Genomic DNA, 144179 nt, shown 5'->3' on the forward strand with positions numbered 1-144179 from the left:
ATCATTTTTATTCGAAGACCATATTCCATATCTGTTTAAATTGTTTATTCCATTGTATTTATAGATTACCTTGGCTTTCTATTTAATTTGAGCTTATGATTACTTTTTAAAATGACCCAGTTAAATGACCGATAAACCAACATTCTAATTGGACAGAGTGGATCATTATAAAATGAAGAATGAACTATTTAGCACCTAAGAATATCACATAAGGAGATCATTCTTAAATTGTTTCTTTTAAACAGTTTACTAAGCATGATAGTAATTTTCAATGTCATATTTTAACTGTATAGATTTAGTAATTTGTTACACTATTGATTTATAGTTTCAATGAAATAAGAAGGCTATTTGTAACCATAGATACATTCTGTCAATTATTTGAATTCAATAATAAAACACAAAGCACCGACCTAATGTTCATTCTTTTAATTCTGTTATATCGTATCAATATAATGATACTATTATCTTTAGTGTATATAATTTTCTTTTAAACAATCTGTATGATTTAATTATTGTTACTTACTTACTTACTTGCTTACGCCTGTTACTCCCAATGGAGCATAGGCCGCTGACCAGCATTCTCCAACCCACTCTGTCCTCCGCCTTCTTTTCTAGTTCCATCCAATTCTTGTTCATTTTTCTTATGTCTATCTCCATTTCCCAGCGTAATGTGTTCTTTGGTCTTCCTGTTTTCCTTTGGCCTTCAGGATTCCATGTGAGGGCTTGTCTTGTTACGCAGTTGGGTGCTTTCCTCAATGTGTGTCCTATCCACTTCCAGCGCTTCTTCCTGATTTCTTCCTCCGCTGGGATCTGGCTTGTTAGTTAGTTGAAGAATATTGGAGTTATAAATTGATTGTGAAACGATTGATTGTCGATGGTTTCATTAATTTACTTCAATAGGGAGTATTTTGAAAACACTTAAACATTGTAGTTTTATCGAAAAGTATTAAAGAGTTAAACTTGTAACAGATAAATGGAGTATATTTTGAGATTTCTATTATTAATCTGTTTGTTTAACACCTGTTACCCCTAATGGAATATAAGCCGCTAACTAACATTTTCCAACCTACTGTGTTTCAAGCCTTCCATTGTAGTTCTATCCAATTCTTGTTCATTCTTCTCATGTCTATCTTCATTTCGCGGTGTGATGTGTTCTTTGGTGTTCCTCTTCTCTTTTAGCCTTGAATATTCCAAGGGAGGTCTTGCCTTGTAACGTAGTTGGGTGCTTTCCTCAATGTGTATTCTGTCCAATTCCAGCGCTTCTTCTTGATTACTTCCTCCAATGGAATCTGGTTTGCTCTCTCTCTCACAGTAGGTTGTTGCTGATGGTGTATCACCAACGAATCTGAAGTATTTTACCTAGACAACTATTAATAAACACTTGTATCATCTAGATGATGACTTTCGTTTAAACATGTTCAGTCATAATTATTTAAGATTAATAAATTAAAACCTATAAGCCGATCATATTACAATGTTTGATAATGAAATAATCAAATCATTCAGACTTAACTGAAATGTGTTTTTGTTTATTCAAGATATTCAAATGAGTTTAAAACATGTTTGAATGAGTTGATCCAGTTTTGCTTTGTTTTCTTTAATGGATCATTTGTGGTAAATTCACAAATTTATCTTTCCATTATGTCATTTAAACTAATTAATATCACTGAAGATATATGAATAGGGAGAAGAAACAATGTTCTTTTCTTCTACAACCAATGGTAATATATATTTCTTCATTACATACACTTCAGTTTAATTCAATAAGCGTATTTATATATAAATCTACATAGAAAAGCTTCATCCAGTTTGTGGAATAGAAAAATGAAAAAAAAAAAAAACGTAAATCCTTTGGAGAAGAATGAAGAAAAAAAGAAAAAAACTATACAATCCAACCCCCTTTTTTTATCTAAAAAGATACTTTTCTCTTTTATTATCCAATCTATAAGTCATTCACAACAATAATGAAGTAAAAAAAAGAAAGAAAAATGTCAGTAATTCTGTCTCCAAAATGTACACTTATTTATTTCATAATTAAGAATGTGTATGAATAGACTGAATGATACATCAGCGAATGAACTTACATAGATATGGATAAATATGTTAGTACAAACATGAATTACTTGTATGGTGTTTTTATTAACTAAATATTATGTTTATATCGTTGTGGATGTGCACTGCTGAGGAGTCCCATACTAGGACGAAACGGCCGTCCAGTGCTTCCAGGTTTTCCATAGTAATCAAGCTTCAATTGACTCATGATTTCAATCAGTAAAATATCTAAAAATCTCCACAAAAACCCATTCTGATTATGTTTGTAAAGAAATTAAAAAACCGACGACTCTTTATTAAAACAATTAGTCCCTTTGATAAATTTCGATAATGCAATGAGAAGATGAAGATTATCAGAATTATGTGATATATTAGCGCAATACATTTCGAACAATCTGATCACACATATTGACTTATTATCCAGAGTGATTGGGTTTCAAATTGTGTTCACATTATTATTATTATTATTACTCCTATCATTATCCTTATCACCTCTTACCCCGTTTTCAGTCTAGTTGACCATTTAATTTTCATATATAAATGCTCTTAACAAGTATATGTGTGATCAGATTGTTCAAAATGTACTGCGCTAATATATCATATATTTCTGATAATCTTCGTCTTCTAATATCATTATCGAGACTCTTTGTTAGTTTTCTTTATTTTAAAAACCTGTCTCCTAATATAATCACTTAATAGATATTTGGGTTGATGTGTACTACTTAAAAGAAAACAACACTTTTGTTAGTAGTCTCTCCAATAGAAACATCATATGAGCGAATCAAACATTTAGTAGGTTCTCAAAGAGTTGATCAATCAAAGTATGAATAATGAGATGGTGGAGAAGATTTGTAGCTCAGGTGGGTGATTTCGATGGAATGGATGGTTTGGTCGTGGAGTTTTCATCGTTCTTTTAAATGACATCCTCAATAAGAATCAATCAACATTGAGGTGTACAGGATAAGCTATGAATCATATGTGACGAAGTCCGAACACTTCACTTCTATTTGAAGTTTGCGCTGGTGATGTCGTTCAAAAGAACGATGAAAGCTCTACGACCAAACCATCCAACTCAGAGAACAAAATTCCACCAAAAGTACGGATAATATTTTAAAATATATACATTTTTGAACATTAGGGGTTTAATTATTTCTTTCTTCTTCTTCTTCTTCTTCATCTTCTTCATCACCAATTGAGATGAAATGAAAGCATCAGTATTTATATTAGATGTGAACATGTACTCATGTGGGTGGTAATTTTCTTTTAAAACAAAAAGTTTTTCAAATATTTATTCTTAAAGAAACTTCCATTAATACATAATGGCATGCATGATTTCCATTATACAAATTTTATAACGAAAAAAACAAACAAATTTCTTCTTAATTCAAAATTGGACTAAGTTGATACCATGGTGATTATCATGAACATTACTGGTTAGTTAGTTACTGATTAAATACTATTTTTGCCAGCCATATTGAGTACAACATTTCAGAATGAAAATATCATGTCAGGTATTTGCACAAACTAATGACTATTTACAATCAGTAGTTAAGTAAACGATGTGTCAGTTGTTTAACAAAGAAAGTTTTACGTTAAACTCCATGTATGAACACCAATATTGGGATACAGATATGTTCAGCTAACAGATCGTAAATGTGATGTCACTCTAGTCATTGATTTCACTGATAATCACTTCACTTGAAGAAATATTTTCTTAAAAATCTTAATCATAATTTACTTATACTAAACAAGAAATTTCTGTTTGCCATTATAAGAGTATAAATAATTTGTTTTATTCAATAGTACTCTTAACATGTTACATTACATACTTACTTACTTACGCCTGTTACGCCATATGGAGTATAGGCCGTCGACCAGCATTCTCCAACACACTCTGTCCTGTGACTTCCTTTCTAGTTCTATCCAATTTGTTGTTCATGTTATATGAATTGGGATCAATTTAAACTAAAAAAAGAAAAACGTGATTGATCATTGGAAAATTGGATAGTAGAAATGTTGAATTGTATCGCTAACTAAATTTCTTTTAAACTAATTCCTTATCTTAATTTCAGTAAATTTACTTTCAACCAAATGTAACTTGCTTTAGATACATTTTAATTGAATCTCGTCAGTTAGATACCTTTGACATCATATGTAGATTTAATTTACTCGAAAATGATCTGAAATCTTAACACAAATCAAACATTGTAAAACATTAGATCACTTTGTATATCCTTATTACTAATTGAGAGTTATCATTTCATTCACTAAATTCTATTACTAAAAATAATGAAAACGTTTCTCATAAATTAAAATAAAGTAGATCAGTATGACACATTTTGAACGACATCATTCTCAAGTTGTACAAGTATACTATATTGATCTCATGTTCATTTTGCACTAGATCACCACTACTCTATCATTTAGTTATATGTCCTAATACGGTTTGATTCCTCAGTTTATTGTTTCATTATAAGATGATTCATCAAAAACTACTACACTTGTCTAAATTGAAGCAAATCTAGGGAGATCGTTGAATTTTGTAGCCGACATCAAGGACTAATTTTAAGCGGAACTGAATGATGATTGCACAATATTGCGAACTGACAGGAGATAGACATGCAGACATTTGACATAGGCTCACCACCCACCAATAGACTAGAAGGTTCTTGGTTTGACCCTCAGTAAAGTCACCCAAACTACACACTGAACAACGAAAGTAATTTTAAGTCCAAATTAAAAAGACTATTTCATAGGACGGCAAAAATACATCCCATTCATTTCAGGTTAAATCAATTACTTTCTGTCAAATAAACAATCGTAACCGTAGAGTTGAATAAAATTATGTGACCATTAAGTAAAAGTAATCACAAATGGTCCAAACAAATCTAACTAGGGATTCTAGATTGTTGAAGTCAGAATAATTCACAATTTCTATATGGCTCTGATCTTATTTATTGATATGCAATAAAGAATAAGATACACGTATAAATCTAATTAGACAACCACTGAAAACTAGAAAGTATTGGACAGTTGTTCTGTCGTAGCATGAGATTCACAAGCAATGTACACTTACGAACTTACTAGACATAGAAAACACGACCAATAAGCCTCTTGACGAATGTTTAACTTTCATACTACTGGGTTGAGATCCACCGGTTTGCATTTCCGACTTTAATATATATCATGTGTTAATTAATGGCTAACGTCGTTAAGTTATTTTTAGAGTTTAAGTGAGTATCTATCACTATTGTTGTTTAGGATTGTTAGTGAAAGCATAAATATCACTAATAGGATTGAATGAACGCTCCACGATATCTTGATTGTATTAAGGTTATAAATGTTAATCATTGAATTACAAAATGTTAATTTGAAACTTAAGCTCTCGTCAAGGTCTTAGGTTCTATAATTGATGATGTGGTGTATGTATGCACTACTGAGATATTCCATACTACAACAAGATAGATGTCCAATGCTTTCCAGTTTACATGGTTATGTAACAAACGTCAGCTAACAGTTACAACCAAAGATAATTTATTACTCAACGTGCCATATATTTGGCAGGAAAAGTTTGTTGTCCTAGACATATTGAGCATATATTTCGATAATAAACAAACTAGTTATTATTTCTTTAATACTGATGATTATACTTTTAAAATTAATTGTTACGGGTAAAAAGAAAGCTAAGATCGTCTAATTTTCAGTCACACCCTATGATAAGAATCGAAATCATTTTCAATATAAGTAATGTAATATAGAAGAAGTAATAACATCATTGATGACCACACCAAATACTTGACTAAGGGGTTAGCTAATGTATAAATTGACAAGAATTAAATAAGAGATAAGGGAGTTGATGTACACACTAAACACTTCTTTATTTATAGGAGAAAAAGATTATGACATTAGATTGAGTTAACTTTCAAAAATATTGTGAAGTAAAGTATCCATAAATGAGGTGTATTGGAGTTATTTTTTCAACAAAAATCATTGGATTTTTAGGTCTGAGGTCGGTTAGAGTAAGAAAAGTGTATCTCCTTACAAATCCTAGAAACTGATTGTAAATAACAATACAATGTCATGTAACGAATAGGGTTACTTTAAATTTCAAACGAGAATAATTCATAAGCAATGATGGATAGTGGCTAGCAGTGGAATACAAGACGCGCGTTTCGTCCTATGTGAGACTCGTCAGCTGTATGTATCTGCATCCAAGAGTTGATATTTACTCTTAAAGTGTGCAACAAAATAAAACCGTTATATTTCTTATTTCATTTTATCGGTTATGAAGTATAATTTAAGAGGTTTGTTTCCACTTGATTATACTTTTTTTAAAAAAAGAAAAAAAAACATTTATGTCTTACCCACATTGTAATTTCAAGAAATCAGAATAGTATAGGTGAAAAATATTTTTTTTGTGGTAAAATTCTGTTAAATTTTTTTATTATATGACCCTAGGGGAAACTCAGAACACAAATAAAACTCATTTACTACTCATAACCTCGTTGATTATTTATGGTCATTTTAAATATAGACAACACTGCTGTTATATAAACTTCATCAAATCTGAATGAAATATTTATTACCTAGTGATAATAAATTTACTTTATATTTCGTAAAGTAGTTAGTGTCAATATATATAGATTTTATCAGAAGGGGTTTTGTGGAGATTTTAGAAATTTTACTAGTTGAAATCATGAGTCAATTAAAGCTAGACCACTATGGAAAACCTGGAAGTACTGGATGGCCGTTTCGTCCTAGTGTGAGACTCCTTAGCAGTGCGCATTTACGATCCCGCCTTCGATACTTAATTGTTTCTTGTTTTCATTACATCATGGAACATTACATGTAATTAAATCGATTGAATTTCTTATTGAAATCTTAAATAGATCGTCTCATAAATGGAACTTTTTCAAACTGATAATGATACATTTTATTTGTAATAGTTTGAATTTTCCCATTGTTCATGTTATAGAGTACAATTGATCAGTCTCCTTTTGTCATGTGTACATTCTGAGTGGAGTGCTTTGATATTACTAGTCGGTCACAAGATTTTCATATAATTAGCATAACGGCTAGTTGTGAAATTCAATAAACATGTTATATCCTATAGACAACATTTTATTTGAATGTATCTTCATTCAAGTGTCGAAATTCTCACCAAGATTCTAACATAATAACTTTTACTTCAAAACTCCTGATGTATTTTTGACAGATAACAAACAAGAAAAAACGTTTAGTTTTTCTAATTATATCGTTGATTATTTATGTGAAACAAAATGTACGAAGTTCAGGTTTGGATATTCCTGGCCAACTATTACATTTTTCTTTTACATACACGAAATGATAAATACAAGTATAAACATACATGCCAACAATTGTAGAAGAAGAAGAAGAAGAAGAAGAGGAGTACATCAGAGTTGACTTAGAAAACGAAAAAAAAAGAACGAAAAATATGTGATCTTTATTAGGCTCATGTGTCAATACTTATTATAATTCTCATTTGTCTATCTATATGAATCATTAGGATAAGATTTCGTAAACTAGAAGTTGCCTAGTTTTTTTCTTTTTCTTATGTTCTTTCTTTTTCCCCAATTAGTTTCTGCTTCGAATGGAATCGCTAAATTAATTTACTGGTTAGTGATGTTATTATGTTTTTTGTTCGCTTGCTTGTTTGCTTCATTTGTCAGTTTGTTATACCCATGAGGATAAGCAACTTTGTTTTATATTCTTTATTGTTAAATATAAAGTTTTCTTCTGTGTGCTATTTTTGTGTACCTTACAGTTGGTTTTCATTTAGGTAGAAATTTTAATACAGTAAAAGTAATTTCGTGATTTATGTTTCTTTCTCATCACTGTATTGATACTGTTGTATCTTTTTACACACCTTGAGTCTTGTTGAATATACAGTATGCTACTAAATCAAAGTGAATATCAAGTAGAAGTTTGTAGCATATTTACTCATGTATTAATCTGAATCTTCAATGAATATAGATTGTAAAATGCAATGTTCATATGAAGAATTCACAATATTCACAGAAACGGGTTTTTTTGTGGATATTATAGTAATTTTAATAGTTGAATTCATGAGTCAATTGAAGCTTGATCACCATGAGAAACCTGGAAGCATTGGATAGCCGTTTCGTCCTAGTGTGAGACTCCTCAGTTGTGCTCACCGAAAAAATGAATGTTTTCATATTTGATAAACGAAAATTTAGAGAAATCATCTTCATAGAGAATAAATATTCTGGTTGTGTCAAAATAAATTAGACTGTGTCAGAGTGATCCGTACTACTTCATCTCATAAATAGTTTGAAAATTCATGAATAAACGTAAAAATTTAATACTATGTGTTGTGATTTCGGTAATCCGTTAATTATCATGCGACTAAATAAACACATACGGCACGACCCATATGACTTTGATACTTAACCAAACCATTGATGCGTTAATCAGTACGAGCAGCCTAGAGTCAACTCTGAGTCCTGATTGGTCTTTCCACCTAGCCCAACCCTTTAAATTCAGAACACAAATATCAGTCTTGGTTGTGTGAATCACATATTAAAAACATACTTGATTTATATACAACCAAATCAGACCGCATCATACCATAAAATAGAAAATAACAATTATCAAAGATCAAGCCAAAAAGTGGTAGTGATCGTGAGATACTGTAACTCATCGATTGAAAATAACTTAAGAATAATAAATGGTATAACAGTAGCTAATAGATCAAATGGAAGTTTATAATATAGTTACTGAATAATAATCCCGTAGAAATATACACCAATAATACTCCATAAATAAATAAAGTCCGTGACCAGTTCTGATTTTAATTGTTATATACAGACTAAATTATATTTAAATTTCACCATTTATAATTATGCTATTTGGTTTAAAATAGATGTAGAATGTAAAACTGTTTGTAATGAATTCGTTGTCAAATTCTACAATTATAAATATGTAACTATTGTACTACAAGGTCCACAATAAAATCAACCTATTTGCAAGCTAGTAAAAACAAGCTAGGATTGTAGGGAAAAACAATAGAGAACTCTATGAATAATGTTATCCTACTTCATCACACCTCATCTACTTAGTTGAACTCATCTTGATCAACTCCAAAAAAAAAACTCAGACGCAGGTAACCGAAATCGATTTATTCGGACTTTCGGTCTATTGTGGGCTACAAATAGGCCATCCTGGATACAAGGTATATAATCAAATCTCGTTAAGATTTATTCTTAATTTACAGATTGATTTTTCTTAATTCATGTTAACTTTTTATCACTTTTGCCATAATTGCTCTGACAAGACTTCTCTTACTCCATATTATATTTAGACAACTTTAAGACTACTGTTATTAACGTATTGACACCAGCATAAAACGTCTCCTACAATATTTCATATTCACATAACTTATTTTATGATACTGATCGTAACTAAACATCTTAAAGGAAAATTCCTCTCACGTTACTTAAATGACCAATAAAATTTATGGCGGTCGGTATTCGATATAATTCTTTAAACTTCGTTTACTGCTCGTCCTGATAACTGTTATAGATAACGCCCAACGGTGCATGAATCAGAAGGCAAATGCGAAGTGTTGATTAAGTTTATTATTGCACCACGCACAGATAACCAAAATTACAGGTAGGCTAAGAAAGCATGGAAGAATAGTGCAGAAAAGCAAGCGGACAAGTGATTGAGCGTGCGAGTCAATGAGCAGGATTAAAATGTACATATATATACATAGTGAAAGGAATGAATCATTGGACCAATTAAGCGACTAACAGTAAGGCTAGCAGAATGAATATGTACGTAGGCGGTAAGCAATGCACAAGCATACATATTCATACAAGCGCAACAATAATAAAAGTACAATGGTATAAATAAGTTGTCGTCGTTGTACAAATGACTGTCTGCTAAATAAGTTAATAAACGGGTCTAAGCAAATTAAATGTGAACAAACAAAAATATATGTGAGCTGCTATAAATTAACAAATGAAATATTTCGAATGTATTCAATCCGTAATTGATGCAAGAGTTCCTCATTTGAACGAATCACATTGTCTCATTCGTTTATTTTAACCTAATGGATTTTTAAGTGTACAGTCTGAACCCGAGGATTTGGAAGTAATTAATCACCGCAATATTCTTCTCTCTTAAAAATACTCTATGGTGATTTCTAAGTTCTGGTATTACAACAGCTAGGATATTATGGTATATGTAAACATTTGATTAAATTACTGTTATAAATGCAAGTTACATTTCAATTACAACAAACCATTAAAATCTCAATAGTTATTAAAAGGATCATGTTAGAAAACAATTTACCTTGAAGTGTTGACTTATCATCTTTATAGAATGAAGTTATGTGTATATGAGACAGGACATGGATAAGAGAGATAATTATAAACATAGTAGAATTCAAACTCAAGCTTACATCGTATATCAGAACACTCAGAGGACTATTCTCGAGTCCAGTGCCTAAGACAGCCCAGCCAATCTAATGTGGATACTGTGAATATCCTTATAATAAAACCACTTTGATTGAAAAGGATGATAATTACCTTTCTTAGAGATTTAACTAAAATTCATAAAGTCTTTGTGATGATTGCATAAATGACTATAAGTATCATTAAAACCTGGACTGTTTGACATAAGCATTGTAATTCATAACATGATTTTGAAAAGAGATCCTAATTCATCGGTATAAATGTTTAGCCTACCAAAGAGAACATAATTCTACGAAATCTGTCATAACAACCAAGGTAGAATAATATGGATTCATTTTATTTCCCAGTTACTCTTGAGCTGCTTACAACCGTGTTTGTTTTGAAAATGTAACGTTGAATTATATCCAAATATAAGTTAACAAACATTGATGACGGAAAGGAATTGTAGAGGAAAAACTCGGCAAAGAAAATAATTGTGTGAGATTTCCTGAAAGAGCTCATTTACGGTTTCAGTGTATCCAGTAAGCAAAACGTTAGTGATAATTAGCTTAAAATTAATTAATTCTACAGTCAGAGAATCGCATTTAAGAAGACGCTCCACATAATATCATATCTTATTATAAGACGTAGTGCCGATGATTGAATTTCACAGTTTACATTGTAGTTAGGTACTCGTTGAAAACTAGAAGACATTGGATGGCTATTTAGCTCTAATATGAAACTCCTCAACAGCAATACACACACACACAAAACCTCTCTCTGAAAATGGAACCCAGAACCTTCTAGCCTCACGGATAGCGCCAATTTTTCAAATCAATAAACCCGAAATCCAATGGCATATATGTGTATCTGTTTATTGCTTTTAACTAAATTATATCGATCAAATCAATTTTGGGATACTTACTCCTTTTTCTTTGTTAATTTAGATGATATACAATTTGAACAATACGATTATTATTTAAATCAACTACACTGACTTGTATTGAATTACATTTTGCAAAAATTACAATCAAAAAGAATATTTCATAGATGGATGCTGCATTTATTTGGAATTTATCTAAACTTGGACGCATTGGATCTAGACGTTTACAATTTGATGATGATTTTGCCGATCGATTGAATTATCAATATACAAGTGTTTTATTATTTTTATTTATCGGTCTTATTGGTGTACGTCAATATGTTGGTAAGTTGTAAAGAAAAACATCTTTACTTACTGTTACAGTACAAAGATTATGAAGTAGTGATGAAAATAGCCAGTTAGATAATTGAAAGAAAAATAAAGGTAGTTCAATAAAGGAAATATTCTTTACAAGAAAAGATATGAACACCAAAGCCACTATGGTTCATGTCTTTGATTCCAGATCCCTTTGATGCCGCATGATTGACTGCATAGATAATTTTGAAAGATGATTGTGGTGAGACGATCTGACCAGAGTTGATGATGTGTTCCTGTACTTATCTATTGACTGTTTTTCATTTTGCTTTTAATAGCAACGAGGGATAGTGTTTTGAGATGCGTTTGGAAATTATTTCATTTTGGCGCCCAATGTACACTGTTTCAAAAGTGCAAGTAAATTTATTCATTTAGATCGACGTGGCCAAAAGCTCAAGTTTATTCCTAATGTATTCATAGATAATGAACCGTCTGAAGGTGACAATTGAAAGCTACACTGTGAGAAAATGTTTCCTCAGATATTTTGAAATTTAGCCTTCCACGAATTTCTGAGCGATGTATCCTTGAAACTCAATTTTAATGTAAAAGATTTTTTTGAACTGCTATGAATCTTCCGGCTTGTAGTCTAAGTGTCAAGTTTCTAATGACGAACCTGGGTAAATAGCCATTTCTCAGAAGTATTTGTAGAAGTTGATGTAGTTAGTCATTTGTTGTGTCGTTGAAGCACATTCTCTTAGCCCCTGAGAGTAAAGAGTGGATAAAGTTTTTCTTTCTGCTTGATGGAAAACATATTTCGAAATTCGTATACGGACCATTCCTACTTGGTTTTCTGTATATAGACCTTTGTAACGAACTCTCTGAGCGTTTTGTCAATAGGTTATCAAGAAAACGAAATACTGAATTGGCCTATGCTTCTAAATATGGATTCAATCATTTGATGAAGACTATCAAATTTATTCAAGATGATATCGAGATCTATATTTTCTTCACAGTTTTACATAATTATCATTAATAGTTATTCTCACCATCAATTAGATTTGGACTTCGCAGATGACCGAATCCTTATATCCCATACACACGAACAAATCTAGATGAAGATAACTAGTTTAGCAGCAGCCTCAGCATCAGTGGGCCTTAACATACACAAATGAAAAAGCAACATCCTCAAATACAACGTGGACAATACCTACACAGTCACAATTGATGGAGAAATTCTGGAAGAGTTGGAAACTTTCATGTATCTAGACAGCGTCATCGATGAACATGGAGGATCTGATGTAGATAGGAAGACAAGGATTGACAAAGTAAGGACAGCATTTCTACAGTTAAAGAACATATGGAACTCAAAATAACTATCAACAATACCAAAGTCAGAATCTTCAATGCAAACATCAAGACAGTTCTACTGCATGGAGCTGAAACGTAGACAACTACTAAAACCATCATCAAGAAGGTATAAGTACTTATAAATAGTTGTCTACGCACGATACTCAATATCCGTTGGTCAGATGCCATCATCAACAGCCTACTATGGGAGAGAACAAACCGTCTTCCAGATGAAGAGGAAATCAGGAAAGGACGTTAGAAATGGATAGGATATACATTACAGAAATCATCAAACTGCATCACGAGGCAAGCCGTAACTTGGAATCCTGAAGGGGAGTGGAAAAAAGGAAGGCCAAAGAACACCCTGCATGAGGAATTGGAAGCAGACATAAAGGGATGTTGTTCTACCGTTTCCTCAGTTCTAAAACTTGTCTTTTTCATAAAACAAGAAATATAGAATCAAAGTGTTTGTATCATATTTGAACATTAAACTGTTGAGTTCCATACTAAGACGAAACGGCTGTCCAGTGCTTCCAGGTTTTCCATGGTAGTCTAGTTCAATTGACTCATGAAATCAACTATTAGATTTACCGTAATATCCACAAAACCTCTTTCTGATAATGATACTGTATAGATATATTGTTTCCAGATGGTTTGTTACAAATAAAGCTTAGTTACTTTGACCATAAAATGTAAAAAAATAAAATTCTATTTAATCCACTGTATAGGTAATTTAAAACTTGTAGAATTACATATAATTCTGGATAACATTAAAGGTAGTTGAAAAACAATTCACTATTAAAGTTGATATTCAAATATACAACTCATCAAAATTTACTTGGTATTGTTTACTTGAATCTTCCTATTGATGTTTGGGACTGCGATTGATGGCATATGTGCATCCTGTGCGGACTGCCTCGATATTGCCTTAAGTCACAATCGTTATAGGTGAAGATGGATGGTGGCTAGCATTGGAATACAGGACGCGCATTTCATACTATTTGGGACTCGTCAACTTGATGTACCTGTATCTCTGAGTTGATGATCACTCCAGGACTCGAACTCAATGCCGTTCGCTTCAAACGTCACCGCATTATCCACTTAGCTACTGAGTTCTGGAGTGAACATCAATTGCGGTACGTCCAGCTGACGAGTCTAAAATAAAACGAAACGCACGTCTTGGATTCCATTGCTAGTCACTATCCATGTTTGCTTTTACGACCCATCTGTTTAAATTCAAGGAGGACATTATGTCAGGAGATACTACAGTCGTGTAAAATATTCTCATTCTGATTTCATAATTAGGTTTTCAACATTCATTACGATCAGTAATGACGTCAGAGATCACTTGTTTTTTTTTATTTATAATAAAATCGTTGTAAATACATAACACAGGATAAATCTAAAAATGGGATAGTTTATTCCACGGTTCACCTTCAATACATGTTCAATGTGTTCACCGAAACTAGTTGGTGATAAATTTGAAGAAAGCTTTAGTGATCAAATAACATAGATGGGAAATCTATTAGGATTCAGAGGGAAATTGACTTAAGTTTCGTCTATCTTTGAGACTTTTTAATCATGCTTACTATTGAATGCATGGCCTTCAAGTTAAAAAGTGTATGCATTACCATTTAGAACAGTAAAATATTCAACTATACATCATCAGTCAGCTGGCAGTACAGCACGAATTCAATATTATAAGTGAAATCAATTTCATAGATATGAGAGATTCTATCAGTAACAATCTCTCTTCTTAAGTTGAAATTAGTTACTAACTGACGCAACAATTATTATTCATTTGAAATAAATACACAGATTAATTTAAAGGATAATTTTACTGAAAACATTGAATTACAGAAAACAAATATTTTTTGTTGTTGGTTAACCTTATTTTGTTACTAAGGTTAGATGATTGTTTTAATGGAAGTGAACTGTCCATTTATTCATGAATCCCTGTTGACAATAAATAACATCTTGAAATAGTCTGTATTAACAATGATAGATTGTTTAATCTATTAAGATGATATTTACACTTTATCACATCAGATAAATAAAATGAAAACAGGTTTACAGTTGTAGCGTTATATACAAAGATGTATTTGTGGGGGGGGTGTACTAATTGGATGTACAAGAATCATAATGCTTAAGGAATTAATATACCAAAGAAAGGTTAATTCATCTATTAAAAAAAAAAAACAGAAAATTTATGATTCACCTAAATTTCTACTTTAATACACTTAAGTAGTAGATAAACTCTTAAGATAAGGATGATGAGAGAATAATTAAGTGACATCATCCGTATTCATCTTTTATTTTTTATCTTTTAGAGCATCTGAAATTATACGTTTCTATTCGTTAATAAGAACCATGAAAATGTAACTTAAATGTTTGTAACTTTTAACAGATTCTATTTTATCATTGTAATATCTTAGATTTAAATATAGAACCTTCTATTGAGAAGTGTAACATGATTTTGTATGAGTTTTTGTTTCAATGTTGTTTAGTTAGTTCATTTTGATGTTGACTGCAATACTGACTTATAAAAATAAATTAGCTCTTAAAAGATGACTTTTTCTAAAATTTCAGGTTTTCCGTTTCTGTTTTTGTATTATTAAATAACTGGTCTCGTTTTATCGCTTGTTATCATTATTTACTATGAAGTAAACTAACTCAACCGAACTACTTAAGTTGTATTTGTAACAGATTGATCTAAGTTGTAAATAGGATTGAAAACTATTTCATTGTATTATGGGACTGTCCAGCTGTGCATACTCACTACCCTGCTAGAGATCGAACACTGGGACTTCTAGTCTCTCAGGGAACACTTATCAATAGGACTACTGGGTCATTATCCAGTAGTACGATCTGTACTTTAATCAACTTGCGATGAGGAGTGACAATCATCCAATGAAGTTTCTATCCCGACATACTTGAACTTTCACGACTGATTGCTGACAAGATATGTACTAAGATGAATTGGTTGTTAAGTGCTCCCTGGTTTGTAATGGTGTAGTGAACAGAACAGAACATGGGTGAGGACAATCGGATTATACTTAGCACAAAATTACAGTTACTTGGTGAAATAGAAAAACCATACTATAATACTTAATTTGCAAAATGTTCAATAATTGTCTCGAACTTCGTTGTTCTTGCATTTCCATACTAATTGCTTTCTATTCCCGTTCTTCCTTTCTTGATCTTCCCGATATTGTACTGCCAGACATTACATTCCTGACTCGCGTCATGTACTACTTATATCAATATAAGTAGCACGCACCACAGTGGTAGCCTAATTGAGATCAATATGTGACAAATACTAATTTTAAAAAAAAAGTCAGTTAACCAATTTTTGCTAACTACGAGTAAAAAACCATTTTTGCTATTTATGCTTTTACAATTCTTTGATGAGAATAAATATCATAAATTCCTTTTAGGAAAAATGCAAAACTAACTTGGATCTTCCGTAAAACCATAGTTTATTATTTGAATGAAACATTTTCTTTAAAGGTAAACCTATTCAGTGTTGGATACCTCAAGAATTTACAAGAGGATGGGAAGAATACGCCGAAAATTATTGTTGGGTAGCAAATACATATTTTGCACCAGTTGAAAATCGATTACCACCAGTTCCAGATAGACGTGAATCACTTCTAGTTTATTATCAATGGGCACCAATTGTAATGGCTGCTCAAGCACTACTATTCTATTTACCATGTTTATTGTGGCGTTTAGGCATGGCACATTCTGGTTTTAATTTGCATCGTGTCTTACAAATGGCGGCTGAAGCAAATGAAATGTTACCAGAAGCAACGGCTAAAACTGTTCGTATTCTGTCATACTATATGAAAAGTTGTATACAACGACAGAGATTGTATAAGTAAGTTTTGTTACAAGTAAGGAATATGAAGATTAAATGGAAATCATATTAGATGTATATTGAATCACAATAAATAACATTGCTTGGACACAAGGTAAAACTGTCCTTTATTACTTCAGTAAATGTTTCGCTAAAATATTGTTTTAAGATGCCTTTCTTCAGATTAAACTGTTATTCTACACTAGTTGAATATACATTTTTAATATGAAATTACAAAAGGTAATTTGATTAGGCCATCATTGATTTCAATGACGGTCATTTAAGTGTTTCACTTTATCAATACGGCATAGAATTAATCCTTCAAAACACAGTTTCCACTTAATTTTTCTTCACAGTCTCTTGAAATCTTATTATTACATGATATCATGTAAAAGTCTTTATCATCACAACTAACTGGTCTATATCGTTAGGAAGGGATAATTCAAAAACTTCCTGACCTGTTAAACAGGTCATGAGATTGATCACCACCCAGTGATCAATCAATTGTGATTACATCTCAGTCCTACAGGAGGTTAGTCACGGCTCGGATAGCTCAGTGGTAACGTCTCTGACTGTGAAGCTGGGTGACACGAGATCGAATCCGCCAGGGAGCACCAGTTCCCTCAAGATTACAGGTACACCTTGCTGACGAGTGCCAAGTAGCACGAAACCCGGGTCCAGAGTTTCCTGTTGACTACCTCCAACCACCATCTAATCTCAATACATAGTGCCCGCAGTGTCGAGTCACCTAGACTGGTGGCCACATTGCAACATGATCGATAGCATTCGATCTGCACTAATAAGGACTAGACAGGCATGACATTGATCACCACCCAGTGATCAATCAATTGTGTTAAACAGGTTATTTACTACTTGAGTTCAGCAGTTAACTAGATAATGTGTTCACCATTTTAAGTAGAAGTTCTGAATTCCGGTGAGATGTTGGCACATGCAGCTGATAAGCCCCAGATGAAATGAAACGTTTAATGTGGATTCTAATTATAGCCAAGTACCAAATATAATGATAAAGTGATATTCTTTAGGATTTTAGGTCAGTTCACATAAATCCAGTATTTTCAGTGGTTTAAATGAACGATTGTTCAGCAAAAATGAAATTGGCAATGATAAAAAAAGTGATGTATCATACCACTTAGTTGATAATCTGTAAACCCAAAGATAAGTAATTTGTTCATGGTTTTTCAATAATAAAGCCATTTTGTAAATGATAATGTACTCGTGTCTCTTAACTGTTGAATATTCTGATATAACTATTAACAAGAAAATTTAATTCCATAACTTGTAAAGAAGTTTTGCTATGAAACTATACTTTATAGACGACCTTTTAGCAACGCCAAAGTGACCTTGAGAGTGTATACCTACTTACTAGGGCTAAATCAAGGTTATAAAGCAGTCTGAAGAATAAAGATTATGATTTACAGTTATTGGTAAGGGTTAGGAATTAGATTTAAGGCTTTTCATTACGAACTGACATAAGCTAAAATGCCAAGACGCTATTTGGCCCTAATAGATGAGTAAATTTCGCGCCAAAACCAAGGACCTATTAACCTGAATCTGATAGGTTCGTCCGAAAATTAGTCTCGTCAAATTAGATTAATATTTGAATAGGTTTTCCATGAAAGAAGCTTTGTGTCATGTCAAATATAGTTTCAACTAACGTATCTCTCTAAATAATATCTTCGTTTTGTTAGATATACTAATCAATACAAAAATTTCGGACTTTGCAACCGATTGGAAAATGAGACTATAATTGGAGAAGACCAATTATTCAATACATGTACATTAGATAATGAAGGTAAAACATTAAGAAATATGAATACTGGTCGATTGTATTCATCAAATCATGTTTGTTCAAAAGATGTGATTGAAGCAGAAAATTCTTGTCGTGTAATTTCAAAACCATTAAATGGTAAAGCGATTAGTACAGTAAAATTACCAAATGAACATATTATTTATAATGAAAGTACAGAACATTCTATGAGTTCTAATTCATCTTTAGAAAATTTACGTAAAGGTCAGTAGACCATCAACATATTTTATTTCAAAGGTCTTCAAGAGTATTTATAACTGTTAAATGATGATGTATTGTTGAATTATAGAGGTTATTTTATTTCCTGATATGTTGTTTTCTTTTATTACTCGATTTTTGTTGCTACTTATAAGTATCAGGTGTTTTGTGGATATTATAGAAATCTTAGTAGATCATGAGACAAGTGAAGCTAGACCACCATACATAACCTGGAAGCACTTGACTTCCGTTTCGTCCTATTGTGGGACTCCTCAGCAGTGCGCACCCAAACTTGTTTGTTTTTTATACGATCACGCCTCGCGAGATTCGAACCCAGGACCTTTCAGTGTCACGCGCGATTGCTTAACTTCTAGACCACTGAACAGGCATCCAATGGTGTTAATGTCTAACTTCAACTAATCAACGAAACTGAGTGACACATCAACCACAGTCCTCGGTGAGTTACTATCTAACAACAGACACGTTTGAACTCCACTGGTCAATGATTCTCATTAGAACTCAAGGTCGACCAAATCATCCAGCTCAGAGAGCAAACCATTGAATTTAACTATATATTGTCCACTGAGTTACAAATTATTTGCTTGGTCTTTTTTGAATTTAAATGTATAAAGCCTTGAAAAGAAATATTTCTTCGCTCAATTCATATTTTCATTGAATAAACAAGAACCTGCAGGATCCACATATTCCAACATAGACTGACCAAACTCGATTCCTGAATATCAACATCGAGATAATTTAAACACATACTAGTAGTTTATATAAACCTTTGTTTAGATCTGAACGGATGATTTCATAGTACTTGTATGCTGAATGAATGTAAAACACCAAGTAGGAAATTATATTTATAAAATTTTTAGAGACTAAAGTTAAGATAAATCCAGTGTTTCCCACGATAGTCTATTCCAAGCCTTTTCAAAGGAATATAATCAAACAGTTCGTAATTATTCATACATCGTACCTGATTAGCAAGTTAATTTGAGTGTGAAATCAGTTGCTCAGTAGGAGTGAAAGGTATTGGGTTGAACGTGAAATATACCCATTAACATTGAGATACAAGTACATTCAGCCGACGAGTTTTGAATAGGATAATTTCATTCCTAAACACAATTCATTTATCGAAATTTCGATGTAACTATCACCAATTAAAAAAAAGATTAGCGACTAACAGTAGAATCCAGGAAGTGCGTTTCGTTCTATTTGAAATCCATCAGCTGGATGTACGTGCTTCCCAGAGTTGATGTTCCCTCCAAGATATCTGGCAGATTCAAGCAAGCAATATATATGAATTAAAATATTGTTAGCTTTATTCACTAAATCTTTGAAATATGATGGAAAATGTTAAAGAACTTTACTTATTTGCGCCTGTTACTCCTTGCGGGGGAGCATAGACCTCTAACCAACATTCTCCTTCGAATTCTGTCCTGGATAATCCTTCGCAGTTGTTATTCATTTGTAGTGTAGAGAGCCTTCAAACCTTTACAGAAATATAACTCAATGAAAATATGTAATCTGATCCCACAATACCATACAGGTAAAAATTATAATAATGGTGATTGTTATCAACATTACTATTATTACTATTATTATTATTATGGAATAATATGGTCAAGACTTAACTATTTATATTTGTTCACTAACCTAAATAATAACGCATCTATTCGCTAACATGAATTAGAGGATCGTGTAGTAATCAATATGATGATTTCCGTTGTAAGTATGGAGGAACTTTATCAAGAATTGTATTTGTAAATATGCCCATATTTGGTTCAGAAAACGTTGTTCACAATATCAGTGACTTGGTCAAAATCAAAAGAAAATTGTTTTGTATCTTCTAGGACGTGGACGAAAACCAGCTCCACCACCTCCACCAAAAATCAAGAACACTTCAGCCAATTCAATTCACGATCATCAAAGGTCACAATTAGAAGCACAAAATATTAAATCTTCAGAAAATATCAGCAGTTTTCAAGAGAGTAGAAAGATATCAACTTCTAAAGTTTTAACTGAAAATGGAAACTTAAGCCAGACTACCAAAAGTAAGTGTTGTTTATTTAATAGTTGAATTCATGAGTCAATTGAAGCTAGACCAACATGGAAAACCTGAAAGCACTGGACGGCCTAGTATGGGACTCCTCAGCAGTGCGCATCTACGATCCCGCCTCGCGATACTTCAACCCAAGACCTATAAGTCTCGCGCGCTAGCGCTTAACCTCTAGACCACTAAACCGAAACCCAGTGGTGTTAATATCTAACTTATTTGTTAAATAATGGTAGTGATTGCAGTTGGTCAGTCCCAAATAAGAGTGGGAAGATACAAGTAAAAAGAAACCAACTGAATTTGAACTTCACACCATTGAACCAGCAGGTGACTATCAGGAATCAGTAGCTAAATGGATAACGCTATGGCGTTTGAAGCGAACGATACTGCGTTCGAATCTAAGGGTAAAAATCGACTCTTAGATGCAGGCACATCCAGCTGAAGAGTCCCAAATAGGACGAAACGCGCGTCCTGAATTCCACTGCCAGCCATTATCCATCTTTGCTTCACCATTTCTTAGTTTCATTCTTATTTGTGTAAATTTTTAGAGTGATTTTTAATCGATAAGTTTAAATAACTCAAACAGCTTTTTTACAAAGTAGCATACCATTTACAATTCAGTTAATCAACTTGAGTAGTCATTTTTTCTACCTTGGTAGTAAGATAATATAGATGTGTATACATTAGAAAGAAAAGTGTATCTATATACATCCGGTTAATAATATAATCAGCTATTTAGAGATATAACCTAAAAAGTCTAAATTAATTTACAGTGATTATAAGTTTAATAAAGCATTTGTTAAATCTGTGAAGGATTATTGATGATTCGAGTCCTGCGGTCGCGGATGAGCACTGTTGAGGAGTCCTATACTAGGACGAAACAGCCGTTCAATGCTTCCAGATTTTACATAATGGCCTAGTTTTAATCAACTGATGAATTCAACTATTAAATAAATCATAATGTTGAGGATGGTCAGAAAACCTGTGAACTAAAAATAGTGACTATTAGTGGAATTAAGGACGTAGTTTCAGTCCACTTTAGGACTTGTAAAGTGGATATACCTATATCACAGTTTAGATGTTCACAAAAAGACTAGGAGCTATACTTTTTGTTTTGAATGTTTAATGCTCTACCCACTGAAGCTGATCCATTAAGGCCCTTGACGGTAACTACGGGAAGATTTCAACGTTCACACATTGAGGATTTTAGTTAAGATAATAGTTGGATACCCTCAGAGAGCTTAGATGTGCAAGGTAATTTTTCTATTAAGAGAGTGTTTTGTTAGGTTTACGAGAACAAATATTAACATTTAAGTACTACTGACGAAAACACACGGATCCATAATACCTTAATGAGTTGATTTAACTGAGAGTTATAGCTACCTTGATACCTAAAATGTATAAATCCCAACTGCATCATTGAACTAAACTTGTTTAAGCTCCTGAAGGTGTAAGATTTGCTTGGGCTTTCACTCAAAGTTCACTAACAGTCTATCGCCTACTTCAAGTGTAGTTTAAAGTTTTTAGAAATAAGCAAAAGTATGTTAAATAATAACTTATAGATATAGATACTTTTTAGACGAATAGTATAACGTTCATCTCCACATACACACAAACTTTTCATGAAGTAAGCCTCCTATATTTCAATGTTTAGTTCTAAGATCGTTTGAATATGCCCTTGATATATACATTTCTTAATGCGCGTCTCATCCAGTTATTTGCGTGAGGAAACCAAGAGTGAGTGGGAAGCTTTTATTTACTTACTGAATCGAGAACATGGAAGACAACGTATTCATAAATATCAATATCTTCACTTCAGAAGATTAAGCCACATTTCAACTAATAGCCTGTGCATGTTAGAATTTCACGGTGGTACATAACGGACTTCATTAGGAAAATGGCAAAATAACAATTTTCATAGGTAGTGTATGAAACAGAGTATACCTAGATAACAGTATTAGTGGTAACATTAACATTCATTCTCTGGTGCATCTAAATTATGCGTTCTAGATAGGAAGAACTGAGCATTCCGTTTCTGATTACTATTATGTGAAGTATAATCAGTTTGTTTACACTAAATCATCAACTTGTGAAATCCAAATCTATCAAAAGGAATATATAACATAAGTCTGCAGTTATAAAAAACTGTAAATTACGACCAAAATGCTACAGACTTGAAAACCTGAACTAGAGCCATCTTTATGGTTCTCTCTATATCTAAAAAGCCGTAACCCTTTTAGATTCTATGGGTTACCAGAAATCCATAAAATAAATGTCCCACTAAGACCTGTGGTTGATTATATACATTCACCAACATACAATCTTTCTAAACACGTAGCAAAGATTCTTAAACTATATGAAAGCGAAATAAAATTTGTAATTAAAAAAATTCTACTGAATTCAAAGACATCACCACTACTATCCACGTGGAAGAAAATAAATTAACTGCGAGTTTTGATATTTGCTATTTGTTTACTATCGTTTCAATTAGAAAGGTTTCATATGTTGTGTATGACCTCTTGGATTCTGACATTGAACTAAAACAACGATGCTCACTAGGTGTTTCGGACATTAATAAAGCTCTAGATCTATGCTTACATTAAACATTTTCCAGTTTTTGATGAGACTCGTGCAGATAAACAAAAAGTGGGTCTATGGGATCAGTGGTTTCTACAACAATTGCTTACTTATGCATTAATTTGAAATAAGTGCAGTCTGAAAGTGTCCCTTACCACGAAAAATCTGGTTGAGATGGATGAGACGGACTTTTTAAAAACGTCAATCGTATATCTAACAACAGCAAATTCACCAAAATAGATAGAATTAACTGACCAAAAATTAACTCTTATGAACTGTTTGCTTGATAGGAAACGCAATGATTACTTAATAACCAATATATTCCGAGGACAAACACATTCTGGGAAAAATCTAGATTACAAGTCAGCACATGCCAATCTCACTAAAGTGACAGTCGCCAAAAATTTGGTAACCAGAGTTAAAAAACTCGTCACTGAACCAAATAATGTAGTAACTGAAATGAATTTAGTTATGTCCTCTCTGATGTTGAATGATTACCCTAGGGATTTTACAAAAAGAATAAGACAGATCAAAAAATAAGGGAAAAGATAAACAGAGAGAATGGGTTAATACGGCAGTGATCCCATATCGCAAAAGAACTAGAGAAGGGATCAGAAGGATCCTAAATCTTCAAAATATAAGAGTATTCTTTCAAAAAAATTGTACTCTAAGATCCAAACGTGTAAGAACTAAGGACTCAATATGAAAGGAGGAATAGCGAAATCGTGTATATAGGATCGAATGTAGTGGTTGTAATGCTGTGTATGTAGGTGAGATATCACGACAACTGGATGTGAGGGTGGAGGAACACGAACTTTACTTGTAGCATATTCTTGACTTCTCAGATGATATGAAAAACTCAGAAACAAGTCAGCGATCACACTCAAAAGAGTCGGGTTATGCAATCGATTTCAGTGGCATAATGATCCCACAAAGACGTTTTAGTCCTTACATTGAGAAACTAACAGCATAAACGCCACATATATGGGCAAATCCAAATAGTATAAAAAGGAGAGATGGAATACAATTAGCTGTCCCATGACAACTAATAATCAATAAGTAAACCTGAACTTCTTATTCGATTTAATCTATAACTTATTATCTGGACAACAACGATTACATTAAACTGTTCTAATCCGTTGGTTTATCTGAATATATAATTCACAATCAATCTGATCAACATAATAAATATAAACATTTATATTTCGTTTATTTATCTTCATTTAATGTATGTTGTGATGTGTTTGACTCATATCATCTATAATAATTTGTCTATTTTCATCGAAACATTCACTGATCAGAGGTGATAAATAGTGAATAATACTATCCTTTCACCTCAAATCCACTTACACATGGATACAATAGTTATTTAAACATACGTTTCTTTGCAAATCAGATGTATCGTATACATAACAGAAATTTCTTACTTCCAACATTGTTAGTATGATTGGATGATCGGTTTAGTATACAGTTCATCGCAGAACGATGTGCCTATCTATATTCGATAATTTCAATGTTTGATTGTATTATTCTAAGAAAGATTGAACCAGACTGTCGAGTGAAAAGTTGGATTTACTTCAAATTCAATCGCTGAGACATGAACTTTTAGTTGCCCGTTGATTCGACTCCGATTTGAACGAACATATGAATAATCTATGAATATAAATCTTTCATTTAACTCAATATATTACACCTTGGCTAAACCTGTTTATGCGATGGTGATACTAAGAAACCTAGTACGTATTAAGTTGAATGAATTTATTTCAGACACTCGTTTTCTCATTCAGACAATAATGACAAGCGGGAAAGTGAAGCGGAAATGGCAAGTGTCTCAATCCCACTTGATAAACCTTGACTCAATATTTAAAGTCAGACAAAAATAAGCTAAGGATATATACTGAATAGGGTAACTAATAAACTGATACTTTCATATAAAAAGTCAAAGTTCATAAGCGAATAATTGACAAGGTTAAAATATGGCTCAAGGCAAATAAATAAACTGATCTGTTGGGAAGCTACAATATCAATTATCGACTTATCATGCAACCAGATACTACAAACTCATGAATCAAATAATATGAAATGGTTAAGCGTTCACGCGCCAGACTGATAGGTCCTGGGTTCGAATCTCGCTGGAGGGGATCGTAGACGTGCACTGCTGAGGAGTTTCATACTAAGAAAAAACAGCCGTCCAGTGCTTCCGGGTTTTCCATGGTGGTCTAGCTTCAAGTGACTCATGATTTCAACCAATGAAATATCATATTTACCAATGTTTATTTTCTATTTCTGTTATATGGCTCTAATAAAAAGATGATTTCACTTATGTCAGTTTTAATCATCCATCATTAAAAAAAGGGGAGGGGGCTGAAAATAAAAAAAAGGATTACAATCACACAGTATAGAAACTATTGGTCACTTTTCTTTAGAAAAAAACATGTATGCCATGTGTTTTGTTTTTCTATTTCTATGGATTATTTAAAGAAATTGATTATAATTTTTTTTGTTTTGTTTTACTCATTCATCATTTAGTTTCTATGTTGATTTCTATCGCATTTATTAGTAGCCTGCATAGTTTTATTAAAACTCAAGGATATAAAAGTTTGTTTGTTTTTTGTTTCGAAAAAAAGTTTTTTTCATTTAATTAAAAAAAAACTACCTGACTAGACAAATGAAATTGATAAAGAGAAAAAAACTGATTTTCAATTTGACGGCACGGTAAGAAAAATTTGGAAATATTTATCATTCATAAGAATGAATAATTTAATCAATTATTCTGTGCTACTGATATCAGTAGATATAAGTAGTATGTATATATATCATCAATCAAAAGTGAAATGTCTAGCGGCAGAAGGTTAAGAAGAGAACAAGAACAGAGAATGATTAATGTGAAAACGAAGGAATAATCAAGTTTGAAACAATGGATGACCATTTTGAAAATGAAGAATTTACTGAGAGATTCCGTAATGTTGTGTTTAAATACATACGATAATCCCCGCTCATTTTCTCGTTCACTACAGTTCATGTATGTCATCCTACTAATTTTATGATAAATTAAAAGAAAAATATTTTACAGACAGAGATGATATTGAGTACCGGTTGTTTAAGTCAGTAAAATTATATTTGAAATAATCTCAACGATTGAAATTTAGATAGTTCCAACGTTTCGTCCAACTAACTTGTATGGACTTCTTCAGGGTAATGATCAAAACCATGAAAGAAATATATAGCTCTTCAACAATCAAAACTGTACTGTGTTAAACAAATCATAGTCCAATTTCGGTCAAACTATTCGTTCTTTCCAATCTTGACGAATATTCGTATAACATATATTTATTTGTTATTTTAGGGTGTGGTGGAGATTGTCCTACCATATGAAGTATACAACATAAATTGCCACAAGAAATATTGCGAAATAACTGAAGTCGGATATATAAGACATTTGGTTTAAAGATGAGGTCACGGATGCATACTTCTCGGTAGTCCTGTACCACGAAAGAACAGTCGTCTAGTGTTTTCTAGTTTTCAACGATTGTTTAATCAAGATCATTTCGAGATGCAAAATTTGATATTCATGGTTTATGTTTAGAAATGGTGACTGGCTTCAAGATATATATCCTGGAGTTCTAGTAAGAAGCAGTGACCTGTAAAGTTCAACCGAGTCAGTTGTGAGATAGTAACTCACTGATGACAGTGGTGAATGTGTCGCTCAATTTCGTGGATTAGTTGAAGTTCTACATTAACACCGTTGGATGCCGGCTCAATGGCCTAGTGGTTAAGTGTTCGCGCGCGAGACTGATAGGTCCTGGGTTCGAATCCCACGAGCGGGATCGTGGATGCGCACTGCCACTGAGGAGTCCCACAATAGAACGAAACGGATGTCCAGGTTTTCCATGGTGGTCTAGCTTCAATTGGCTCATGATCTCAACTGTTTAAATGGTGAATTGTTAAGTCAGAGGAAAACGTCTTGTTAGATCTAATTTTTTTTTCCTTCAAGTAATTTTCTTTCAATGATTTCGATATTCTCAAGTGTTTTAGTGGAACTATTACGTGGAAACTTTTTAACAAAACACAAACAGTATCACGAACCATACATTCTCAAACTGTTTTATTCTCCTTTTTTTTAAATGAATAGGTCTTGGTAAAAAGGATGGGAAATTGTCACCTTTTACAACTTTCAGATGTCGATTTTTATGGTGTGGTAAAAAACATGGAAATTTTCTTGTTACACTTTATATGTTTGTGAAATTTAGCTATCTATCAAATGTTATTGGACAAATTTATTTAATGCAACATTTCATTGGTACAAAATATACATTATATGGTGCTCAAGTATTAGTCGATTTAATAAAAGGTCAAGAATGGCATCATTCAGGTCATTTTCCACGAGTTACATTTTGTGACTTAGAAGCAAAGAAATTAGGCAAAAATCATGTGTAAGTCTTAATTGATTAATTAATTCATTTGATGCATAGGATTTGAAATGAAAGTATCTGGACAGAGATTTTTAAATGATTTCTGTGACTGTCTCTATATTGAAAAGAATGATTATAATATATATTAACTCTTTTTCATTACATAACTAATTAATGTCTATTTTTCATTGTTACTACCTCTACCACTATGGGATTTGAATCGAAAACTGCATCTCTGTGTTAATGTGGTATGGCAACTCGAACTGCTGTATGTACATACGAAGTTCTACGTTGTTACTGACTGACTGATTGACTTAATTGTTTTTCAATGTCATTCACTAAATAGTTTATTATTCGCATAACTGCACTTTTTAATTAATTAACTTAACTATTTTATTCATTAATAAAAATAAGAAAATAGGTTTTACGATGAAAACTTTTCATTCTGTTTCCAAGACTTAACTTCAATAGTTACTTTATCAATAATCTATTGACATTATAATGAGTTTTTAGAACTACTTTCAAGTTAAACAATGACAGATCATTGAATATGCATGTTTTTTTGTGGAACAGGCAGCATTTTTTTAAAAAGTTGGTTCATGACATGAAGTTGTTTTGTTGTTGTGCTGATGTGGTGTGAGAACTTGGGTTACTACACAATCATGTCAGGTTATGTTAATTATAACGGACCAACTGAAATGAAACGTGATGGCGAAATTCATTCTTGTATCGGCTGTTTGAATCTTCCCATTAATATTTAATGCGGAAATTGATCAAGCTCTTATTGGCATATTTGCATTCTGTGTGGATTGCCTAAAGTCAAAAGCATTATAAGCAGAGATGGGTGGTGGCTTGGATTAGAACCCAGGACGCACATTTCGTGCTGCTTTGTGACTCGTCAGCTTAATATACCTGCATCACGCAGTTGAAGTTCACTCCGGGACTCAAGCCCAGTACCGTTCGCTTTAAACACTATCCAATAAAAGACTGATAAATTGCAGTCATAAACATCAATGGGGAGATTGAAACAACCAATGGTAAAATGAATTAAAATTCACTCCATTGCACAAGCATACGGGCTATCAGTACTCAGTAGCTGAGTAGATAACTTGATGGCTTTTGAAACGAAAGGCACTGAGTTCAAATCCCAGGGAGAACACCAACTCGGAAATTTAGGTACATCTAATTGACGAGTCTCAAATAGGATGAAACGCGAGTTCTGGACTCTACTACTATCCACCACCCATCTCTACTTAGAAACTGCACATATTCACAGCAAACGGTATTGTGTCCACTCCACTTGATTTTAATCATTAGCATTATAGATTATAGCGATAGTAGATAATTACATGAAGGATTACAAACTATGGATGTAATTTCACTTTCTGTCTTTATGTAATCTAATGTTCAGTATATATATATATATATATATATATATATATATATATATATATATATATATATGTATGTATAACAAATATATAGTTAGACAGTATTATACTGGTGGTCGGCAGCCTATGCTCCATTGGAAGTAACAGACGTAAGTAAGTAAGTAAGTATTACACTCACAAGAAAATTATTCATCCAATTTCTTTTTTATCTACATTACTGTATGATTTAAATATGAAATTGTATTATAGTTATAATCATATACTTAATATATTTACATTTCAGTTATACCCTTCAATGTGTTCTACCATTGAATATGTTCTTGGAGAAAATTTATATCTTTTTATGGTTTTGGCATGTATTAATTGCTTGTATTAATTTAATTAGTTTTCTGATATGGATTTATCGAATATTTTTACCAAAATCAAGAATGAAATTTATTATTGATTATTTAAAAGTATTAAATTTAATTCCAATTAATAATCAATTAAAAATCGATAATAAAATTAATGAATTTGTGAATTATTATTTAGGTTTAGATGGTTTATTTGTAATACGTTTAATTACATCTAATTGTGGTATTTTATTAGCTAGTGAATTAACAGCAGAATTATGGAAAAGTTATCAAAATTTATTTCTAGACCAAAATATAACATCGGAACCAACATATTTTTGTATAAATAAAACAATCAATTCTATAAAGAATCATAAAGATCATTCATCCATTCATAGAAAACAATTTCCAATCATTTCAAATAGTTCAATACCTAATACAATAAATCCATATTCTTGGACAAAACAATCAAAGAGTAATCATGATGATGATGATCATGATGGTGATGGTGATGATGTAATTAATTCTATTCATAAAGATTCTATTAAATATAATCATCAATCAATTCATGTGATAAATGATTCTATTTTAAGTAGTTGTTCACCAATTACACCAATTAGTCACATGTCAACTATTAATCATAATAAGCTAAAATCAACTCAAACACATCGATCACATCTTGGACGATTAGGTAATTCATCAGATGATATTGTTTAAAGAAGAAAAAAAACACGGTTATTTTATTAATTTTTGTTAAAATATAATTCACCTCAGAAAAAAAATGAAACTTACATAATGTGGGAATGTGTACTATTCACTTGTCAAGTACAATTGAACACAATCAATAATGAATTCATATTGTTGGTTTTCGTGAAAATATAGTGATTCTTTTCTCCTTTTTTTGGTGTCTTGTTTTGTGTGGTTGGTTACATGAATTATTACAGTGAGGATTGGATTGCATTATTGATCTGTTTAGTTTCATTGTTAGTGATCTATTCATTTTTATTTAAACAAAGAATACAATAATCGTCTATTTCAAATTAAAATAGAACAGAAGTGTATGAATGTATACAAAAAATATTTTTTATGAAAATCTCTATTAAAATTCATTTTAACATACCTATACTACTGATAAGTATACTACTATTAACATTACTATTATTAGCCTCATTTAAAAGAAATGAAACATGTTAGATTTTTATTGTTTAGCTTATCTATTCAAATATCATAAAGAATATAAAACACCATTATAATAATTATGAACTTATTTTTGAAGTGTTTCATGTCATGATTAGTTTAATATTCAATTAATAATAATACACTGTTGTTGTGTATTTATTTATAATTGTTCTGTGTTACAAGTGATTAATTTTAATGATAATATAGTAGTTGCATTCTTTCAGACAAATGATTTAATCTTGGGGCTTTTCTAGTGACTGATGTCAAGAGTTATTCCCTGAAGTTCTGGTGTGAAGTAGAGATCAGTGGAGTTCAACCGTGTCTGTTGTGAGATAGTAATTCCAAGTTATTTGCACGGAACTAATACTTGATGTGTGCTACCGATGTCGACAGATATAAGTGGTATGTATCACCATTTGAAAGTGAAATACTGCCAGTAGAAGGTTAAGAAAACCGAAGGAAAGAGAACGAGAACAGTGAATGATTGGTGTGGAAGTGAAGGAGCAATGAAGTCTGAGACGATTAATTGACATTTTGCAAATGAAATATGAACTGTACGATTCTCAGATTTGACTAAGATATTCTGTAATTCTGTATTCAAATACATTCGATTGGCCCCACTTATGTTCTTGTTCACTACAGTACAGCTTAATCATGAATTCGTTGACAAGAGATTCCTTCAGTAAATTTCGTGTTCTTTTTCTTAAAAAAAAACATATTTAAATGGGAATTATATGTCAGATCCCAAACTTAGTGATAAAAATAACCTTTCCAAAGAATAAATCTTTCTTTATTATAACACCAACTAAAGTAAATCATAACAATTTAGAAAAAAGATTGTATAGTATGTTTCCCGACAAAATGAAGTCATACCAAAATGAAGAAAGATGGGATCAACTTAGATTAAATTAGATAATTGTAAATCATTATCGATAACAAAATAATTTACATTTTTGTGTATATATCAGTCTATACATACAAATAGTGATTATATACCGTAAAAGATTAGTGAAAACTAAATAGATCAGTAAAATTTAACGGTTTAATTACTTCTTTTTTCTCCTTTTTCCATACATCAATCTACATACTACTTTTAACAAAAGTAGATTAATAAAACAAGATCATAATAATAATAATAATAATAATAAGAATCCATTGAATAATCCTCTTGTAAATTACTCTTATCATATAATTGGAGGTCGAATGGATTAGAAAAATGAAAATTCTTATTTAACTAATAAAAACCTATAGATTAGTTAAGAATAATTTTAACTCATAGTAGCATAACTAATTTAAAGAAACTAATAAACATCTAGTTAAAATAGACTTTTAAATGTATACACGTATAGATGTATACAAACAAACAGATTTAAACGTGTATACAGGATTACTCTATTAATATTTTCAATACATTAATCTCTTCATTTAATCAACAAACTGTTAAACATTCAGTTTAAGTTTCTTCATACAAAAATGATTAACTAAGACTTTTTCTTATCTTTTAATCATATATATATGAACATTTTGTTAGAAATAGGATAGTTAAGTTGTAAAAATGGATTGTTATAAATTTGAAATCAAATCGTCCAAGTATTGTGTTATCTTCACCTAATTTAACTACTCACAAACTTTGGTTTAATGCTGAATATTCATTGGGATATAGAGTATAAATATTTATCGAAAAAATTTAATCATGAATAACATGTTGGCAGAGTAGCATATGATGTGTTAAATATATGTATGCTCTTGCATGAGATAACTGATAGTGTCCATAGTTTGATTTTAATGTTCATTAAATTTGAGAGATAAAAACTGGGACACTTAGTATCGTATTTAAAATCGGAATAATTGACTAGTAGTGAACAATTCCTTTCAGAAATGAACTGGATCATATGTGACCTGATAGATGTTACTCAATTTTCTTGGAACTAGTATATCCCCATTAGCTCCGTGAAGATTGTAGGCACGCCTTGCCGACGAAAGTTAACTACCACGAGAATTAGGTTTACAGTTTAATGTTGTATACTTCCAGATCAACCAAAAGAAGAATGGATGTTAGTTAAAAACTATGTTTTTGTAATCGAAATGTTTAGTTCATCCATGTGTTGATTTCCCTGAAACTTGAAAGGAAAGACAGATTGGTATATCCCTCACAGGTATTTATAAAAATAAACCATAACGGACTCTGTCATTTAAACGCAATGTAGGACCTAGTATATATGCGAGGTACCACGTTAGCACAGCGAGATGAAATTATTGGGACAAATCCCAGAGTAGTAGTAGTGAATTTAAGTTAAAAAGTTAAGGCTTGGAGAATGGATGAATTCATAGAAGAAAAAATTATAAGATATTTTTGAGAACTAAGATCCAGGAGAGGACAAAGAATAAATGCAACCTAATGTATGCTTTGTCATCCAACGTCTAAAACGATTGATTTCGATAATCGCACGGACACCAAATAGGTAGTCTGAACTTACTAAAGATGGTTAAGATCAACAGTCACGTCTCGGCTTTACCGTCCGTAGAGTTTGTCTAACCTACACCAGCGAACATAGCGCGTTGGGGTAGGGGGTGGTTGGAGATACAAATAATATATCCCAACCTCAATCGACAAAGATTCGCTACCCCAGCAATGTTCATTCAGTAATTTCATTTATACGCAATGCACGAAACACACAAATCAAGTACTAGAAAACTACGAACATTATCTGTTCTTAAATGCCTTGCTTCACAGACATAAAGAACAAAGTGATTTGCTGTGCAGTATAATCGTCCTTTTTTGTCAGACGTCACAAGTTAAGGAAAGTTAGGCGAATGTTTAGAATTCCTACCAATATATCCTCAGACACCAATCGATCAGTTCTGATGAAATTTCGAAGATAAGCGAAGTGTTCAACATATAATGATAAAAACGAAACCTAAAGCAATATTTTACATTTACAGGAACAACCCATACTGAACCAGATTTAATTGGATACAACATTAACATCAAAAATACTACATTATGAGTCAATTGAATCTAGACCATCATGGAAAACCTCGATGGCCGTTTCGTTCTGTTGCGAGACTCCTTAGTGACAGTGCGCATCCGCGATCCCGTTCGTGGGATTCGAACCAAGGACCAACTGGTCTCGCGCGCGAGCACTTAATCACTAGGCCATTTAGCCAGCCGGCATCCAACGGTGTTAACGTAAAACATCGATTAATCCACGAAATTGAGCGACACATCTACCATTGTCATCAGTGGGTTACTATCTCACAACTGACTCGGTTGAACTCCACAGGTCACTGCTTCTCACTAGAACTTCAGGATATACTTCTTGAAACCGGTCACTAGTGAGTATATGGTCGGGGTCTTGGATGCGCACTGCTGAGGAGTTCCATAATAGGACAAAACGGCCATCCAGTGTTTCCAGGTTTTCCATGATGGTCTAACATCAATCGGTTCATGATCTCTCCACAAAACCCCTTCTAACACCAGATTATTTTAAGAACTCTAATTAAAATCTTTTTAAGATAGATAATCTCATATAAAACAAAATAAAAACAACAACATGAAATGAAAGACAAAAAAAAATAATTTATTCACAAAGAAAAAAATATTGAACAATAAAACCAAACAAACAAAACAAAAAGAAAGAAAGAAAAGACAGTTTCTATACAGTAGAAAATATTTAATGAAAGATATTACATAACAGTAATTTTATTCTTCAATACATTTTAATTCATGAATTAATTTCATAAGATATTCTATTGGTAATTTATTGGTGTCAATTCGATGAATAATCCGATAAATTTTCATTGCTTCTAACCACATATTCTCATTACGTAATAATAAACAAAAATTATATCCCATTTTATAATAAATCATTTGATTAGAATAATTCGATTGAAGTAAATCAATCAATGAAGTGAATAGTTTAGAAAAGAATTTCCTAGAAATGATTGGATCATTACATGTACTACTATTATTTATTAAATTTAAGTAATATTTATAGTGATTACATATGAAATAACAACAAACATATGAATCTAAATAATGAATAATCGAATCATTATCTGTTATATTAGATAAAATAGACAATGTAGAATTGATCAAATCAATATTAGATTGTAATAAACCATTGCTAAGTAGTGCAGCTTGATATGTAATTGGATAAGATGGAAATGATTTATTGAAAGTGTAATAATCTGATAATCGTTTCAGTCCGGCTTTAGTAAATTCAATTGGTGGAATACAAAATTTTGTCCATTGATATATGAATAATTCAGAGTTGAATAATTCATTGTTCATAAAAATTATACCAGACTTTTCACAATATTGATACCATAGTATCCATAAATTTTGGAGAAAATCACATTTATCTGGTAGTATGTCTAAACACAAGGAAATAAAAGGTGAGTAAGCAGTATGTTATCTATGTTATACAACAGGAGAACTTTAAATACTTATCACTGTGTTGCAATCCTTAAAGCTGTGGAACTCTTAAAAATGCCCTAGTACGGTAGAGAGTGGAGATAGTCACGTGTATACACCCACTGCCAGGAAAGCCCTACTCACTGATTTCTCGCACCATGGGTATTGTTTACGAAATTTAGATGTCTGACGATTTAAGCAGGTTGATGTATATGGGAAACCCACTGGGAGGAGTTGGAAAATCCCGATAAAGCGAATAGGAAGCATCATTTACTGAACAATAAAATTAGTACGGATATCTAAGTAATAAAAAGGACTTAGACAGCTGAAAGGTAGGTGATAACTTATGATCAGATGTGTATAATCGTATCATTGCATTAAAACAAGGATAATATACATCTAATCGTGTTAACAGTCCCTAATAATAACAACTAATAACGAATAAAATTAAATGATGTTGGCAGTAAATACTTCAAATAGCGTGTGCCAAATCGATGTTGTATTTGCAAATAGCTTTAATATATCAGGGATCTCAGTAAAACTATAATCAATATTTGAAAAAAAAAACATTTAAACCAGATGAAAAAGTAACACCTAGGTGACATGGTTTAGTGGCCTATTTATTTGCCATATTGAATACAGGACTATGGATCTCGAACATATGGTACCTAAATCCAAAATCCAATGAAGATCAGGTTTTAACCTAAAGATGACAATCTAACACGTTTTTGATCGGGTAATTGTGAAGTTTAGATTATTATACTGGAAGACATGTTTAGCGCTTACTTTATATGGAATTGAGTTTTTCAATTATTCAAAACTGATATAATAATTGTGCAATAGTTGAAAATTTCAATTTTAAATGAACGTATTTAAAGATGTCCAAAATGACAATTTAACCTCCACAAAGAGCTAAAAGAATACAACATCACTGAAAGCATCCAATTTAGTCATAACTCTTCATCATTCATTCACAAGAACATGTAATAGAGAAGTGTTGAAAATTTTCGACCACAAAAATGACCATTCAATGGTGGTCTAACATCAGCCGGTTCAATTAAAAACTTAATAATCTTCACAACACGATACTAATAATTACCATGTGCTCACTAGTGACTAGCTTTGTGAGGGAATTCCCGAAGTTCTAGTGAGAAGCCGTGAACAATGGAGCTAAAGCGTGTCGGGTAGAGATAGGTATCTACCTCAGTACAATACAAGATGGCCGCGGAATTTCGTGGATTGGTTGACGTTAGACATTATCACCGTTGGGTGCCGCTCCGTTCGCTCTCGAAACCAAAAGCCCCGGGTTCGAATCCCGCGAGAGGCATCGTAGATGCGCACTGCTAAGGAGTCCCACCATAAGACAAATGGCCGTTCAGTACTTCCAGATTTTCAATGATGATCTAACATCAGTCGGTTCATAATCTCAATAAAAAACAAACAAACAATTGAAATTACCGTCGATTATGATCAGATCAATTAATTCAATAATTGATCTCAATAGTTCTACATTTTCCTTAATCATAGTAAATGAATCCTCCATGAAATTGTTCCTTAATTGATGATGATGATGATCATCATCATCATCATCACTATTAATCATCATTAAATTTTGTTCAAATAATTGTATTATACTATTTTGAAATTGATTTACATCATTTTCAATGCATAATAATGAAAGTTGACTATTGAATTCTGATAATAATAATTGTGAATTATTAAAAGAATTTTGTAAATAATTTAATGTTTTCATAAATATTGTAAGTGTATTAGTAAAATGTAATTCATCCCAATCATTAATAGGATTAGAATAAGATTTTAATAAATTTTTACCAAATAAACGACGTATAGTTATATTTGATAAAAGACAAGTTAAAAGTTTTATAGAATCAATTCGATATGGATCATTCAATGGATCATGATCATGATCAGGATCAGGAACATCATCATCATCATTTTTGATAAATAAATTAAGAAAATCATTAAGATGTGGATAAATTAATTGAACTTGTGAATTAGTAAACATTTGTGTTGATATTTGTTCCTGTTGTTGTTGTTGTTGTTGTTGATTTATGTTAATTTGTGAAAAATATTCAAAATTTAATGTAAATATTGATGATAATAATGAGAAACAAATAGATAAGTTTTCTTGTAGAATATTTAACCAAATCTGTAGAAGAAGAAGAAGAATCGATTGAAAAATTATTCCATTTCAATTTATATTTTAGTTATTTATTTGAATATAAAAAATATTAGTACAAAGGGGCATCGAAAATATATATGTGCCATACAAGTTACTTGATTTCTGTGTAGGCTGTGATACTGCTCGTATACCAAAACCGAAGCAGGTGGTTTTCAGAGAGGGCTACTCCCTGAGCCTTCGACTTAAAGGTTTGACCCACAAGGCAGTGGAGCAACGTAAGGACATTGTTCCATTCGAGTAGTGGGGTTAGGCAGGGTTGTCCAATCTCACCATTCCTCTTCAACTTTGCCATCGATGACATTCTGGAAACAGTTCTGATGAATGTAAGTAATGGTGGTGTGGATCTGTTGCCTGGAGAAAATCTTGTCGACCTTGAGTATGCGGACGATATTGTCTTACTGTGCGATAATGCCCAAGGCATGCAATCCGCACTTAATCAGTTGGCAATCAGTGTCCGTAGGTATGGTATGTGCTTTGCACCTTCGAAGTGCAAAGTACTTCTACAAGACTGGCAGGATTCCAATCCTGTACTCACCCTGGATGGTGAGCAGATAGACGTAGTTGAGAAGTTCATGTATCTGGGTAGCTGCATAAGTGCTGGTGGGGGTGTGAGTGATGAGATCAATGCACGTATAGTGAAAGCCAGAGCGGCTTATGCCAATCTGGGCCACCTTTGGCGCCTTTGTGATGTTAGTCTGGCTGTAAAAGGTCGGATCTACAACGCGTCGGTGAGAGCAGTTTTGCTCTATGCTTGTGAAACCTGGCCTCTCCGAGTTGAGGACGTTAGACGACTCTCTGTGTTTGATCATCGCTGTCTCCGAAGGATTGCTGACATTCAGTGGCAACACCATGTCAGTAATCCAGAGGTTCGGCATCGTGTGTTCGGGCACAGAGATGATAATTCAATTGGTGTTACTATCTTGAAACACCGACTTCGGTGGCTTGGACATGTTCTACGAATGTCGTCCCATAGAATTCCACGTCGTGCATTATTTGCCGACTCTGGGACTGGTTGGAAGAAGCGGAGAGGTGGTCAGTGCATGACATGGTGTCGTGGTATGAAAGAAAGCTGCAAAGGACTGGCTTGTGTTGGTCCTTCAGGACTCCCTGGTTGGGGTCTGAGAGATGTTGCTACACAGTGGCTAGAGACGTTATCAGATATGGCTCAGAATAGAAGCCAATGGCGATCCTGCTGTAACCTTCTTTTACTTTCTTCATAAAAGGTGGTTGTGCCTCCCTTACCTGAAAGGTTTCTTCCGATTGTACTTTTGCGTTCCCTGATTACTAGCACATTACCTTACACCAATCTCTTCGTTATTGTTCTCTTTTTTTTTGCGCTCCTTAGCTTTTTTTTCTATTTCTCTTCGAATTCTCATTGTTTTGTGTGGCGCATATATATTGGCGCTCTCGTGTACCAATATTCATGTGTTCAAATAAATAAATAAGAACATGCGGTCCCATGGTAGCCGGTAATTAACAATAGGTTCATACACTATTTGTTCCCTCAGGATCTTAGAGCCCATGTACACCATTGGTTTGGATTCATAGTTTTCCAACTCCCCTAGTTGTAACCTCCGTGTCCACCAGCCCGGTTTAAGCGACGGATATTTACTTTTCGTCCTCTCAATTTTGTAAACAACACCTGTGATGAGAGAAGTCAGTGAGTAGGACTTTCCTGACAGTGGCTGTATAAGCGTGGTCATGTGAGATCATTTTGAGAGGGAGCTGACTCTCCCCACCCTCAGTCATACCAAGGCATTTGGGGACACCTTACATATAAGAGAACATAACTTTAATTCGAACGAAAACAATTAATTTATAAATCAAAGTAATCACACCTTATTACAGGTATAATTGACTATGAGGGAATAAACAAGTCAAAGAGTAGCTGTATTTGATAGATAACATTTTATTTTTCTACCTCAAAACGTGAATCACATTGAGCTAGATTTCCTTCTATAAAGTTATGATGACGGCTACGAGTAGGATATATCATATGCGTTAAATTTTATTTGAAAATTTTCGGACGGATGAGGTTGTATCCCAGTATTGTTGTTCAAATAGAAACTAGAAACCAACGTATTTCACTTCAAACTTCAAAAGAATTTGTAACTAGTAAGCGCATATATGACGACAGAGACGGATCAATTGTAGTCTTTAACATCAACAACGGGAAAATACAAACCTTTACAAATAGATCTTCAGTTACCATTTACATGAAAGAAGTGAACAAATAGACCGAGAACTTGAATAGCTTAAAGGTGTCCGACTGAATGCGAAACTACGCACTCAGTAACTAAGTGGTATGAAAGTATATATGGTAGTGCAGAAGATGAATTCACTACTTATCTCCCCCTTAAGTTTTTAGCGTCAATATTATTGCATACTTTTTTCCCTCCAATTCATAATTTCTTTCCGAACTAGATTCTCAGATGTTCAGTGTACTTCACTAGCTTTGATACTAAAATTACTACAACCCTTTTAGTAACCACATAACCAAGACGAAATGAATGACAAAGTTGTAATATATCTCATATGACATCACCCCATTCAGGACTCGTTATTTGGGTGTACCTGGATCCAAGAGTTAATGTTCACTCCGGGACATGAAACCAGTACCGCTTATTTCAAATGCCATCACAGATACACTCATCTAACGAGTTCCAAATGGGGAGAAACGCACATCCTAGATTCCACTGCTAGATAACATTCATCGCTTGTGACATACTGGGAATACTGAGTCAATCCGCTCCATGAGTCATGGCTCAGGATCGATCACAATGGTGTAGGTGTATACACTCTTTACCTTCTCATAACTATGAGATAAAAATCGCTTCATATCTTTCTTTCTGTACTAAATGCATACATAAAATCTTTCTTTTATCTAATAAACCATTTGGTTAACTCCTTCTATGAATTCAGTGTTCGTCTTGCCGTGCTAATGAGGTATGGCAACTTGAACCGATGCATAAATGTGTCTGATCCTACGTTGTAACTGACTGACCAGATGCACATCTGCTAACAGAAAGACTGATCAATTGTAGTCCTCAATAATATCAAACGAGAAAATCTAAACAAGCAATACAAAAGGAATAATGATAGATAACAATAATGCTTATTCTTAATAATAACAAATATATATATATATATATATATATAGAAGACATACTTCATTTTCAATATTTAACGTTTTCAAACAATGTGGTAGTAAACAGCCAAGAATTTGTAATTTTGTAGCAATATTTAAACAAACCGAATGAGATGACATATCATTGTTACTATGTTGATGAATACAATTCAAAGGATTATTAATGATGGTAAAGATAAACTCTTTAAGGAAATTAACTTTAGCTAATTGATTAGTTGGTTTTATACTAATTAATTTAGAATAGAATTCTTTAGGTAATAAGAATTTATTAATAAAATTCTTATTTAGATGTATTTCATTGAAATCATCTTGATCATTATGAATGGTATTCTCTTGAGGGAATAAAATATTATTTAATAAATATAAAATTTGATTGAAATTTAATACATAATCATTGATCACCATTTCAGTAGTAGGTTGATTTAATCTAAATAAATTGTAATAAAGAAAAAGAATAATAAGTCATTCGGCAATAACAATACTAGTAATAATGATACGCTGTGAGTTAACAGCAAAAAAACGGATGATCAGAAGAGACTAGTTAAAATACAAGCCTACAATTGAATACAAAACAAGTATCACTTTCTCATAGATATGTATATATATATATATATATATGGTGACAAAACAAGAGCAGTGTTTCTACAATTGAAAATTATATAGAATTCAAAATAACTGTTTGTTAGCCAACATCATAATTAGAAATTTCAATATAAATGTCAAAACAGTTTCATTGTATGAAATCTGAAACTTGGAGAACTACTACAACCATCATCAAAAAGTATAAGTATTTATGAACAACTATCTACATAAGATACTCAATATCCGTTGACTGGATACCATGAGCAACAACCTGTTATGGTAGAAAAACAAAAGGTGGAGGTGGATGGGACACACATTGAGAAAATCATCAAACTGCATCATGAGGCAAGCTCTAGCTTGAAATTCTGAAGGAAAAAATAATGAGGCACACCAAAGAACACGATGCAGCCGAAAATTGGAAGGCAGGCATCAAAAGAATAAATAGCACTTAGAAACAGCTGGAAAGAAGGGTTGGACGCGAAATCCCAGATCAACTGCTGAGGCTGTAAACCTTCATCAACTAAGGTGGTTCGAACATGTATTACTTATCCCGAACCACTGCCTACATCAACATGTGATGTTAATTCATATGGGGTAAAACTGGTTATAGTGTTGCAAATGCTCTCAAAATTTATCTTCTTCTAAGTCGTAAGTTCTAATGTCCCTTTGCATATATACTTTCCATTCATTCCACCTTCTTGAAACATATCCTCAATGTTTAGCCTCGATCATTATCACAGCTACTACCACTATTTCGACTCCATTGCTAGTCATTATGTTACTTTCACTTCATTCTGCTAATATGGTATACCTGCCTGAGCTTATACACACTTGTACCAGGTTCTACGTCTATTAAAACCTAATGCCTATATCTATTCCAGTCTAATTTAAACTCAGTAGAACAATAGGTAAATTATGTGTACAGATAATTAGCAACCAGAACAAAGATCACGCATTAATCGTTTACTATTTGCAAACATTTAAGATTTCAATCAGCCATCCACAGCAGATGACTTGAGATCAACGTGAATCAGTTCTTCAAGATGCTATACTTCACGTTATCAAAGTAGCAAGAAATTCACATGATCAGGATAAAATAATTGGAAATATTAGTAATACCAATGACTGACCTTTAATCACATGATCACCATCTAAGGTCATCGACAGTATAATAGCAGAAAAATCCGAAAAACCTACCTAAAGTGTATCGTTACGTTATGAAATTCACTGCAGAAGAGTATGTAATCGATTATGCGAGATTATTTAACTTCCTATGCAATGCATCCTAGTTGTTTGGACCTTGTGAAAATCATGAACAATGAGTATATATACACAGATAAGGAAAATCTACTCAGCAACATCTAAATGTTATCATAAAAAACCACTGCTGATACTTATATGGAAATAACAAATGTTTGATTGTTATGTAAAATAAGCACCAAAACCGTCTGTACGTACGTTCATAACTATCTCGTTAAATGATTCTTTTGTATATTTAAATATTAAAATTTTAGTTCACAGTGAAAGCTTGAGACAAAGACCTTTGATACAAAGTGTGATATTAATTACTAATATTATATTTGGTCAAGCTAAAACGTTAACAATGGAAAGATGAAAAAGAAAATTTTAAACTAAGTAGTATACTGACAATTTCGTTTAGGAAATTAGTTAAACGATAAGAAATACGTTGGTTTGTGATCACAATATTATTTAACAGTCTCCAAAAACCCCTTTATCATGTAGACACTAGTGACTAATTTCGAAAGGTAATTCCCAGAGATCTAGCGAGAAGCCGTAACTAGTGGAGTTCAACCGCGTTAAGCGGTTACCAACCAACGACAATAGAAGATGGTTCTCGAATCTGACAAATTGACTGAAGGTAGACACATATAACATTTGATGTCGATTCAGTGGTCTAGAGGTCAAGCGCTCGCTGCAAAACCTAGGGATCCTGGGTTCATTCTATGGTGGAATCGTAGATAAACACAGTTGATGAATCCCATACAAAGACAGAACACATGCCGAGAAAATACTGGTTTCCAATGCTTATGTAACTTAGGTTGATTTGTGATCTTAATAACATTTAACAATCTCGAAAAACCCCTGTAATGAAGACAAATAAAATGGCATTAAAACAGTACTAACCTTGAAACAAAAGAATGTGCCGATTTCAAAACCAAACGACGTTGACTAATAGATAAATTTTCTGAAAATGTACTATCATATAACAATTCATTCAACCACTTTACAAAGCGTGAAACATCATTTGAAGTGTTACCTGGAGCGATCAATTCAAATAATTTTAATAAGTCAGACATATTTTTGAAAGATTCAAATAATGTCGAGTTATAAAACACTCTTAAACCAAATATTGCATAAATATCACCAACTTGTAAAGATGTGATCTCATTACTGTTATCATCAGTTTGTAATTGTTCAACAATTTTCGCTACAACATCAGCATCAGATTTAGTTTTGATAAAGTTAAAAAGTGGATGATTATGCAATTCAGAAGATTGATGAAGATACTTGAGGAATTCAGGATAACTTATACAATTGAAAAATGTATCATCAACGTTTAATTTTGATAAAATATCTAATATCTTTCGATGTAATTGTATTTGAAGACCATCAAATACCTGTAAATCACACTCATTAGGTAATACATCAAAAAATAATTTTATTTGTGAAAGTTGTATTAGAAATGGATAAATAGTTTGTTGGATACGATGAATTAAAATTTTCATTCCATTTGGATATGTTAAAATCCATTGAATAATATAATTTATCATTTTTTTAATTTTATCATTAGTACAATCTTCATCACGGAATAAATATTCAAGATGACAAAATATACCTTCAATTTGTGAAAGATTATAACATGAACATAATCGTAGACCAAGTGAAAAATTCGTTGAACATAATCCATATATAGTATCTTCTCGATAGTTTTGATCATTATGAAATCGTACAAAATCAATACTTGGAAATTTAATAACAAGACGATGAATAAGACTTTCCCTTAAAACAATTGACAATGTATGAATAAGTTGTTTATGAAGTTGATTAAATTCTTGACTAAAATCATTAGATGTTATAAAAGAACAATATTTTGAACATAAATATTTACCTGATGGAAAACATCCACATGGAAGACAATATTCCATAGTTTTATATTCATAAACTGATATTAAAATATAACATAATAGAACTAATACAATACGACATGTACTATCAAAATTCTCAGAAATACTAGATGATTCCATAAATGGTAATAGAACAGAACTAACTTGATTTATATAATTCAAATAGGACATTGAATTAGATGAATAAAATCGACAACATTTTGAACCAATAGCTGAATAACTAATTGCTAAACGTGTATCACGATTCATTACTTCTAAAAATGTTTTACACCAAATAATATTAGGATTACAATCATCATTATGATCATTAAATATATTGATTTGATTCAATTTAGCCCAATGAATAAGAAAAGCAAACCATAGACGTTGTTCATTTAAACCATAATTAGGATAATTAATTGGTTCCAGTTCATCGAATATATTTGATCTTAATTCAGTGAATAGATCATTTGTTAATTCTGAATAATATGGTGGTAAACATAATGTAATACCTTTATCATGATTATTATTATTATTATTCTCAGTTTCTAATTGATGATATTCTGATGATATTAATTTAACAAGTTGTTTATACATATTACGAGATAACTTTTTAATATTACTTCCTTCTTTTTTATTATTATTTAACATAATAATCGATAATGTAATCCATTCAAGACGTAATGTACATAATCCAATAAAATTACATAAATCATATAAATATTCTAATGATTTACAATATGCTAATGCATATCTAGCTAAACGTAAACGATAACGTTCAACATTCCATAATTCCATTATATCTATATTCATATTAGTGAAATTATATTTTGAACGTTCAATATTATATAATGCATGTAAATATGTCCATGAATATAATTTATTATCAAATTTCTTAATAGTATTATTACTACTACTATTGATATGAGTAGTATAATGATGATGATTAGAAATATCTGATGGATCATATAATTCTGATTCATAACCAGCCCAATGAGCACATTCATGCCAACATAATTCATTACGTAATTCAATTAAATCATTTAAATAATTATAAGTTAAATGTAATAAATATACATTAGGATAATCATCATTTGTATTTAATTTGATATAATGATACATGGAATGAATAAAACATCTTTTTACTTGTTCAATGTTTATTAAGAAACTATTAGCTATATTATGTAATAATATTGAATTAAATAAATTTTTTAGATAATTATTATCATAATTAGTTTTAGTATCTATGGAAAATAATTTAATTAATTTATTGAATGCATCAATCAATAAATCAATACGTTTATTACATAATTCATCCGATTGATTATCACTATTATTATTATTATTATTATTATTACTATTATTATTATTATTATTATTATTATTATTATTAGTAGTAGTAGTAGTAGTAGTAGTAGTAGTAGTAGTAGTAGTAGTAGTAGTAGTACACCATAAATATCTTAATTTATATGGTAAATAAGATGATGATATCATTGATGGTGATAATATTTTATGAATTGTTCCAAGAAATGTTGATGCATCTAATAAACATTTTTCTATATGAAATTCTAATAAAAATGATTGATTCCAATTCATTTGATTATGTAATGAATCAATAATGGATAGACAATGACGTGCTAAACGTTCATTAGGATCTATAATTCTATTAGAGTAGACATTTGATGATGATGATGATGTTTGACAATCAGTAAATACCATTTTTAAATCAGATCTTATTGGTACAGATGTATTCACATAAGTACGAATAGCATTTAATAAACAAATTCTCCATGCATTTAATGAATTTTCCGATAATTCAATAGTTTTCTGTAAATTTATACGTGATTCATTGAAATTTAAACAGAAATTTCTTGATAATTCAAGAAAATATTCATTACCTGAAGCGAATAATGTATATTGTAAACCAATTTCTAACCATGATTCAGATGGACAATGATGAAATGCTTTTGATAGAATTTTGTAGAATTGACAGAAAGTATCACTAAAACGATTTAAAAAGAAAATGTTGACGAATTTAGTTTAATTTCACAATAAAACTAATTCTTTTTTTTGAGTGTTAGTCATAATGAAATGGTTGCATTTGGACTGTTATTGCTTACTTTAGAGTGAGTGATTCCAAATAGCTTTATAATAAGACAATACTCTTCCTCCAAATGTAGTGTTTTTTCGTGGCCGGCGTGCGTCAGCACCTGAACTAATGAGAGTGAAGTAGTTTAGCTCATCAACCGCTTCATTTATCTAAACAGTCTCAGCAGTCCTCATATTCCATTGCCTAAAAAAACCTCGACACGGGTAGAGAAGGATCAAGTGGATTGTGCAAACTTGCATCATTTGTGGTGTAATCAAGACACTCATCTGTCAACCAAAGGACCAGTTCACTCCACATCGGTTCTCTGTTCTACTTTATTCACGTGAAACACCCATCAAAAATAGAAAATATCTGTAGATTACTAGTATACGATCATCGGAATACTCGAAGCCTAATTCCTGTATTTCTGATCATCGAGTAAGCAATCCTTAGGTAAGGAATATTGTGATAGTTAAGGATGGCTAATCGATTGATGAAGTTGTAAATCTTCATCAACTGTGGTCTTTCAGACATGTGTTACCTATGCCGAACCAACACCTACCTCGGTGGACTATGTTGTCCGGTGTAAGAGTATGCCGAAACAATGCTACGCTCAGCCAAACCAAAATATGGCATCAGTCCATGAATTCATTGACTATTGGACTTAACCATGTTGATAGGTGTAGACTACCTGGTTAGTGTTCGCATGATTATCGTAATCATTAGTTAGAGAGTTTGAACGACATGACTTGGATTTGTTTGAAACGGTGTAGGTGCACACATTCTTTGTCTTCCCACAAATTTTGAGCTTCTGAATTTCTCATAACCTTTTGTTTTCATTTTACTCATTCAAATTTTCTTTCTAAATCATATATTACAAGGGTAATTTTTTTCTGTTATCACTGTTACTGTTACTACCTTTACTATTCTGGGATATAGCCTGACAGTTTCATCTCTCTGTGATAATGAGATACGGGGACTTCAACTGATTCACATACATACCAGGTCCTACGTTGCAACTTATTAATTGAGGTATAATACATTACATTTTGTTTTAGATCAACTTCTCATTGTACCATCAAACTATTTACAAATAGTTTTAAGGAATATTTTAAAATCTGGACTAACACCTATACGAACTACATTTGGTTTTATGCGAAAATAAAGATTTCATATCGAATATATAAACAAAAAAATTCACTATTACAATCGATGTTCTTGGTTAATTTGCAATATATATTACCCCTAGCTCATTTTAAGCCCCCAAATGCTCTGGTACGGCCGAGAGTGGGGAGAGTCCGCTCTCCCTTTCGAAATGCTCTTACACGGCCACGCATATATAGCCTCTGCCAGGGAAGTCCTACTCACTGCCTTCTCGCACCACGAGTGTTGTTTACGAAATTCAGAGGACGAAAAGCGAATACCCGGCGCTTTAACCGGATTCCAAACCAATGGTGCACATGGACTCCAGTATCCTGAAAGAACAAATGGCGTATGAACCAATCGTTGGTCACTGGCTACCATTGGACTGCATCTCCTTACGATGCCCCACTGCCTTGTGGATCAGACCTTCAGGTCGATGGCTCCGGGTGTGGCCCCTAAGAAAACCACCTGCTTCGGTTTGGGCACCCGGGCAGTATCACAGCCCTCACACATATCGAATGAGATTTGCATGGCGCATATGTATTTGGTGCCTCTTTGTACCATTATCTATGTGTTGAAATAAAATAAATAAATAAAAATAGCTTTCCATACACCAGCTACTATTTCATGTCGAGATACGGGGGGGGTGCTTAACGAATCTCTTAGCCACTTTAGTCATCAAAATCTTCAAATACGACTACATTATCGTTAGCAAATGCTAATTATCATTTTTAGCATTCTATATCATGTTAAGCATTCGTGTGAATTGGCTAATAAATGGTGAAATATGAAGAAAAAAACAATAATAATAACTATTATTATTCGTTGATTACTTGAGTTTCTTTATAGTTGATTCAGAAATCTGTGATCGTTGTATACGTTTATGATTACTATCATGAATTAATTCATCAGAGATATTATCTTTATATTCATATGTCATAGCTAATCGACTGAATATTTGCATCCAATTATTTAATAAATGATAAAAATATTTTGCATCTTGACTACATCGATAAAATGATCCAATAGAATTAAAAGGTAATTGAATTGATGAACCAATACATTTTTCAATGGATTGTATCAATGATTGAAATTCAATGAAAGCTAGAATAAATTGATTTATCAATTGAATACTTTCTAATAAGTTTTTATAATCTATTTCATTAGTAAATTGTAAAATAATCATTTTATAATCTTGACAATAAATAAGCATTGATTGAATAAGTTGATTAGCAGTATTTAAATATGTTGATAATGAAACAATCGGTTCTTGATTGTATAGTTGATCAACTTTATGATCCAGTTCATATTCTTTCAAAACATAAACTAATCCATTTAATAGTCGATATGCTAAAATATAATGAAGAAGAATATAGAAAATTATACAGTATGAAATGAAAGACATATAAAAGATGATAGAGTAAACAATAAACAACAAAACTGTTTAAATAAAAGTAAATAGTAGTAATCACTATAATATTTGTGTAAATGTTAGAATATGCTAAGCATTCTCAAACCGAAGTGAGTGGCTGTTTTAGGACGTCACTCTCTGAGCTTTTGGCAGTAGACCACCGTTAGGTAAGATGCTGATTGAAGATAGTCTATAGAAAACCCTGAACCTAGATTTTGTGCAATTTGACACTCGTCAGCAAGGTAATCTTAAGAAAACCTTATATCTCAGTATAATGGACGTGGTGCTGAGTCATTTGGTCTCACTGCAACTTGGTCGATAGAATTCGATTAGCGCTAAGAACCTGATATATATAACATTGATCCCTATTCAGTGTCCAATTAATTGTAAAATCGACGTCAGGATATGCGATTCTACAGTACATGGCAAACAAAACGGGCACATACGCCAATTATTCTCTCAGGATCCTGGATCCTATGTACATCATCGGTTTAGTAACCGCCACCCAGATTAAAGCAGAGAAATTTTGCTTTCCGTTTTTTCTTTCATTTTCATAAAAAGCTCCTATTCTGTATAAGGGCAGTAAAGAGAATTTTTCTGACAAAGACTATATATATACTCGGTTGCACGTGAGCATTTTGAGACGAAGAGCCGACTGTCCTCTAAACGAGCCACGGTATTTCAAGAGAATATGGTTCAAAAACAGAATGAATTAGAGGAGTGGAAAGCATGCAATAATATTGGAGCTGAAGACTCTTGAAGAAAGATAAGAAGTAAATGAATCCGCTCCACTATTATTATTATTAAGAAGTCTATAATGTTGGATTAATGTAATAATTGGTTATATATATATAACCAATTATTACATTAATCCAACATTATAGACTTCTTAATAATAATAATAGTGGAGCGGATTATATATATATATATATATATATATATATATATATATATATATATATATATATGCGGTCTATTGTTATTAGGCGCGCCGTTCAAAATTGATACTGATGTACAAACATTCTAGGGACATGCCCTGAACCAGCTACTAAGCGAGAAGACTAAGGGTAGGGAAAGTAATAATTTGGACCAAACTGACTCACATACATCAACACTCATTAATACATGTTATCCCTAGAAAATAAACTACTTTTTGACCAATCACATGCACGTGTTAACAGGAGATCTTCCATTAGCACGACGTGACCTTCTCAGTTGGCGAATTTTGATTGGCTTATTGAATCATTTACAATGGAGATCAGGATGTAAATTTTATGACAAAATGTAGAACTCCGATTTCTGTTATAAAAAAAGTCGATCACATATTACGTAACGTGCCATACACTTATATGGTATATAAAATACACTCACGGTTTAAAATAGTTAGATAATCATTAACACGAGAATCATTATTCAAAACGACTACATCAGTTAGATTTATTGACAAATAATCACTAAAATCAGTTAAAGATCCCAATTTAACTGACTCCAAAAGTTTGAGGTGATCAGTTAAACCTATGTAATTTGCCGCATACAAAAGACAATGATTAATTAATTGTTGATAATCAGATGGAGAATATTTCTCAGCTAAATGTGGTAATAACTGATAAACAACAAATGAGACTAATTTATCTGAATTAATAGATGATGATGTATTATGTAGATTATCCGAGTTGATAAGATTCAAACTAATTCGAAGTAGAAGAGTTAAAATGAATTTAGAATCGAAATGTTGGAAATTTTTCATTTTCAACTGAAATGCTCGGATACATTCGTTTGTACTGCCATTATTATTATTATTATTACATTCTTGAGGTATTATACTTGTAAAATCATTAGAAATTTGTAGTGTTGTAGTTGGAGATATATTTTTATTGTAGATAATCTAAATTTTAAAGAAAAAGTAAAATAAAATTTAACATTAGAGATAACGTTGGAAAGAAAAAAATTTACAATCATAAAAGAGTAACTTCCACCCTGGATACCATATTTTCAAAAGTTTGGTAACGAGAATTTTGACATCATTTCGTGTAAAATAGGAGTATTTGATTTTGTTTTGAACCAAAGAGTTAGTGAACACCTCCCTTCATGGTTAAGAAAAGGTAATGTCAAGACAATACGCAGCTCGGTTATATCCCATTTGACCGATCATGTAGTGGACAGAAACAAGTCATTTATCGTATTCCTACTAGTTTTCCCTAAGGTGTTCGATCTCGTCTCTTACATAGAGCAGGAATTCGAGCCAACAATCAAAGTCTTTGTGTTCATAAGGAATTTGTAACACCCTTATCTCTCCCTTGGCGTTAATAAATGATTTTATTTATTATTATTTTCCGTACTCTTTGTTCGTTTATTTTTCTTCACACCCTCCCACCCTTTTCTTATCTCAGATATACACTTCACGGTCCAATTATCTGAACACCTCTTATTACGTAGTCTCATAATTTTTCTATGAATGTTATTTCAGTGTTTGTATTTTTCTAATCATTGACCTATTTCCGATTATGTAACATTGATTTAAGCTTTTATTATTCTTATCAAAACTAGTACACCAGTCATCATGCTATCAATTTGTACTTTTCGCTTATTAAGTTTACTTATTTAATCTTTTCCATTATCATTGACTCATAAACTACTTTGATTGGTTTAATAATTTCGTATATGCATATAAATACATTACTGTATATTATAGTACGGCCGAGAGTGGGTAGAGTCCGCTCTCCCTTTCGAAATGCTCTCACATGGCCACGCGCATATAGTCTCTGCCAGGGAAGTCCTACTCACTGCCTTCTCGCACCACGAGTGTTGTTTACGAAATTGAGAGGACGAAAAGTGAATGTCCGTCGCTTTAACCGGGTTGGTAGACATGGAGAGTCCACCTAGGGGAGTTGGAAAACCCTGATTCCAAACCGATGGTGCACATGGGCTCCAGTATCCTGAAGGAACAAGCAGTTGTCCCTTGGGCACTGCTGTCACGCTCCCAGGTCGTTAAGACCAACACTAATCCAATATCCTTTTCAGGTTCCTCAAGAAATACCCTTCCACGGTGTGGGCAGCCAGGAAGTGATATCAGCCCTCATACCCGTAACAGCACACGAGAACAAGTTGGCCACATTCAAATCCTTCCTACACCTCCTAATACCTCTCTTATCTCCATGACTAACCCTTCTCACGTCTCTTTATCATTTCGCACCGCTAGGGCAAACGATTTGAGTACGTGGAACGCTATTCCTGGTCTCCTGAAACCACGCTCTAAACTACACGTAGGAGCTTTTAACGTACGAATACTGTGCCAAATAGGACAACAGGCTTCCTTAGACAGGACTTTAGAATCTCGCGCCATCGATGTGTGCTGCGTCTCCGAAACGCGCATACAGGATCCGAGTAGCGTCATCTATTTGACCTCACCATTCCAAAATAAAGAACCGACTCGATTCACACTTCGTGTATCTGGAAGCCCTGATTCTGCTTCCCGTGGCCTCGCCGGCGTAGGTATCGCATTGAGTCCTAGGGCAGAACTAGCTCTCTTAGACTGGATCCCAGTAGACAGTCGTTTGTGCGCTGCCCGACTAAACGGAACAGTAAGGATCAGAAAAGATAGGGACACTTGTCGTTGCCTCTTCGTCGCTTCTGCCTATTCTCCCACTGACTGCAGCTCAGATGATGTAAAGGATGAGTTTTACAGAAAGCTCTCCGACCTTCTCCGAAAAGCTAGGCACTCTGATGTAGTAATAGTGGCCGGTGACTTTAATGCTCAAGTAGGTAAACTAAGCGATAGGGAAAGACACTTGGGTGGATCTTATAGCATCGTGGCTCAAAGAACAGATAATGGCGACCGTCTGTTGCAGCTATGCTCAGATAACCGCCTCTTTCTTGCAAATACTAACTTTAGGCATAAGGAAAAACATCTTTTAACATGGAGACCCCCTAATTCGTCCCAACGTTGGACCCAAATAGATCACATCGCTATCAGCCACCGATGGAGGGGCTCCATAGAAGACTGTCGCTCATTCTGGAGCACATGCTTAGATTCAGATCATGCTCTAGTACGAGCGCGTATCTGTCTGCGTTTTACTGGACGTAGGAAAGACGCTGCAAGGAAACCTCTTAGGGCCCTACTTAATGATAGTCAAGCTAAGAGTATATTTCAGGAACAACTAGGAAAACAGTTACGCAGCCATGTATGTGATGCCCACTCCGAGGCAGCATGGAATGATATCCGAAAAGCTGTGGAAACAGCAGTGATATCTGCCAGTAAGGTAACCCGTAAGGTTAGGGAGCAACACTGGATCTCAGCGGCATCTATCGCACTGATAGATGCTCGGAAACTCATTTCACCTGGCTCTGAACATAATGAAGAGCGAAGTCAGCTTAAGCGCAAGCTGACAAGAAGTCTACGCAATGATCGTGAACAGTGGTGGGTAGCGAAAGCAAGAGAGATGGAAAAGGCAGCGGCAACAGGTAATAGCAGACAATTGTTCAGACTTGTTAAGGAAACCGACTGTTAGCGAAACAATCTCAGAGAAAGATAGACATATTATACATTCTCAATCCAGGAGATTAGATCGATGGGCAGAACACTTCAGGGATCAGTTCAACTGGCCTTCAGCCACACTTCGGTTTCCCACGATCTCCAGTCAACCTGAATGGCAAGTTAATGTAGGTCCTCCGTCTCTTTACGAAGTTGAAAAAGCCATAGGAAATCTGAAGCGAGGGAGAGCAGCAGGCCCTGACAGGTTTACTCCTGAGATTTTTAAGGATGGTGGTCCAGTATTAGCAGTGAGATTAACTGAGGTCTTAGGTAGAATTTGGGAACTGGACGTAATCCCATCTGACTGGTCTCAATCACTGATTGTGCCAGTCTATAAGAAGGCACAAAAGTCCTCTTGTGACAATCACAGAGGAATCAGTTTGACTAATATAGTGTCTAAAATATTAGCTTCAATAATACTTCGACGCCTAACCAAAGCTCGTGAAGAGCAGACTAGAGAAAATCAGGCTGGTTTTCGACCTGGACGTGGTTGTATAGATCAGATATTCACACTACGTCAGGTTCTAAAACACAGACACACATTCAGACGCCCCACAATGGTTGTATTTCTCGACCTTAAGGCGGCATTCGACTCTGTTGATCGTAAGGTTCAATGGCAGTGTTTGTCACTGAAAGGAGTACCAAAGAAGCACATTAACCTTATAAAGGCTCTCTACTCGAACACAACTGGTAGAGTGAGAGCTTATGGCGAACTGTCATCAGAATTGGTTACCTCAAGTGGTGTTCGTTAGGGCTGTCCACTCTCCCCATTCTTGTTCAACTTTGTCATTGACGTACTTTTAGAGATAACACCTTCCTCGTCTAGATTTCCAGGGGTTGAACTTCTACCGGGAGGTTCACTTGTTGACTTAGAATATGCTGGTGACATAGTTTTATTTGGCGAAGACGCTGACAAAATGCAGAGTCTTCTGATCACTCTAAGCAACAATGCAAGCATGTTCGGGATGCGATTCTCCCCCTCGAAATGCAAAATGTTGCTTCAGGATTGGGTTGCATTGACACCCGAACTAATGATAGGGAGTGAAGTAATTGAGCGTGTCGATCGCTTCACTTATCTTGGAAGTCTCACCAGCCCTTGTGGTCTGGTGTGTGACGAAATCTCAGCACGGATACAGAAGGCTCGACTAGCTTTTACCAACTTGCGTCATTTATGGCGTAGGCGAGATATCCGTCTATCAACCAAAGGACGGGTGTACTGCGCAGCAGTTCGTTCCGTCCTACTTTATGGCAGTGAAACATGGCCGGTAAGAGTAGAGGATATTCGTAGGTTACTAGTATTTCATCATAGGGGTCTTCGAAATATTGCTCGTATATCATGGGACCATCAAGTAAGCAATGCAGTTGTTAGGAAACGGGTACTAGGTAAGGATGGCAAATCGATTGATGAAGTAGAAAAACTTCACCAGTTGAGATGGCTGGGACACGTGTTACGTATGCCCAACCACCGACTGCCTCGATGTGCGATGTTCAGTGGTATAGGAGTAGGTTGGAAGAAAGCTAGGGGCGGCCAGACCAAAACATGGCACAAGTCCATGAAATCACTGACAAGTGGTCTGAGTCATGTCGGTAGGTGTAGACTACGTGGTTGGGGACCGCGAGATGATAGCAACCGATGGTTAGGGACCCTGAATGACATGTCTCAAAATCGTTTGCAATGGCGCAGGCGCATACACTCTTTGTGTTCTCCCAAATTTTGATTTCCTTATTCCTCCTTGTCTCTTTTTTTTCTCCTCTCAAATTTATTTCACTGTATTATACTCTTTAAGTAACATCTCCAAACACTAATCTTCCCGATTACTGCTTATACTCTTATTACCTCTACCACTACGGGATTTGAATCGACCACTGCATCTCTATGCTAATGTGGTGTGGCAACTCGAACTGATGTACGTACGTACGAAGTTCTACGTTGTTACTGACTGAAGGAACAAATGGCGTATGAACCAATCGTTGGTCACTGGCTACCATTGGACTGCATCTCCTTACGATGTCCCACTGCCTTGTGGATCAGACCTTCATGTCGAAAGCTCCGGGTGTGGCCCCTAAGAAAACCACCTGCTTCGGTTTGGGCACCCGGGCAGTATCACAGCCCTCACACATATCGAATGAGATTTGCGTGGCGCATATGTATTTCGTGCCTCACTGTACCAATATCTATGTGTTAAAATAAATAAGTATATTACAGTAAAGCCTGATGAGGATCTAATCGAAAACAATATTGTCCGCTTATATATGTTGTTCTAGATCTTGTTTTTATCATAGACTATTGATATGCCTAAGGAATAAAGCAAAATTTCATTCTCTTAATTTTGGAGGTTATACTACTGTTAGTTTTATACAAATCATGTCGCAAACAAACGACAAACTCTAATTAATACTAGATGATGTTCTTGCCTTGTTAGGGATAAGATTAAATTAATGTTACGATGAAATATGTTCACAAATTGGTCAGTTATCAAAATTATATTCTGATTTTATAGGTATCTCTAGACAGTCGTAATATATTAATACATTAATGATATCAATGAACTAATCTCCAACAACTTGTTTCTTCAATGAAGATTAATTTTTAATGAAGCATAGAGCAGAATAACTTTGTGAATATTTTTGAAGCAGGGTATAACAACAGCATGACCAATATTTCCCGGAATAAAACACAAAGGAAGCAACGAAATGTCACTTTTTTTCAGATTTTGTATACATGTGGAAGTGGTATTACTATTGTTAAGTGAATTTCCCAGCAACTAATTCAATCAGATTTATGATCCATATAGTTAGAGTAGGCTGGAAAAAACTAGGCTTTAAGTTAAACAGAATATCTGAGTTGTGAATTATAACGCGCAGTGTACACATCACGAACAGATTTTATTAAACAACCTTTAGAACCGGGAATGCTGGACAGATTATTTCGTCCTGGTATGGGACTATTTACCAGTGTATGTAAACGACCTCACCACTGAGGATCGAACGTACAACTCTCGGTCTCACGAGGAGCGTTTAATCTTTAGACCATTGAGTCTACATCTAAAGATTTATGTGTTTAACTCTTATCAATTCGCAATACTGTGCAACCATCTTTAAATGCCACACACACACACACATACTGGTCATGGTTTCTCACTAGAGCTACAGGCATTAGTGAGAACATGATTTTTAATTAGTAACAAGGTTTATGGCTATCACAATAAAGTAATAAAAGAATAATAATGATACTTACTTGTGCTAATTCAATAAAATCTCGATGAACTTTTCTCAATGATTTTAAACATATTTCTATTTCATGATCAATAGGATTTCCTTTTAAAATTTCTTCACACATAGATAAACCCATAGAAATTAAATTTAAGGCATAATTAGTTAAACCAGAACGTGTATCAATTTGTATAGCTCGTTCAATGAACCAAGAAGAGAAAATTTTCACCAATTTCAATGGATTATTTAAAATTTCTACATTCAGATATAATGAAATGGAAAAATTACATTGTACACTCTTCATCATCATCATCATCTCATTATGATGATCATTTTGTATATCAATAATAGAATTGGATTCATTACTTTGTGAAATGGATTGTAAATTAAATAGTTTATTAAAATATAAATTTGGATTAATTGTTTCGGATAAATGAGATCCAATCAATAATCGATATAAACCGATAGATTTTGGGAAATAATCAATTAATGTATTTAATGCAATAAATTGTTGATGATTAGTATAATTTAAAGCAATAAACAATAATGAATGAATACGTAAATGACCAATAAATTCTAGAATCTCTTCAACACAAGGTTGATATGTTTCATGATGAATAAGATGTAAATGAATTAATTCATCATTCATTGATGAATCAGATTGTAATTCATTTTTTATAATTAACTCAATACAATGAATATGAGCTAGATAAGTTAAAAAACGATCATGTATAGTTGAATACCAAAGATTATTATTCATTAAATGTTTATTATTTATTAATAAATTTAAACCATAATTTAAAACTAATTGAATATTTGAAAGTAATAAAGTATAATTTAAATTGAACGGTACAAATTTTGGCAGATAATTTAAACATTGTTTTATAATCCATAATGGATGAATTTTTTGAATTGGATCTAATGTTGAATGAAGAAATTGTTGAAAATTATTGATTTTCCAAAATTCATTACTTAATCTAATCCACATTTGTTTATAGACAATTTCATTATTTATCTTTTTATTAGATTTATTTAATTCTAAAGCTTTATAAAATTTACCTATACGTATATAATGATCAAATAATCCATGATATGTTGTTGATTTTAATCGGGTACATCGTATACAATGATGAAAAATCATAGTTTTAGATGAATGATGTACAATGTTGCCAATGTTAAATTCAGAATCTTCTTTTAAACAAGAAGATAATAGGACAACTTCAGATAAACAAGATTGAGGATTAGATTGAAGAGTAGAATGTGTAGCAAATACAGGAAATTTTGATAATTTTAAACTTTCAAGTTTTCTTGCTATTTTAGGATAAAATTCTGTGCCACATTTTTTTATATCTAACAAATCAATTGAACCATTTTCATGAAGAACACATAACTGAATAGTTTGATTTAATAATTCATCTGATTCTGAAGGTCTACCCCACCAAGCTATTCGGAAAGGTCTACTATACATACTAGAAGCCTGATTCACTGGTGATAATGAAAGGTTGGGGCTATTCTGAGGATTGGCAATCAGAAGAAGCAATTCAAAAGATGGAATCAACCATACAGAATATGAACCTGACGAATGAAGGCTACCAAGCAATAATTGGTCGGATATATCTGAAGATGAAAAAATTGGAAGTGAAGTAGTACTGAAATTCGCCAAAGTCATAGAAGTGATTGCATCTGTGTTATTGCAAGTCAGGTAACTGTTGCGACGAAATAGGTTGCATAATAAATGAACTGATGTGTCCTTCCATGCACTATATAAACTCATCAATCCACCAGGTATTACATCAGATGTTGAACTGGAGGAGGCTGGAATTAAATAAGGTGCCTTCTTGGACACATAATAACATGATAGTCCAAGTTTTCTATGCATTGATTTGGACACAGATACATTGACGTTTGGTAAACAAGATAAAACAAGCAAACTGGACGATGAGTCATATACAGCTGACAATAAAGGAGGTGGTTTAGAAGCTTTGTAAGTACTGATAGAATAAATTCTCATCATCATACGAGCTGGGAAACTCTTCGCTTTCCAATCTAAATGCCACAAATCTACATGACCTCTGAAATGACCCACTAAAAGGTGAGATATATCAATGAAAGACAATAAAACAATGGGAAAGAGTGGTTTCTTGTAACCAAGCGAATCGATCGACTGTGTAAAAGGAGATGGAATGAAAATCCGACTACGTCGAATATTTTGGTCCAAGTTAGGCCTCTCACTTTCATCAATTGATAGGTCAATTATATCAATGGAACCATTACTATAACCTATAGCGGTTATATAATACAGATTATCCAAAGTTGAATTTGACCCATTGGCTAATAAATCGTACTCAAATGTTTCACTAGGTTTATACGATAAAAAAGTAACTATGCGCCACTGTGGACATGGGTCCACGTAACTTAGATACCACTTTCTTGTTATCCTGGTAGAATGATTTGTAACAATCTGATTGACATCTGACTCAACATATGTAGAGCTTATGTTAGGTGATTGAATAAGTTCAAATGGGGTGATATCATTTGATTGTTTCAAATCGTTTAATGACGAGGAATTAGAACTTTGAAGTCTATTTGGCAATTCCATTAACTCTAGCCAATGAGTGGCTACAAGACACAAAGCCTGACCTTGAACGGACTCAGATGAAAGATAACCTAATTGCCAAGGGCAATTATTTTCGCGTAAATGAGCGTAAGTGACTAAAACTTGGGAAGGTGGGAACCAAAAAGTCAGTACATCCGACAATTTTCTCCAGGTGTTATACAAAAGGTAATTTATCTTGGAAAATGAGGATGAATCTGACTCTTTATTAGCTGGTAACTTGTCATCCGAAGACAGATTGAGTGAGGAGGGATGTACACTTGATAATGAAATATTTCGGCAACGTAACAAATCTACTGCAACAGAATAACTATTATCTGCCGACAGCTTGGAATCCAAATTAATGGACCATTCGGCTAATTCGTCAATAATGTGAGGATAATTCATGAGGTCAAGTTTACCAGATTTCATAATATCATCGGCTGCATCGGAAGTTCTGAAAACGAAAACAAAACTATTAGAATCAGATAAAATTAAGGTAAGCAAGGTCAAATATTAAATGGTTAGTTGTGTATTGATAACTTCATGAGATAAACTGGATTGAATTTTTATTTTCATATAAGTTAAGGTTACGAAACGGTTTATCATACAAAAGAACTAGACACCAAAAGTCGACTCTGCAAAAGTACGGTCATATCTGGAAGCCTAAAACGATTAAATATTATAATCAACGCATAATCTGACTGGATGAGTTTTGGCTCAATTTGCCACACCCCAAATAGGTGGAAATATAAATATACACAATATCAACGCCCGCCGACTCTAATTGAACTTCAAAAGGCTATAGCTAATCTGAAACGAGGAAGAGCAGCTGGTCCCCATGAATTGGCTACAGAGGTCTTTAAATATGGTGGTCCAGTTTTAGCGATTACGTTGACCAATTCTTTAGCTAAAATCCGGGAACTTGACGTAATCCCATCTGACTGGCCTAAATAACGGATCGTCACAATACATAAGAAAGGATCAAAATCATCATTTGATGACCATAGGGGAAATAGTTTGACCAATATGGAGTCTAAAATAATCGCCTCAGTAATTATTGGACGTCTAACAAAGACACGTGAACTGCAAATGCGAAAAAATTAGGCTGGCTTTAGACCTGGTCGTGGCTGCATCGACCACAAATTCACCATTCGTCAGATCTAAGAACACAGATATGCTTATCGATGTCCGACAATGATGGTCTTTCTTGACTTAAGAAGCATTTGACTCTGTAGACCGAGAGGTTCTGTGGCAGTGTCTGTCATTTAAAGGTGTACCTTAGGACTACATAGACCTTTTGAAGGCTAGTCACTTGAACACTACTAGTCGTATCAGAGCTTATGGAGAACTGTCGTCTGATTTCGCAACCTCAAGTGGTGTCCGTCAAGGCTGTCCACTATCGCCATTTTTCGGTCAATTCCATCATAGGGCTACTGATGGAATTAACGTTCTCGTTGACTGAATTTTCAGGAATTGATGTCTTACCAGGAGGTCCACTTATCGACTTAGAATACGTAGATGGTATATCCTGTTTGGTGAAGACGCTGATAAAATGCAGTCTTTTTTAGTAGCAGTGAGCAACAATTGCAGGATGTTTGGGATGTGTTTCTCCACCTCTAAATGCAAGTTGTTGCTTCAGGACTGGTCTGCGACAACACCTGAACTAAGGATAGGGAGTGAAGTAGTCGAACGCATTGACAACTTCACTTATCTTGGAAGTTTGATCGGCCCTAATGGGTTGGTTTTCGACGAAATTTCAGTACGGATTCAAAGAGCTCGTTTGGCTTCTGCTAACTTACGTCACCTATGGTGAAGGTGAGATACCCATCTACCAATTAAGAGACGAGTATGCTGCACAGCAGTTCGCTCTGTTCTACTTTACAGCGGCGAAACGTAGACATTAAGAGTAGAAGGTATTCATAAGCTACCAGCATTTGATCACAGATAACTTAGAAATATAGCTCGCAGGGTATTAGGGGATGATGATGATAAATCAGTTGGTGAGGTTATAAATCTTTATCGACTAGGATGGTTGGGCCACGTGTTACATATGCCTGAACACCGATTACCACGACGCGCAATGCTGACTAGTGTTGGAGACAGTTTGAAGAAAGTTAGGGGCGGCCAAACCAAAAAGTGGCTTCAGTGCATGAAACCACTGACTTCTGGTATGAGCCATGTTGGTAGATGCGAACTACTTGGTTGGGGTCCGCGTGAGAAAGGCTCAGAATCGATCACAATGGTTTAGATATATACACTCTTTGTCTTCCCTTAAACCGTGAGATTAAAATTACTTTATACCTTTCTTTCTACAAACTAATTCTTTCTCACTGTATCATATCCTTATATGCAATCCTTTTCTTTTACATATTACTACTATTGAAGTAACTGCTTCTGTGAGTTCGGTGTTTATCTTGTTGTGCTAATGAGGTATGGCAACTTGGACCGATGCATATATGTGCCTGTTCCTACATTATAGCTGACTGACTGATTGATACATATTATCAACTGCGATAAAAAGTAGAACACGGGAAATATGGTTCAAACGTGTTATTATTATTTAAATACATAAATATCGGTACAAGAGGACACCAAATATATATGCGCCACACCATATTTGTGTGTGTGCTGTGATACTACCCGGGTGCCCAAACCGAAGCAGGTGGTTATCTTAGGGGGCCACTCCCTGAGCCTTTGACCTAAAGGTCTAACCCACAAGGCAGTGGAGCATCGTAAGGAGATGCAATCCCATGGTAGCCGGTGACCAAAGATTGGTTCATACGCCATTTGTTCCCGCAGGATACTGGAGCCCATGTGCACCATTGGTTTGTGATCCGGTTAAAGCGCCGGACATTCGCTTTTCGTCCTCTCATTTTCGTAAACAACACACCCGCCACGAGAAGGCAATGAGTAGGACTTCCCTGGCAGAGGCTGTATACGCGCGGCCGTGTGAGAGTATTTCGAGAGGGAGAGCGGACTCACCCCACTCTCGGCCATACCAGGGCATTCGGGGGTAGATGAAAACGAAGAATAAAAGTATGGAATGGCAAAAAACTTGAGATTTAGTGAAAAATATACATGATAAACGCAACCATGGTTAATTTTAGGTCGTCATTTAATAGCTGAAGTTTGTGAAAGCGTCGAGACCAAGAAAGGGAATATGGAGTTCATCTGTCCTTCAAAGTTCTTTTCGTTTAATTTGAGCAGACAGAATAGAAGTGAATAATAACTAGAATGCAGTCCAAAAGTACTTGCTATGCAATTCGAACTAAGGACAATGTCTACGTAGTAATCACATGAAAACTAGGTCACTAATGCTAAATGTAAGATTTTCCATAACCTTAATTATAATTGCCAGTATCTCAGTCTTTTACTTCTGAGCTTTATTCAGTCAGTCGCAATTTACAGCTTAGTATGTATGTGCATCAGTTGAAAATCCCATATCTCATCACCACAGAGAGATGAAATTATCAGGCCAAATCTCAGAATGGTAGAGGTAGTAATGCGGTGTGTGCTACTGATGTCCACAAATATTAGTATGTATCATCAATCGAAAGTGAAATGCCTGGGGGCAGGAAGTTAAGAAGATCGAAGAACGAGAACAGAGAATGATTGGTGTGGAAACAAAAGAACAATACAGTGTGAGACGACTAATTGATATTTTGCAGAAAGGACAGTCAAGTTTGAGACAATTGATTGACAGTTTGCAAATGAAACATTTAGTGTATAAGTCTCAGACTTCACTAAGATGTTCTGTGATTTCGCGTTCAAATACATACGATTGTTCTCACTTGTGATCTCGTTCAGTACAGTAGCAGTATCAGCGGTGTATGTGTATTCAGTGCCCCTTTTGTACCAATACTTGTGTTCAAATAAATGAATAAAAACAAGTGGTAACAGAAAAAAATTACGCCTCGAATAGGTGATTTAGAAAAAAAAGTTAAATTGGTAAAATGAAAACAAAAGGTTATGGGAAATTCAGAAGCTCAAAATTTGTGGCAAGACAAAGAATGTGTGCACATACACCATTCCAAACAAATCCAAGTCATGTTGTTCAAACTCTCTAACTAATGATTACGATAATCATGCGAACACTAACCAGGTAGTCTGCACCTATCAACATGGTTAAGTCCAATAGTCAATGAATTCATGGACTGATGCCATATTTTGGTTTTGGCTGAGCGTAGCATTGTTCCGGCATACTCTTACACCGGACAACATAGTCCACCGAGATAGGTGTTGGTTCGGTATAGGTAACACATGTCTGAAAGACCACAGTTGATGAAGATTTACAACTTCATCAATCGATTAGTCATCCTTAACTATCACAATATTTCCTTACCTAAGGATTGCTTACTCGATGATCGAATACTAGTAATCTACGGATATTTTCTATTTTTGATGGGTGTTTCACGTGAATAAAGTAGAACAGAAATAACCGATGTTGAAAGAGAGAATTAGATCTCAAAATTGCTTGTACTGTTGCTTAAGGTGGTCAGAAGATTGCGATATGTCAGCTTTTTCATCAAACACAGCTACATTATCCGCGTCTCCTAAGTCAACAAATGAATCTCCTGGTAGATCAAACTCCTGAAAATTCAAATGATGAAAGTGCTATCCCTAAAAGCATTTATATGACAAAGTCAAACATATAAATAAGGATAGAAATGGGTAAAGCGAAACACCCTGGAGAACATCACGTGAAGTAATCAACACCGATAACAGTTTGCTATAAGTGCTGGCTTGACCAGTGATGTTTTTAGGCAAATATTACATAGTCCACCTTAGACTTCGATTTCGAATTCATAACATGGATTAATTTAACTTTAATATTTTGTCTGATGTAACACAAAGAGATAATTTTGAGTTCATAACTGTAAGGTGTCATGAAGTTATTACAAATGATCGTTCTCTCTAATACTGTTTTAGAAAAATGTTTTCCATCCTCTTCAAGTATATTCACACATCTAATTTATGAATAGGAGAACGTTTGATCAGTGTTAACCCTCATATTTTTATCTCTTGTGATTACTTTATCTCCACATGTTAGCTTAATTCATCCAAGACGTTTCCCATACGTATTTCGCACACTGGTTTCGTTTTATTGATTAGTACTATGGTTTTAGGTCGTAAGCAGCTGAGAATTCGCAAAACAATTCAATTTACGTTGTCCTGCCACGATAATTGTTTTTGTTTAGGTTTATAAATGGGGAATTTTGCATAAGACCTGTGCAAGAAATCAACATTAAATTTTTAGATCTCACTGAAGCTAAAGTACTAGAACTTAAATCTAACAAACATTGGTAGATCGAAATGGTCTAAGTGCAAAGGTTTTTAAAGAAAGTCGGCTAGGATTACTGAATAACATAATTTATGTGTCTATTGCAGTTCAGGGGTTGGAATACAGACAAATCAGTTTAACTCTCTAAAATCGTGACTTTTAGTATCTAGAGCAAAATGATGCTTTGAAAGCTGGACAGACTTCAAACCTGTTTTGAGTTTACAGACTAGGTCATCATATTTCGCTGGGCTCTTAAGTATGAGCACTCTCAACAACGCACAACTTTGTTTTACAGGAGCTATGTGAGTTAATTTATCTAGAGTGGGGTTACATTACAGAAACATGTAGAAAACATCTTATAGCCCAAAGATCAACTGAATTTCAGATGGCCATTGACCTTTGAATCAAGTTATCAATGATTGAAAAAGCTGTTTCAATACGAAATAACAAACAGTAGTTTAAAACCATATCTCGAGAAAGTAGAACTGTATTTTAAATGTATGAAAAGTGCCTCAAATTCCGATACGTCCCACAAAAATGCGACAAGCACCCACTTATTTTTACTTTGAGTAAATACATTCTTAATCCTGCTCATCTATTAGCTCTCCAACGAAAAGAAAGCTTCAAGGTCGGTCTCAAAGTCAGTTAATTTGGACATACTACTAAAATTAGCTTAATTTCGATGTGAACTCTGCGTGAAATACCATCTAAATACTAGTAGGTACTATGATACTGTGGCTATATGGCTTATATTTACAAAGTTCATCATACTGCACTCGAAAACCTCACTTTTCCATTTTGCCACAACGTAAATTTTCAAGAATTGCGCTTCAGTTCAGTTTCAGTTTCAGTTTGGGAAGGACAGGAGGCTCGATGGCCTATGTTAGTCCTGGCAATGGTGGTCTCTCAGTTGATCCAACTTTCTTTTGAAAGAGTCGACGGATGGAGCCTCAACGACGTGCTGAGGTAGTGAATTCCACTCGTTGATGATTCGATGGGAAAGTCGATAGTCAGCTGACAAGTAATTTGTTCTCGGCTTATGAACTTTTTTGGAGTGTCCTCGTAAATTCTCTGTTTTGGAAGACAAGAAAAATGAGGGCATGTTAGGTGCAAATTTATCACTAAGCAATTTGTAGACTGTAATCAAGTCCCCTCTAGTTCTGCGATATGACAACGGGAAAAGGTTCAGCTTGGCCAGTCGAGATTCATACGGAAGCTTCGCTATTGCGGGAACCAGCTTAGTCGCCGTTCTTTGAACCTTTTCCAGAAGCTCACTGTCTTTTTTAAAGCAGGGGCTAGCCGCCTGTATGCAGTACTCAAGTTTAGGACGAACGAACACTGTATACAAAGTCAAAAACGTCTTAGTGTCGACATGACTAAAAGCCCTACGTATTGACCATAACGTTCTAAAACTTTTGGCGGCTATTGCACGGCAGTGTGCAGTAGTCTTTAAGTCTTGACTAACGATAACTCCTAAGTCATTATATGTCTGGACGACAGGTAGCTCAGTGTTATTCATCGTATATGTATCTGTGCCTTGATGACCGATATGCATCACAACACACTTGGAAGTATTTATCGGCAACTGCCATGTTTGAGACCATTCAGATAACTTCTTCAGGTCATTTTGAAGTTCTAAGCTATCACTCTTACATCGTATCGTTCTCCATATCTTGACATCGTCAGCATATAGCAAGACCGATGATGATAGGAGACAAGGAAGGTCATTTACATATAAGAGGAATAGCACTGGCCCCAAAACTGTACCCTGGGGCACTCCACTAAGCACAGTTTCCCAGCTAGATAACTTTGAGTTCACCCTTACTCTTTGTTGACGCCCAACTAAGAAGTCTTTTATCCACATCAATAAATTACCTCCAATCCCGATATGTCTTAACTTATATAACAGCCGGTTGTGCGGAACTTTATCAAAAGCTTTACTGAAATCAATGAAGGCGACGTCTACAGGTAGCTTTTGGTCCTTAAGAGCACACCAGCTTTCACGAGCCACTAATAAGTTAGTGAGACAAGAATAACCTATTCTGAAGCCATGCTGCTTCTCCGAGAGGATCCAGTTTTTATCGAGATACTTAAACAGCTCCTTCCGAATAATCTTTTCTAAGATTTTAACAACCACACTAGTTAGGCTAACGGGGCGGTAGTTCTCAGGTTTGTGTTTCGTGCCTGTTTTGAAGACAGGACTTACTATGGCGTTTTTCCAATCTTTCGGTAAGCGACCCTGCGTAACGGATAGGTTAAAGCATGTACTTAAAGGGTTCGCAACGAAGTTAGATAATTCCTTCAGTAGCCTAGGATGTAATTCATCGGGCCCCGTGGATTTACCTATGTCAAGCTTATTTAGCAGACCAAAGACATCGAGTTCTTTAATGGTCACGCTATCTAGTGTATGTATGGGGGATCTGTATACGCTGACGAGAAGGGTGCTTCTATGGTATACACGTTGCTAAAGTAGTTCGAGAACGCTTGAGCCTTACCAAAGTCGTCCTCCACTAATGATGAAGCAGTACTGTCTCCCCATAGAGCAGGAATATTTCCTTTTCTCCTTGTCCTTTGGTTTATAAAGGAATACAAGCGTTTAGGACATTCTATGGATTCCTTAACAAGTTTTTCTTCGTACAATTTTCTAGACTTACGGAGGGTCGAGGCACAAGTGTTCCGAGCCTTTCGATACTGAGATTTTGACTCATCAGTCCCCAGTAACCTAAATCTATCCCACGTTTTCCTTTTCTTACGGAGAAGGATACGGACCTCCCTACTGAACCATGGTGGTGAGTTTTTCGGCCCCTTTGGTATAGTCCAAGGGATGTGAGGTGTGGTAACTTTTAAGTATGATTTTCGAAATGCGTCCCAGGCCGTTTCAATGGAGGACTCTGGGTCTATTGTCCAATCTATTAACGATGCTGAGTGCATGATGTCTGGTATGTTTGCTTTCCAGACGTTGGGTCTGGACTGGACTGACGCGTCCTCATGACTGGCAGTTATATGGAAGTCGAAAGTTAAAACTGCGTGGTCACTTTTACCTAAGGGTGGCATATGGTGGAGGTTCGCAACATCATCCTCATAGTGAGTCAGTATAAGATCTAATAAGGATGATTCAGTGTCCGGGTCGTACCTAGTCGCTTCTTTCACATGTTGCACTAGGGCACATGTGATAACCGCATCAACTAGTTCCTGCTCGAAGGAATTTTCTGACGATTCAGTTCGCAGATTTTCCCAGTCTACCATAGGTGCATTAAAGTCCCCTAGGATTAGACATCGACCACTTTGGGACCAAGTATTGAGACTGCTTAACAGGATCTCATTTGCCTCACAGCTTGGACTGCGATAGACCAAACCAATCAGCAGCTCTTGTCCCTTGCATTTTAAGCGAAGACTAACTAATTCACACGTCCCACTCTCATGGGATACACTATCGATAATGGTAAATGGGATAGCATTCCTAATGAATAGAGCTACTCCCCTCCTTTGCGCTTTTGTGTTCTGTCGGCCCTTACTAACGTAAAGCCCTCGAAATCAAGTTCTATACTATCTATAGCCTGTGTCAGCCAGGTTTCTGTTACTGCGATTATATCTGGCTTTATAGAGTCAATCTGCACACCTAGTTCCGATCGCTTATTAAGTAAGCTTCGTGCATTGGTGTAACAGATCCGAAGCCTGTTTAAGTGCCTTCGTGCTTCACCCAGAGCGGCTTCGGCATCATTCTCTGTCGAAGTCTTACAACCCGAAAATTTACAATTTTCAGGTCCTTTTCGCCAGCGTCTAACCTATGTTGTGGTTCTTTCTCGGCTTCCCGTCTTTTAACACGGTCTGCCAACGGTAGGTCCTTTCGGATAAAGACTCCTGAACCCTTTAATTTGTGTCCATTTTGTAAAATTAGGTCACGTTCGTTTGAAGAGCCGAATACTACTTTAAGCAGTCTGGAATGATTTGGTTTCGAGTCCGTTAGACTCCTAGTCTATACACCTTTAGCAAGGTGACCCCAGTCATATTTTGAGGCATGAGTTGATTAAGCAGCTGCCTAATCAGTACAATGTCATGCTCAAAACGAGCTTTAGGTTCAGAGCTATCGCTCTCCTTAATTCTATGAAAAATAGCTGACCTGTCGCTATGATCAGTTTTCGATTTTTCAACCACTTTTACGGGGCAGGTTTCCCTTTTATATCAATACTTTTCTTTCTTACAACCTTTACCCATTCGTCAACGCTGCTGGTAGAAGCAATAGCAGTTGCGTCAAACCTAGTGTTGGGTTTTGGGGGTTGTCGACGACCTGAGGGGTCGTGTTATGTTTACCATTTGAAACCGATCGAGCCTTGCGATTGCGGCTCCTAGGTGTTTCCTGTTGGATCCCATCTGGGAGACGGGGAACAGAAGACCCTACTTTTCTTGAGCTTTTTTAAGGCAGGCCCCTTTGAAGACTGCTTTTCCTTCTTTGACGGGCGTGAGTCATCTATCACCGGACTCACCTTAGTTTCCTTCACATTGATTTGCGTGTCAACAGATCGAGTGCTGTTTGACGCGTTCCGACTATGCTTTTTGAAACACTTCTTTGCAGCATCAACCAGTGAGATGGCCTCGGTTAACAAGCTGTTTGCATCCGAGCAGCACTGTTGACAAAGCCACACACAACCCTTCTTACTGAACCGTTTGAAAGCAGCAGGCGTTAAGTTCGTGCAAACTTCGTGGTACCAGCCTTTGCACTCGTCGCACTGCATGCCGCTTTCAACAGGATAACGACAACCCGGACGTTGGCAACTGCTTTTTTTACACTGTCCGGTCATTTAGGAGGGGTTTTTTCAATATGCGATGATACCCAGAAACAAAAAAATTATCAATGACCAAAAAAAGTGAAGAGCTGTAGATTGCTAGGACCAAAAGTACTAACAGATACAGTTGAAAAAGAGGTACTAAAGAGTACCAACGACAAAAACAGTAAAAACGATACTTTAGTCAAATACTTTAACTGAAATAAATTCAATTAAAGTGAAAAACAGTAGTCTTGATACGTAGTAAACGATCAAAACAATGAAATTTACTCAGCGAGGAAAAATACCACTGTCCTTTTTAAATAGCGCGCTTCCTCAGACTTCAGTTATAACGATAGGATATCCATAGACCTGTATTAACACTGTAGATGTCCGATATCATTTTGAATGTATAAGAGAAAGGTGTCGATCAACGTGTTCTGGTAGAGAATTCCGATAATTCACTACTCGAAGCGAGAGACGGGACTCCAGACGTAGACGACTTGATCTCGGTTTTTGAACCTTTCTAGAATGTTCTCTCAAACGATCAATCCTAGAGGGAATGAATAGATAAGACATATTACTGCCAAGGTCATCTTTCAGTATACGATAAGTCAACATTAGATCCTTTGTAATCTGCATTAAAATAACAGTAATAACTTGAGGTGTCTAAGTCAGTTTTCATATTATCGGCTAGAGATACTTTTGGGTAACACACCTCTAAGTATCGTGTAGTGATACGAATCATCATAGTAATTTGATTTCGTCACCACACTAATGTTAGAATTTATTCCTCATGATCATCCACTCATCCATGCCACTATGCTTTCTAACCTCCTATGTATGAGTCTCCAAATCTTTATGTAATCAGCGAAAAGTAGAGCGGCTTATTGTTACAGTTGAAAACTCATTTACATAAAGTATGACGAGGAGAGGACCAAGGATTGTTTTTAAACCATTTGACCATTGTAGATCCTTTTCGAATTGCTTTTGTAAAATAGAATTTCAATGGATATCGGCAGAACGCCATTCCTTCCATTCGAGATTTTCAAAGTGTTTCAAATTGTTATGGGAGGAAAAGATAAAACTTTCGCTACGTATCTACTGGCAGTGGATTACTTTTACCTCCATTTAGGAATTTAGGTATATCAGACGGTGAAATGGGAAATATTTATAAACTATGACATCAATCTGTCATGAATCGTTGGGAATTCGGCAATTTTTCTCCTAAATGAATCGTGGAGGGTCACTAAAATTACCTCAGCTGGCAGAGGATTCCAGAAATTGAACTGTCAATTCTGCTATATCGTGTCCATAATTACAAGGTGTTACTTATACGTTTTGTGTTGGGACTGAGTTTAAGTAGGTGTTTAAGGAGTGGCCAGGATTGTGAAGGATACTGTAAGTCACCGGAAGGTCGCTTTTTGAACAGATTTAGATTTTAGGCTTGTATTTTGAGCACAGAAGACTTTCGGCCCTTGTTGGTTTTTTTCTAGTAATCTTCTGAGAGTACATAATCGTCTCTTGGATGAGTCAGTTAAAAAGATAGGCGTACCTTTTTTATTAACATGTTGACAAGCCTGCTATGCCTTCCGAGATGTCCTGATCTTGTGGGAAGAAAAAGAGAGGATATATTAGGTCCGAAATCGTTTTTCAGTATTTTATACACCAAATTCAGATAACCTAATCTGCAGTAGAATGAAATAAATAGGTTCAGCTTCTGATGACACTCTTTGTGTGGTAAACAGTAAATTTCTTAATTTGCTTTTGTAATTTTTACAAGAAATCCAAGGCACCTTTTAAACAGGTGATTGAAGCATAAACTTTGTTCACAATTTGGGATCTTCCTAAGGTTGTGTGTATTATTGTGATCATATTACTATCTAAAATGGTAAATGTCAATCTCAGAGCCCATAGAGCTTTAAACTCCTTAGCTGTGACCTTTCAGCAGTGGGCTGTGATCTTAATATCATGGATGACTGTCACATGAAGATCTTTGTGAAATCGAGCTATAGGCAATAACTTTTCCATTATGCTTTACCTACTAAACATTGTATCTTCAAAGTGTGTGTAGATACACCTGGTTTCTCTAATAGTTTTCAGGCACTTTTTAGACCAGTTAATGAGAAGAACTAAGTTCGTTCGAAGTGCACGTGCATTTACATTTGATATTTCTCGCCAATATTCTACATCAATGTTGGGATATTCAGGAAAATATCCCAGAAATTATTCTATTAAGTCTAATGCCATTCTTGGACTTGGGAGATGGTATTATTTTCTATTGGTCGGTACTTATTTCACGTGTCATTTTCCTACTGGTCAATATTGTACAATGTCATTTCCTATTTTATCGTACGATGTGGTTTGGTCGATTAGTATATAAACAGAGTATGTTTGAAATATAATGATTCATAACTTAGAGGCTGTGGCTTGTGTTCTAGACTCAACTGGCTGGGCTAGACAGGGAAGCGGGACCAATCAGGGCACTAGGTTGTTCGTACGTGTTTTACGTGTCACTGTAATCGATCAATAAAACGCTGCTACATCTAACCGTGCAGTCCACCCGTTACAACAATCAACATATAGTAGTATAGGGGATTCAGCCATACTTAGGAGTTCATTTACATATATTACAAAAAATCAACGACCCAGTTCAGAGTCTAGCGGCACTTCCAAAAATACTGGTTTCCATGAGGAGCATTCGAGATTTATTCTAACTTTCTGTCTACGATCTGCTACGAAATCCTCATTAGGGATTCGGCAGTTCTCAGATCCTCTAATTACAAGAGTAGTCTATTTATCGGCATATTATCACATGCTTTGCTGAAGTCTGTGTTGACAACATCGACTGATGTCCCATTATCTAGAGCCTCCGTCGGTGAGACCATAATTTACGAACGAACGAACCAGACTTAAGAAAACAGGTCCCAAGTTTTGGCTCAAAATTCATTCATCCATTTGGATGAAGAACGATTTAGCATTTTAGACGACGTCAGTTCGTGATAAAACCCTAAATCCGATTCCTAACCCTAATCATGAACTGTAAATCATCGTCATTATTCTTCACACAGCTTTATAACCCTCATCTAGCCCTTTGTAAATAGTTGAGCATTCTCAAGGCCACCTTTGCATCGCTTAAATATCATCTGTAAATGATGGTCTCACCCCTCAGTCCGCTGCTCTCTTTTTATGGAGAGATCGGTTGCTTAACTAGTTTTTGGCACTGGAGTGACAATCACATCTTCCTTACCCGCAGGTGACTAACCTTGACTTGGTGACATACTGAATGTCGTAGCCAACTGGGCAGCAATACATTTTTTAGTTCATCTTATCCTGTTGATGTTTCTGTGTACAAAGTAATAAGAGCTTTTAGTATGTAGCGGTAAATAAATCCCCAAAAGTAATAGCTAAGTTTTGGACATTGGATGCTGACCACATTAGTTTAAATGGACTAACCTAGCTGAAGGCGCTCTGTCATGCGTCCGAACCAGATCACGAATGGGGACGCCGTGCTCAACATCTGCATTCGCTAGCCAGATTACATCAGTCGATTCACAATACATTGATAGCCTATCAAATATATCTTTGAACCTCCTCGCTCCTGTCTTTCGATTTCACTTGGTGGGTACGATCCATATTACAATGTGCTACTGGATAAAGCGTTGTCAAACTCCGAATACATAAGGCATCCTCAAGTACGTCGTCGAAAACGAGGCTCACAGTGATATGACGATTATGTTGTTTTGTATTTGAGTCCTGTTCTTCATTTGGGAGAGGATCCTAAGTCATAACTGACCCGAAAGAGTTTGAAGCGATCTCTGCTTTGTCCTGATCTCCTACTATTTGAGATCCACCCCTTTCCGTAATCAACTTCAGGATACAAATTGTAAGTTCTTGTTCTGCAACTTATGTGCGAGAGAAGTTTCTTCGGCTGACGTTCACAGACATCGCAGTACTCTAATAAGCACAGATTCATTGATTTTAGGCTCTCTACATAAGGTTTAAATTTCACTCCCTCAAGTGATTTCGTGACTCTCCTTTGAATACGTTCCAGCGTATTAACAACCTTTTGAAGGGAGTGACGAAGCACTTTATTTCCGTATTCCGAAAGGGAGCCGAACGATACTGTTAAAGATTAAGTGTAAAGTTTTACGGTCAAAATTGCCAGTGTGAGGTTTACTCGAAAGGCACTTCTGTCAAGCTAGTGCAAGAATTTAGATCATAGGGTGCCGAAACTCTCAAATCTTTTTATACTTGGGATGCTTCTACTGGGGAGTTACCCAAATTATATGCATAGTTTGAAGCATAGTTCAGAATGCATCCTTTTATGCTTTAGAATTAGCCCAAAAGTTTGCAAAAGACAATCCAGAATCTCACCTAAAATTTCTCCGTTTATAATTTGCTTGTGTGCCTAGAATTTTGCGGTCTTTGGGTAATCTAAAATATGAAGTGAGGTTTTCTGTGTGTTATTTTTCTATTAATGAATTGTAGGTTGGGTCAGGAAGATGCGATACATTTACATTAAATGTTTCAAATAATCTAGTCACCCGAATACTTGTCACGCCACTTTGTACAGGAGCTGACAGAGAATGGTATTTCAAATTATTTGAATTTTAGTATGAACTTGGAATCCCGGAAATAACGCAATTGAATCAAGAAGTACTAGATAAGCACGAACGAATGTATTGTATTTAGAATTCGAAACCGAGCATTCAAGAAGTACAAAAGAATCATTAGTTCATTTCAACACCACATCCGCCACAGCTAAAATAGGAGTATGAGTGTCTGTAATCGGTTGTACTTCTTCTTCTTAAGTTCGTCCTGAGTTTGTCCGACATTGTATTGGGTAAAAGCTCGGTACTATCTAGAACGTGCTCATTAGTATTGGAATTAACAACCGAAATCGGAACAGACTCACCTGGAATTGTACACAATCAGCATGTCGGTTTTGTACTGAAATCATTTATATCTAGAATTCGAACACTATCCTCCCTCACGAAATAATGTTGGATCTTTATATCCCTAAGTTATGAATAATGTGGCTTCGTTTAAAACATATTTCTCACATTGATTGGAGTATATATTGGAAGTGAATTTGTGATAAGGATTAACAACAATTGATGTGAAATAATCTGAATTGTAATCAGAATGGAGCTCATTTAATACTCGTGATTTGCATTGAACAAGCTTCCCACAAGAAACAAATGAATTATGGGGACAAATAATATTTGGTATGACATCAAGACTTGACTCTTCTGGAATAGTTTCCTCGAATTCATTAAGAATGTCATTGCAGTGCAAAGGGTCATTAGAAAAATCAGCATCTATCAAAAATACATCAGGTTTTCGATCATAATTATGTTCACTCAACATATTTTCTTCAGATTTGTAAGAAATTTCATCAGAAATATATGAATCATTAGGAAAAGCCATATTTGGTACAATAACATGAGAAATCTGATAAATCGATTGGTTAGAAACTGTTGTGTCACAAGAATTCTGAGTTTCATTTAACTCTGAACTGCTGTGTAACTCTGCACTGTCTATTGCAATCGTTGATAAAGATAAATCATCATTATAAATACTCGAATTCGTAGAATCAGAATTACAAGTCTTAATATTAGTTGCAATAAGAATAACATTAGTATTACAGACTGACTGAATATGTCCAATGTCACCACATTTAAAACACTTAAGACTACGAAATTTACATGAATTAAAAGAGTGGAACTTGCCACAGGACAAGCACTGACCAAACTTGTGCCCATCCTCGTGAACTGCATCCAAACGCCTCAATGAATTGTCTGCATAGCCTTGAGTATGCACTGGGTTGGGATGACGTAGTAATGTAGTGGGATTTTTTTATATCCTCATGAATCATTTTACGAAATCTTCCTCCTTTACCGCATTCAAAATTTGTATAATTAACATGGTCTAGCAGTAGATCCTTAAGAGTTGTATAAGAAAGCGAAATGGGCTTTTCTGGTAAAGCTAGAATTTTTAATAAGCTATATGCTTCTTTTACTATGAATGTGAGGAAATGTGCTACAATATTAACATCCTCATCATCTTCCTTGGTCATAGCCCAAGTTTCGAAACTTTCAAATTAATCCTCAAAAGCATCAAAATCTGAATGTATGTCCAACTGTTCCATCATAGGCTCCATCGCGACGCCAATATGGTATTTCGAATTATTTGAATTTTAATATGAACTTGGAATCCCAGAAATAACACGACTGAATCATGAAATACTAGATAAGCACGAGCGAATGTATTGTATTTAGGATTCGAAACCGAGCATTCAAGAAGTACAAAAGAATCATTAGTTCATTCAAACACCACACAGAGGTTAAATAAATAATGTTCAAGTATGAAAAAGTAGTGGATGTAAATGAAGAACAAATAATCAATCTTTAAACGTAAGGATAAGAAGACTACATACCACTTTATGTCCTAAAGTGGCTTAAAGAAAAATCAGGGCTAATTTAAAGTAAGGGCAACCTGAGTTCGCTTATAGCCACGACTTCTGACAATTAATATACAGCATGTAGGGAGCTGCAACAATGTCGATTTCAAGCCTTGTTTCGACCAAATGTTTTTCTACCAATAAACATGGTTTGCTGATACTCTTCCTTTTTTGATTGTAGCGGTAAATGAGTCCACAAAATAAATAGTCTAGTAAGTCTTCGACATTGATACTGACCTCATTATTTTACTGGACATAACCTAGCCGAAGTCCCTCAGTCACGAATCTTCACCAGGTAACCATTTGGTACGCCGTGCTACGCATCCCTCTTAACAACTATTTAGTTCACTTCCTACACTTCTCAACACACTTACAGTAAAATCCTTTCGTAAAGTTTTCTTTCTGAAAATCTCTCCACGTACGCACTGTTGTCATTTATTCTTCTTGTATTTGGAATTCGTAATTAGCGGGCAATCAAGTACACAGAAATCCTTAGTTCGTACAACAAATTATCAGAGCGATACAATTTCAGGTTGTGCGTGTGTAGAATCCAAACTAATGTTTGGGCTGAAGAATAACTGTCTGGGTAGTTTAGATATGCACTATTGCCCAGTTGAAACCAAGCGCACCAAATAAATGTTATTGCATTATTTCTGGATAGATCACGTACAAATTCGTTCGAAATATTTGTTTGCTTTATAACACAGAATGTTTTCAATTCTGGGAGAGTGTTCCAATTCACAATTAAAAATGCATGATTCCAGTCCATGCAAGCAACACAATCAAAAGGGAAACAAATCAGTATGGCTGCAAACAAGACTAAGTACCAATTAAAACAACATAAATGCAGTTCAGAAAGAAACATGGAAACTTAGTGAAGACGTAAGGAAAATAAAAGCGGTTATAAAATACAAATATTAACCTCTCAAATGGAATCAAAAAGATTGACAGGATGTAAAACTGAAGGAATCAATAGAAATAAATTACAAGTGTATACATGGAGGGATTTTCACACATAAAACCTTCAAAAAGGATCTTACAGTGTGAATGATTTGTTTATTCTATTGTAAGTTTGAATCAAACTGATAGAATAATTGTGGTTTGAAGATTACTGGCAATAAATTAATCCGTTTTCGAAAAAGTTGCTAATATGTAAGAATAAATACCACTAGGCTACCAAAAAGTAATTACTGGGAGTTCTCCACTCTATCTCCTCTCTGTTGCAATCCAGGATCGGGGTGTAAATTTTGTTCTGCAGTACATAAGAAGTAGCGCCCATCAAAGCCAGTGTGGGTTCACATTGATCGCGGCAAAGTACTACCATAACTCAAGTACGTATGCATTATGTGTACCGTTATATGTTAGCCATGAATTCATAGTTCACAGATAGTTCGTAAGTATATTTAAAAGAACGTCTCAACTGCCACTGAAAGAGAAACGAAACAAACAACATATGTGGTACTGATTCCGCAGTAGCTTCCACATGATGACTGCCGACGAGTATTGAAAGTATTCATGAAGATTAGATATTAGTAAGTTATCGATGATAGACTGAATAATGACCGGTTGGATATCATTCCAAGTACTTTAGTAGGTATGGTAACGCCAATTTCTTTCCTAGAAAAGACTTACTGATTGTTTGAATCACTGAAATACTACATCAACAAAATTCAATTGCACTTGATCAATATGATTATGTTACAATAACTTAGGTGATAAGTTTCTTTTGCCAAACTGTACGAATACTTTTTGATGGTCTTGATCAGAACACTATGAGTCAAAAAACCCCAGTACTGATAAATTATGTAAGTGTCAATCGTTATATTGAGTAAATCATCAGAGTGCATCACGAGACAATCCCCAACTTGGAATCCAAAAGCAAAAGGATAACACCAAAAACAAATTGCGCTGGGGATAGTGGCAGACATCAAAGGAATAAATAGCAATTGGAAAAAACTAAATATGAGAGCCAAGAACAGAGTGAGCTAGAGAATCTTGATCGGTGGACGACGTTCCCACGAGGGATGACAGGCGTAAGTAGAGTAAAAACAGTAAGTATTAACTCGTCAGATCTCGTACTCCATACAAAGGATTGATTCATACATTATACCTGAACAGTAAAAAATGATCCAGAGCGAATTTTTCAAATGTTGCGAATATTGTCGCCCACTCATTGTTTAAATTTACAAATGAACTCAGTTATTTGTAAAATGGTTTAATCTAAATGTCACTGATATTCAGGGCTTGACAACTCTTTTGTCCGACGTGCCCAATGGTGAACTGATGAGCGCCTTCGGCTAGTTATGTCCGGTAAGCTGATGAGATCGGTATAAATGTTGAAGACTTACTGAACTACTTATTTTAAGGATTTGTTTACCGTCACAGATTCACCATAAAACAAAAGACTGAATGCTTTGCTTTCGGTAAGTTATTTTTGACACATTATTTTGATACACCTGAACCTAACAATACTAATATCAATCTCATATAAACGTCTTCCTAAAATAATATACCTCAGTATAACAGATTATCGAAGTACAAAGTGACAGTCGATTTTAATATACTAGGCCAGAGAAATAGCTGATGTGATTTGTATTTCACATGAGCGTTGATTTAACGAGGAACAGAGAGAATCGTTGAATAAATAAACCTTCACTCAGTATAAAATTGTGACGTACGCTCAATTTCAGCCATTTTATATGATCTTGTATATGAGTTTGAAAGATTTATGAATAATGCATTTGTTAATTGTATTACAGTTTTTGAGAAACTGAGTATCAAAGAGAGCAGTACACACAAATGAAACAGATGCATATACCAGAGAGATGTGATTCAAAGTACTTCATTTTAAGGTACAAATGTTGAAATTGATGACAATACCCTTTCAACAGCTGATAAATGAGTTTTTGATAGCTGTTTACAGTAATGGATTACAATGGTTAGTTCTTGACAAGTCTACGATTCTGTCTAAATTTGACAATGAAATATATGGTGGAACTTAGTAATAGAAAACATCTAAGAATTATAAATTTAGTAGATTTCTGAAATTCCTAAAACTATCCATTTGCTTTAAGAACGAAGAATCAATAATGAGGAATGAGACAGTTTTAGACAATTAGACTGTTGCTTGTATCAAATATAGTATAGAGAATGATTGTTGTTTAACCAGAGTGACTATTTCATTCATTATCAAACTTTGCTAACTGATTAATTAGCTTCTTCATATTAACTTTATTAATGTTGTTGTTTGAAACAGATATATCTATCATGAATATTTGTAGACTTAGTCTCAATTGAACATACTTTTTCTGACAGAGCATATTTTAAATTAAGAAGAAGAGCTGGAAGTGGATAGGACACACATTGAGGAAAGCATGCAACTGTGTCACAAGGCAAGCCCTAACTTGGAATTCCCAAGGCCAAAGGAGAAGAGAAAGACCAAAGAAAACATTACGCCGAGAAACGGAGATAGACATGAGAAGAATGAATAAAAATTGGATAGAACTAGAAAGGAAGGCTTGGGACAGGGTGGGTTGGAGAATGTTGGTCGGTGGCCTATGCTCTATTGGGAGTAACAGGCGTAAGTAAGTAAGTAAGTAAGTAATATCTTGAAATATATCATGGAAAGATATGCTTATCATATCACTTTATGAAATAATCTCTCATGAGACTTAAATTCATTAAAATAACTTACTTGAATCCACCAATTTTTAAGAAACAACTTAGAACAACGCAATAACTTTAGGCTATCGTTTTCAATAGTTTGTATTTTTATTGACGTAAATTGAAATCACTGACTTGTATGGTAAGAATTTTTCGTGTCAGATTTATAAGAGAGAAATATTAGTAGTAGGTTGAAACATACACAAAAATCATTTCAAATATCGATATGAAGAAACGTAATTATTTTCAGGAATTCAGTGAGACTATAATTTATGGAGTTTGTTGAGTTTCAAGAAATTTATATGCTGATCAATGTTAGACCACCATTGAAAAGCTGGAAGCACTGGACAACCGTTTAGTCCTAATATTGTACTCCTCAGCAGTGAGTATCCACGACTATGCACGTAGGAATCGAACCCAGGACTCTCTGTCTCGTGAGAAAACGCTTAACGTATAGACAACCAACTCATCATCTGGCGTTGGTAATGCCTAACCTTAATGTCTAGCCTTATTGTTATTTTTTGTGGTATACTCATCTCATTTCATGGAATTAAGTATTCTAAGAGCGAATGAAAAAGTGTAAGTGTAGACAGAAGTGTTGGAAGTAATTGTATTAAAATGTTGCCCCTTTTACTCTTTTTTCATTTGTTACAGAACCTTTTGATACAGCAAGTTTTGATAAAACTAAAAATTACATTAAAATGATCTTGTGCAAACTTTAATCAAACACTTGCTTATAATACGTTTCATTCTGAATAATACAGACCTTTGTTTGTAGCGACCCAGTTATTTACTTGAAACATAAATGCGTAAATGAACAATCATATGATGCATTGATGTGACAGATCTATGCAATTCCTTATATGAACTGATGTAAAACGGAGTTATTATGTGACTTTTGCATGTCCTTGAAAAACTAATAGTCAAAAGTATAAAATATCATAAATGTTGAGGTACCTAAATGATATCAAATGCCAAGTATGAGCACAAGTAAACACTTTTTTGAATCATGTTTGCACTTTCAGTATGGTAACATTGGCCAAACATTCACTGAATATTTGTTGCTTAATTTGATGCATAACGATTAATATATATGAAATGATTTTATACCATAAGTTAATTAGTCAATGGTTCTCGTGTGATTAATTGATGCGTGTCTTGTATTCGTTGACAGGGAATATCTGTTGTAGACTCATCTGAATACCATGAAGCCATAATTGGAAGTTCTGAACCTAAAGTCAAAGAATTCTGTTTATGATGATACAAGTAATTTGACCTTGATCCCAAGAGACTCAGTTAACTTTGGTGTATCAGAACCAATTTATTGTCAAATGAACTGAGAACCTCATCTTGAATTCATTCCTTGTGAACTGCATATAATTTTAGATTGGTAATTCCTGATTATTGTTCAGATTTTATTGTCTCATACAACCATATTTTGATAGGTTCGAACTGGGCTTGGATCAACTGAATATATGATGACTACTATTCAGTCAAAGTAACTGATATTCTGACAGTCAATTTTGTCACCGTCATCACTGAAATAAAGTAGAATTGTAATCATTTGATGAACTAATTTTCAATTGTTCAAATGAAAGGAATTGGTGCTGATCGATAGATGATATCCAATGATGGGAACGACTGTGTGATAACTGTTCACAGAATAGAATTATGAAAATAAATCCTTTCTTAAGCAAAGATGGATAGTGACTAGCAGTGGAATTCAGGACGCGCGTTTCGTCCTATTTGGGACTCGTCAGCTGAATGTATCTGCATCCCAGATTCTATGTTCACTCTAGGCAATATCGAGGTAATCCGCACAGGATGCACATATGCTAACAAGAGACTGATCAATTACAGTCCTGAATAGCAATGAGATGATACAAGTAAAAAATCGCCAATTGAATTTAAATCCCGTCATGATTTAATATCAAAGACCAAACCACTAACCAATAGAATGATCCATTCTATAATAAAATCTATATTATATATATATATATATATATATATATATATATATATATATATATATATATATATATATATATATATATATATATAAACATCAATAGTTGAAATCATGAGTCAGTGGAAGCTAGACCACCATGGAAAACCTGGAAGCACTGGATGGTCCTAAGTTTGAATCTCTCAGGGTCAGGATCGTGGATGAGCACTGCTGAGGAGTCCCATGCTAGGACGAAACGACCGTCCAGTGCTTCCAGATTTTCCATGGTGGTCTAACTTCAATTGACTCATGATTTCGACTATTGAAATTTCTAAAATCTCCACAAAACCCCTTCTGATAAAAATAACAATGAATAAGCATTCTAAATGATTGATCACTCAAATGATAGATCACTCAAATTGCAATGAAATCAATAACATGAGGTTTAACTTGAGCCGTTTGTATCACTATAAAATAATTTACGGAGGATATTTTATGAGTAATGACTATAACAGTTGAACTTTTGAAAGTCTTTTGGATTTAACCCTTCACAAAAGCTTCACAGTAGCTGTATCAGCGACAAACCTAATGTTAGGTATGCAGAGGAATATACCAATAATTATCGTGTTAAGTCGAATGGTGCCCTTGGACGTTAAATGGACATTTCCTATTGGCCATTATTTACTTCATCCGTTAAATATTGTACAAATGTTGTTTTCTATTTTTATGGTACGATGTGGTCTGTTTGGTTGGTATATAAACAGAGTATGTTTGAAATATAACGATTCATAACTCAGAGGCTGTGACTTGCGTTCTAGACTCAACTGGCTGGGCTAGACAGGGAAGCGGGACCAATCGGGACTCTAGGTCGTCCTTACGTGTTTTACGTGTCACCGAGTCGATCGATATAACGCTGCTTATCATAGCCTGCAGTCACCCGTTACAACACCTAACATTGCTTTTGAAAACATTCTGGCTGATTTAAAGTGCTAAATAATTAATTACTATAAGTATTTAGTTACAAAAATGTTTGAAATTAGAAATTAAGGGAAGTAATCAGAATAAAACAAAGTTGAATGATGAGAAATGGCAAAATTTATGAAATGAGCTCTTATAAAAATTGCAAAAGGAGATGATATAAAATGAAATAGGATGATTTAGATAAATCCTTATCTTTTATTGGGGAAGGTTTTGTATATATTCGATAGGTCCAGAATATCTGTTGAAAAATTTGTGTACAAGAAAAATTTTACATAACAATAGTTTATGTTCACTTGGTAATATTTATCTGAATCTTCTCATTGATGTTTAGGACTGTAATTGATCAGTCTCTTATTGGCATAAACATCAATGGGAAGATTCAAGTAAACAACACCAAGTGAATTTAAACTTCACTCCATTGCACAACTAAGTGGTTATCAGGACTAAGTAGCCAAGTGGAAATCGAGGTGTAGTTTGAAGCGAATGGTACTGGGTTAAATTGCTGGAGTGAATATCAACTCTGAGATGCAGGTGCATTCAGCTGACGAATCTCAAGTAGCACGAAACATGCATCCTGGATTCCCTCCTAGCTACCATCCATCTTTGCTTATAACAATAGTTTGTCCGTGTAAATGCCGAAGTGGTTAATTTGTCAGATAAATAATGATGACTCTATGAATGAAGTTTGTCTAGTATACAATATGTATTTACCTCATGTTTAAGAATAGAAGGCCAAAGTTCTGTGTTATTTCTTTTCTGGTGGGATTCTGTACGTTCCTAATCTCTCTCTTAAACTGGTCAGTTTGAAGGTGAGGATATCTGTGAATAAATCGAGTTTACTTGTTTTAAGAAAGACTTTATTCATGAATTATTTTGTTTCATTAAACTTATTGTACCAAATATAACTATGAAAATGTTTAAACACTTTTGAACATAAACAAGCTTTATCTACCAACCACCTTATGCCTATTTTCCATCCTAAACTTAAACCAACACATCATATGTCAGCTTGATACATCTCGCTTAGCTCAGTCCAAAGTATCAGATGAAAAGAAACACAAATATCATGACAATTGAGGTGTACATTAAAGATCTTATAAAAATAATCCTTTAAAATCACTCATTAAACCACTTAACAAACATATAAATGTCATATATACGACACGTTGTTTACATAATAGTATACCATAAAACTTCAACATGAGTAGTAAAATTAATTATAAACAAAATCACTTAAAGAAATGTATTTATTATAGAAGAAATAAGTAATGATATTTTCATTTAAATGTCTGTTTGATTATGTTCTTCATTGAGATCATGAACCGATTGATGTTAGACCATCGCAATTGAAAACCTGGAAGCACTGGACGGCCGTTTCGTCCTACTGTGGGGCTCCTCAGCAGTGCGCATCCATGATCCCGCGAGCGGGGTTCGAACCAAGGGCCTTCGGTCTCGCGCGCGAACGCTTAACCAACTAGACCACTGAGCCCTCATCCAATGGTGATAGTTTCTAACATCAACCAATTCACGAAATTGCGCGACCAACTTCCGTTGTACTGAGGTAGATAACTGTCTCTACCCGACAAGGATTAGCTCCACTGTTCACGGCTTCTCACTAGAACCCTATACTAGTAATCAACATGTGCTCACTAGTGACTAGCTTCATGAGGGAATTCTCGGAGTTCAACTCTGGTTAAACACTGAAAGATCAATAAAAACATCAAGCGATTTCAGTAACTTTTGGGCAACTAAACATTAATTTCATATTCAAAATGTAACAAATAGAATCTTACTTACTTACTTACTTACTTACTTACTTACTTACTTACTTACTTACTTACTTACTTACTTACTTACTTACTTACTTACTTACTTACTTCACTTACTCACTTCACTCACTTCACTACTCACTCACTCACTCACTCACTCACTCACTCACTTCACTCACTCACTCACTCACTCACTCACTCACTCACTCACTCACTCACTCACTCACTCACTCACTCACTCACTCACTCACTCACTCACTCACTCACTCACTCACTCACTCACTCACTCACTCACTCACTCACCTCACCTCACTCACCACTCACTCACCACTCACTCACTCACTCACTCACTCCACTCACTCACTCACTCACCACTCACTCACTCACTCACTCACTCACCTCACTCACTCACTCACCACTCACCTCACTCACTCACTCACTCACTCACTCACTACTCACTCACTCACTCACTCACTCACTCACTCACTCACTCACTCACTCACTCACTCACTCACTCACTCACTCACTCACACTCACTCACTCACTCACTCACTCACCACTCACTCACTCACCCACTCACCACTCACTCACTCACTCACTCACACCACTCACTCACTCACTCACTCACTCACTCACTCACCACTCACTCACTCACACTCACTCACTCACTCACCACCCCACTCACTCACTCACCACCTCACTCACTCACTCACTCACTCACTCACTCACTCACTCACTCACTCACTCACTCACTCACTCACTCACTCACTCACTCACTCACTCACTCACCACTCACTCACTCACTCACCACTCACCACTCACCACTCACTCACTCACTCACCTTCACTCACTCACTCACTCACTCACTCACTCACTCACTCACCACCACCACTCACTCACTCACTCACTCACCACTCACTCACTCACTCACTCACTCACTCACTCACTCACTCACTCACTTACTACTACTTACTTACTTACTTACTTACTTACTTACTTACTTACTTACTTACTTACTTACTTTGCTTTACTTTTATTACGTACTTACTTTGCTTCACTTTACTTACTTACTTGGTTATTTTTGGCAATGTAATGAATAGATGTATTTCTTAAAAATTAAATTACGGTGAAACTATGATTTATAGACAACTTTCGAATGACGCTAAACTAACTTTGAGAATGTTCACCCACTAAGTAAAACTAAATGATGGTTATTAAGCAATGTGAGGGATTAGGATTATGATTTATAGTTGATGGTTAAGGTTAGAAATTAGATTTAGGATTTTTATCACGAACTGATATCAGCTATTATGCCAAAACTCTATTCAGCCAAATGGATGAGTGAATTTCGCACCAAAATCCAAGACCTCTTATCTCATAACTGATTGATTTGTCCATAAATTATACTCTCGTCAAGAATCGTTTTTTACAGAATATTACTGCATTTGGACAACTAGTACGGATAACCAATATTATATCTAAAGATTTCATTTTTATGAAGTCTTTTGAAATTCCTCAATGTTTCTGTCCATCCATGACAATTCAATAATTAAGCAATCCTGTTTTTCTTTCTGAATAATTTATATCATTGTGATTGCCGTAGACATTTATCGTAGACCGATAAAAAACCCATACTGATAATTACCATGTGCTCACTAGTGATTGGCCTTATGAAGAGCCTAGACTAGTGGAGCTAGTCCGTGTCGGGTAGAGACGGGTATCTACCTCAGTACAATGGAAGATGGTCGCTCAATTCCGTGGATTGGTGGAAGTTAGACATCTACATTCCTGACTTACGTTATATACTACTTATGTCGATAAAAGTAGCACACCGCACTATGATCTAATTAAATTATGATTTAAGTCAAATAGCTTAATACATTAGTTGACACTGTGTAACTGACGGCAATGAGCACAGATGTAGCGGTAATTGTGTAGTGAACAGAACACGAATGGGGACAGTCGAATGTGTTTAGCACAACCATTACAGACTACCTCAATAAAATCTGAATACCATAAAGTCAATCGTCAATCTGCAAAATATCAATGCATCATATCAAACTGGACTGTTTCCGTTGCAAACACTAATCCATTGTCTCCCATTCCATTGTACATGCGTTTTCTTACAAATTCCATTGTGCTCTTGCTCTTCCTTTCTTGATCTTCACCTCATCTTCTGCTGCCAGATATACGTTTTAACTCGCGACATATGCTACTTATATCAATATAAGTAGTACACACCACAGTTGAAGCTTGTTGTCAAGATTTGTTTGCGATTTTGTGAGAGCCAATACCTTTAATGCAATTTAATCCATATAATTCAGGTTATTATTTGAGATAATTTTGATCATTTAAGCATAATACGAAAATTTATGTTTTTGTCATAATTCAGTTTATATTATTTTAAATCTTATTTGAAAGGAAGTGCATCCCATCTTCAAATTATGTTTATTGATAACTCGTTGAAGGTAATGAAAATTAGTTTCAAGGTTTTATGACATGTCACATATTGTGATCACTTGACATATCTGAATATTGAAATCATAAATCGATTGATGTTAAACAGCAGGGTAGTGTTAACAAACTACACTGAAGAAACCCTAATTATTGCAGAAAATCTTAGTATTCATGTCAGTTTTCAATTAAACCTACTTACTTACTTTCATACTTACTTTACTTTATTTGCTTAGTTAATTACGCCTGTTACTCCCGATGGAGCATAGACTGCCGACCACCATTCTCGAACCCACTCTGTTCTGAACGTTCCTTTCTAGTTCTATTCACTTCTTATTCATTCTTTTCATGTCTGTCCTCATTTCTCGGTGTAATGTGTTCTTTGGTCTTCCTGTTATTCTTCTAGGTGAGAGCATGCCTTATGACGTAGTTGGGTGCTTTCCTCAATGTGCGTCCTATCCACTTCCAGCGCTTCTTCCTGATTTATTCTTTCGCTGAAATCTGATTTATTCTCTCCCACGGATAGTGTCTGGCCAGTATCTGTAAGATTATTTCATGACGGAAATTGAAAACATAGAATGGGCTGAGACAGTAATGTATGGTGTTCGAAAACTGATAAGGGTGATTAATAATTGTAGAAAAGTTCACATAAGTCTACTATCATTTGATGATAGATATAGAACACAGATGTAGTGCAGTAGTAATCATCTAGATTGTTAATATGGGGTTTTGAAGGTTGTTGAGTTTCAGCTGGACAATCACTAAATGTATGGAAGCACTGAATGACCGTCCTGTTCTAGTAAGCGAATCTTCGAAGAGACGAGAATTCTCGAATGATACAATCAGATATCACACAATAGAGCTTAAATTTTGACGCATTATTCATTCATCCATTTGGCTACATGGAGTTTTAGCAATGTAGCTGAAGTTAGTTTGCAATGAAAACCCTAAATCTAGTTCCTACCCATAACCATCAACTGTAAATCATAATTCTAATTCTTCTCATTGCTTAATAACCATTATTTGGTTTTAGTACGTGGATATTCTCAAGGTAAGTTTAGCGTCACTCTAAGGTCATCCATAAATTATAGTCTAACCCACTCTTCAATAGCAACTATCCAAAACCTTTCATCTAGGACAGATTACATAGTACATTTACAGTAAAATGTTTTAAACTAGAATAATTTAAACACTTTACATACGTTTGAGAATGGAGGATGTATAAATTGTAGATAAACAAAAGAAATTCTAAAACCAATGAAATAACATTTCATACAGTGAAGATAGCATAACAACGTACAACGAATAATAATAATAATAATAATAATAATGATAATAATAATACTAACAAGCTGTTGTCTATTTGGACTCAGTAGCTAAGTGGAAAACGGGTTGAAGTTTTAAGTGAATGGTACTCGGTTAGAGTTCTAGAGTGAATATCAACTCTGAGATGCAGGTACATTCAGCTGACGAATCGCATGTAGTACGAAACGCGCATCCTGGATTCCATAGCTAGCCACCATCCATCCTTGCTTAAATTGATTACAGCTGGTAAAGATTTTAATCAAAAGTGTGAATGTGACAAAGCAGTGATAATTTGAAAATTGTCTCTTTTTAAACACATTAGTCTATAGCACCTAACCTCCACTTAAGTTTGTTTAAGATTAATTTTATAAAACCCTTCAATGAACTTAATTAACTGACAGTGTTATTCGAACGATAAGAATTTGTCTGCGTCTTTATATTATTATTATTATTATTATTATTATTATAATTTTCATGTCCGGATAAACATGTATCCTTAGTCACATGTGACAATTTACGCATATATCGCTCTCTATACATTAAACTTTAGTATATTAAATTGTTCAATGAATCATTTGCTTTCCCATATATGTACTAACAAGAATTGTCATTTCAAAATTTCAGTTACCAAATTCACTATTTCATATTATGCTGTCGTGGAATATGAATACGGTTATGAGTAGTCGAAAAGAAGCCATGAAATTAAATGAGAGCATCATCATCATCATCATTCTGTCTCAACTTTCGTTTTAGTTACGAGGTCGAAATGGTTATTCAGTACTTCCGGATTTTTCATGGTGGTCTAGCTTCAATTGATTTATGAATCCATCTATAAACATCAAATTTTCTAAAAAAAGAACTCATCGCAAAAACAAAATTTTTCTGTTTTTTTCAATTTCATTTGGTGTTATCTTGATAAAACTTGTTGTTAACTTCATATTTATTATGTATTGGTTGACTTGATCAACTGATTTTGTTATATAATTTAGCGAAAAGGAAGTTTAATGTCTAAATATTAGATCATGAGTCTTGAAATGTTTAATTATATCATGTGATAATGCTCATATACATTTTGTGTAGACAGAAAAATCAGAAATAACAGCTTGATTTGATTGAAACAATGAAGGTTAACAAGTAAATTAGTTTAGATGTTGAGCGTTTCCACTTATGATCTAGGTTCGACAATCAGTGGCGGAGTCGTAGATATGTACCGCTGAAAAGGCCTTTACTAGAGTGAAACAGCTTCCTGGTGTCCAATAGTAATCCATCTAAGACCGGTTCATGATTCAAAATACGGTAATCCTACAAGCTCTGCAAAGTTCTCCATACTACTAATAAAAAATCATGAGTCACAAGTGATTAACATCGAGAAATTACCTGTAGTTCTAGTGAGAAATCGTGACTAGCGAAGTTCGATCAGATTAGGTGTGTGCCAGTTACTCACGAAAGTCATTTTAATATGGTTGAAAAAGTATTTCAAGTTGATTGAAGTTAGACATTCACATCATCAGATCCGAACTCAGTGGTCTAGAGATCAAGCTACTGCCTATGGGATTGAAGGTTCTCAGTTCGATCCGCAACTGGCTCATGGATGTTTATTGGTGCTATGTCTCAAGCTTAAATGAAATGAATGTTGACTGTTCACTGGTTTCCAAATGATCAGTCCACGATGTAAAATGTAAAACTTAGCAATCTGCACAACTCTCTTGCTTACTTTAAACTAAATTATTGAAGCGAACTGCATGGGTATCATTTATTTATTTATTTGGACACATGAATATTGGTACAGGAGAGCGCCAATATTTATGCGCCACACAAAACAATGAAAATTCGAGAGGAATACAAAGAAAGAAAGAGAGAAAAAAGCTAAGGAGCGCAACAAAAAAAAGAGAGAACAATAACGAAGAGATTGGTGTAAGGTAATGTGCTAGTAATCAGGGAACGCAAAGGTACAATCGGAAGAAATCTTTCAGGTAAGGGAGACAGAACCACTTTTTATGAAGAAAGTAAAAGAAGGTTACAGCAGGATCGCCACCAGCTTCTATTCTGAGCCATATCTGATAACGTCTCTAGCCACTGTGTAGCACCATCTCTCAGACCCCAACCAGGGAGTCGTGAAGGACCGACAGAAGCCAGTCCTTTGCAGCTTTCTTTCATGCCACGACACCATGTCATGCACTGACCACCTCTCCGCTTCTTCCAACCAGTCCCAGAGTCGGCAAATAATGCATGACGTGGAATTCTCTGGGACGACATTCGTAGAACATGTCCAATCCACCGAAGTCGGTGTTTCAAGATGGTAACACCAATTGAATTATCATCTCTGTGCCCGAACACACGATGCTGAACCTCTGGATTACTGACATGGTGTTGCCACTGAATGTCAGCAATCCTTCGGAGACAGCGATGATCGAACACAGAGAGTCGTCTAACGTCCTCAACTCGGAGAGGCCAGGTTTCACAAGCATAGAGCAAAACTGCTCTCACCGACGCGTTGTAGATCCGACATTTTACAGCCAGACTAACATCACGAACGCGCCAAAGGTGGCGCAGATTGGCATAAGCCGCTCTGGCTTTCACTATACGTGCATTGATCTCATCACTCACACCCCCACCAGCACTTATGCAGCTACCCAGATACATGAACTTCTCAACTACGTCTATCTGCTCACCATCCAGGGTGAGTACAGGATTGGAATCCTGCCAGTCTTGTAGAAGTACTTTGCACTTCGAAGGTGCAAAGCACATACCATACCTACGGACACTGATTGCCAACTGATTAAGTGCGGATTGCATGCCTTGGGCATTATCGCACAGTAAGACAATATCGTCCGCATACTCAAGGTCGACAAGATTTTCTCCAGGCAACAGATCCACACCACCATTACTTACATTCATCAGAACTGTTTCCAGAATGTCATCGATGGCAAAGTTGAAGAGGAATGGTGAGATTGGACAACCCTGCCTAACCCCACTACTCGAATGGAACAATGGAGAGAGGTGGTTGTATGCCCTCACTCTGCCTGAGGTGTTTTCATATAGGGCTTTTAGGATAATAATAAACTTCTCAGGCACACCCTTCCTCAATAGACAAACCCAGAGAACAGTCCTGTCCAACGAATCGAAGGCAGCCCTGATGTCAAGAAACACTACGATTGTTGGCCTTTGATAAGTATGGCGATGTTCTAACATTTGGCGGAGGGTGAAGATATGATCAATACATCCTCGACCAGAACGAAACCCAGCCTGCTCCTCGCGAGTCAATCTTTCTCGGGTTTTGAACAGCCTACGAAGTATGACGGAAGCCAATAGCTTGGACGCAATCGGAAGTAGACTTATCCCCTGATAGTTGTTGCAGGAACGACGTGAACCCTTTTAAAGATAGGGACAACTATCGACTCATTCCATGACGTTGGTACATTCTCTAGTTCCCAAACCTTTGCAAACAACGTCGTCAATTCCTTAGTCAAAATGTCACCACCATGTTTAAAAAGAGCCGGGGTAAGTCATCTGGGCCAGGTGATTTGTAACGCTTCAAGAGTTGGAGTTCCTTGCGGACTTCCTCCTCGTTTGGTGGATCAGTCGTCATCGGCCATGGAGGGCAGGACAGTCTGACCGATTTTGCCGGAGCAGCAGGCCAGTTGAACTGCCCTTCGAAAAATTCTGCCCACCGTCCAAGACGTCGATGGATGTTAGTGATTGGCATCCCATCATCCTCGCAGATTGTTTCACTCACACCAGACTTCTTGCTGCCAGTGGCTCGGATGAGCTGGAAGAGCTTCCGGTAGTTACCAGATGCAGCTGCTGCTTCCAGCTCATTAGCACGATTCGACCACCAGGCTTCTCGTTCCTTACGCAAGCTTTGCCCGATTTCCTTACGTAACATCCTTCGTTTATGGTCAAACTCACGGTCACCCGGAGTAGACCGACGGGCTTCAATGAGTTGTAAGGAACCAGAAGAAACCCAGTGCTTAAAAGCGGGACGTTTCGCAAACTCACAACTGACTGTTCCCGCCATTTTCATGGCGTCATGCAATCGCAACCAATGCTCATCTATACTTTTCGGTGGAGTGGTAGCTAGCCTAGAGGCTAGCTCGGTTCGATACTTACTTGCAACAGAAGTTGCAACCAGCTTGCTAATATCAATCCTTTGCTGGCGGTCACTTCGTTGTCCACTGAAAAGTAAGGCAAGATTGGCGCAGACCAAGGCATGGTCAGAGTCCAGATAGGTACTCCAAAAGGAGCGGCAGTCTTGTACACAACCACGCCAGCGGTAGCTGATCGCGATGTGATCAATCTGAGTCCAGGCTTGAGATGCAGAGGGAGGATACCAGGTGGCACATCGGCGATGACTGTGCCGAAAGTTAGTGCTAGCCAGAAACAGGTTGTGGTCTGTGCACAGTTGCAGTAGACGGTCCCCATTATCTGACCTGAGACCAACGAGTCCCCATCGGCCACCTAAACGACTCTCTTCTGTGCCTAGACGCCCGACCTGAGCATTCAAGTCTCCGGCTAGTACTACAATATCTGTCGAACGCACTTTCTGGAGAAGAATAGATAACTGGTGGTAAAACTCATCCTTGATTGCATCCGGGCTGCAATCTGTCGGGGCATAGGCGGAGATGACGAAAAGACATCGTTTCTCACGCCGATTTCTTCTCACTTTGATGGAACTTTCTAATCTAACAGCACATAACCGACTGTTAATGGGGATCCAATCAACTAGTGCTGCCTCAGCTCTAGCGCTTAGTGCGACACCAACGCCAGCAAGACCAGACGAAGATGCCACAGGGTCCCCGGATAAGCGCACGTAAAACAAGCTTTTCGAAGCGACAGATGAAGGGCGAATTTGTAGTACTTCGCCAGAGTCTTGAATACGGGTCTCAAATAGACAGCAGACATCGATATGAAGACTTTCCAAAGACATAGCCAGCCCTATCTGTTGTCCGACCTGCATAAATGTGCGAACGTTGAAGGCAGCCAGTTTGAATGGTGCACGTGGTTTCAGAAAAACTGCTTCAGTACTCATATTCGATGGTAACATACAATTTTCAACCGGACAGTGACTCGAGAACGTTTAGATACAGTTGGATTTCCACCAAAGACGAGTCGCTGTATAAGTATAAAAGAGGGTGAATAATGTGGAAAATAATAATAATAATAATAATAGTAATAATAATAATAATGACAATAATAGTAATAATAATAGTATTAATAATGACAATAATAGTAATGATAATTATTTGAATCGATTGATTGTTTTTCGGAGCGAGAAAAGTAGTTGCCATAGACATAGAGTTCATCGTTTGTGTGTGGGCTGTGATACTGCCCGGGTGCCCAAACCGAAGAAGGTGGTTATCTTAGGGGCCACTCCCCGAGCCTTTGACCTAAAGGTCTAACCCACAAGGCAGTGGAGCATCGTAAGGAGATGCAATCCCATGGTAGCCGGTGACCAAAGATTGGTTCATACGCCATTTGTTCCCACAGGATACTGGAGCCCATATGCACCATTGGTTTGTGATCCGGTTAAAGCGCCGGACATTCGCTTTTCGTCCTCTCATTTTCGTAAACAACACACCCGCCACGAGAAGGCAGTGAGTAGGACTTCCCTGGCAGAGGCTGTATACGCGTGGCCGTGTGAGAGTATTTCGAGAGGGAGAGCGGACTCACCCCAATCTCGGCCGTACCAGGGAATTCGGAGGCTGACATACCTTTAGATCACCACGTGGTTGTGGCCGTGCTGAAACTGAAACTAGGAAAGCACTGCACAACTAAAGAAACAACATTACACATGTCCAATATAGCCTTCCTTAGAGGTACTGACAAACTCGAAGAACTAAAGATAACACTCAACAACAGGTTACAAGACTGATAAGATATATTAGAAGAAACGGTAAAAGTTTCAAGGGAAGAAAACATGAAATAAACATATGAAATGACGAAAAAAATATCAGGGTAATATAGTAAACCAGAGAGATCAGTGAAGGACAAAGAATGCAAGGCAGTCACTTAGATTTAGAATAGGGGAACAAGTGGGCAGAGCATTTCGAGAAACTTTTAGATTGGCTTGCTCAATTAAATCCGCCTAATATCAAAATAGCACATACAGGACTGGACAAGCATGACATTGATCACCACCCACTGATCAATCAATTGTGATTACATCTCAGTCCTACAGGAGGTTAGTCACGGCTCGGATAGCTCAGTGGAGACGTCTCTGACTGTGAAGCTGGGTGACACGAGATCGAATCCGCCAGGGAGCATCAGTTCCCTCAAGATTACAGGTACACCTTGCTGACGAGTACCAGGTAGCATGAAACCCGGGTCCAGGACTTCCTGTCGACCTCTGCCAACCACCATCTAAATCTCAATACATAGTGCCCGCAGTGTCGAGTCACCTAGACTGGTGGCCACATTGCAACATGATCGATAGAATTCGATCTGCACTAATAAGGACTAGACAAGCATGACATTGATCACCACCCAGTGATCAATCAATTGTGTATACAGGCATTCATTTAGATGTCACTCGATCAAACAAATCACGATGGCTGTCAGAAAAATCAAGAGTGGGAATGCATTAGGACCTGACAATTTACCAGCTGCGCCTGAAGTCGGACATAGAAGCAACTGCAAACATGTCTCACGTTCTATTCAGGTAGATTACGGAGGGCGAACAAGCGCTGACAGACTGGAAGGAGGATACCTCATCAATATGTCAAAGAAAGAAGATCTGAGCAATTGTGAGAACTGCATAGAAAGCAGACTACTGTAAGTATCAGCAAAGGTTTTCAACAGAGTGTTGCTGAACCGGATGTAAGATATAGTGGACACTCAGCTTCGAGATCAGCAGATTGAATTCATTAGGGATCGCTGGTGCACAAAACAAATCACGACATCAACGATCACCGTTGGTGGAATTTGTCACTATACATCAACCGCATTCATTATAAGAAAGCATTTGACAGTGTGGAAAGAAGAAACTTATAGAAAATAATTAGTGGTCCGATATCTTACTGCAGTTACATCGTGTGATGATGGTTATTCAATGGTTGTTATTGAAATAGTCACACTGGCAAACTTCCAACATAATCATCGACTTAACTCGTGTTAATGAATAACGGAATTAAATAAGTCAAATATAAAAATGAAGTTTGAGTGCATACATTTGATAAAAATCGAGGATCTGGACAGACAATCAAGGAAATAGAGCTGCGAAAGCCAGACTGAACGAAGCGGAGTGGAGAAGGTGAGTGAGTCAACTCCATTTAATCAAGTGTGAATCGATATTTACACTCTAACAAAAATAAGCAACAATTATGTAATGAGTAGAATAAGCAGGCACAGTTGACTGGATTATGAAGACCTCCATATTCGAGGAGAAGCACAGAATACAATGAACAGCTCGCACGCAACTAGATGATTCGGACATCCTAGTTCACCTAACACTTCTATGACATATACACAAACAAATACAGATGAAGAAAACTAGTCTGGCAGCACTAGCTCCTGCATCAGTACGCTTCAATACATTAGATGGTGGTTGGCAGAGGTCGACAGGAAGTCCTGGACCCGGGTTTCATGCTACCTGGTACTCGTCAGCAAGGTGTACCTGTAATCTTGAGGGAACTGATGCTCCCTGGCGGATTCGATCTCGTGTCACCCAGCTTCACAGTCAGAGACGTCTCCACTGAGCTATCCGAGCCGTGACTAACCTCCTGTAGGACTGAAATGTAATCATAATTGGTTGATCAGTGGGTGGTGATCAATGTCATGTGTGTCAAGTTCTTATTAGTGCAGATCGAATGCTATCGATCATGTTGCAATGTGGCCAATAGTCTAGGTGACTCGACACTGCGGGCACTATATATTGAGATTAGATGGTGGTTGGAGGTGGTCGACAGGGAACCCTGGACCCGGGTTTCGTGCTACTTGGCACTCTTCAGCAAGGTGTACCTGTAATCTTCGATACATAGGAAGCAAAAATCAACATCCTCAAATACAACACGCACAACACCAACATAAACACACTTGATGGAGAAGCTCTACAACAATTGGAAGCCTTCACATATAAGGCTTGCGTCATCAATCAGCATGGACGATTCCATGCAGATGTGAATGCATGGAACGCAAAAGTAAGGACTGCATTTCTACAGTTGAACAACATATGCAACTCAAAACAACTATCAACCAGTCAACAACAATGTCACAATCTTCAATATGAACGTCAACACAGTTCTACTGAACTGAACTGAACTGAACTGAACTGAACTGAACTGGACTGAACTGAACTGAAATTTCAACAACTACCACAACCATCATCAGAAATGTACAAGTATTTACAAACAATTGTCTACTCAAGATATTCGATGTCCGTTGATCTCATACCATCAACAACATTTTGCTGTGAGAGAGAACAAACCAACTTCTAGATGAAGTGGTAATTAGGAAATGATGTTGGAAGCGGTTATGTTATACATTACGGAGATCATCAAACTGTATCACGAAACGAGTGCTAAGCTTGAATAGTGGAGGGAAACGAAAAAGTGGAGTATCCAGCATCATATTTCGCCTACAATTGTAAACAGATATCAAGAGACTGAATGGTAGCTGTAAACAAGTGGTAAGGATTGTTGAGGAAGGATTTGGATGGGGAATGCTTATGCTCTTCTATGAGGGGTAACAGGCCTAGGTAAGTAAGTAAGTAAGTAAGTAAGTAAGCTATTAGATATTATCATTACTTTAATTTTCCCTAGTAACACTTCAGAAATCTTTGAGAAACAAAACAATACATCCACATCTGCTTCTAAATACACGCCTAATAAAAACGGTATAGCAAAGAAAATATTATTTCTATAATATCATCATGTATAGGCAAAAATAATGAAATTTATTTTCAAGTATCGAACATGAGTTACGTAATAATAAATGGTTAGTGAAATGGTGACAAATTAGAAATAACATGTGCAAGAGAGACATGAAGGGGGTATTCATATCGGAATGGGAAAAACCTTTGTCGAGTTAAATAGGTGGTTAGGAGTATGGTAAAATAAGGGAATGGACATTTGGCTTCCAAACAAAGATACTAGGCATGAAGTGATGAAAAACCGAAACCTTAATATTGTGCAAATTCATTACTAAAATTCATTGAATGGTAGTCCGTTTGATTTTAGATTGTTTCGAATAGGCTGTCTTGGGAAGATGGTTGATCACAATCGACTATATGTTCAACAAAAGATCGTTTGAAAGATCTACGTACACGTCTTGAAAACCATGATGAATCGTGTCCAGATTTACGCTTCAAAAGCATCCTTTGTGAGACTAATATAACATTTACAAGTGAACTGGTAGATACACTCTGAGATCGGGCAAAGTCGCAGTTTATCCTTGAAACATCTATAACCCAGTTGAATAAACATCCTATGCAAAGACTACGACAACCAACATTTTTCAATCTTCGCACTCATATCTCGTTTGAAATCAATGTTGCTGAATAAAGTCTCCCTTGAGACTGCAGGTATTCTGTGGATTTGACGTTTTGATTTCTTGCTGCTGATAATGTACATAATCCTAATAATATTATGGACTAGTTTTTTGAAGCCTAAACTATGGACGAATTAAGCTAATTGTTACTTGTGTATCCCCCCAAGTGCCGTGGTATGTCCAAGAATGGAGAGAGTTAGCTGTTACTCTGAAAATTTCCTCCCATGTCCACACGTATAAAGCCACTTATATGGAAATCCTAGTCATTTACTTCTTGTGAAAGCGGTGTTGCTTACGAAGTTGAGAAGATGAAAAGTAAATGTCTGGAGCTTTACCTGGATTAGTGGGTATGGAGGTTCCACATAGGGGAGTTGGGAATTCCTGAATCCAAATCAATGGTTTGGAAACAAGTGGAGTATGAACCTATTGTTTGGCACCGGCTACCATGGGATTGCATCTCTTGATGTTGGATCAGACCTTTAGGTTGAAGGTTCCGGGTGTCGTTCCCTAAGAAAACCACCTGCTTAGGTTTGTGGACTCGGGTAGTAACCAACCCCTCACGCATACGGAATGACTTGTGTGGCGCATGTGTATTTGGTGCTTCTTTGTATCGATGTTTATGTATTTCAACAATAATAATGATAATTTGAATCCTCTACGGATAGAATTACGACATTCAAATTTTGTTTCTCAGACAATATCTACTATTTTATTCTTTATGTATTGAGGTTAGGTGAATAAGCTCGAGACTGGGGGTCCTAAATGTTCAATTCAGAGGAGCCTCATAACATGGCGGGACGACTCTTCAGTGTTTATCAGTATGGGGTTGTGAAGATTATATATTTTTTGATTGAGATCATGAACCGATTGGTGTTAGACCATCATTAAAATCCTGGAACCACCGGATGGCCGTTTCGTTCTATTGTTGGACTCCTTAGCAGTGCTCATCCACGATCCTGCTTGCGGGATTCGAACCCAGGGTCTCCAGTCTCGCGCACGAACGCTCGAACTCTAGACCGACGGTGTTATTGCCTAACTTCAACCAATCCACGAAATTGCTTGATCATCTTCCATCGTACTGAGATAGATACCTGTCTTTACCCGACACAGATTAGCCTCATTGGTCATGACTTCTCACTAGAACTCCAAGAATTCCCTCAATTTAATGTTTCTTGGTTTTCACTGACTAATTAACTAATATTAGTCCTTGATTGATATTATCTATCAATGAAACTATTCCTTCATCATTTCCCTCCATTAAAGCTTATTATTATTAATATAAAACAGATTACATAATTGTCAATTAATTTTATTATTATTCTCTATAAACCAAATAAAACAAAACAAAATTAATTTGATAGAACAACATATAACTGAATCATTAAACATAATTATGATGGTAATGATGTTTATACCTTTGACTTTGATTATTATCTAATACAATAAATGATTTAATTGTATTTTATTCATGGAAATGATAAAACCTTATTATGAATGTATCATTGAAATGTGATTTCCTTTCTTCTCATTATAGACCTTTATGTAACAAACATGAAACGTTTTATTGTTTTCATCATTAAAAATGTTTTTTTTTCATTTCTCTCTTCTTCTTCTTTGTTGTTGTATAAACCATCGAATCTAGTCCATTCAAGCATCCATCATCATTCACATTATCATTATCATCATCAATGTTAGATCGTTCAATAGAGAATAATTATTGAATCAATGATTTATAATCTTTTTCTATTGTCTTGTTTCTCTTTATATACCTTTTAAATTAAGTAAACAATTTGTGATAAGACCAAAGTGTAATCCCTTATAATCGTTTAAAGATCCCCGTCATATTAAAACACTAGTATTTGAGCGAAGAATGTTCTTTTTGATAAATTCTCTTCAGGTTCCTACAATTCAATATATCCAAATTAATAAACCGATAAATGGTCAGGTTAAGGGCAAAGTACATCGTTTAAAGCATGTGAATTTAGGATTGTGATAAACAAGGTACATCCAGCTGACGAGTTTCAAATAGGACGAAACACGCGTCCTGAATTCCACTGCTAGTCACTATCTATCATGGCTTACAATAAAATTGTTAATGTTAATATGACTCATATCAGAATGTTAACTTGAATCTGCATATATGTTAAGTGCAATTTTCTAAGATCCATGATCACAATAAATATGGGTCAAATAGAGTGAGAGAGAAATAATAGTTTGAAATGATGAGCCAGTTGAAGCTAGACCACCATTGAAAACCTGGAAGCACTGGACGGCCGTTTCGTCCTAGTGGAGTACAACCAGGTCTGTTGTGAGATATCAGCTCACTGAAGACAATGGTAAATGGTGGCGCAACTTCGTGGATTGGTTGAAGTTAGACATTAACACCGTTGGATGCCGGCTCAGTGGTCTAATGGTTAAGTGCTCGCGCGCGAAGCCAGTAGGTCCTGGGCTCGAGCCCCGCGTGGTGCGGGATCGTGTATGCGCACTGCTGAGGAGTCCCACACTAGGACGAAACGGCCGTCCAGTGCTTCCAGGTTTTCAATGGTGGTCTAGCTTCAACTGACTCATGATTTCAATCTGTGAAAATTTCTAAAAATCTCCACAATCCCCTTCTGATAGAAATAATAGTGCAATTACAATTCGATCGAATAAGTAAGACGTAATACAGAGGGATGAATGCAAAGTGAATGAATCATGTATAGGGGAGATTAATAATCATCTTATTATATTCACCAAATCGACTGTTATTGTTATTATTCATATTACGTAATTTAGTATTATAATCCTTTTTCAAAAATAAAGAATATTTGAGCGAACAATTGTGCTTCAATAACTTCATCATTAGGCTCTACAGTTCTAATTATTGTGATATTTTACAAAGGCCAAAAATAAGGCATATTTTATTGAGTTTGACAATGTTATGTGAACGTTTGCATCTGTTACGATATACACATTTTGTATTATTTAACAAATTAGAAAGGTCATTCAATAAAGGTCAGTTAATTGTTCAGTCACAATAAGATAATATAATAGTACTATTGCAATATTGAAAATAATTTTGTCAACTGAGATAATAATAATAATAATGTTGTGTGAATATAATATGTAATAAGGGGGGTGTTATCAAGGTAATTACGGTCAACAAATTGGGAATGATGGATATGAAGATTAAGATATAGATAATGACAAATAATGATAATAAGGAAAATAAATAAAATGAAGGAAGGAAGGGGTAAGAGGTTTAGAATATTCAGTCTAGGTATTTGGTGATCCAGTCGTAGGCCAGGGTAAACATAGAGGCTGGATATATTTTTTCTGGATGCATAAATTAGGTCTTTTGGAGTTGATCCAGATGGCTTCGGTTGTGTAATGCAGTCGTAATCTAGCTCCTTGAGGTAGATATTTTGGAACTTGATATAAAACAGAGAAAGCTTCCTCTATTTTGATATGATGTTCACTATCTACCAAGTGAGAAAGAATGGTGCTGTTAATCGATTTGGTGACTCCTTTTCCCAACCATGCTGGTACATGTTCACGAACACGCAAGGATAAAGCCCTCTGAGTACGGCCTATGTAACTAGCTCCACAGGAGCAGTTGAATTGGTATACACACATAGAGGAGCCCATCTTCGGTAACTTATCCTTGATTAGTTGTGTGAGCACTGGTTTAGTCGAGAAAGTTATGTGTAACTTGGCGGCATGAAACGTCCTCTCGACAGATCTTTTGAGTCGACGTGTTAGAATATCACCCGCTATGTCGCCTTTAAAGTCAAGTTTCAGATATAAGGTCTTTTTACTGACTGTGTCGCAATGTCTTCTCCTTTTAATACTTTGAACGAGGTATTTTTTGACGAAATTATCAGGATAGCCATTATTACGTCATGTGTTCTTTAGTATAACTATTTCTTCCTCCACACTGTCTTCAGAACATAATAACTTGATTCTGTGGTTGAGACACTTAACCAAATTTATTTTATATTGCAGAAGTGTGAAGCTTTGGAAATGGGTATACTGACCCGTCCATGTACACTTTCTAAACATATTTCGCTTTATGGAACCATCTATCCTTCTAGAGAGTCACATCTAGAAAAGTTATGCTATTGTCCTTCTCCTCCTCGCTGGTGAATTTAGTGGCTGGGCGGACATTATTGAAAGCGTCTAACATCTCCTGTTTGTCGATATTTTCGTCATATATGATTAATGTGTCATCTATGTATCGACAGTAATAATCAAGCTTATTTAGGATGTCTTTAAGCGGCCCATTTTCTAGTTTGGTCAGAAAAATATTAGCAAGGATCGGGCCTAGAGGTGATCCCATTGCTACCCCATCTACTTGTCGGAACCCTTTTTATTAACCGTGTTCACGTTTCCTCACGGAATTAGTACTTTTACAAAAACAAAGTTTTTATATATATACGATTGTACAGCTTGATGATAAATTCGTTGAAAAGAAATCCCTTCGCTGAAATTCGTGTTTTAATTTTAATAATTACAATTGACTACGAAAGGTCATAGTCATATTAGGTCATTCAATAGTTAGGATTACGATTAATTAGTTGGCCTTGATGTTGGCCAAGGGAGGAGGAGTGGTTGAATATATTTCTTCTGTACGCATAGCTCCAGTTTCTTCATCCGGGTGGCTACTGCTATAGCCGTTTGAAGGAATTTAAGTCTGGCCAGTTTGGGCGAAAAATTACAGACCTTATAAATATTTTCGCCTTCGTGACCATATATTTAATTATAAACTTTCTAGAGTAGCCGTTCTCCATGAGAGTATTATGCAAGGTGTTAAGCTTTTGTTCAACTATATCAGCAGAACATATAGTGCGCATACGGTAACTAAGGTCTTTGATCAAGTTTCGTCTGTACTGTAGAGGTACAAAGCTCAGGAAATTCGTATACTGCCCAGTCCATGTACTTTTTCTGTTTAAGGTCCTTTTTAACCATCCATCCGCTCTCTTAGTCAAGAGAACGTCCAAAAAGACTGTTCGGTCATCACTCTCTTCTTCACATGGAAACTGAATGGCTGGATGCATTTCCTTAAATCGCCTAAGAACCTCTTGCGGCGACGTATTATCTTTACAGAGGATGAACGTGTCATCCATGTATCTACATTAAAATGCATTGATGATATACAACAGTTGAAATGAGTTCTCTTAAAATAAAGATGATCGGTTAACATTACTGATTTCATTGTTTGTTAGTTTATGTAAAGATTTTTTTCATTGATTAGTGAACCAAGAAAATGTTCATAAGCAAAGATGAATGATGGCTAGCAGAATCCAGTTTAATGGGCGTTTCGTCCTATTTAACATTCATCAACTGGATCTACCTGCATCTCAAAGTTGATGTTCACTCCAGAACTCTAACACAGTAACACTGACTTTAAACATCATCACGTTATCCATTTGGCTATTGAGTCCTGATAGCCACTTGCTTGTTCAATGAGATGAAGTTCAAATTCACTTGATATTATTTGCTCGAATCTTCCCATTGATATTTAAAACTGCAATTGATTCATCATGGCAATTCGCATAGTATGCACATATTCCAATAAGAGATTGATCAATTACAGTCCTAAACATCAATGTAAACAATACGAAGTGAATTTAAGAAAATGTTTATTTAAACACAAGAACTACACCATAATAAATATTTGTGTTATGAAGTATTCATTCACTTATAGATTGCTGTATATCAGCTCATTAATGATGATTAACTTATTACTCAATACAAATGTATCAATCAAAACTGATTGAATTGTTAGTAGTAATCATTTTTAGTGAAATCAAAATACTGCAATTTATCATTCTGTATATATAGATAGATGTGTATTCTTAGTGAATTGCTTTAATACTATGATTTATTAACAAGTTCAATGATTATATAATACGGAGGGTAGAAATTTACGAAAATAGTTTTCTACGCAAGATACTCAACATCCATTGCTTGGATACCATCAGCAACAGCCTTCTGTGGGAGAGAACAAACCAGCTTCCAGCTGAAGAGGAAATTAGGAAAAGACGATAGGAATGGATCGGACATACAACATCAAACTGCATCACAAAGCAAGCCCTAACTTGGAATCCTGAATGGAAGCGGAAAAGAGGAAGGCCAAAGAACACATTACATCGGGAAATAGAAGCAGATATGAAAAGGATGAATAGGAACTGGAAGGAGCTGGAAAGGGTTGTTCGGGACAGGGTTGGATGGAGAGTGCCGTTGGATGGCCTATGCTCCATCGGGAGTAAGAGGCGTAAATAAGTAAGTAAGTAAAGTAAGTAAGCCTTCCGTTGCTTTCAAGTTTTCCATAGTGGTTTAGCTTAAATTGATTCTGATGTGACGGGATGAAAAGTCGAAATTAGATTGATTTACTCATTACGATTTTTGTTCCGTTTTATTTCAATATAGTTGAATAAGGAAAAAAGAATTCAGCAAAGAAAATTTTCTTTTCGACGAAATCAGTGTAGTAACTGTATTGTTTTCTCGCATGTTATTTTATTCTGCATAACATACGATATTCTTGTATTCAGTGAATATGAACTATGCTTAGCATGTGGTTTGTTATAACTAAGTATTTTATTCTAATTATTAATCAAAAATGGACGGATGAATCCATACACAAATGAGTGTATTTTCGACTAGACATGTCGCCATGTTTGTTCATGCTTCTGGCTGCTTGTGAAATATATATTTCCCTTTTCTGAACTTGAACTTCTCTCTCTAGTGTAGCTGGGTTGGGACGCATCAGAATGGCTAGCTTAGCTATCGTTGTGTCACAGAGTCTTCGTTCCGTTCACAGATGAAGTGAAATAGTAATCTCTACATCAAACACAGCAGACTCATGTTCTCAACTCTTAAATTTTCAATTTATTTCTTGATAACTAAAAAGTTTCATGACAATTAAAATGGGCAAAATTCAGTCTTTATCATCCATGAAACAAACACATAGAAACTATAACTAAAACGATTAATTTTTATTTGGAAAATTGTCACGAATGTATACTGTCTTTAATGGGTGAATATTAATTCATTTGATGATAGAAGTTGATTAGTAACTCATGCGGAATTTTTTCTAAAGTAGACAGATACTAATGATCTAAAAAAAAATGGATTTTTAGTTGCTTTGGTATAGAATTCTTTAGATTGCGTGACTTAGTTTATTTCAATTTCGTTTATTTACATGTTAGTAATTTACTGAATTTTCTAGTAATTGGAATATATATATCAGGATAACGCGATGGCGTTTAAAGCGAATGGTACTAGGTTTGAGTCACAGAGTGAACATCAACTCTGGAATGTCGGTATATCAAACTGACGAGTCTCGAATAGGACGGAACGCACCTCCTAGCTTCCACTGCAAGCCACTATCCATCTTTGCTTCAAAAGCTTGTGACTTAAGGCAATCCGCACAGTATGCACATATACCAACAAGAGATTGATTAATAACCGTCCGAAACAACAATAGAAAGATACATGTAAACAACACCGAGTGAATTTAAAAAGCGTATATATATATATATATATATATATATATATATATATATATAATTTCATTTGGATTATCTTATTGTTGATATGTTTCGGGGATTTTAATTTATCTTGATTGGTATATTTGCGTCTTGTGCCAATTGCCACGACAAAGTCATTATAACAGAAGCGCTCATCCTAGATTTCGCTGTAAACCTCACACCATCTGTCCAATAAGTATCCGTTTATTTTTCTTTAAATCATTTGCTTCATCACAAGATTCACATCACAATGTATTGTCACACCGTGTTCATATGTCGTGTCTAGTACAAGGTCACGCTCACATGGGTGATTCTAGCTTTCAAACAGACCAATCGATTTATTAGTATCAGAAGGGGTTTTGTGGAGATTGTAGTAATTTCAACAGTTGAGATCATGAGTCAATTGAAGCTAGACCACCATGGAAAACCTGGAAGCACTGGGCGGCCGTTTCTTCTTATTGTGGGACTCTTCAGCAGTGCGCATCCACGACCCCACCTCAAGGGATTTGAAGCAAGGTCTTTCTGACCTTCTGGCTTGAAGAGGTATATCCTGGAGTTCTAGTGAGAAGCAGTGACCAGTGGAGTTCAGCCGGGTCAGTTGTGAGATAGTAACTCACTGATGACAGTGGTGGATGTGTCGCTCAATTTCGTGGATTATTTGAAGTTCTACATTAACACCGTCGGATGCCGGCTCAGTGGTCTAGTTGGTTAAGTGCCTGGCGCGAGACTGATAGATCCTTGGTTCGAATCCCACGAGCGGGATCGTGGACGCATACTGGTGAGGAGTTCCACAATAGAACAAGAGGACCGTCCAGTGCTTCTAGGTTTTCTATGGTGCGCTAGCTTCAACTAACTCAAGATCTCAGCTGTTGAGATTGGTTTATTATTCTTGTGTCATATTTTGGCCTCGTCAGTCATTTACCTATGACCTTGACTTAATTAATTTGAGCGCATGTTTGTGTATTCCCTATCCTATTCACCACATGTCTTTAGCTTATTTTTGTCCGGTCGTAAAGAAATGAGTTACGAATATTCGTCGAGATTAGAAGGAATAGTTTGACAGAACTTGGGCGCCGAGTATAGAGAAGTCATTATATTTGAAAATTACATTTGAAATAATCTCAGCGATTGAAATTTAAATAATTCCAACGTTTCGTCCAGCTAAATTGTCTGGACTTCTTCAGGGTAATAATCAAAGTCATCGAATATTATTTAAAATATAATTTTCACATAAAATGAGTTACGCTTTATCAAAATCATTTTGCACGCTTGCTTTCTCCGCTTCACTTAACTTTTCCGCTTCTCAGTCTTTGTAATAAAATATCTGAAATGAATTCATCCTACTCAATTTGTATTTAGCTTCTTATTATTACCCTCACTTAAATAGGGTTAACCTAGATGTAATATATGGAATTAAACGGAAGATTTATATTCGTGGCACGTTCATTCGTTCGTCCGAATTGGAGTCAGATCATGGGACATTAAGGATATAACATCAATTACATTGTGACGATATAATTTATGACAGTCGATGTTAACTTTAGTTACATAATTCCATTTATGATGTCTTAGATTAACATGACTGCTTCCTGAAGATATGTTTAAAGTCCCAACATGTGTGCAGAACGCGGTACCTTTGGACTGAATTGTACAACAAATATCTTGTCTTCTCCATCCAACTTTATGTTGAACTAATGCTGTCTAGTGCTATGTTATGGCCATAAACGTTATTCAGGCTTCCGGACAGACCAACTTATTTATTGTTCGTGAGTTACATTTTGACTTGGCCAATTATTCACTTATTACTTTTGACTGCTTTTATATGAACGTATGTGTGTGTATCACTTACCTTAATCATTACGCGTCCGTAGCGTATTTCAGTCTGACTGTAAATATTGATTCATGCTTAATTAAAATAAGTTAACTCACTTACTTTCTCCGCTTCTGTTTGCTTCGTTTCCTCACTTTTCATTCGGATTGTGTGTTTGGACAAACAAGTTTTTGAAATACATTCATCCAACGCAATCTATATTTAGCTTCTTAATAATGGCGTCATACAAATGAGGTTAGCCTAGGTAATATACGGAGTTAAACGGAAGATTTATGTTCGTAGCATATCTATCAAAATCAGATTCAGATCAATAGCTGAAAACAAGTAATTAAATGTTGATCCAACTTTTAACAATTAAAAAGAGCAGTTGTAAAATTACATTATTGAAACTCAGAATATAATGATATTTGAGGTGATTTGAGTCATCAAGTTGACAGTACAAAAGTGATTTCTTGAATACCAAACTGAATAGTCTTCAGGAATCAAAAAGATGTCTCCACTACATAAAATGTGTTTGTATCTTAGCGGAGTGTAGTTCTAGATTTCTCTTTAGTGAAATGAGTACGTCATGTTGGCGAGATTCTAGTTTATGGACCATCTTTGAACGAATCTTAAGTGAACTTCAAAAATATTAGCCAATCTGCAAACAGTCAGTATAGAGTAAAAATATCTTATAAAAAGCAAGGAAATAAAGTGGATACACTTCTTATACGTGGTTCAGAAACGTGTCAAGGTTAAAAAGAGGTTCAGAGGTTCTAAAATTGTAATGCATGCAGTAGAGGAAATCATCCATACGGCTACAGAATAGTCGGCCCCTGGAGTCATGATAAAGTCTCAAAAACTCTTTCAGCCTCAACCGCATAGCTTCAATATTGTTTATGTGCACTCCAGTTGTTGAGTGCACAAAATGTTACTTGTGGATAACGGCACGATGCACATAACCAAGCCTATGTAGGAGTCTGTACGCTTTCCAAACATCCGTATATACTGTAGTGCCTGGCTGCAGCCAGTGTTACTGCTGCTTTTATTATCCAGTTCGCGATAATTGTCGTAATTTGCCTTAGTTAGGAATTATATATGGGATTTTCATCACGAACTGATATCAGCTATAATGCCAGAAATTTATTTAACCAAATGGATGAAAGGCTTTCGTGTTAAAATCCGAGATCTATTATCTTATACCTGATTGATTCGTTCACAAATTATAGTTTTATTTGTTATAGCCGCTCAATTATCACATTTAATACAAAATTCGTTGTGAACCCATCGTACGTTATTATTCAGTACTGAAGTTGGCGCCGTAACCTTGAAATCCCTAAAACGCTTCTGATTGGCTCGTCCATAAATTAGAGTCTCGCCGTCATGTTTGTTATTGAGTTAGAGAACATAGGATTGTAGTGATATCTGTTATTTAAAATTAGATCTGATTATCACATTCTAAAATCTCTTTTGTAAAGCTCATTTATTCAGAAAATGATCTTTTCGCTAATATCATCGGTGTTCATAGTTATCTATGTAAATTATGGAGGGTTTTTGCATTTCATGTTCCTTAAAAGCTCATGTATAAAGTTAAAGTAATTCGATATTTATCAATATGGATTTGTGGAGATTAATGAATTTGATCGAGATCATGAATTGATTGATGCCAAACCGCCGTGCTTCCACGTTTCCAACAGTGGTCTAACATTTACTGGTTCATGATCTCGAGCTAAGTTAGACAACCATTGAAAAACTGAAAGCACTGGATAGCCGTTTTGTCATACTATCAGACTTTCCAGAAGTGTGGATCCATAACTGCACTACAAGGAATTGAATCTAGGACTTTTGCTCTTGAATATGAACACTCAGTCTCTAGACAGCTAGACCAGAGTCTAATCTCTTTCTTAAATCATGATGTTTTAGTAATAATTATGTAATTCGAAACCAAGGTACTTTTGAAATTGTTTCGCTTTAGTAATTTATAATATTTTGAAAAAACAAATGATTAGTGTTACATGTTGGATAGTGATCGTTTTGAGTACTCACTATATAATCCATCAGTGTTTCTGTTACCGGCTGTATTTTTAATCAACCTTATTTTAAGTTTGTAGATGGTAAGGTTCAGTGAGGATTTATACGCTCGACTACAAGGTCTCTTTTTAGTTCCGTACACATTTCTTACACTTGAATCTAGAACAGAAAGTAAAAGTAGAGGGAATGGAAAGAAATTTTACTTACAAGGTTAGTAAGAGTTCAGGTATATATATACATAATAATCTTGACTGATTTTTTATCAACCTTGGCAAATGTTCATTCATAACTGGTAAAGTGTTATCTAAGTTATCTAAGGTAATGGATTTAAGACTTAGTTACTTCTACAATTTGTCCTTCACAGAACAGGTTTCGAAACAAACCTATATGTTCAAACGTCTTATGGGTTAAATAATTCGTAACCTTTTTGTGGCCCGTGGATCTGACTCCAAGATTGTACGAATGATTGTTATCGCCTATTCTCGTATATCATCGTCGACTTAAATCGCGTTATCCAATAACGGAATTAAATAAGTCGAATAACGAGAATTGGTTTGTGAATACATATATTTTGTATATGAAGCGAATGAAACAGAGCAAAGCAAAATGACACGCAGGAAAGATGGCTGGGATGCCAACTCCATTTTAGTCAAGCGTTACTCAATATTTATAGTCAGACAAAATAAAGCTACAGACATGTGATTAATGGAATAAGAAGGGCACACACATATACGCTCATATAAAAACAGTCTAGATTGATAAGCGAATAAATAACAAGGTCAAAGTATGGCTCAAGTAGAATGAATAGAATGGGATGTCCGAAAGCTAGAATAAGGTATATGGGCTTAACATAGTAACTGACACTACAACCACTCTAACTACGAGTCATATATTTTAATGTGACACTGCATATTTATTCTTAACAATGTTTTCAAAAAGGAAAAATTAAGATTAGAATCCTTTCCGAGACAATCTACACTTTGCATACTTGGAAGTGGATATACCTTAAACTATAAGTTCAGATGTAATGACACATGAACTCAACCCTTTGTGGAAGATGAGAATCAGACTAAATCTAATCTTGTTTTCCAAAATGCTTAATAAACTATCTTTTCCATTCGATGAAGTAATTTAATATGCAGAAATTCCTAGTTATAGCATCCATAACGCTTTTTCATTTGTGAAACAATTACATTCTAAATATTCTCTTCATATGAAATACTTTACCAGTAAATTTTCTAAATTCTGCAATGGTCTACCATAACCTCTCCTTTGGATGAAATCGTTCTCAACCTTAGATCACTGCATCGATGACTACTGCTCCTCTCAAAATCTCTTAAATGCGCTTACATTTGTTAGTATATCCCATTACACAAGTGGGATTAAAGGAACTTTAAGTAGTTAATGGTTTTGATTACTGAGCCCACTAATTACACCTCCCCACCTGATGGTAATTTACTCTGACACCGACCCTGACAACCTTAATCAATTTGAATAATATCTAACTCAAACATTACATAATAAAATAACCTGACACATTTATTATAGTTGACCTGACTGATCTGTCATAGTAGGTATCGCTTTAGTTGTTCAATACTCTCAATTTCCGTTTTATTTTCTCTAATTGTAGACGATCCGTTATAACATGGGAAATGAGCTAAGATATACCTTTCATACATCAACAGAATATCCAATTAAAAATAATAGAAAGTTTTTGGTTGACCTTTTACATTGCTGTAATACATATGAAAAATGTACACAATCTGAACAATTTTTAAACCAGAATACTTCAAATAATATAACGTCATATAACTGTCCTCTAAATGTAATGTTACTATCTATTATGAAGCTGATGATTCCTGCAAATTGTCATAAATTGTATAACTATTATTTTCAGAATACATATTACTTACTTCCTTACGCCTGTTACTCCCAATGGAGCATAGGCCGCCGACCCACATTCTCCAACCCAATCTATCCTGGGCCTTCCTTTCTAGTTCTGTCTAATTCTTGTTGATGCTTCTCATGTCTGTCTCCACTATATATTACATTATTACAACTATTTTCACATGTTTTTTATGAAATTTAGAAAATTTGAGCGCTAACAAGTTAATTCAAGACCAGTGTTTCGTCCACCATAAGACTCTTCAGTTAAATGTCCCTAAAAGATAAATCAAGCAGCCTAGATTCTATATAATGTTAATGAAAATATTCATCTATTTTATCAAAATTATATATATTTATTAGAAGATCAATCAGGTCCACTATCATTGAATGTTTGTTCTTCTCTTGGTTCGTACTGAAAAATAAAAAAAACTGTAATGTCAAATTTTTATTTCTAATTCACTTTCTCGTTCTTCAACGAAAAACGAAAAAAACAAACAAAAAACAAACTCAGTTTGTCTATATACTTGTAATTAATCAGTATTGATTTTCAGGATGCATTTTTTCTTGTTACCATCATATGCATTACATGAATACAAAACAATCCAAAATAAACTGGATACTTTTGTTGTTGCTGAATTATGTAATGCTTAAAAAATAAAAAAAAATCATTCCCCCCCCTATTTTCTTCCTGGAAAAAAGATTCTAACACCAACTAGTTGAGATTTAAAAAACAACAACAACAACAAAAATGTCGCATAAGAACTTTAGAAAATCGTTTTTTTTGGAACAGAATATTCGGTTGTTAGTTGAACAAAACATATTTCACACTTTTTTTTCTTTTTAACATTATTTTGTTGGTAGTAAAATTTAGATTAAAGTTTCCTGTTATTTTATACTTATCAACAATGAATATTTATAATCTTGAGAAATATAATGTACACAATTGATTGAATAATGGGTGGTAATCAATGTGATGTGTATCAGGTCCTTCTGAGTGCAGATCGAATTCTATCGACTAAGGTGCAATATGGTCAATAGTCTAGGTGGCTCGACATTAGGTGCACGACATTGAGATAAGATGGTGGTTGGAGGTAGTCAACAGGAAACCTAAGAAATAGGTTTTGTGCTAATTGGCACTCGTCAGTAAGGTGAACCTGTAATCTTGACTGAACTGATGCTCCCTGACAGATTCGATTCCGTATCATCCAGCTTCACAGGCAGAGATGTTATATGGGCTGCGACTGACCTTCTGTACGACTGAGATGTATTTATAGTTGATTGATCATTGGGTGGTGATCAATGTCATGTGTGGAGGGATTTAAACCTGGGTCATTCAGCTTTACAGTCTGAGAATTTAACATTGTACTATCAGCATTAAAGAACTAGATAAAATTAACCTTGGTTAATATTCATTGGTTAGTTAGTTGTACAAATCTATTATTATAGAACGTAAATGTTTGGTAATAAAATAATCTTATCATAATGATTGGTTGATCACTTTTTCTGCTGAAGAATTTTAAAACTAGATGGTGAGGTTATTGATAGTTTACACTGAGGTTCTAGTATCAGGTAACTTTATATTCTACCTAACAACAGTCGCTCACATCTTAATCCAATGAGAAAATAATAAAGTATGGGACTTTTATTGCTCGATTAAAAATGTGTTCGTGTGCTTGTTAATTATCGTCAAGACCTTTGTAACAATAATAATCATATGAGCTCGTTAGTGACGAATTTCAAGACGCAATTCTTAGAATTATGGTGAAAAATTGTTACTAGTGGAGTTAGGTCATATCTCGTGTGTGTGGCACTTAACGACAGAAGATATCGAAAATGGTTCGAATGAAAAAACTGTTAGATATGTAAATCACTAAATTCTGACTTGGTGGTCTACAAGTTAAACGCTCGTCGTGTGACCTAAAGCTCTGGGTTCGACCTGTGGTTGGGTTGTGGATGTACACTATCGAAAAGGTCAGTACTAAGGCAAAACGGTCGTCTCTTTTTTTCAGAAATTTAAAAACAGTTAATCCGTTTGATAAACTTGGATAATGCAATAAGAAAACGAAGGTTATCGGAAATATGTGATTTATTTGTGCAATACACATTTTACAATCTGGTCCTGGTTTCCAGTGATTGCGAAAATAAGATTGTTTGCGGATGTAGACTATGGGGAAAACCATCTGAGTATTGTTTGGTGTTTCTATAACAATTACTTTCACTTGTTAATTATTGTAGAGGAGCATAGACTGCCAACCGAAATTCTACATCTAGCTCTATCCTAGACAATCCTTCCCACGTGTTTACAGTTGCCATTAATTTCCTTGATGTCTTCCTTCGATTCCCAATTCACTGTGTTACTTAGTCTTTCACTTTTCCGTTTCCATCCAATATTCCAAGTTAACTTTTATTTCGAGATGGAGTTCCGTGATCTCCGTAATGTATAACATAACCACTTACAACATCATTTCCTAATTACCACTTCATCTAGAAGTTGGTTTGTTCTCTTTCACAGCAAAATGTTGTTGGTGGTATGCGATCAACGGACATCGAATATCTTGAGTAGACAATTGTTTGTAAATACTTGTACATTTCTGATGATGGTTGTGGTAGTTATTGAAATTTCAGTTCAGTTCAGTTCAGTAGAACTGTTTTGACGTTCATATTGAAGATTGTGACATTGTTGTTGACTGGTTGATAGGTGTTTTGAGTTGCATATGTTGTTCAACTGTAGAAATGCAGTCCTTACTTTTGCGTTCCATGCATTCACATCTGCATGGAATCGTCCATGCTGATTGATGACGCAAGCCTTATATATGAAGGTTTCCAACTGTTGTAGAGCTTCTCCATCAAGTGTGTTTATGTCGGTGTTGTCCGTGTTGTATTTGAGGATGTTGCTTTTTGTTTTGTATGCATCGAAGCATACTGATGCAGGTTTTGGTGCTTCCAAACTAGTTGTCTTCATCTGTATTTGTTTGTGTGCATGAAATAGAAGTGCTAGGTGAACTAAGATGTTCGAATCGTCTAGTTGCATGCGAACTGTTTATTGTATTCAGTGCTCCTCCTCGAATATGGAGGTCTTCATAATCCAGTTAACTCCGCCTGTATCTGTTATAGGTTTAATGTCGATCCGAGTCCCAAGTAAAGAAGGAGGGTTTTGCATAGGATCAGCAATTCCATCCACAGAAAACTAGCTCTTTAAAAAACGCTAATCACAAAAAACAGTTCATACCATTAAACTAAATAGAAGTTCTCTCTTTAGTCTACTTGAATGGTAACTTTTTTTATGTTTAAGAATCATGATGGATTATAATTTGTTGAATAAATGAAGTTTACAATAATAAACATAAATGAGTACAAAGTTAATCGATCGATAATATACTTTTGTGTGATATAAGATTATTAGCTAAAATACTCAACCAGTGTGTAATCAATGTGGTTCATTCCCAAGTATTTAGTAATTGAGTTAATTATTAATTCACATTGAACTAGTAACAACTAGAGAATGAATTTAGTTTTATTAATTGACACTATTCTGTAACTTTATATAAGTAACTCGATATTCTATAGGAAATGATAAATACAAAAGTGAAGTGTTTTAAGTATACGTTTTTCTATTGAAAGTTGATAATTGTAATTATAAATTTGTGTTATGATGGGCGGTGTCCGAAATCTAATATTGATTCACAATACGCTACACTCTAACAGCCTACCCGACTACTTGAGTGATAACAAAAGAATGGGCTAGAAAGTATGTAGTGGACTACTGAATAATATGTACAAATACTCATTTGTAAATATACATCTCTACTGCTTAGCCAATGATATGCATTTTTCCTTCAGGTCATTTTAGATTGCCATCAAGTAACCTTCTAATTTACTTACTTCTATTTGGCTCACTGTACTGAAATTTCAAGGTCTGTCACAAATCGATAAGCTGTATTGACCATTGATTAAAACATGATTAATGCATATATTGATTAACATTATGGAATTTGAAAAATTTCAATGATTGATATGAATTATTATTTACTTACTTACTTACGCCTGTTACTCCTCGTGAAGGAGCATAGGCCACTCACCAGCATTTTCCATCTAACCCTGTACCGAGCAATCCTTTCCAGCTCCTTCCAGTTCCTATTCATCCTTTTCATATCTGCTTCTATTTCCCGATGTAATGTGTTCTTTGGCCTTCCTCTTTTCCGTTTCCATTCAGGATTCCAAGTTAGGGCTTGCTTCGTGATGCAGCTTGATGATTTGCGTAATGTATGTCCTATCCATTTTTATCATCTTTTCCTAATTTCTTCAGTTGGAAGCTGGTTTGTTCTTTTCCAGAGAAGGCTGTTGCTGATGGTATCCGGCCAATGGATGTTGAGTATCATTATCATTTAACACAATAGGAATGGTAATATCTCATGGATTATACTACTTATTAGTTATTACAGTAGTATGTTTTTACTTTGTAATAGTTTGTCTTTTCGAACTACAACCATATTGAGTAAACTAACGAAGTTAATATTTTTAGGTTTTTCCCGATTTCTGACAATTATGATTAACTGATTCGATAATGTCTGATTATTAAGAATTTTGTACACGAACAGATGAGTATCAAAACTTTATACTTTCGTTCTACAAGAGTGGGGTTTAATCTACGAAAATTCAACATCAGTGTAATCATAGTGAAAAAACCCTTTTAAATCACTAGTTAGAAATTAAAAATGGCTAATTTCAGTTTACTCATTTCTAAATTGATAGTTAGCCCCCGAATGCCCTGGTACGGCCGAGATTGGGGTGAGTCCGCTCACCCTCTCGAAATACTCTCACACGGCCACGCGTATACAGCCTCTGCCAGGGAAGTCCTACTCATTGCCTTCTCGTGGCGGGGGTGTTGTTTACGAAAATGAGAGAACGAAAAGCGAATGTCCGGCGCTTTAACCGGATTCCAAACCAATGGTGCACATGGGCTCCAGTATCCTGTGGGAACAAATGGCGTATGAACCAATCTTTGGTCACCGGCTACCATGGGATTGCATCTCCTTACGATGCTCCACTGCCTTGTGGATTAGACCTTTAGGTCAAAGGCTCGGAGAGTGGCCCCCTAAGATAACCACCTGCTTCGGTTTGGGCACCCGGGCAGTATCACAGCCCACACACAAATGATGAACTCTTTATGTCCATGGAATTTACTTTTCTCGCTTCGAAAAACAATCAATTGATTAAAATTATTATCATTACTATTATTGTCATTATTAATACTATTATTATCATTATTGTTATTATTATTATTATTATTTTCCACATTATTCACCCTCTTTTATACTTATACAGCGGCTCGTCTTTGGTGGAAATTCGACTCTATCTAAACGTTCTCGAATCACTGTCCGGTTGAAAATTGTATGTTACCATCGAATATGAGTACTGAAGCAGTTTTTCTGAAACCACGTGCACCATTCAAACTGGCTGCCTTCAACGTTCGCACATTTATGCAGGTCGGACAACAGATAGGGCTGGCTATGTCTTTGGAAAGTCTTCATATCGATGTCTGCTGTCTATTTGAGACCCGTATTCAAGACTCTGGCGAAGTACTACAAATTCGCCCTTCATCTGTCGCTTCGAAAAGCTTGTTTTACGTGCGCTTATCCGGGGACCCTGTGGCATCTTCGTCTGGTCTTGCTGGCGTTGGTGTCGCACTAAGCGCTAGAGCTGAGGCAGCACTAGTCGATTGGATCCCCATTAACAGTCGGTTATGTGCTGTTAGATTAGAAAGTTCCATCAAAGTGAGAAGAAATCGGCGTGAGAAACGATGTCTTTTCGTCATCTCCGCCTATGCCCCGACAGATTGCAGCCCGGATGCAATCAAGGATGAGTTTTACCACCAGTTATCTATTCTTCTCCAGAAAGTGCGTTCGACAGATATTGTAGTACTAGCCGGAGACTTGAATGCTCAGGTCGGGCGTCTAGGCACAGAAGAGAGTCGTTTAGGTGGCCGGTGGGGACTTGTTAGTCGCAGGTCAGATGACGAGGACCGTCTACTGCAACTGTGCACAGACCACAACCTGTTTCTGGCTCGCACTAACTTTCGGCACAGTCATCGCCGATGTGCCACCTGGCGTCCTCCCTCTGCATCTCAAGCCTGGACTCAGATTGATCACATCGCGATCAGCTACCGCTGGCGTGGTTGTGTACAAGACTGCCGCTCCTTTTGGAGTACCTATCTGGACTCTGACCATGCCTTGGTCTGCGCCAATCTTGCCTTACTTTTCAGTGGACAACGAAGTGACCGCCAGCAAAGGATTGATATTAGCAAGCTGGTTGCAACTTCTGTTGCAAATAAGTATCGAACCGAGCTAGCCTCTAGGCTAGCTACCACTCCACCGAAAAGTATAGATGAGCATTGGTTGCAATTGCATGACGCCATGAAAATGGCGGGAACAGTCAGTTGTGAGTTTGCGAAACGTCCCGCTTTTAAGCACTGGGTTTCTTCTGGTTCCTTACAACTCATTGAAGCCCGTCGGTCTACTCCGGGTGACCGTGAGTTTGACCATAAACGAAGGATGTTACGTAAGGAAATCGGGCAAAGCTTGCGTAAGGAACGAGAAGCCTGGTGGTCGAATCGTGCTAATGAGCTGGAAGCAGCAGCTGCATCTGGTAACTACCGGAAGCTCTTCCAGCTCATCCGAGCCACTGGCAGCAAGAAGTCTGGTGTGAGTGAAACAATCTGCGAGGATGATGGGATGCCAATCACTAACATCCATCGACGTCTTGGACGGTGGGCAGAATTTTTCGAAGGGCAGTTCAACTGGCCTGCTGCTCCGGCAAAATCGGTCAGACTGTCCTGCCCTCCATGGCCGATGACGACTGATCCACCAAACGAGGAGGAAGTCCGCAAGGAACTCCAACTCTTGAAGCGTTACAAATCACCTGGCCCAGATGACTTACCTCCGGCTCTTTTTAAACATGGTGGTGACATTTTGACTAAGGAATTGACGACGTTGTTTGCAAAGGTTTGGGAACTAGAGAATGTACCAACGTCATGGAATGAGTCGATAGTTGTCCCTATCTTTAAAAAGGGTTCACGTCGTTCCTGCAACAACTATCAGGGGATAAGTCTACTTCCGATTGCGTCCAAGCTATTGGCTTCCGTCATACTTCGTAGGTTGTTCAAAACCCGAGAAAGATTGACTCGCGAGGAGCAGGCTGGGTTTCGTTCTGGTCGAGGATGTATTGATCATATCTTCACCCTCCGCCAAATGTTAGAACATCGCCATACTTATCAAAGGCCAACAATCGTAGTGTTTCTTGACATCAGGGCTGCCTTCGATTCGTTGGACAGGACTGTTCTCTGGGTTTGTCTATTGAGGAAGGGTGTGCCTGAGAAGTTTATTATTATCCTAAAAGCCCTATATGAAAACACCTCAGGCAGAGTGAGGGCATACAACCACCTCTCTCCATTGTTCCATTCGAGTAGTGGGGTTAGGCAGGGTTGTCCAATCTCACCATTCCTCTTCAACTTTGCCATCGATGACATTCTGGAAACAGTTCTGATGAATGTAAGTAATGGTGGTGTGGATCTGTTGCCTGGAGAAAATCTTGTCGACCTTGAGTATGCGGACGATATTGTCTTACTGTGCGATAATGCCCAAGGCATGCAATCCGCACTTAATCAGTTGGCAATCAGTGTCCGTAGGTATGGTATGTGCTTTGCACCTTCGAAGTGCAAAGTACTTCTACAAGACTGGCAGGATTCCAATCCTGTACTCACCCTGGATGGTGAGCAGATAGACGTAGTTGAGAAGTTCATGTATCTGGGTAGCTGCATAAGTGCTGGTGGGGGTGTGAGTGATGAGATCAATGCACGTATAGTGAAAGCCAGAGCGGCTTATGCCAATCTGCGCCACCTTTGGCGCGTTCGTGATGTTAGTCTGGCTGTAAAATGTCGGATCTACAACGCGTCGGTGAGAGCAGTTTTGCTCTATGCTTGTGAAACCTGGCCTCTCCGAGTTGAGGACGTTAGACGACTCTCTGTGTTTGATCATCGCTGTCTCCGAAGGATTGCTGACATTCAGTGGCAACACCATGTCAGTAATGCAAAGGTTCGGCATCGTGTGTTCGGGCACAGAGATGATAATTCAATTGGTGTTACCATCTTGAAACACCGACTTCGGTGGATTGGACATGTTCTACGAATGTCGTCCCAGAGAATTCCACGTCGTGCATTATTTGCCGACTCTGGGACTGGTTGGAAGAAGCGGAGAGGTGGTCAGTGCATGACATGGTGTCGTGGTATGAAAGAAAGCTGCAAAGGACTGGCTTGTGTTGGTCCTTCAGGACTCCCTGGTTGGGGTCTGAGAGATGGTGCTACACAGTGGCTAGAGACGTTATCAGATATGGCTCAGAATAGAAGCTGGTGGCGATCCTGCTGTAACCTTCTTTTACTTTCTTCATAAAAAGTGGTTCTGTCTCCCTTACCTGAAAGATTTCTTCTGATTGTACCTTCCGGTTCCCTCGTTACTACCACACTACCTTACACCAATCTCTTCGTTATTGTTCTCCTTTTCTTTTGTGCTCCTTAGTTTTTTTTCTTTCTATTTCTCTTCAAATTCTCATTGTTTTGTGTGGCGCATAAATATTGGCGCTCTCCTGTACCAATATTTATGTGTTCAAATAAATAAATAAATAAATAAATAAATAAATAAATACATTCTTAGTTTGTAAGCTCGTTTACATCTTGCTTTGTTGAACCCTAGCGTATAGAATTCGGGGAATAATTATCATTAATAACATCGATGTACATGAAGAAACAAAGCGTTATAGTACTTGATCGTCTCAAACTATGAAAATATTAATAGGTGATCAATAATGCTAGAGGTAAAGCGCTTGCATACAGGACAAGATGTGCAGGGTTCGAGTCTCATGTACAGGATCGTGGATGCGTACTAGTGAGGAGTTTGATACTAGTGTAGTGAACAGAACACGGGTGGGGAGATAATCGAATGTATTTAGCACACAAATTACAGAGCTACTCGGTAAAATAGGAAAACCACATAGTAAATCGTTAATTTGCAAAATATTATTCCATCATATCAAACCGGACTGTTGCTGTTGCAATCATCAATCCATTGTCTCACATTTTACTGTTCATGCGTTTTCTTACAAATTGAATTGTGTTGTCGCTCTTCCTTTCTTGATCTTCCCCCATCTTTTAACTCGCATCATATACTACTTATATCAATATAAGTAGCACACACCACACTAGGATTGAACAGCTGTCCAGTGGTTCCAGGTTTTCTATAATGGTTTAGCTTAGATCGAATTGTGAATTCAACAGTGAAAATACTACAATCTTCACAAACCCCATACTGAAAATAATAATCTGTGAAATATTGAGTTGTCTCATGAATTTACTACTGAAATTCATATTAACGATTTAACGTTTACATTATTTTTACAAATAAAACCAAAGGTTTCTATTCATATCAAATTGTAAGTTACATAGTAACAACCATAATAAGGTCTATATATTGTCGATCACTAGATTGATTATCTGTGAATTTGATTGTTTAAGGTATAGAACTGTGGAAATATAATACAGTTATTAAACATAGAAAGCTTTTCATATTTATCACAAAAAAATGTTCTATTACGAAGTGATCATGTGAATTCATTCGACCCAAAAATTTGGATTAACATGAATTTAACTAATGTAAACAATGATTACGTAAGTAATTTTTAGGTAAATGTTAATGACAAAGATGTAAAATGTTGTTTACATTACTTTGATCCATTAATAATTGTAATTCATCAGTCACATTCTCTTAAGGTAAATCCACATTTAATGTATATTGTTCATGAGAAAGTTTTCAAGTTGTTAACTCGATTCCTTTCATATATCGTTCATGAAAATATTTTTGACTGGTTGCCTAACACAATTTAAAAACTCTGGTAAAACTCTGTTAAAAACCGAGTATCTTAGATCATTGTTACTAACTATAAGAGTGAATTAACTTCGCCTGGATCCCCTCTGGGGCTACTAACTTAGCTAAATGTTGTTGGGTTCAGACATTTATAAACAATGACCACTTTAAAGGTAAGTTATGTGAACGAGTGATTCTTATTGAGCAATGATCGAAAACCTGGAAGAATTGGATGCTTCTTCTGAGTTAAAGAATATTCTACATTGTTCACCCAGAACTCAACCATAGACGAAAAATAGGATCGATTTTCTATACTGCGAGGACGTGAAATTTGGATGACTAAGCAGTATTTTAGAGGTTCACATTTCTAAATTATGGAAACGTTCTACTATGTACCGATCATTACCAACTACCAGTGACAACATATCACAGTGATGATCTAGTTGAACGTACCGGTCCTCATAGTTGTCTAGCTTATATAAATTCGTGATACCAACAAATCTGGAACTACATTTTATTTGGCTGAATTAGCGTGATTATCGAATGCTATTGATAGCATAATTAGTATATCTATTTATCAATTGCTAATATTACTACTGAATTTCTCGGACGTAAGTAGTAGCATAAAGTATTTGCAAATATTTAGTGAAATACAAGTAGACAATTATGTAAAATGTTATGACGAATATGAGTGACATTTTCCCTGGTGATTTCAAAATAACTATGAATGTTTATCAGTAGATGAAATAAAAGTTTTTCTTTTAGAAAATACAGATTTAACTTGTAACCTACTCCAAATCAGAAACTATCATTATTCTATGATGGTTTTAGTATACGATTTGGATAGCAACTAATCGCATGTAGTTTTTACTTGGAAAAATCATTTGATTCTCAAAAAAATCATGGTGGTGAAAGTTTAATTTGACAATTTCAAATAAACTGAGTAGATCGTATATGCGCACTGCTGAAGAGTCCCATACTAGGACGAAACGGCCGTCCAGTGCTTCCAGGTTTTCAATGGTGGTCTAGCTTCAACTGACTCATGATTTCAATCTGTGAAAACTTCTAAAAATCTCCACAAACCCCTTCTGATAACATCAAGTAGATTGTCAATAATTGAAAAAGTGTTATTATTGTTAAAATCTTAAGGGGTCAGACTTTAATGTTTGGACGACCTTTGAACGAATCTTAAGTGACTGAGAAATTTCAACAATTCAGAAAACAGTCGTTTGTAAAATTCATTGGCGAGACTATAATTTATGGACGAACCAATCACTTATAAGAGAGCAGAACCCGGATTTTGGCACGAAATTCATTCACCCATTTGGCTAAATAAAATTTTGGCATTATAGCTAATGTCTGTTCGTGATGAAAACCTTAAATCTAATTCCTAACCTCAACCATTAATTGTAAATCATAATTGTAATTCCTCACTCTGGTTTATAACCATCATTTGGCTTTAGTCATATTAGGTGAACACTCTCAAGGTCAGTTTAGAGTCCATTAAGAGTTCACCATAAACCTGGAAGCACTGGACGGCCGTTTCGTTCTAGTACGGGACTCCTCAGCAGTGCGCATACACGATCCCGCACCACGCGGGGTTCGAGCCCAGGACCTACTGGCTTCGCGCGCGAGTACCACTAGACCACTTAGCCGGCGGTGTTAGTGTCTAACTTCAACCAATCCACGAAGTTGCGCCACCGTACACCATTGTCTTCAGTGAGTTGTTACCTCCCAACAGACCTGGTTGAACTCCACTGGTAACGGCTTCTCACTAGGACTCCAGGAGTTTTTCCTGAAGTCAGTCACTAGTGAGCAGTTGATTATTATCAGAATGGGTTTTGTGGAGAGTTTTAGAAAATTCACAGGTTGAAATCATGAGTCGATTGAAGCTAGACCACCATGGAAAACCTGGAAGCACTAGACGGCCGTTTCGTCCTACTATGGGATGCCGGCTCAGTGGTCTAGTGGCTAAGTGATAGGTTCTGGGCTCGAACCCCGAGTGGTGCGGGATCGTGGATGCGCACTGCTGGGGAGTCCCGTACTAGGACGAAACGGCCGTCTAGTGCTTCCAGGTTTTCCGTGGTGGTCTAGCTTCAATCGACTCATGATTTCAACCTGTGAATTTTCTAAAACTCTCCACAAAACCCATTCTGAGTTATAGACTCACTATAGTTTCCTTGTCAATTAATTATTTCTTATAGTACATATATAACAAGTAAAAACGAAAACTAAAATCAGAAAAAAAAACAAAGACATTTTGTACTTATTTTCAGTGTATAGCTTAAAAGATTGTTTCTGGAAAAAAACCCAACAAACAGAAAAACCAGTTTTTACAATTTTCATTAGTAAGAATTGCTTATATGTTTGTTTGTTTTGCTATAAAGCGGAAGTCCACTACACCCCCCACCTCTTCTTTTTAGCCACTAAGCTACATTATTTTCAAATAAACCTTTCTCTTAGCATCAGTTTCTCCCTCTTCTTCTTCTTCTTCTTCTTCTTCTTCTTCTTCTTCATTACACTTCTACGCATAAATATAATTAAGTTGTGTGATTAATCAGTAAGCATTTCGTGTAACTATGTATGATTTCAATTAAAAATTGTTCTCTTAGAATGTAACGCATGATGTAATTGTGTTTATTTTTCATTTGTTATTTATTATTTCTAGTCTGATTCAAAATGGTTACTTGTTTCAATAGGGTAGTCTAATCAAGGAAAAGGCAAATAATTAATGGTATTCAAATCATGAAAACATATGTGAATAGAAATTCACTTAGTAGTATTTGGCTTATATCTTCCTATTGAGGTTTAAAACTGCAATTGATCAGTCTGTTATCGGCATATGTACATACTGTGGCTATCAGGACCCAGTAGCTAAGTGGAGAACGAGATGGCATTTAAAGTGAATAGTACTGGGTTCGAGTCCCAGAGTGAACATCAACTCTGAGATGCAAGCACATCCAGCTGACGAGTCCCAAATAAGACGAAACATGGGTCCTGGATCCTACTGCTAGCCACTATCTATCATATGGGAATAGATTTTCATGTGTGTGGAATTCAACACAGAAATGAAGAATATGTTTCCATCAAAAAATCATTTAACTCTTTCATAAAAATGTATGTTCTGTTGAATGTTGTCAAGACCTCTACTAAATATTGATCAAAATAACTTACAAAATGCTATGAGTCATTATATAACAAAAACATCGTTTGGACGTTCAATGTACCTATAGAAATTGTTGCTCTGGTTGTTAGAAAGGGCTTCCGAAGAAACACGGCTTTCACCATGAGGCGTCATAATTCTTCTAAATGCAGACCTTCTAACTCTCAGGGAAGAGTTTAAATGGTTTGAATTATTTTTTCTGGTTAGCGTTTTATAGCGAGTTAGCTTTCTACGGGATGGGGTCGCTAACCCCATGCCCAACTCTCCTCTTTTACCCGGGCTTGGGACCGGCAGTAACTCTAGAAGAGCTACAGGTGGAGTTGATTATATAACAAGATAAGTAGAAATAAATGAATGATAATTAAGGATAATATGGATACAACTTAATCTTTTTAAGGAAATAGAATTATGAATCAGGAAAGAAATTGTATAATTATGTGGTTATTTAATCAAATTGAACAAGAACAGACTAATCAATATTTTCTTTTTAAGCATATAAACGAAGCTTCAGGTTACATGTAGTGGTCTAAGTTCGTTCACCAATCACCTTGATAACGTTTATTATATATATCCCAACGGTGATTAAAATCACAAAGCAATAAGAAGCGGCGAATACAGTTTATAAGCGAATATCAAGGATAACAAATTTGAAGTAGAGAGGTGAATGTATGTGTATGCGAACAAATACAGAGGCGGATTTATAGTCAAATCGATTAAGGCGCAGATAGGCAAAGCAAAGGCTAATAATAGGATTCAAGTATATATATATATATGGAGAAGAGAGTGAATCAACGAGCAATATTTAAGCTATCAACATTTTAGCTCGAGTCTGTCACGGGTGATCAAGAGTACACGTTTATACAGATAAGATATTGAAGCGAGACTATAATTTATGGACGAACCAATCATATATAACATAATGAGTGGCGATTTTTGGCGTGGAATACATTCATACATTTGGCTAAATAGAATTTTAACATTATAGCTGATGTCAGTTCGTGACGAAAACCCTAAATCTAATTTTCAACCCTAACTATCAACTGTAAATGAGAATTCTAACTGCTTTATAACCCTCATTTAGTCCTAATTAGAAGATGTTCACTCTCAAGGTCACTTCAGCGTCGTTCAAGGGTCGTCCATAAATTAAAGTCTCACCGATATTGATCATAATAGTAGAAAGCAATAGACGAATTGTTACTGTTTGAATAACATTGTCTGTTAAGCAAGTTAATAAAAGGTCTTAAACAAAATTTAACCATGACTGAGATTGATTGTAGGAGAGTTGCTATACTGTGTTTGCTTGAAATTTAATTGCATTGTGATGATCTGTAATGTTACTTACTAATTAATAATTACAAGAGAAGTTTCAGGACTTTAGTTGAGAAGCTCTGACAGCCGGATTGGGTATGAAACAAATATCACAGATAGCTTCGAGTTGTACAATATCATGAATTGACTGAGTTTAGAACTATGAATCACTGAATTCTAGTTTAGAAGTCTAAATTTATTTCTCTGTATTCGAGACGTAAAATCTTCTTAATAATGACTAGTGTAATCATGGCTGAGTTTTATCGAAAAGATCAAACTCCAAATGAACGGTTATGATTGTATAGTTAAGTTAACACTATCATGTACACTGCCAGGTATATCATAAGACAATATAATACCATAAACATCACATAATAATTAACTTGGATTTTCGTTTAGTCCAAATTTCGATAGGGTCTTATGTCACAGAATTGAAAATACTTTATATTCCATAAACTTGTTTTGTAATGAAACTCATAGTGAAAATTAGTTGAACTTTTCGTGGCTCAGGATTTGACTCCAATTGGATTGTATGAATGTTATTGTAGTATACGTGTTATGGTCGCCCCCAAATGCTCTGGTACGGCCGAGAGTTGGGAGAGTCCGCTCACCCTCTCGAAATGGTCTCACATGGCCACGCGTATATAGCCTCTGTCAGGGAAGTCCTATTCACTGCCTTCTCATGGCATTATTGTTGTTTACGAAATTGAGAGGACGAAAAGCGAATGTCCGGCGCTTTAACAGGGTTGGTGGATACAGAGAGTCCACCTAGAGGAGTTGGAAAACCCTGATTCAAAGTCAATGGTACACATGGGCTCCAGTATCCTGAGTGAACAAATGGCATATGAACCGATCGTTGGTCACCAGCTACCGTGGGACTGCATCTGCTTACGATGCTCCACTGCCTTGTGGACCAGACCTGTAGGTCAAAGGCTCCGGGTGTGGCACCCTAAGAAAACCACCTTCTTCGGTTTGGGCACCCGGGCAGTATCACAGCCCTCACACACGTCAAATGAGATTTGTGTGGAGTATATCTATTTGGTGCCTCCTTGTACCGATATCTATGTGTTCAAATAATAATAATAATAATAATAATAATAATAATAATAATAATAATAATAATAATAATAATTGAAGTATACATGTCATCAATCCTCGTATATAATTATCGACTTAATCCGCGTTAGAGAATTACGGAATTTAATAAGCCAAATACGAGAATGGATTTCGAATACATATATTTTGTACACTTATTGATCTGCACAGGCAATCATAGAAACGAAGTGAAGAGAAGAGAGAGAAGCGAAACGATGCGCGTTGGAGAAAGCGTATAAGCCAACTAGATTTTATAAAAGCGTTAATCAATATTTATAGTTACACAGAGATAAGCTACAGATGTTTGATGATTGGGATAAGGAGTGGACACACATACGCTCATATAAAAAGAGTCAGGGTTGATAAGTGAATAATTAACAAGAGTTCAAAACTTGACTCAAGAAGAATGGATAAATTGGCCTGTCCAGAAGCTAGAATAAGGTATATGGGCTTAACCACTTAAACTATGAACTAGCACAATAAAAATGCAAAAACGTTTTATCACTGGTGTTTAGCTTCAACTCATCCAACCAAATATAATTTTTATGACGGTTTAATTCATTTCATAATATATGTGATTTACTTACTTACTTACGCCTGTTACTCCTAATGGAGCATAGGCCGCCAACCAGCATTCTCCAACCCACTCTGTTCTGGGCCTTCTTTTCTAGTTCCATCCAATTCTTGTTCATTTTTCTCATATCTATCTCCATTTCCCGGTGTAATGTGTTCTTTGGTCTTCCTCTCCTTCTTTGGCCTTGAGGATTCCATGTGAGGGCTTGTCTTGTGACACAGTTGGGTGCTTTCCTCAATCTGTGTCCTATCCACTTCCAGCGCTTCTTTCTAATTTCTTCCTCCGCTAGGATCTGGTTTGTTCTTTCTCACAGTTGGTTGTTGCTGATGCTTGAATCGTAATGTGATTATCATTCCTACACGATGGTTATGCCTGAAATTCGTAATAATTAGCTTTGTGGTAGTTTCAAATCGTTTCATACATGTGTATGAGTAGATCAAAGGGCTAGTAAAAATAGTTACTGATTTTTATAACTTACATTACGAGCTGATCTCATCTAAATATTCAATGAGACCTTTAAAACACTGGGTTGTTGTTATGTCCTGGTACGCAAATATCAAGTGGTGAACACCCACAACTTCACCAGGAAAATAAACCTAGAACCTTTAGACAACTGAGATATCACTCAGTGTATTATATGACAAACTTGGACCGATCCGTAATACTTTTTAAGCAAAGATGAATAGTGGCTAGTAGAGGAATCCAGGACGTGCGTTTCGTCCTATTCGGGACTCGTTAGCTAGATGTAACTGCATCTTAGAGTTGGCGTTCAATCCGGGACTCAAGCCAAGTACTATTCGCTTTAAACGCCATCTCGTTCTCCACTTAGTTGAGTTCTGATGGCCACTTGCTTGTGCAATGGGGTGAAGTTTAAATTCACATAGTGTCGTTTTACCTGTATCACCCCAATGTTATTTAGGACTATCCATCTTCAACCAAAAACTTAACAATCTCCACAACCCCCATACTGATATCCATCTTCACTTAGAAAACTTGTGACTAAATGCTATATCGAAGCAATCCACACAAGATGCACAAATGCTAACAAGATACTGACCATTTTCCGTGTTAAATAACAATGGAAAGATAAAAATAAAACAACTCCAAGTGAATTTAATCCGCAATACTATTCAACTGTCCTCCGTGGCACTTTCTTACATTCCACATGGCTGAACTCCACTAGTCACAAATAGATAACTGTTACGTATGTAACCCATTAAATGCTGGTTGAGTGGTCTGTGCACTAAGCTATAAACATGAAATTGAAACTTCTGCATTCGATTTCTTATAGAATGTATACTCGAACTCTTAAGGATCTCCATACAAGAACAAAGCTACTATTCAGTGTCTCGCAGTTTTCAATAATTCTATGACTGAAATCACTTCATCATAATCTAAACTATGAAAACTATAGCACCACATTATCTTATTTCATTATTTACTTTCCCCGCCATAATGATTAATGATTTTAACTTCTTCAAAATTACATTTTAATGAAAACAACATTTCATCATTTGACAAACATCAATGTAACTCATGTTGACATTTCAAGCCAGACATTTATTATAGTTTTATTATAAAGATCTAATGAATATCATTCGATTCTCTTTTCTAATTGTCATTACTTTCAATGAATCTCAAATGAAAGTTAATGAAAACAAATAAATCAATCTATTCTCTTTGTTTGTTCAATGTAATAAAACACATTGGATGATATATGGTCATTTGGAAGGAATACATGTTTACATGTTGAATATGTTTTATACTCATGGGACACATTTTATATACAATGTAAAGTGCTTTTCATCAAATGTTTTAATCATTTCAAAGTATTTAATGAATGTTATAAAAACTTTTTTAAATTTAGTTTAAACTGGGTTTATGTTATACAATATAAATGTTAGTTTTAGTAAAATCATGAACTGATCAATGTTAAATTACTATTGGAATTCAGGCTAGTATCGAACTATTCAGTAGTGGGCATCTACCTGTTGTAACGGGTGGTCTGCAGGTTAGATGCGCAGCGTTTTATCGATCGATTACCGTGACACGGAAAACACGTATGAACGACTTAGAGTCCCAATCGGCCCTGCTTCGCTGTCTAGCCCAGCCAGTTGAGTCCAGAACGCAAGTCACAGACTCTGAGATATGAATCGTTACATTTCAAACATACTCTGTTTATATACCAACCAAACAGACCACATCGTACCATAAAAATAGAAAACAACATCTGTACAATATTTAACGAGTGAAATAAATAATGGCCAATAGGGAATGTCCATTTAAAGTCCAAGGACACCATTCGACTTAACATGATAATGATTGGTATATTCCTCTGCATCCCTAACACTACCGCACTGTACGCTGGAATCTCAGAGAGCACCTTTGGTCTTGCGCACAAACGCTTAACCCCAAAACCACTGAGCAGGTATTCAACATTGGTAATATCAATCCACATTATTGCGTGACCATCTTCTATTATTCTCGGTGTGTAACTGTGTCACGTCCGACACGGTTGAACTTTATTTGTGAAGACTTCTCACTAAAACTTTGAGAACTCCCTAGTCATGCGTAGGCACATGATAATTGCCGGTATAGAGTTGCGTAGACTGTTGAGTTTCATTGAAAACATGGATCGATTCCCTCTTGTGGAGTCATGGATGAGAACTGCTAAGGAGCCAAATATTAGAACTAAATGACCATCCAGTGATAACAGGTTCTCGTTGTTGGTCTAACGTCGATCGGTTCAGTTCTCTATGTTAACTATCATGGACATGTTCGTTAGCTTTCCTTTTATAAGTTGAAATCATGAGTCAATTGAAGCTAGACCATCATGGAAAACCTAGAAGCACTGGACGGCCGTTTCGTCCTAGTATGGGACTCCTCAGTAGTGCGCATCCACGATCCCGCACCCAGCGGGGTTCGAACCCAGGACCTACTGGCTTCGCGCACGAGCACTTAACCACTAGACCGCTGAGCTGGCCGGCATCCAACGGTGTTAATGTCTAACTTCAACCAATCCACGAAGTTGCGCCACCGTACACCATTGTCTTCAGTGAGTTCCTATCTCACAACAGAACAAAGTTATTCAGAACAACAATGGTATTACCCTTGGCTCTTCACGTACTAATAATTTCTTGTCCTTACGTAGCTGTTTTAAAAAGCACAGATATAGTTCCTTTTTAAGTAATGATAGTTCACGTTAATTTAAATGTCTGTCAAATAGATCCCTCACTCATTTTTATATCTAGTTTCTTGGATTCATTCTTAGTCTCGTTATTATTAGCTTTTGACGAAGGTAGAAACATTTTTTCAAATTTTCTTATCTGATTTTGTTTAGTAATCTGATTCTATAAATGTTTCTTTATGTTTGAAAAATTTATTAACCGTTGTTTCTAACTTGGTTGGTTTAATTAAAGATAAAACATTATCACTGTTTGGTTGACATGATCGTAGAGATTTCAAGATTAAGGTAGATTTATGTATACACTCCCTGAGAAAGAACCTTGTAGCTGAAACAGCTGTTAATACTAAACTTAGTGTAGTGTCTGGTGAACTAAATCTAAATTTTTTTTGGATAATTTAATAGTTGAATTCATGAGTCAATTAAAGCTAGACTACCATGGAAAAACCGGAAGCACCGGACAAAAGTTTCGTCCTAGTGTCACACTCATCAGTAGTGCACGTCCACAATCTCGCTCGTGGGATTCAAACTCAGGACCTAGCGGTTTCGCTCGCGAACGCCCAACCTCTAAACCACTGAGCCGGCATCCAACGATGTTTATGTCTAACTTCAACCAATCCACAAAATTGAGCCACCGTCTTCCATTGTCTTCAGTGAGTTACTATCTCACAACAGATATGGTTTTTGGATAACTATTTTGGTTCATGAATTGTATATTGAAAATTCGTTGATGATACCATTTATTTGTTAGTGATTAATGATAGTTTTTGATAGATGATATAAATCAAAATGTAGTAAGGAATTCAGGTTTTCTTAATAATTAATAATTGTCATTAAGCAGTTAATCATATTCCATCTTTCCAATTAATACTATTTGAATTCACTTAGATGTGTAGAGTTTCAGCTGTTAGTCTCCCTTTGTAAGAACTAAAATCTTATTGTAATATTCTTATGTCATTGAAATCAATTATATGGTATGACTATATAGAATGTAATGCTATCACTAACCCTCTTTATAGATTTTTCAGCACATTTCAAGATTTACTAATGTGTTAGACACATTTAAATCATGAACCCTTTATGAAATTCAAAACATTCTTATTTAGTACCAACAAACTTTCATATTTGTTTGTATTTCGTTCGTGTAAGTTGGGATATGTGCATGAGGATCGGATTTCTTTGATACTGATATTAAGTCTCGAAGACTTTCGAGAAAACTTATAGTGTCTATCAGTAGAATATTATTTCATTTTATTTGAGACTGATCAGCTTAATCTATCTACATTAAAGTGTTAATGTTATTACCGAAACTCCAGCTGCATGCTCTTGGCTTTCATTAGTCGACTAGTTATCCACTTAGGTACAAAGTTCAAGTCCGACAAAATGCATATTCTGTATTCCACTGATGGCCAAAACCAAAGGTTTGTTTAAAAATGCATGTGACTGAGAAACAATATCAAGGCAATCCATTTAGGATGAACATTCAACTGAAAGAAACTGATAATCTTCAGCTTTTAAAATGAACGACGAGACGATTCAGATTGTTACAAATGAAATAAAGTTCATGCCTGGTTGCTCAAACCGGTGACTATATCAACTCAGTAGGTGATTAAATTAGGACAAAATAGGACAAAACACACGTCCATCCAACTTTGATTATAAAAATTGTGAATTAAGGCAATATCGATGCAATCCACACAGGATACACATATGCCAAAAAGAGACTGACCAATTGCAGTCCTAAGAAACAATGGGAAGATACAAGTAAAACGAAAACAAGTGAGACTGATATGTCCTGAGTTCGAATCTTGCGGGGTGCGGGATCGTGGATGCGCACTGCTGAGGAGTCCCACGCTAGGACGAAACGGACGTCCAGTGCTTCTAGGTTTTCTATGGTGGTCTAACTTCAATGGTTTCATGATTTCAATCAATAGCTTAACAATCTCCACAACCCCTAAACTGATAATTACTATGTGCTCACTAGTGACTAACTTCGTGAGAAAATTCTCTGAGTTCTGGTAAGAAGCTGTAACCAGTGGAGCTAATCCATGTCGGGTAGAAACAGGTGTCTACCTCAGTACAATGGAAGATAGTCGAGCAACTTCGTGGATTGGTTAAGGTTAGACATTAACACCGTTGGATGCCGGTCTAGTGGTTAAGCGCCTGGCGCGAGACTAATATGTCCTGGGTTCGAATCTCGCGAAGTGCGGGATCGTGGATGCGCGCTGCTGAGAAGACAATACTAGAAAGAAACGGCCGTCCAGTGCTTCCAGGTTCTCCATGATTGTCTAGTCTCAAATGACTCATGATTTTAATCAAAAACAAGTGAATTTATCTAGTTTGAATTTTTAATCAATACACCAAACGTTAATAAAATAACGTAACACAACACATTCAAGAATGATATACTTTGTTAAAATTTACAATGACTTTGTCTCTAGTACTTACAATTTATTATTGTTAGATGTATTGTTGTTTCCTTTCAAAACATTCCATTATTTGAATAGAAACTAAACAAAAACAATAACAACAACTGATTGTAAACAATTTACTTATCATACTCTATTTTCCCTCTTAATTGTAAACAATTCGAGTATCAAATGAAGTGAATTCAATGTTGTACTTGTAATGAATTCTATAACCTACCCCCCCGCCTTCAGTCCTTTATATAACTATAATTATTATAAATAAATAAATAGTAAATAAAATCATTCTGCTGTTATAATTTTATTAAAACAACTCGAAACATCCTACATACAACCGTTTTTTGGTTTGTTTTTGTTTTGTTTTAAAAAAATCTAATGTCAAACAGTGAAATATGAAAATGTGATTGTGTGTGTGTGCGCGTGTGTGTGTAAATGATTCTGTACAGTTCTATGGATCAGAAGGGGTTTTGTGAAGATTTTAGAAATTTCACTGGTTGAACTTATGAGGCAACTGAAGCTAGACCATCATGGAAAACCTGAAGCACTGGACGGCCGTTTCGTCCTAGTACGGGACTCCTCAGTGGCGCGCATCCACGACCTCGCCCCCTGCGAGATTCGCACCCAGGACCTACTGGTTAAGTACTCGCGCGCGAGGTCGTGGAGGCGCATTGCTTAGGAGCCCCATACTAGGACGAAACGGCTCTATGAATGAATATTTTTGTGTTGTTTGTTCGAATCATCCAGCTGATGTTTAGGATTACAGTCTCTTATTGACATATGTTCATCTTGTACGGTTTACTTCAATATTACCTTAAATCAAAAACGTTATCTTGGATAGAACGAAACGCGCTTCTTGGATTCCACTGCTAACCACCATCCATCTTTATTGATAGTTTTACAAACAATTCATAAGATTAAAATTATTCGGACGTTGTCATATTAGTATAAATGTGTTCTTTTCAAGTGAATCAAATCAGTACTTGTGTTTGGAGCAAAGATACGTAATTCGTCAAAAGGACAGAAGAGATTATTATTACTATTATTTATTAGCTTTATTCAGTATTATATTTTTGCTACAATATAGAATTCTCAGCCCAAAGTATTTCAACAAGTTTCCGTTTCTTACTCCTTGATCGACCCTGACGAGATAAGTATTGAGTGATCGCCAGATGGATGCTGGCAGTTCAGTAATGGACATCGGATTAATGTATATTCTATTCAATGTATATTGCCAGCAATCACGATATCTCTAATTGGGCTGTTTTGTAACTTGTAAAAACGAAAAGTTGTACACATTTTATAAATGCACCTGAATAGATTATGCAATTAATTGACCTAATGATCTGTTAAAACAAACAAGAAAACAATTAACTTGTTGAAATATCCAGTTGGCAGGAACAGGTAGCTCAGATGTTTAAGCAGGTCGTCATCATAAAGTGATTCAAGATTTCAAATATCAAAAAGAGGTTGAGTGATGATCAAGAGCTTATAATAGAACAGTAGCATAAGAAGGATTATGCGAAATAATTGTCCACTTGACAAATATGTAGAAAAGGATGGAAAACACTAAAGTCATAGTAACAAATGAATTAGTAATCATGAACAGTTGTTAGAGGATAACGATAATTGATTAGAGGTTAAAGGAAGTGCGGAATAATAATAATAATAAAACTAGAGCAAAGAAAAGAATACTGAAGAAGGGAATTAGGGCTAATGGAGGATGAAAGGTTGAACGTATGGCTTTTGCATTCAAAGTTCTGGCTTGAATTGTTTGATCAACAACCTCTCAGCAGTGCATAAGTTTTGATTCAACCTCCCTTTGATCAAATTTATAATTATTACTTAATTGTTTTTATGACTTTAATGTCTTTCATTTTTTCCTTCATGTCTGCTCAGTGGTAAATTATTCCTTACATATCTGACTGTAAGTTACATTCATCCTTCTATTCTTCTACAAGCATCTAATCAATACGCAACCTCTTTTTGTTATTTGAAATTTCGGATCTTTTTATGATACAATAGCTCTTATCTTTCCATAGACCTATTGTAGTGGACGAGAACAAAAACTGGGACAACTAATTGCTTTTGAATGAAAAATCACAGAACATTTTAGTAAAATCTGAGGACCGTACAGTATATACTTCGTTTGCAAAATGTCAATCAACTGTCTCAGATTTCATGACTCTTTCGTTTCTACAACAATCATTCTCTGTTCTCATCCTTTTCTCTTTGATCTTCTTGACCTTCTGCTTTCAGAAGCACTATTGTTCAAAGGACGTTTCAGTTAAATCACAAGCGGACCTAAGTTAAATCACCATTTAGATATGAAAGCACTTAGTGATCATTTCGTCCAAGAATGGGTTTCGTCGGCTGTGCACATAAACTATACCTCAAACAGAACTCGAACCCAAGACGTTCGGTCTTGTCCGCAGACCCTTAACCCCTTGAACGCTACAGTGTGTTTGACAGCTTGTATTTTTAAAGTGCTTGCTGCATATCATTTATACTGTAATTGTTATGACCTTGGATGTCTTGTTTTACTACCACGCGACCTATCGACCAATCCGGATACGACTTATACGGATCTTTACACTAGGCCAACCAATGACGTTCGACCGGTACGGGCAGTCTAGCGTCCTTACTGGTCCTATGTCCTCCGAGCCCTTCCACTTGAGTCCAGAACACAATACCAGCTTCGAATCAGAGCAGATCGTTTATTTCAAACATACTCGGTTTATATATAAACCAGACAGACCACAACGCACCATAAATTAGAAAATAACATGTGTACACAAATAAGCCAAAAAGTGGCTGTGCACGAGGGGGACAGTGAATAATAGACTGAGCATAGATTAAGAACCGTAAATCGTATAATAATAAATTATAGGTCAAAATAAAGCTTATAATAAGAGGAATATAAATATACGTAATGTAATTGTTGAATAATTATACAGTAAGAATATTTATAGAATATTAGTCCATTAATAGTCCTCGGGAGTTACCTGTAATTTAATCTCCACTCGGATATAAAAGTAATCTGTATCAGAACAGTTTGCGTTTTGATTATCATAAACACTACTTCATTTAAAATGATTATTGTGTTAAATTCACTTAGTGTTGTTTAATTGTATTTTCCCATTGATGTTCAGGACTGCAGTTGATCAGTCTCATGCTGGTATATGTACATCCTGTGTGGATCGCCTGATATGGCCTCAAGTCACAAGTCCTTTAAGCAAAGATAGATAGCAGCTAGCAGTGGAATGCAGTTGGACGCGCGTTTCGTCCTATTTGGGACTCGTCAGCTGGATATGGCTGTATCCTGTCAGGACTCAGTAGTTAAGTGGATAACGTGATGGCGTTTGAAGCGAACGGTACTGGAGTAGTGGAGTAAACATAAACTCTGGGATGCAGGTATATCCAGCTGACGAATCCGAAATAAGACGAAACACGCCTCGAACTGGATTTCACTACTAGCCACTATCCATCTTTAATTACTGTGTTATTAATGTATGATGCTCGAAAAAAATTATTATTTCGAAACACAAATAGAAAGGAAAAGTTGTGTTTAATGTCATACGATTTGTCCGAAAATGATTTGTTGTAATTTATAAGTACTATCTAGCTACAATATAGGGAATTCATCTCATTTTTTCTCATGATTAGGGTAGTGAATAAAATGCAAATTATCTGTCCCCTAGTTATTTATCATTATTTAATGATCATATGTAATTTCTGTATAATAATACAAAATGTAATATATTACAAACAGACGAAGAAGAAGAAGAAGAAGAAGAAGAAGAAGAAGAATAGAGAATGATAAATGACTATTGTATGTAACACATACTTGACACTTGATATTAATGTAAATATTCAGAGGTCTAGAGATGCGACTTTTTGTTAAACATTACCTCTGTTATTTTAATTCAATATGGTGATTATTTAGTGTAGTATTTGTCTTTGTTTCGCAGTGTGATATTTCATTTGGTATAATATTAATTTAACATATGTATGTGATGTTTTGTTGATGATACTATGTGTCTTGTATTAAATTAACGTGAACTATGGTCAGGATAACTACGCTTAGAGGCCTCTGGGACTCCTGACGGTCTTAATCCCGAATAAAGGAGGAGGATTGGGTATATATATGATTTCATACTATTTAATAATCAAAATGCGTATACAATCAGTACGTGAACGAATGTATTTTTAACTAAGGTAGTCATCGTATTTTGGAGGTTAATAAATGTTCATTTTTACCAGTCTTGGCGTTCTTAGTTTGTGTCGTGGAAATTGTCGTGGTTTCCAGTCTTCAAGTATCGGTAGTAATTGACCCGAACACAACATGAAAGAAACAGTCGTGCTGTCTATAGAATCTCGAGTTATATGACGCTTTGCTTGTGAATTAAGGCAATATTAAGGCAATACACACAGTATACACATATAGCAATAAGAGACTGAAGTACTGCAGTCCTAAACATCAATGGGAGTATTCAAGTAAACAATACCACATGAATTTAAAACTTCACCCCATTGTATAAGCAAGTGGTTATCAGGACTCAGTAGCTAAGTGGACAACGTTACTGTGTTAGAAATCTGGAGTAAACATCAACTCTGGGATGCAGGTACATTCAGCTGACGAGTTTCAAGTAGGAAGAAACGCGCATCCTGAATTTCACTGCTAGCCATGCTTATCATGCCTGTGACCTAAGGCATTTAGGGCAATAAGCACAGTATGCACATATGCCAATAAGAGACATCATCAATGGGAATATCCCAGTAAACAATACCAAGTGAATTTATATAACATTTAGTAGACTGATGACACAGTCCCTAATGAATTCATTCAAAAGGTTGTCTGATTATACTGACAATTTAAGTCACATAGCTGAATATGATTTATTACTGTAAAAGAATTGTAGAAATTATCGAATTTTTTTGCCTTACAATGCAAACTGATGTTAGTCGGAGATTTATGGAAATCCAAAATAACTCGATAGTTATTCTCTCGAAGCATCATACTTCTTAGTAGTGTTCATTTAGGGCTTCACAAACGATTGATCCGGGGAAATTTAGTCCTATCCTTAAGAGCTTACACTTTAGACCAGTGAGCTGGCATCGAATGATGCACAACTCATTCAACCCACTATATTTTCAACCAAGTTAAAAAACGTTCAGTAGTTGTGATGGTAGTAGTAGTTGATGTTTAACTAATATCAGTCTGTGTTACAAGCTATGAAATCAATTTCTCTATTTGTTCAAACACCTATATACATTTAATTGTTTCAGAAAATTGAATGTAATCTGTTACTGTTATTGCAGTAAAGGAGTACACAGATGAGGACAACCGATTATATTCAGCAAAAAAATACAGAGTTACTTGATAAATAGTAAAGCCATACTCCAATACTTTATTTGCGAAATGTACATTAATTGTCTTAGACTTCATTGTTCCTGAATTTCGATGCTGACTGTTTTCTCTTCCTGTTCTATCCTCCTCAATCTTCTGCTGCCAGACATTCTATTCCTGACTAGAGTTATATACTCCTTATGTCGACATGAGTAGCCTACACCGCATTATTACTACTCTCACTACTGGTTAATGATGAATTCAGTCGATCAGTTAGTCAGTTTCCGATTTGTAGAATTGAAAAAAACAAATGGACATATTTCAAATTATCCATAAGAGTTTCTGACCACGTTTTACGTTTGTAACGTGTGTTGATTAAGCGTTTAAGATTGATCATCATGAATGATTGATTATTTATATAAAGACTATTAATTATTTCACTTCATCGTTTTACTCAAAACATTTTATTTCAGTCTGTAGTTGTGGAGACTATTATGTTTTCGGTGGAGATCATGGAACGATTGATGTTAGACCACCATTGAAAACCTGAAAACACTGGACGGCCGTTTCATCCTATTGTGGGACTGCTCAGCAGTGCACATCCACCATCATGCTCACGCGCGAAACTGAAATCCCTGAGTTCAGATTTCGCGTGTGGGATCGTGAATGCGCACTGATGAAGATTCCCATAATATAAAGAAATGGCCACCTAGTAATTGCAGGTTTTCCATGTTGGTCTAACATCAACCAGTTCATGATCTCAAAAGAATATTCATCATATAAATAGATGAATATCTCGGTATTATTTCAAAATGTTTTCATATGTTTATTCAAAATCAGTTTTATTCTTTCATAAAAGAAGTCGTTATTCTTTGTTTTTTTCTTCCTTCTACATAGATATTAATGCTTCTATGAATCTCAAATAAGTCACTAGGGAATAAAAATAGTAACTAATCAGTATCAGAATACAAAATATTTGTGTGATCAGCTTCATTACGTAGGTAATTCGTTTCTGATTAATCAAATAATTTAATGTTTTTTGCAAAAAAAGAGGTAAAAAAGAAGAACTACGATCAATTCATATTAAGTATCAAATCCAAACTGGTATGTTCTATTCATTCCTTTTAATCATACAATCGGTTATGTCTATGTATTCCAGCATAAAATCATGAAGGAGAAGAAGAAGAAGAAAAAAACAGGCAACATTGATAGATTTGATTTGAATCACAGAATGGTCAATCATATGATGTAGTTAGTGAACAAAAAAAGAAGAAGAAGAAGAATATTCTCTACATTAACAAGATATGCAAATGGTTATAGATTTAAGAAATAACAGTAAATACACTTGGCAAGTACATAATCTACAGACAATCAGTTCAAGAAATATGACACGATAAAGATGAATAGTTAAGATAGTTCCCAGGTTGAAATCATGAGTCGATTGAAGCTAGACCACCATGGAAAACCTGGAAGCACTGAACGGCCGTTTCGTTCAGTGCTTCCAGGTTTTCCATGGTGGTCTAGCTTCAATCGACTCATGATTTCAACCTGTGAAATTTCTAAAACTCTCCACAAAACCCATTCTGAGTTACGATAGTATTAGTGTTCGAAGATTCCTATGTAAATAATAGAAAGCATGTCAGTATATTGAAATGATTTGAAACTATCATATAAGCTATTATAAGATTCTTGGATTTTGATACTTAAGTCACGAAATATTAGGTAATTTACTTCGAACATGAAAACCAGTTTGTTTTAGTGCCAGTTTTGGTTTGGTCTATTTAGCTTAGAGAATAAAACTCTATCAAAATCATTCTCCACTATCAGTTTGTTTTGTGAACATTGAATTTGTTTAGTTCCTCTTAACGCTTGTTTTGTTACTAATTGAACATTTATTTCTTCTATTTCGTACATTCAATATACAAATATATTAAAATTACTTTCCTTCATTGCAATCCGCAAATGTGTTGTTTTGGATCTCGTCTCTTATATACATTCGATTACAAATGATATTCAAGCTGTTTATATTCAGGTCATTTTTTCTGCTCAAATCCTGTGAACCATCGACATAGTGTGAGTTTTTAGTTTTGAAAAATGTTTTGTGTAATTACGTCATAGATTTGAGGTAACTGAGGGAAATTTCCAATGTAGTCGTCTTAGTGTGTTTTGTTTTTTTTTCTAAATTTTAATAATTAATCAACTTACACTGATGTAATGACGATATATTCTTACAATAGTTTCACTCATGGAGACAATTGAGTGTATTTCAACACAGAATTACAGAACATCTAAGTAAAATCTGAGAACCATACAGTAAATATTGAATTTGTAAAATGTCAATCCATCGTCTTAGACTTCATTGTTCTTTTGTTTCTAAATCAATTATTATTTGTTCACCTTTTTTCTTCAATCTTCTTAACCTTCAACCGTTGGACATTTCACTTTCGACTGGTGATACTTTAGTGAAGGCCCGTGGTTCTGACTCCAAGATCGTATAATTGATTGTTATCGCTTTTTCTCGTATATCATCGTCGACTTAAATCACGTTAGTCAATAACGAAATTTAGATAAGTCAATTAACGAGAATGGCCTTTGAATACATATATTTTGTATGTAAAGTGAATGTAATAGAACAGAGCAAAATGACACGCAGGGAAGATGGCTGGGATGCCAACTCCATTTTAGTCAAGCGTTACTCAATATTTATAGTCAGACAAAATAAACTGCAGACATGTGATTAATGGGATAGTAAGGGCACACACATATACGCTCGTATAAAAACAATCAAGACTGATAAGCAAATGATTAACAAGGTCAAAATATGACTCAAGTAGAATGAACAGAATGGAATGTCCGAAAGCTAGAATATAAGGTATATGGGCTTGGCATAATAACTGAACCACATAGCCCCCTTGTAGAAAATAGCACATTTAAAAAATGTCTGTTTTCGAAAATAACACTGAAGTGATATGAAGTTAACGTTAACATTAAGTAGCCAAAAAAATTGTACAACACTCGATAACGTGTACAGTGTCACATGAGGGGTCAGTGTATTATATGAAAATGTCATACTTATGTAAAAGAATACATGAATATCGAAAAGGCGCGGACAAAAATGGAAATGTTAGCATGCGAATATGAGCAAATTAATGCGCGTACAAAAAATTAACATCTAATAATGCTGTGATTGTCTGACTGACACTACAATACATATTACTTATATCTGTCGATATCAGTAGCATATACCATAATAAGAGTGACGAACTTTCAGGTAAGAAAATATTCTGATAAACCTTTCAGATCGTAGTAAGCTAACTTAGATATGAAACAGAAAAGTAATTTTGGTAAAGCCACTATTTTTCAAAGAAAAAATATTTTGACTTCTATTCAGAAGGATTGATAGATGCACACATAAATGTACAACCTCTACTGGATGATCTAAGTTAACAAGAAAGCCTATAATATTCAACATCATGGTTCCTAAGGGTTATTTATAAGTCAGATATTTTAGTATTAAATAATATCAATATACATTCAATTGTCATGTATGACTATCAACAAAGATGACTTACTTGGTCTTGAATTGAATAATTGACATAAATCTATATCTCATGTTAACGTTGATGATTATCGTTTTGAGAAAGTATAGTTAGTTTTATTAGTAAAACAAACGTTTAACGGATTAGTTTATATCAGGAAAAGTCAATCTTTATAACGGAAAATAGATGAAGAAAAAAAACAATGAAATATCATGCCAACAAGAGACTGATCAACTGCAGTCCTAAACAAAAATGGGAAGATTCAAATAAACAATATCCAGTGAATTTAAAACTTTACCTCATTGTATAAGCAATTGGCTATCAGGATTTAGTAGCTAAGTGAATGACGAGATGGTATCTTAAATGAACACCACTGGGTTCAAGTCTTGGGATGGGAATCAGCACTGAGATGCAGGTACATTCATCTGACGAATTCAGAGTAGGACGAAACGAGCATCCTGGATTCCCCTACTAGCCACTATCCATCATTGCTATATCGAGGCAATCCGCACAGAATGTACATATGCCAATAAGAGACTGCTCAATGACAGTGTTAAGAAGCAATGGGAAGATACAAGTAAACAACACCAAGTAAACATACAGAATGTTTAGAAATTTATTACATATCTGAAGAGAATAGATTGATGTGATCAGAGCAATGTAACTATTTTCTATTAAAGAATAAACATGTATAAATCACTTACAGTTTGATTGGAATCATGTTTACCCTTTTTTCCACATGATATATTTATCATAAATGTTAAACTCATTTAGAAGTGGTATTTTATTGAAAACCCCCCTCCCACCATCACCACCGAAAAAGGACATCTTTTAAAAAGAACGCGTTCAACCCAAAATAGCCAATATCTAGTTGCACATACATAGAGAGAGAGAAAGAGAGATATGGTAAACAGAATCTCTAGAGAATATGTGAAATATGGTCTACACATCCTACAATGCATTAGGTAAAATATGATTTGGATTAAATTTTTTTTTTAGAAAAAAGAAAAAAAAAATATTTAAGGGATATATATAAACATATTTTTTACACTTGGTTGACTTCCTATTAAACTCGTTAATAACACAATTATGATTGTTACCTTCTTTGGTCTCAGAGGATTTTTTGGAAACGTATTCAAATAATCATTGATTAACATGTTGATAAACCAAGAGTTAGATACTATTTTATCAGCGGATAAAACAACATTTGAGTAATAATACATTACATATATGATTACTATACATATAAATATGTATAGAAAATACAAAAAAGAAATCTGTTTGTACTACTTTCTAATTAAACCTTTTTTGGGTTTTAAGTAGTATTTTATTACTTGTATTTATGTGATGTGTGCTGTATTTATCGATAATAAGTAGTATATAACGTTAGTCAGGAATAGAATGTGTGGCAGCAAAAGTTCAAGAAAATCAAGAAAGAAAGAACAAGAACAGAAAGTAATTAGTATGGAAATGCAGGAATAATGAAGTCTGAGACGATGGATTGACATTTGTAAAGGGAACAATCTAATTTGAATTGATTGATTGACATTTTGCAAATGATGTTTTGTAATTTTGTACTGAAATACATTCGATTATCCCCATCTGTGTTCTCGTTCATTATACAGTATATACAATATCCACCTAATTAATGTATGTTTTGGTTTACTTTAGCATTACATTCATTGTATGGATTCACTTGTATGAATTTAGTAAATAACTTGCAATTTAATAGGAGTTGTTTTCATGGAAACATTACAAAAGTTGCCTAGAAGATCAAAGTTAAAGCAAACGAAAATTGATCGATGATACCCCAAAAATACACTCATGATAAGAGATCTTATAAGTGATTCAATTCAGTTCACGAGAGGAACACACAATTACCTGATTCATATGTACTAATCTTCATTTAATGTAATTAAATACGAATTTAAAGTGAAATATATACCACTATAGTTTCTCTGAGTTTGATGATGAATAGAACAGTCTAGTTAGTATTTATCATTGGCTGAAAATGATGTATCTCAAAATGTTACTCAAGACAACTTTGTGTTGCATCAAAATGAGGTCAACTGAAATTGACAGTTCTTTTGCTAGTTAACGTGGATAATCTATCAGTTTTGGTTGTCCGCTAATTTGTTAAATTGCTTGGATACTGTGGTTCTATCTTGGATACATACTTCTTCACGAAACTTGCTTACCATTGTACTTTGTCGAAAAATTTTAAAAATGATTTAATCAATCTGAGCAAAAGGATTTTTGAGGTTTTAGAATTCAGTGGTAACTTCTTACAAACTAAAGAAGTACATATGTCAGCAAAGGTTGATCAAAAAATTAACAACTGGGTAATTCAAACTCTTTACTAACAAAAACGTTAAACACATAAACCAGTTGAACAAGTTCGTTCTTATCATGACTCGGTAGCTCAATAGATAAAGCATTAGGGTTCAAGTTAAAAGGTACTAAGTACGATTAGTAGAGTAAATATCATTACTAAGATTCAAGAACACTCAGCTGATAAGTTCCAAATATGATTAAATCTGAGTTCTTTATTACTTTTCAAACCATAATCCATTTGTTATTTAAGCCCTAATGTTAGTTTAAGAGGTTTAATTTAGTTACATTTTAGTAATTGACCTGAGTAAGTAGTAGCAAAGTGGTAGGATACTCAAATTTTTATTTCAATATTATGATTCGTACGGTTTCTTTACGTTTACTCACATATCTAAGCTGTTGAAATTCAATTTTATGAAGCAATTCTGTTACATAAAGATTTAATAAAGAGAGGTTCTATAAATGTTCATACAAATTGATTGATAGAATTACGTCATTTTACCTCCTTAATTTATTTATACTGAATAAACATATTGATTGATCGTGGATTGGTTGAGGTTAGACATTAACACCATTGGATGCTGACTGAGTGGTCTAGTTGGTTAAGCGCCTGGCGCGAGATTGATAGGTCCTGGGTTCGGATCT

The 144179-nt window shown here is 35.4% G+C and overlaps 2 protein-coding genes across 2 annotated transcripts; one reads left to right on the top strand and one right to left on the bottom strand.

Annotated features, from left to right (window-relative positions):
• Positions 1–11540: 11540 nt before the first annotated feature.
• On the top strand, positions 11541–31008 carry MS3_00009392 (uncharacterized protein; the record flags this gene model as incomplete). Its single annotated transcript, XM_035733899.2, has 6 exons — positions 11541–11697; positions 16525–16894; positions 18583–18905; positions 20756–20956; positions 27668–27968; positions 29622–31008. 6 exons carry the CDS (start codon positions 11541–11543, stop codon positions 30385–30387), a joined length of 2118 nt encoding a protein of 705 aa, XP_035590291.1. The 3' UTR covers positions 30388–31008.
• A 3397-nt stretch (positions 31009–34405) lies between these two features.
• On the bottom strand, positions 34406–65385 carry MS3_00011162 (uncharacterized protein; the record flags this gene model as incomplete). The annotated part of the gene is made up of 8 exons (XM_051219573.1): positions 34406–35226; positions 36725–37436; positions 40639–41044; positions 43345–46326; positions 48390–48906; positions 50339–50852; positions 56737–59761; positions 65378–65385. The coding sequence occupies 8 exons, from the start codon at positions 65383–65385 to the stop codon at positions 34553–34555; spliced, it is 8838 nt and encodes a 2945-aa protein (XP_051064175.1). The 3' UTR covers positions 34406–34552.
• Positions 65386–144179: the final 78794 nt, after the last annotated feature.

The sequence above is a fragment of the Schistosoma haematobium genome, chromosome 7, assembly GCF_000699445.3.
Source record: "Schistosoma haematobium chromosome 7, whole genome shotgun sequence".
NCBI lineage: Eukaryota > Metazoa > Platyhelminthes > Trematoda > Strigeidida > Schistosomatidae > Schistosoma > Schistosoma haematobium.